General features: G+C 38.8%; 2 protein-coding genes and 1 long non-coding RNA gene across 9 annotated transcripts; all 3 read right to left on the bottom strand.

Annotated features, from left to right (window-relative positions):
* Window positions 1–14801: 14801 nt before the first annotated feature.
* LOC306801708 lies at window positions 14802–31177 on the bottom strand. Of its 3 annotated transcripts, XR_013774162.1 has the most exons (4): window positions 31061–31177; window positions 28211–28387; window positions 19834–20204; window positions 14802–17575 (listed from the first exon to the last, which is right to left on the bottom strand). It is a non-coding gene; the product is annotated as an uncharacterized lncRNA (long non-coding RNA). The 3 variants fall into 3 exon arrangements; XR_013774163.1 differs by lacking the exon at window positions 19834–20204 and having other exon boundaries at window positions 14802–15728; XR_013774164.1 differs by lacking the exons at window positions 14802–17575; window positions 19834–20204 and adding an exon at window positions 21184–21402.
* Window positions 31178–42897: 11720 nt separating this feature from the next.
* Window positions 42898–97198, bottom strand: TPH2 (tryptophan hydroxylase 2). Of its 2 annotated transcripts, none has more exons than XM_079304983.1 (11): window positions 92307–92611; window positions 89719–89871; window positions 87289–87472; window positions 87078–87178; window positions 84419–84486; window positions 78255–78451; window positions 76393–76528; window positions 71376–71502; window positions 51743–51838; window positions 43473–43606; window positions 42898–43373 (listed from the first exon to the last, which is right to left on the bottom strand). In XM_079304983.1, the coding sequence occupies exons 1-11, from the start codon at window positions 92409–92411 to the stop codon at window positions 43199–43201; spliced, it is 1476 nt and encodes a 491-aa protein (XP_079161109.1). In that variant the 5' UTR covers window positions 92412–92611; the 3' UTR covers window positions 42898–43198. The 2 variants fall into 2 exon arrangements, with proteins under 2 accessions (XP_079161109.1, XP_079161110.1); XM_079304984.1 differs by lacking the exon at window positions 92307–92611 and adding an exon at window positions 96853–97198 and having other exon boundaries at window positions 42944–43373.
* Window positions 97199–102219: 5021 nt separating this feature from the next.
* Window positions 102220–134252, bottom strand: TBC1D15 (TBC1 domain family member 15). 4 transcript variants are annotated; one of them, XM_079304980.1, is made up of 17 exons: window positions 134131–134252; window positions 125935–126033; window positions 125625–125699; window positions 124762–124900; window positions 122789–122999; window positions 118880–118979; window positions 117623–117820; window positions 116057–116185; window positions 114471–114574; window positions 114073–114167; window positions 112645–112761; window positions 110321–110421; window positions 109531–109630; window positions 109096–109193; window positions 104958–105074; window positions 104224–104310; window positions 102220–103558 (listed from the first exon to the last, which is right to left on the bottom strand). In XM_079304980.1, exons 1-17 carry the CDS (start codon window positions 134152–134154, stop codon window positions 103358–103360), a joined length of 1995 nt encoding a protein of 664 aa, XP_079161106.1. In that variant the 5' UTR covers window positions 134155–134252; the 3' UTR covers window positions 102220–103357. The 4 variants fall into 4 exon arrangements, with proteins under 4 accessions (XP_079161106.1, XP_079161105.1, XP_079161108.1 ...); XM_079304979.1 differs by lacking the exon at window positions 134131–134252 and adding an exon at window positions 133607–134124; XM_079304982.1 differs by lacking the exons at window positions 125625–125699; window positions 125935–126033 and having other exon boundaries at window positions 134131–134212.
* Between the last annotated feature and the right edge of the window lie 5773 nt (window positions 134253–140025).

The following is a 140025-nucleotide window of genomic DNA, read 5'->3' as shown; positions in this document are numbered from 1 at the left end:
CCTCCTGCAAGCAGGATGACCTTACTTCCTATGCTTGTGATCCTAAAGCCATCAAAGTAAGCAGAGACAAGCCATTGTTTCCTTTCAATGACATACCATGGAACAAAACACCAAGCATTTGTTTGTGATAGGAAATGTCATAGGAAATGCACCTATCCATGATGAAATAAATAGCAATTTACTCAATAAATTGCAGGGATTAATGGAAATCTCAAAACAAATGTAAATGGTCCTGGTAGGAAAACAAATATCTGGAAATCACATTGCCTTTAGTTAATTCAAATCTGTCAGCATTGACTGAAAAACATGTGCAAATACGTATCACTTAAATAAATTCATCCTTCTTCACTGAAATCTATCAATCACAGGAACAATGAATATCACTGGATGACGACATTTTGAATGTTGAGTGCATTTTGTACTAATTGTAGTATTTTATTATGTCATCAAGTGAAGGAAAACTGCCAGTGTTCTCAATAGCTGTGTACACAATAAATGCCTGAGAGATTGTTGCCATGAGTATTATCTGTCAAGCAAATATCTGTGCCTCAATTACTGTTTCCCTTCAGCAAATATAGAATCAACCCACAAAGAGTGACAGTGGAAGAGCACTGCCACATTTATCGCTCTGTAACTCTGCCAGGGAATGATTTAGCCAAAAACCCATATGGTGTGAATCAACACAGATCCAGAATTCTTCAGAATTAAACTACTTTAGACCACCCAAAAACCATGGAAATCCCCAGTAGGTCTTCCAGTCACACATGAGTGGGGCAGTGTCCACTGCACTCTCAGCATTCCAGTCTCTCTCAGTCTTAGCCTAAAACTCCCTCCATCTGATGCTTCCCAGGCAGTGCCACCACTGACAGGGACCCTCAGCATTCATGTGAAAAAAAATAATATGCTATTGATAGACTAAATGCTTGAAGAAGTTTGGTATAAGAAATTTGTTTTAAAAAATAATAATAATAACAAAAATAACAAATCAAAATATTAATTTAATTGGAATTTTTAGCTACAGATATTGTCTTCTAATCTGTAAACCACATCTCCTCATTTTTTGGATGTGACACAGTCCTGCTACTATGTTTCAATTGGTTAAGACTTTAAGACAAAAAACACTGCTGCTTTCCCATTTTCTGCAAGAAACCAACATGCAATTGAAGCTCTTCATTCTTCAGGATGTCTTTCCTGACAGTGCCATAATTTTCTTTTTCACAATTTCTCTTCTCTAAGCTGTTTGGAGCATTTCAGATTTCAGACACTTGATATTACCTATTGTTTGAGATTCTTTCGGAAGTTGATTGCAGTCCATTTATTGGAAAAATGGGCCTAGAAAGGAACTGCATTCAAGAAAAAAACCTCCATGTCCAGAGTTTTACAGAGCTACAAATGCATCATCCACACAGACATATAACTTAATCCTCAGTTGTAATGATTGCAGTAGCTGGTAGTACTGATCCACTTTAAACTCTATCCATTTTCAAAATCTCTTTGAGTTTCTTCTAAGTGCAATATCCTCTTTCAAAAAGTCTTCAATTTTGATCAAGTTGTGTTTGTGAAAAGAGAGATGGCTCCTAAAATCAGGAACCACTTTTTGAAGTAAATTCCTCTGTATTTTATGTACATAGGCTACAATAAACCAGCCTTAGCAGGGTTGATTCCTACTGAAATACATAGGAGAAAATATAAAGCACTGAGAGGCCATTCTAAACTACTGGTAAATCTGTTGCCCCACATGGATAAGTTTGCAAGATGACTTTGCAATAGTCTGTCTCAGTAAAAAGTTCTTCAACATGTTATAGAGCCATTGTTGTCTATTTCAGTGGTTTTCTGCCATGTTATAATTAATGACTTTTTGTGCTGATTCATTTTTTCTGTATTCATTAAAATGATACAATCAAGTCATTTGGGCAAAATATTTAATAAAGTTTTTTGAAAGGGAATATAGCCTTTAATTTTCATGCTATTGAATAATTACAGAGAAAAATCAAATAAGAGCCTGTTTACATGAAAAATTAGAACAGCTATTTCACTTTAAATTCATGTCCTTCCTTAAGCCTAAATAACTCTCAAAAAGGCCTAATTTAGGGATTGAGTAGAACAATGAATCTATGCCTGTGTAACTTGGTTTATACACAGGACCTAAATTGCCTCCATTTGTTTTATCAATTTCAGTGAAATGCTATTATAAATAGGGGATTTTCTAGGCATATGCTCCCAACCATGTGCAGGCCCATCCCATCACCATTTTGTTAGTCCTATCCTACCACACTGTGCCTATGTATGTCTGTGTGAGTACACACAGAGCACCTCAGATGTCTAATGTGCATTTTATGTATCTGACTGTTGCTAGATGTGGGGCATCATGCTGTGGCAACTAATGAATTTTTTCCTGGTAGAGGGATTGTGGGGTCTTCTCCTGCTGCAGTTTTGTGTTAACCTAGGTTATGCTAACACCATACAAAACTAGATGAAAAACTCGGTCACTGTATTTTAAGTATTTCAAAAATACCCTGGAATACCTTTGCACATTTTTCCTCCGTTTAATGTATTTAAATTTCTATCTTGAATGATTCAAGAGCAACCTCTGAATTCAATTGTATCCTTTCAATTGATTCCCTGTATATTTCCAACCCTGCTTGAGGTCAAGTTCAAATAATGGGCCAACAAAAGCCTTATGAAATTCAACAAGGACAAATGCAATGTGGTTCTCCTGGGAGGAAGAAATCCTTGACACAAGGCAGTCTGGAGAGCAGCTCTGCACAGGAGGTCCTGGGTCAGCCCAGGGCAGCAGAGAGCCTTGGCAGCAGGGAAGGCCAGCAGTGCCCTGGGCTCCATTGCAGGAGCACAGCAGATCAGGGAAAGGGATTCTGCCCTATCCTCGGCAGCTGTCAGACACATCTGGAGCCCCGTGTCCAGTCTGGGGCTCCACAGAGCAGGAAAGGCATCAGTGAATTGGAGCAAGCCCAGGGCAGGGACACTGTGGAGGGCAGGGATGGAGCACGTGCCCTGTGAAGAGAAGCTGTGAGGAGCTGGGGCTTGCTCACCCAGAGAGGAACTGTGTCTCACAAGTGCCCAGCACCAAGGAGGAGCTTGCCAAAGACATGGGGCCAGGCTTCTCCCAGTAGCATGTGTCTGGAGGATGAGGGGATAAAGAATATCAAGTGAAACCACAGGAGTTCAGAACAAACAGAAGAAATATCTCTGTGAGGACAACCAAGCAGAGGAGCCAGCTTGCCCAAAGGAGATCTAAAGTCTCTCTCCCTGGAGGTTTTGGCATGCATGCTCTGGGTACAGTCCAGAGCAATCTGTTCTGAACTTTTGAGCATGGATTAGATGCCTCCTGAGGCCCCTCCCAGCCCAAATTGCCCTGCAATCCAACACGGGTCAAAGAGGAACTAAGCTATGCAATATTTTCCCTTTGTGATTAGGGCTCTATGAAATGTCACTGATGTTCTTCTCCCCCTCAAGACATGTATTGTTTCAAATTGTGCAGGCATGTCATAAAGCTTACCTAAGCAGGTCTTGGAAATAAGCTGGAAAAATTCTTCCACTTTTTTTTTTTTTTTTTTATTATTCTCAAAGTTATGAAACATGAGAACAAGATGAAATAATGCATTGCTAAAACCAGAATAATTTTCAGCAGCATTCAATCAGATAGTTTAGAGGAAATAAAGCCCTAGTATTAGGTTATGCTAAATATAAAAAGCCAAGCTAAGTCTGGATGTAACTCTTCGGGGTTTTGATTAAATAACTTGATACCTGAATGGAAAATGAAAATACTTTTGAGATTTTCACATAGCTAATGCCCTGGTGACCTGGAAAAGGGATTAGAAATTCAAAGACACAAGGAGAATTGTGTCAGAGCGAGAGTTTAGCTGTAGGGAAACCTCAGAGCATCTCATAGATGCTTTCACTTAGTGATCTGCCTATGACTAAATGTCTGCCTCAAGCATAAAGAGCAGAGAAGACATTGAATTAAGTATAAATTATTATAAGTATTATCTGTCTGACTTAGATTTTTAGAGTGAAAATTTCACACCAGACAAAAAGTTAATTATTAGTTATTTTTATGTTATTAACTATTATTAATTATTACGCATTATTATCATGCTACAATGCTACTATTAATTTTTATCTTCTGAACTTTAGCTGCCTTTTTCCAGAATCTAGCAAGAGTTCTGAATCTCCTCATCATTGAGAAGGCATGGAAACAGAGCTAAGTAATTGCACTATGAAATCATAGAAAAAAAATTGATAGAAAATATTTTCCTCAGAAAATAATCATTCAGTGTAAGTTACTGGAAGCAGAGATCCTTTCCTGTCAGCACCATTAGCATTCCTACTTAGCAAAAATATTAAAACAAATATAAAATACCTTGGCCTGAAATGAGGAAAAAACCTATATATAACAAAAAGCAATCTTCTCAGTTTCTTGACCTGTCAAAAACAGTTAAACTGCTAAGCAGTCCCAGCCCTAACTTCTAATGGGATAAATCTAAAACCTTTGTCAATTAATTAACTTATCTCCACATCTCAAATTAAGAAATCAAATAAAGATAAACATGTAATTTTCTTTCCTTCCATGCTTCAGTTCCCAAAAGTAATGCAAGTACATTTTCTATGAACAGCCTCAAATGATGCAAATGATGCAAAAAGTACAGTAGATAAATACAGACAGAAATAAACCCCTGAAATGCTGTTCTCTATTTGTCTAGAAGAAGAAAGGAGGAAGTGTTGAAGCACAGAAATGTTCAAAAGTAGGTGAATAAGACTCTGCCTCTGAAAACTGACTGCAAAATTCCCAATGAAGTTACTTTGCACAGAAAAGGAAGCAAGTACAGCAGTGCCTGCTTAATAAAATGTCAAATGGGGCTGTTCTTTCTGTTCACTTCTAACAAAAAGATAAAAGACACTTGTTATCCTCTTCTTCAGAATCCTTATCAACTTAGCACCTCCTCACCCAGAAGTGACTTGGGTCCACATCTGCTGCAAGTGTCCAAACTAACAGTTTTCCAAGAGGGTTGACAAAACGCAGTGAAATTGGGACATTTTCACTTTAAGAGGAGGAAAATAAGTATTTCTATCAGTGGATGTTCTGCTGCTCTTCCGATGCAGGTGTGTCATGGAGCCAATGGGAAGAACAGCAGGGCATGGCAGTCACAGGGATCTTTATGGTGGTGCAGCTCTGTCCAGCCTGTAGCTCTGTGCTTGGCACCTTCAGTACAGAGATGCCATTAGTTGGGCTCCTGATCCTGGGACCTTCTCTTATACACAAATGTCAAATTTGTTCATTCCAAATTTCAAGGAAAGAGAAAGGTGATCAAACGGGTGTCACAGAGACAAATTTAGGCTGAGAATGATGGTGCATTTCTATCACCTTGAGTTCAGCACTGCAGCTCCAGACAGATGTTGAAAAAACAATTTTGGATGGGTTCCTCTTGAGTAATCTGTACTGGTTCCTGTGAGTAACTCTGCTTGGTTTTCCACTTCTGTGGAGGGGTAAAAGAGTTAAGGACTTCACTTCAGGGGCTGGTAATCAGATACCCCAAAAGTTGCACCTCGGCAAGTGACTCTTCCAGTCATGTCCACTGCTGGCAAGAAATTTATATCCACCCAGTGAAGTCCTTAAAACATAAGTATCCTAATTTGGCACTGGGAAGCTCAAATGCTGTGATTTTTTTTTTTTTTTTTTTTTTTTTTTCTAGGAAGACAAGATTGTGGAAAGGAAAAGTAGGGGTGAAAAGTATTTGCTTATGAATTAATAGATAATCAAACAAGATGGTTTTGAATATGAAAATCCATCTGAAATAAATAAATTCATAATCAACCTAATTTTGACAAGATTATGGTAGATTTTATAGGGTTTTTTGTCTACAGGGAGCCCTCCTGCTCCTGCAAACCAGAAACCTCCATTAACCAGTGTTTTTTCTTGAGATATCTCACTATCTCAGGGAGAACCCCTGTTGCAATTTAAATCATCTCCTTGTCTAACACACAGATGACAAATCTGAAGGTACGACTCTTCTATTTCTCAAGGTAAGGTAAGGATAAAACTATTTCATGTCAGCAGTCACTATATGAAACAAATTATTTCAGATTCTTTAAGGAATTCTCTAAGCCTAAGCCTATCAGCCCAGCAAGGTATTTGGACATCTTGGCTTAAAGCATATGAGCTACCCTAGGATTTCATGTGCCTTAGATAACTTGAGTTCATTTACTGAATCAGGTTGGCACGAAACACTAATCCTTCTCTTGCCTCCCTCTGACATGTATTACTGTGGATGGCAGGTACTCCAGTTTCATAACTGGGCACAGAATTTCAACAGTAGTTGTGGTTTTAAGAGAAATAGCATTAAAAATTATGCCCAGGAACAGTTTTACCAGTTATTGCATTCTAAAAGATGACATACAATTATAGGATTTATACCTAGTGTAAAAACTGTACATGCATTATATGTTTGTAGAAGAGATCATACTTTCTAGGTATTCAATAATGATCACAAAAGCCCTGCTACCCAGTGTGAACTGACTCCCTCAAGTTTTCCAACAAGAGAGCTTCAGTTTATGGTTGAAATGAATCCTAAGGCCCCACTATTTTCACAGATCACTTAGACTACAGCCCTACCACAATTTTTCTTGGAGGTTTTCTGGTTTTTGTTGTTGTTCTGTTCGTTTTTTGCTTTGTTGGTTTTTTGGGGGGGGTTTGTTGGGGTTTTTTTGGGGGGTGAGGGGTTGGTTGGTTGGTTTTTATGGGGGTTTTTTGGTGGTTTGGGTTGGTTTTTCTTTTTTTTTTTTGTGGGGGGTGTTTTTTGGTTTTTTCTTTGTTTGAGTTTTTTGTTGCAATTATGTCCCAAGACATAATACTGCACTGATGCCTACAGAAAGAAGTTGTGATGATGCACACAATGGACACAGCCTGTGTGTTTATTCAGACACAGCATGCCTGGAAAGCTGGGCTGACATCTAAAACATGCCAGGTGGGAGACTGCTGTTTCCCCTCTTGGCCTAGGGGTCAGACAGGCTCTTCTGGCTGCTCAGTCTGGGACAGGCTAGGTAAGCAAAGATGCAGTCAAACAGGGAGATATTTTGTGCCGGGGGTGGGTGGCCCTTGCTTACCCCCATATTTAGACACCCATTTTTACCCAAATGGGTTTTGACTGTAGCCTGTGCCTACCTGAAGGTGTGATCTGCAGGACATTTTTGATGTCATTCATGATTAGATTTGCTTGTGTTCACTTACACCAATTTACTCACTCTGTGTACTACCATGTTGTTAGAAATCTGGAGCACATGCCAACTAAGATTCTCCATGTGTAAAGTTTTTCTATTATGTTTATTACAGGAAAAGGGAAACTGCCCCTGACAGGTACATCTCACTGTACGTTCAAGATAGCAATCTCCAGTCCCTATGAAAAATATGTTTTAACACAAAAAATTAATCTGGACCAAGACCTGATCCCATCCCCTCTCTTGGAATATTGAATTGCTTTGCCAGTCCTGCTGCCCTTTTTCCCCATGGCCCCATGCCTTGTCTTCACAAGGCCAAAAGGAAGCACCTTCACCATCTAACCAAAACACCAAGGCTGGCTGGCAGGTGCTGCCAACACTATGTGATGATGGTGGTGTCCTCTCATCTGCCTGGAAACACAACATTTATAAAATGAGAGTACATGGCTGAGGTTTGGGGACCTCCCTGTCACATGGGGAATGATGCCCACATGATGGAAACATATCCTGGCCTGTGATGACAGGATTTCCCCTAGGATTTCCCCTAGGAAACCTTATCCAACCTGCTCCAGTTGAAAGATTCCTGCCAGTGATGCACATCCAGATGCATTTTCCCTTCTTTTGTCAGGTCCTTCCAAGCCACAGCTTATCATATACTTATTGTTTCTTTGGAGGGCTGATCCTGCACTCAAAAGCCCGTTTTTAAGCTAAAATCCTTGTTCAGCCACATGAGAAACAAGCACATGCTCAGATCATTGTTTGAATGAGATCAGGTTGTTAAGAGAGCAGAATGACCAAGCCCTACAGAAACACATGCCAAGCCACCCTTTCCAACCTTCTTTCTCCACAGAAAGGAGGATGTATATTTACACTATAAGTTGATGAGCACCTCTTTTCACCAATGGACCCAGCTTTTAGACAGAATTCAGCACAGGCCACAAGCTTCACACCATTCCCTTAACAGTGCAGTCACTTAATCGGAGTTTAAAGGATCAAGTAACTGAAGCAAATTTGTTAAAGCCAAGGCACAGAAATTTCAATTAATGATGGTTGGCATCACACAAATTGCTCCTTTTATGAAATACGTGCTAAAAAGTGTCTTCAAAGGAATTATTTGACAGTTTCATTAATACATTTCTATGATTATAGCTCCCAGACTTATCTCTCAACCTTCTTTATTTCCATTCATGACAAAAAAAAAAAAAATTAAAAGGTTGTAGGGGTTTTATTTTCTGCAGAGGAGTAGAGTTTATATCTCAGAGTTTGCTTTGGCAGAATAAGAATCAGGGTAAGCCTAGTAAACAGTACAAAAAGAGCCTTGGTTTTTTGTTCATAGAAGGATAGGAGGTTCCACTTGCTAAAAAGTGACAATTATACACCACATGAATAAATTGACTCTGGATACCCCATGTCATATACATCTCCTTGTCAGATACAAGTAAGTGCTTACTTCTTCATGCACATGAAAATCTTTAAACATTCACTTTTAGTGAAAGAAAATAATCTTGCTACCAAAGCAGGTAGGCTGTGGTAGCCTAAAGTAATCTACAAAGCAGAAAATGCCTTGGTATTAAGTCTTTTGTTATTCAATGCATGCACATTTTGCAGTATAGAATCACAGAATATCTTATATGTACTAAGCGCATAAATATTTATTATATTTTCATAATTGCACTTTTCCTGCGTAGTTCACTGACACAGGGCTTAGAAACTTTCTCTGTTTCCCAGTTTTGCATTTAATAAAATGCACTCCAAACTCCAATTCTCAGATCAAATGGTGCTGAGATGTACAGACAGTTGTCTGCCTCTCCCTGCACTACATAAAATTGCCGAAGTGTATTTACAAGACAGAAAGAGAGCATCTCAGAGGAGCTACTCTCATGCCTTCTAACAACACTGCAGATTTGTTTCAAGTTGAAACCTTCCTTGCTGGCTACTTCTTCTAGAAATGCAAATATAAGCAAACATGTTTAATAATGACAAATGTTGCCTTCCACATACCAATCACATCTGTTGCTAGTTACAGCAATTTCAACGAAAAAAAAAAAAATAGCCCACAAACCACTGCAGCTATATAGACAGTTACAATTTTAAAGACTTGGAGTAAAGCCAGTCACTTGAATTACGGAGATGTCCATTCCAAGTATATTTTCTGTAGCAATCATTGCTGACTTGTCATCAAAATCTAATGGCCTTCTCCAGTTCCCTTATTGCAGAAAAATAATTTTATTTTTCAGTATTTAAGCTCTTCCTTTTATAAGCTTTCTGCTTTTGTTCACAGTATTTTATTTAACTTGTTCTCCTAAATAAATCTGGAAGAACCTTTGCTCAAAATCACAATGCCAATTTTATCTCCTTTAGCATCCTTTCAGCTGGAGTATGTGCTTTCAGACTGAGTCAAATTCCCAAGTTTTCATGGCACATTGAACTATAAGTTCTTAATTAATCTCTTCAACAGTAAGTGAAAAAAGAACTTTAATGCAATCCATTCTGACATATACTCAGAGAATAGTGTGCACTCACTCAGCTCAGAACTGGTCTGAAAAGAGAGCCTGAAGCACATTAAGCAGTTTCCAATCTTTATACCTGAGTCCAACAGTTCATGATTAATGATAAGTTGCAAAAAGGCCTCTGCTTTGCATCTGCAACATGACAGCAAGTAGGGGGGTGTCTAGGCATCTGGCCATCACTGTAGCATCAGGAATACCTGCCTTTACAAGCAAGTTATAAATCACTGAGCACTGAAATCCTCAAAATATTCAGAGCAAGAAAAATAGAGAAAATGGAAGCAGTCACTCTGGCCCTGACACTTGAGGTCCATATGTATGTTTAAAAATGAGAGGCTTACACTTGCTCTAAGGCAAACCTGTGCATGGAAATTGCTATTTGCCAAATATAAAAGTAGATCTTCAGCTTCTGCCTTGGTTTTCTTTAAATTAATGGAATGTATTAAGAGAAAAATAAGTCTTAGGGGCAGAATACATATACTGCATTCGGAATGCCCTTAAAAACTGAGACATATAAAATCCAAAACCACAGCAAAGGACAGCAACTAAATTTCTCAACTCATTTTGCAAACTTTATTGGCCACAGTATATCTTTCCAAGAAATACACCCTCTTGAGAGAGGATCTGTGTCCAAAGGACATCATCTTCTTTTGACCAGCCAACTGTATTCTTGATAACAGTGTATCAAAGAACTTAACTTTCTCAACTTCCTTTTAACATTTTTTATACACAGATTAATATTTAGTCACTTGGAGAGCAAAAGCCACACATGCTAACACAGAACAGCAAGGAATGAGTTTGTCACTTCCCAGGCAGGTGTTCATCCATTCATCCATCTCCAGGGGCGCAGGGACCCATCACCTGTGACAGTGACTTGGGGAGACAAAAGCCACCACTCCAAATGTCGTCCCCTTTCTCCTTTTTCCCCCCACTTTATGCACTGAGCATGATGTCAGGTGGTCTGGAATACCTCTTTGGTCACTTTGAGTCACCTGTCCTGGCTCTGTCTCCTCCCAATCTCCCACACCCTCAGTCTCCTCACCAGCATGGCAGTATGAAAAGATGGAAAGACTTTGGCTCTGTAAAAGCTTTTCTGTATTATGATCACTGTGCTCAGCATAAATCCAAACCACAGCCCTATACTATTCACTGTGAAGAGAATTAACTCTACCCCAGCCAAAACTAGCACACAGCATAATATACAAACTGCTACCCCTCTTCTCTGCACATGAGTGGAGAATAGCAAATGGACTAAATAACATTCCAGAAAACCATTTTAAAAAAAAGGAAGGTTCAGGTTTTCTCTTTCTTCAGAAATTTGTAAACCCAGACAATGACTGTGAATCTCCCGGAGATTATTCATTAAAGCAGACTACAGCCATTAGCACAGCTTAAATAAACTCCTAGCAAGTTCAGTGTAAAGAAAAAAGGGTTGAATACAAACACAGGAAATCAGCTGCCATCAGATATGAAGAAATGGAGTTCAGCTATGATGCTCCAAAAAGGAGCACAGCTCCTGCAGTGACTCAGCTCTGCGTGGGGAGTGGGACACAGCAGCTGGATCTCCTTTTCTCTGACAATATTTATACCAGTTTGTTGTGCTAATTTCCCACAGGTCCACCTGGATTTTATCAGCTTGTATATTTTGCCAAAAAACAGTTTTTACTTTACCTGCGTTACTAATATTGTGATTTACAGCAAGTGGCTTTGTTTCAATCTAGGGATTTCTTAACTTTTCATGCTTCCTCAAATAAAGATCCAGTTCTCCAGCTAAATAAACATATAAACAGTGCAGCTTGTGGTCTGGTGATTGTGCTGTCACAAAACAATTTTTAAAGAAAACAAGGAATCATTGAAAATCATCTTTTCCCTTTAGAACCAGTTATTCTTTCAGCTCGGCTCATCCCAGCAAAGAAATCCCTTTTATTTAAGACAAATAAACTGCATGCAAACAGCATGATCTGCCCATGCTGTTTTTCACTGACAAGTGTTTACAGAGGGTATTTTCATCCCTCTATTCTTTCCTTAGTGTTCTGTAGCAGTCTTGTCTAAGACTACAACCAACTTCAGTAAGCTCACTATGCTGAGAAGTAAATGATAGTCCCACTCAGCAGTAGAAAATTGATGTGCAATACCATCTGACATGTTTATAGCTGCATTTAATTATTTAATCAATTTAATAACAGAATATTTGAACCACCATTTAAAAAAAATCACTGGGCATAACCAATTCAGACTATAAATCAGACATTTTGCTCTCTATTTTCATTCTTCAATTACTTTCAGTGAACTAATCGGCAACAGTTGATGGGAATATAGGATGTAGACAGACTATAACAGGTGGAGCAATCAGCTCTTCACAAGAAATTAATTTGTACAGCCACTATTACTCTCTCATACACACAAATTCTGATTTGCACACATAGCCAAGCAAATAGCCCTGAGTATTGCTAATTGTGATTACAGCCAAAAGTCGTAAAGCACATTTCATTATATTCAGGGGAATGATAGCTGTGCTCATTCATTTATATTTCTATTATCTTTGAAATTATTTTTTTAATCTTCAGATATACTTTTGCTCTATTTTCTTCTTGACTTTTGAACAAAATAATTGTTTTGTATCCCAGAATTCATACTGGGTTTATTTGAACTTCATTAAAACCACACTGTTAATTTCTGAATTGAATAAAAAGTATGTCAAAATGTTTAATGATGGTTCTCTTGAGACACAATGAGCCACTTCAGTGCAAAAAGTAGTAATAAAATGTTTATAACAATATGCCATCAAGACAAATTTTTTTCCTATCATGTATCCTCATTTCAAACAGCTAAAATTCTTGCTTTCATCAAAGCAAGAAATTCTGGCCCTAGGAAACACTCTTAGGCATTAAGATTATCTCTCTGGGTGGGGTGCAGTCTTTCTGAAGCCCCAGGTGCTTCTTCACAGTCATGGCACATCTGCTGCTTGGCCCCTCCAGCAGGAGCCAGAGCTGCTGCCTTGCCCATGGGCTGGACCTCCTCCAGCAAACATCAAAACCTGGCAGGCACTGGCCTGTAAACAGTGCTTGAGAGGGTACAGCAGCTCAGAAAAAAGCCTCTTCCAAGGCAAACAGTAATTGAACCTCTTTTTCAGAAAGCTGTTAAAATCAGCATACAAAAGACAGCACCACATGCAAGGCATCCTGTGCTGTGTTTGCTGTTCCCAGGGACTCACACTTCCTAATGAGCTAAACTGGGAGTTGAAGGATTGTATGGGTAATTTAAATTTTAGGGATCACTTGAGGAGCAAAGTGGATAGACAAAGAGCACTGCATGAACTGGCTCCTCAGAACTTCAGCACAAGAATCTACCAGCCAGCCCATTCAGCATGGAATTACATGGGAATGCTTAAACATCTATCCTGAATAAAAACTAGATATCTTCATGTAGCACCACTACAGGGTTGCAGCAGAACCCTTGAGAACCCTCACAGAAAAGAAGAGATACAAGATGCACATTTGTAGCCCAGACAAAAGGACTGGAAACGACTTGTGGTTTCTAACTTCCACCATCTCTTATGCCCCTGGCATCCCTTCTCTGCTCATCCACACTGCACATCTCCATTCATGGAGGGGCCCTCTAACAGAATGGCTCAGTGGGACTTTCAGACATCTGAAGGGACAAAATCCTTTGCACCCTGTATTAGAACAGAGTCTGCATCCCCCAAACACATCTTGCCCTCAATTTATCATCACTGTACAAGAAAGAACAACAGCTGACTGGAGAATAAAAAGCCACAGTAGTCATCAGTTTTGTATCTTGTATTTCAGCATATTTCAAATTGTAAGACAGCCAGTTGACTAGAGTCTCCTTCTTGGGTTTTATATTTTATTCTTTCTACCTTCCATTAAGAAAAAGAAAATGGGAGAATATTCTAATATTCTGTAGGTAGAAGGGAAAAAAGGAATAAACTAGAATGTGACCAAGACTCTTCTGACACAACAGGAGGAACAGGAAATAATCCTGAGCAGAGCTGAAGAAAAAAGCTCCTTGCCATAGGCATGTGTCTATGTGAATTCCCAGCAGAGCAGGGATGTGTTACCAGGAAAGTTGTGTCAAGGGGTGAATTTTCTGAAACCTGTGCATGTAGGTAATAGTAGCTCACATTCAGCCTAAGGTATTTTATTGCCATAGCTCAGCAAGATGCTCTGTCTTCCTCTCACAAACCTCCCATTTTGGCTGGCATTACTGACATTTCCAAAGCAGTGAGAGCTACTGATAGAGCCCGGCTGGCAGTCAGCTCCAGTTCCAAGAAATACCTTAGTGCTGAGCATGGTCTCCCAGAGAACACTTCAGCAGGGCCTTCTCAACATCAAATGTCACTGTCCCATCATTTAGTAGTCAATAGTTCATTGCTCTCCAAAGCATAAAGAGAAGCCCATATGTCTGCTGTCGGGGGGGGAAAGTGATAGAATTCTCTCGTAATACCACCCAGACCACATCTGTCTTTGTGGCCTTTCAGGAGAAGGAATGGAATCTTGAAATCAGAGGACAAAGTCTAACAAAAGCTCTGGAAAGGAGATATGATACATTAAAATGCAATGGAAAAAAAAGCCAGAAAACGTGAAAATGGAGTGACTGCAACCAAATGCATCAAGATGAAATGAGGGGCAGTGAAAAGGACCAAACCTTTACAAATATAATCCAATTATAATCCTAACATCAGAAAAGAAAGGTAAAGTGAGGAGAAAATGCTAAGAAAATGGAATGCCTTAAAAAAAAAGGGGGAAAATTCTGAAGCCAAGTGAAAACACTAAAAGTGAATGGAGGACAGGAAGTGCAGGGAAATGGACTGAAGCTTGCTGAAATAATCCCTGTTGAGATCACAAGATTTCATTCCCTTTCCTGAAAGGAAAATGTTATATTATGTTACAATATGTGCAGCTTGTTTGTTAAGAAGTAATCAGTTTTTAGAACCAGGTATTTAACACAAGTGTTTGAGCACCTATAGCAGAGAACTGAGGCTGCCCGTTTTCCTTTTAGGAGTGCACAAATATAAAGAAACACATTTGAGACCCGAATTTACAGAAGCTGCAATAAAGGCCTTTTGTTTTCACTTTCAACTAAGCTCAACAGGGGTCATAGCATAGCCAAGCTAACTTTAACTATTGCACTTAATTAACAACAAACAGAATGGCTGCAAGTGATAAATCATCCAGATCCAGGGATGCAGAGTGAAGTCTGACATGGTGTCTCTGCTTCACACCATTAAGTTTTTGTCACAGATTTGGGGGTTAGAGACAGAGATTCAGTCTTAGCTCTAAAATAGGAAATATATCTCATTCTTCACATTGTTTCAGTTTAGCCTTTATAGTTAACTGTAGATTACCCTTCTCACGCAGAGAGCTTATTACACTTTTCATTTTCTCTTGTTTTCATTTCAATTTTTTCTCACCATTCTGCAATTTAGAGGTTGTTCAATGACACTAATGTTAATGGCATATATTACACTTCTGTTCCACAATAGTGCATGTTTTTTAAAAACATGAAGTGCCCATTTTGCAGATGCTCTAACAGTTTTATACTTTTATCGCTGCCTCCACTCTGCAGTTATAAAGAACCTTGACTTAACCAAAAGGGATGTCAAAAGATCAGAAATATCTAAATTAATTGCATCCCAGCTCTCTCACAATCTCACTGCTCAGATGGAGGGTGGTTATCCACAGCCTTGTTGGTGCAAGCAAACAGCATTCAAAGAGCTAAACAAACGTGGAAGAACAGATGTCAACAGGAGGAATTGTCTCCCAATTTATCACTGAGGAACTCTCTAGTGTCAGGATGTGATTGGAGATTTCAGCAGAACCATGAAGGGAATAAGATGCAGGCAGGACATCTGTCTTCATAGCTTAACACTCAAGCAAGTCCAGGTGGGAAGGGCTATAGTGTTTTCAATAAGGAGATTAAGGTCTTCACCACTTAACCTGAGTTGAGTATTTTCTCTAAACAAGCCTGTGAAAACAAATAGATTAAAATCCCACTGTGCTTTATACCCTGGAGTTAGAGCTCTTCTCAAGCACTCATAAAGCTTTCTGAGAATTTGTAGAAATCATTGCAGAAAAGATCCTAATTTCACAGGATTTTTCATGAACTGCTGTATGAAGCCAATACAAAAAGTCTACCCAGTGCACAAATGGGAGAGCTGTAGGTATTCTTACTGGTGAGCACTAACATGAGATCTAGTCACACTGAGAAACTGTCCAGAACCTATTCCTATCTGAGGAAAAAAATGTTCCCTTGTATTGCTCTTTTACATAGTAGTGGTCACATCTGATGACTGAGTTTTTTGTTCCTTTATAGCAACTTGAGTTCACACATAGATATGTGCAAAAGGGAGTGGGAGGGAAATGTTAGGGGCTCTTGTGGGAAGAAAAATGTAATAAAACCGGTTTTAATTACAAAGTTGAAATCCTAAACATTGAAATATTTTGTATCCAAAACTAAGAAATAAAAGGTCTGTTGTTCTTCTCATGCTTTTCATAATGTCACTTTTTTGCCTTATCTTTTCAATGTAGATTACATATATTCCTCCCCTTCCCTTATATGCTCATCAGAAAAAGTGGGTTCACAAAAGACTGATTTTTTCCTTGACAGAGGAGAAGGGATGCAGTTTTCCCACTGCTGCACCTAAGAAACTATTTGCAAATGTCTTTTGTGCACATCACTACTAATATGGGGTACTTTGGCTAATAGATTATACTTGCTCTCCCAGGAATGTGATTTTTTTCCCCATCTGTGAGGAAAACTAGTGGACTACATCAATGGTTCAGACCATGATACATATATATGTGGGAAAAGGTATGTAGTATGCATGGATAGACCAAATGTTCTCCAGAGGCTTGATTTGCACCTCTCATGAATGAAAATACAAGATCTCAACTGTGCTAGCACTGATCAGGTCAAACAGGAGAAATGATATTTGCTGGTTTAATGGTTCAGTGACAGATTTTTTCAAGATATTGCTTAAAGTATTAACAGCTGCCTACAGACACTCACAGCAGGCTTGTCCCTGTTTCTCACTTTTCCTACCTGCATGCAGCTGCAGAGACACAAACTACAGATTTTTCTGTAATTTTGCACTAACTTTACCCATTTCATTTAGGCATCTTCTCCCTTTTATTTATTTTTTTAATTAGTTTTGAGTTGGTAAAACCCATTAGATGCAATATTTAAGACAGTCTTATTTTAAGGTTACACCAGATACAGGTAACTGGCAGGATTTTAGTTCTTTTTAAAAGAAATTCAATTCCTCATACTACTACCATTGAAAAAATATTTGCTATTCCAATTTTTTTTAACTTTTCTTTTTTAGTAAAACTACCAAAGGTAAAGACAGGAAAGTGACATACTGTGGTCCACACACTGCAGCAAGATGTAAACACTTGATTGTTTCCTACTGATAGGGCTATTTTAGGCTTTAATTATATGAGTTGTCCCTGCTCATTAGCCATATACTACTGAAGTGCAACAAAAATAAGTGATTCATTGCTGACACATGGCATTTCATGAGCAGCCATTAATTAGCAAAGTAGCACTTGGATATAAATTGGTGAAGAGCATCAGCAAATGGAACTTTAATCAGAGATCACCCTTAACCCTCCTCCTCTTGTGTGCCTCCGTGGCATGCAGAGGCTGATCTCCAGTGGGAGCACAGCACAGCCCCCAGCAGCAGAGCACTGCAAATCATCACCAGTGCTGTCAACCACGGCTGCTCCAGCTGCAGCTGTGTTCACATACACCAGCCAGCACCAACACCTGCTGAATGGGGCAAGCCCACCAAGCAATGAAGTGATTTCTTCCTGACATCAAGAAAAAAGGAAATTTGCTCCTAGTCAAACACCTTCAAATGATCTCATCACTGCAGTTTGCAGGCTGAGTGGGGGTGGAAGTGCAGTGCCTTTGCTCCCCTCCAATCCTTCTGGAGACTGGCAAACATGTTCATTCAGCATTGATATATTTGCAATTTTGACATAAAGTCCATTGCATGCAATGGACAAGAACAAACAGAAGGCTTCACAGCAAACCACTCTAGGATTTTTACAAGATACACAAAGCAGGCTCCTCTGTCTAAGTGGGGATAAAATTGCTCAAACTTTACCCTATTTGCATCAGTGGGCATAGAAGGAAGGTCATGCTGCTTTTGCTGTTGAAGAATACTGAGACCAGACTGATAACAATCCCAAAGTTAAACACTTTGAGAATGTGAAAAACAATATATCCTAACAGGAACTTTCACTGGTGAGCACGTGGCAGAAAAAGTTCCTGATAAGGGAACCAACAAGGGTGGTTCAGTGCTATCCCTGATAATTTATCTAAAGCTGCTGAGCTTATACAGCTGGCCTAAAAACATGACTGACAGTCAATAATTTCATAATTTAAAGGCACAGTCCCACCTTTCAGCAGCAGTAACTTCTAGCATACTCCTGCTAGAAGTGCATAAGGAGATTCCTCCCTTGAGAGGAGATGCTCCCCCAAGGTTACACCTCGAGGCTGAGTGAAAGATATTTGGCCACAGTTATTGGTAGTGGTAACATCAATCTCTCCTTAATTTATTATTATTATTATTTTGATAATTAATAATTAATATTTTGCTAGCTTGGAAAATATTGATTTAATAAATAGCTGACTATACTTGTAGCTATTATTATCTATACTGTATAGTAACTTGTTCAAACTAAAGTCTGTTAGTCAAGTCAAATCATTATTGTCATCAATTTAATTTAATAATTCATTGGTTTGCCATCCTTAATCCTATATAATCCTTTAGGCATAAACTGTTATCCTGTCTGGGACTAGGATCCAGCCACACCTAAACTCCTCTCTGAGATGGAATTCAGAAAGCCAGGGGGTCCTTTCTGCACCTTGTGACTCAACAGGAGATTCTCACTGATAATCTTTGTCTGAAGCTTCTAATCACATGACAGTATGTAACAGTGCTTTAAAAAGAAAAAAATAAATAAAGGTGAAAGCATAAAAGCAAGAGCACGAGAAGAGACTTTTCAATGCCATGGCATGTAACCTTTTTTGCTAATACAAGTGGACTTCTCTTTGATAAATTTCACTACCGTGGAAATCAATGGAATTAATGATTTGTCAATTCTGCCAGAAGGCTAGGACAAGTCCTTATGTTATTTTCCAGTCCCAAGAATTGGAAAATCAAACTTTTACAACAACAGAGCTTTCTAGTTCCCTCACAGTTAGTGAAAGAGGCATTTATCCACATGACATTACAAAACTGGAGAATGTCATTTACTCGAAAGAACTACACTTTAAAGGGTTTCAGAGCACTTTGTAAGTTTGTGCAGTGATTTAGTGTATTGCAGTAGGGAAAACAGCCTTTGTAGGAATTCTATTTACAAGAGAGATATGAAACCTGTGCTGGTTTCAGCATAGACTGATTATGTATTCTGGATATATTTGCAGATACCTAAGGCTACCAGGTATTGAACCAGAAGAGTATAAAAATCAAATCCTCTTTCAAAAGTTACTGCTATTTTTCTCAGCTGGAACATCAATTTAAAATTTTAGGGGAACTGCTTCCTTTTTAAAGTGATGCTGTGAAGGGAAATTTCCACTGATAGGTGACTGAGAACAATTTATTCATCCTGCTGTAGCTATGCTAAGTTCTATCATAGATGAAGAATTATTAGACAGCATATCCAGACAACCCCCTTCCTGCAATGGTCCTACTCTCTCTGCAGGTACACATCTGAAATACTCTACCAGGTTTACTCATGAAATTATTTTAGAGGCAACTTATCACATAGCAAACTTCAGGGACATTTTTAGAGGAGATGTGAGGAGCAGGCATTCCTTCAGTAGAAACTACAGGTTCAAATAAAACAACAACAAAACCAGGAGAGATCTCATAATGTGAGTAGGGAATTTGGTGGTTTCTGCCCTGAGCTGACCTTTACAGTGTTATTCTGGACTAACAGGCAAGAGCACATGTTTACAGATGCCACAGCATACTAAGTCTGTGGGTAAACTGTTTGAGAATTCATACTTATAACATCACAGCTATAAATGTAAGCAGTGGGATCTAAAGCAGAGACACCTAGAAAGATCTATGCAATAAACACTGGCTCATCAGTTTCAGCAAAGGCAGCCCCAGGTGCAGTTTGGAGAATAGCCAGTCCAGTCTGACAGGAGGACCAGGAAAAGTCAGAGGCATGAGGTCCAGCTCCATTAGCTACATCAGTTCAGATCCACAGCAAAGCTCAGCCATCACAATGAGGTGTGGCTCAGCCTGAGGGGATCAGGGGATCAATAAGCAAATGCAAACCCCTTTACTCTCAAGCAACCAGTTAAATTCATTTTTTAAATGTTGTTATCAGTTGACCCAAGCCTTTCATTTGCTTTCTGAGCCAGAGTGAGGGTGTTTTGAATTCAGCTTCACAGTCAGGTGCACTGTCACGGCTGCAGACCCTGAATGGCAATAGTTAGACCAAGACTAAGTGTTAACAAAAACACTTCACTTTCTGTGGTGGATAATGAAGAATAAAGGTGATATTTATAGAGCCAGGCATGGATTCAAATTTGTCTTCCTTGCACAAACATCCTTCTTTTCCAAACTGCCTCACAGTACAATTCCTCTTTGACAAATCTGGAGAACAAACAGGTCTGCATTTCCAACTCTCCAGTATTCCCTACAAAAGCCAAAGCAATATAGAAAACACTGGTACAGAACTCTGCAATATTTTTATTCAAAACAAACTGCCTGAGGAGTGAAATTTAATTGCTACACTTGCGGCAATGATTCATCAAATGGTTGCTATTTACTTCTGTGAAAGAAAAAAAACTTTTTCTTGTGTGTTATTATCTCTTAAAACTAAATAGCATGCAAGAAAAAGATACTTTTTTTTCCTTCAACATAATAATCAATCCTGTAAAAACTCAGGGAGGGTTGCTACTGAAGTTTCACATTAAATGAAAAGTATACTGTCTTTTGATACAGCCTGAGGCACATTTACCTCACCATTAAAATGGACCAGGAGGGCTATCAGGTCAGTAGTTATTTAGACAAAATAAAAAAAAAAAAAAAACAGTATAGAATTTAGTAGACATTAGGATAGATCAGTTCTAAATTTTGCACTGAAACACCATGTGACTTTAGGGAACTCATTTAGTCCATCTCAGCTATCATGGCCTTTTGTGAGACTGAACAGAACATCCCACCCACATGCCTGGAGACCACACTCACTCACATGCTGTGTATATTATGAGTATAATCAAGAAACAGGGAATGGGTAGATTTCAGCATAACAACTTGCCCAAATTTAAACATGACACTTAGCCATTGCAGCCACATTCCTGAGGTTTGCTGATCATAAACAGGCAGGTAAGCAACAGGCAGAGAGAACAAGTGCACCTGAACAGGCAGATAAACAAATACACTTGTAAGAGCCACAAACACCTTAAAATAAGAGCCCCTTCAAAAAGACATTAAAATATCATACACATCTTTGCTGAAAAAATGGGCCAAACTCCTTGTACTCTGTGTCACCACGTCCCCCATCAACACCTCATGGAGGATGAAATCACATATTAACTTAGCACTTGACATGTCTCAAACGGTCAACTCTGCAGATGCTCAGCCAGAAGTCACAGCACACAGAGGAGGAGACTGAAAATATGAAACAGGATGAAAATACAACATGAGCAAAAATTGTGCCAAGAGCTCTACCTCTGAAATGTTCCTTCTCCCTGCATCTGAGCTAACAATGGTGAGTTTCAAAGGGAAAAGCATGGCTACTATGAAATGACATCAGAGTAAACCCCAGAGAAAGGAACTATGAGACCAATGCTGATATATCCTAGATATATCTATTTTATTTCTCTGATGGAAAGCTGTATTCCCTGTGTGTATAAAGTATTTTCTAACTCTCTTGCAGACAACTGATTTGAATTATACAGAGGTCTCAGGGGTATATATATTGTTTCTCTTCTTTATTTTGGATGCATATATCCTTATTTTCATCTGTGATATAGGAACTATTGCTCCAAGAAGGCAGATTTGCCACTAAGTCTCTACATATTTACTAGCCATATCCTAAGAAACTACCATATATTCCCCCAGTTGCATATTTAAGAGAGATTGAGTATGCATTGTTATTCATTGGTCCATTTTAGGGGTTTTTTTTGCCTATTTTTATGGCATTTCATTGTTAAAAGAAAAAGATACCACCAGTAAATCATCTGTTACCATTTACATATACATAGCATAGGTTCAGATAAGTCTTACTTTTCCTTCTAGATTTCAGATTTTAACTTCATATAACATCTGTACATCCTGAATTCAAAATACAACATGACCTTTATTTTCTTAGTCTGTTGTAACCTCTGGGATAGCACCAACAGACTTTTTTTTTTCATAAAAACCAATTCAGATGTTAATTGAGCTGGATATGGCAACTGGCTAATTCATATGAGTGAAGTGAACATACAGAGCTCTCAGTCAGACTCATTTTATGAGTTTACAAAAGAAAAAAATACTGAAAAAATTATACACATCTATTACTGAAACCAGTAATGCACTCATGAAAATGAGTACAATTAAGAGACTTGATCCTAGGTTTATGAAGAGTCCAGATCTAGATCCACCAGACATGACAATCAATCTGGAAGCTCTCACTACTGCCCCTCAAAAAGACCTGACAGATGCTCATCATTACAAAATTTTCTGGCTGATTTCTAACAATTGCAAAACAGATGCTAAAGTCCCTACTTTAACTCAAGCTGAATTCAACAACTGAGGACATAATAAAACTGGATCAGGTGGATATTTAAAAGTATAAACCATAAAATGGTGTGTCAAAATGCTGTTTTCCCAGTGATAAGAGAGTAGGAAAATATAATAGTGGATAAATGGTCTGTGAGGGAAGAAGATACAACATATTCTAGCCAGTTTCCTACTGATGTTAAAAATGAAGGGCACTGAATTTAAAGGAGAGGCATGAGAAAATACATCTTACAGGATTTAAATGGCACAGTCCAGAGACCATTTCATTAGTGGTTTTGAATAATATGACACTCATTTTGCCAAAGTTTATGACTAAAAAAAAAATCAAAATAATTTATGAAACCATTACTAAAACATTTCAGCTTCTGAAAACTTCTTTTACAGGGTATCTTTTTTTCTTTTATTAGACCATAAATATGTCAATGCAATTTCATTAAAGCAGTAATGAAAGACATTACTAGCAATGGTGGGAAATGGGTTCATTTGACAATTTGCAAAACAAGAACTGTCAGTGTTCCTCTTGCTTTTCCTAATGGCACTTCAGGCTTTTGGTCTACTTTCCCAGGGGGAAAAGCAGATAAAATGAATAAATGGCTTCCCCTAGTAATGTGAGTGTGTTGAACAGCTTTGTGACTCTGTGCTCTCTAGGAACAGGCATTTGGCATAGTGGAAGGCAACAACCTCTTCTGAAATAAACCATGTAATATTCAGGCCAAAAAAAGGGGCTTAATAGTTTCCTCCTCCCCATGTGGCTGCTCTTCAAGGGGGAAGCAAAGGCACAAGGAGTTCCTGGGTAGAGGAGAGGGGTTGGTGAGTGACAGAGGACCCAAAAGGCCAATATACACCATCAGATCAGCTCCCCAGGGAGGAGACGTGCTGCCCACCAGGAGGTGGGCCACCAGTGCTGGGTGCTGGCAAGGCTCCCTAGGGATTTACCCAGCTTCTCATGCTCTCTCCCTGAGGTCCCACTGACAGCCATCAGCAGGGACAGGCTATTTGGCACTCTTCATTTCTCACAGGACTGTGGCTTGGTAAGGCAAACTGCAGTTTTTCCATCAGGACATGGCTAAAACTGCACAGATTGCTAGAAAACATTTTTAAAACAATCTCTATTGATTCCAGTGCACTTTAGGGGTCTTGTTTTGACCAAAATGCTCTTAATATCTTGTCAAACTATCTCCTTTTCTAAATATACTTCTTCCCACTTCCCCTACATCCCAAGGGGGAACCAATCTAGGATATTAAACGACATGGACTGAAGCTACGTTATGGATATAATATTTCCTACCAGCTGAAAGAAATTAGAGGAAAAGAGGAATATATATTAACTCACAGTTCTCTTAGGAGAAATAGCTCCAACCTCAGCCTCCCTCATATATACTATTACTCCAAGGGTTGCCTTCATTAAAGAATATTCCAAGTGTAAACAAGTAAGTCTGTATTTCCTCAATACTGAAAAAACACATTTTAGCTCTAATTTATCTGAATTCTTCTGGCCTTTTCTAACCTACAGAAAAAAATCAAGCAAGAAAGCAGCAAACAAACACATAACACTTTGCCACCTTTACACTACGCATTTTAATCTTACCATCACTAAATACTTGAAACCTGTCACATCATGAAAAAAGCCAAACAGAATGAAAATACTGTGTCACTGCAGATACATAGCTCAGGCTCATAAAGGAAAATATTTTTATAGCTTTTCCTGAAAAATTACACATAATTGGTAGCCCCTATGGTGGAGCTGCCTCTTTCTCTGCTGGGTCTGAACAAACCACTTGCTGCAAGGAATGACTTAGTGTCTGGCAATGGGATTACCAACACTCTCTCTGTGTGTCATGACTGAGATTGGACACAGCCTTCATGTTAGCACATCTTGTGTTTGAGCTCCTGCAGCCCACATGCAGGCAGGTTTTGTGATGGAATTCATTCACAGGAAAGCACAGTTGGGAATGATTTGGGGTTTTTTGCTTTATGAAAGTTCTCTATTACCACTTACTATGAAATATATAGATGTTGTATCAGTGCTGGTCGGATCATTTAAGAATTGACTGTTCTTTTTCCATTAATTTAAAAGTAGAACCACTTTTGGAAGCTCTTCTGGTCACAGACAGGCAAGATATTAAATGAAATTGGAGAATACTCCAAAGTGCCAGCAATGAGGTAACATGAGCACTTAGATTGTGGGAAATGTTTAGAATCATTTGAACACACTGTCAAAATACATATTAGTCAAAAAAATACCACCCTCTGCAGTCCAAAATGTGCCAGACAATGCACTTCAAGCTTTAGCTTAATCCAAGACAGTCCTCTGAGATCAATCATCCTGACTACTGGCACACCTGCCCCAGAAAGGAGATGCTGGAAGCTGTGCAGTCCCTCAGCTGGAGTCAGTCTGCTGGTGGATTCCCCCAGAGTCCCTTTTGGTGGCAGATGCCAGCAGCTGTTCAGGAATTGCTGCCCATTTGTACTGGAGGTGGCAGTAAAAGTGACAAGAGCTTCAGTCTCAGTGAGCTGAAATGGCCTGTCCTGGGAGCTTGTCATTTGGCACAAGTTTCCAAATAGAAAATTGCTTCTACCCCAAATAACACTCAGATTAAACCCAGAGAGGCAGGGAGGAGGAGGTTGCTTCCTATTATGGAAGCTTCTCTTTTAGGTTAGCACTTCTCAGGAGTTACAAATACCTCCACAGTACCTGTAGTTTGCAAACATGCCCCTTGCTTGGCTCCAAAACTGCCATGCCATATTTCAGTTTCACCCTGCTTTCCTCCTCCAAGGAATTAATAGCTTTCCAATTCATCCAAATTAATTTGGACACAATGAATTTCAACCAAACAGAGCTTCCAAATTGTATTTTTAACACTTCTGATTGAACAATGCAATGAGTAGAAATGGTCAGGAGGACTGACAGAGACCTACTTGGGGAATTTCTCCTGCAAAGGAAATAAATAGGTTGTTAGGTACTTTGCACTGCATAATCAGTTTGCACTGTTAGCATCCCCAGACAGTGATATGTGTACAGAGGGTGCTGCAGTTGGGATCATTACTCCTCTCTGGCAAAAGCTGCAGCAGCATCTTTCTGACCCCAGTTTCCTGCAAGACACCCGGAGGACAGAAGCGCAGTAGATTATAAAATTGCTGTGAGCATGAAGTTATTGTCCTCTCTTCAGAGTCTGACCTCCACAAGCAAAAGGTCCTGAAGGTGTAGTTAATAAACTTCAGATCTCTCTCTTGCCAGTGAGAATGCTGTCCTGGAAATGGAGAGTTGGATCCTACTCCCACTCCAAGGACCATCCTCAGATTTTACATGAAATAGTCATTGGGTAAAACGTGGAAATAGGCAACAAGCAGAATGATAAGGTGCTGCCAGTCAGGAATCACAGAAATCCTGTCTCTTCCCTGTGCATCTCCTTCCTGCCCTGCAGAGACTCCACTGTTCTCTCCTTATTTTAGTACCAGATTGTAGCCTCCTCCATTTTGCTATTGCAGCCCATTATGCTGGGCTCCTGCAGGAGCAGAATGAGGCACTCACTGTCAACATCCTGAGTCCATAGGAAAAGAATTCTTATGCTGTAGCACAGCCTGAGATCTCAAAACAGAACCTCTTTCTATAGCAGAGTCAAAGCAAAGCTTTGGAGGCTTTTTGTAGTGCAAGATCCTCTACTAAGCGGAAAGTGCAGAATGGGTAGGAGCTGGGCCCAAGTCTTTCACCAACATGCTGAAAAACAAAACCTCTGCAAAAACATTCCAGATCTATGATGTAGTTTTCCTACATTTGCAAACTGATCCCACTTTCATGGTATTTGAACCACATCTGTCTTCATAACAGAGACTTCCAATCTTCCACATCAATACATTTAATTGTATCATGGTCTGGTGTCAGCAAGGACATTGTTTAGAACTGTTATGAAACACGTCAGTAAAACATATGCCCATTACATAAATTTCTATGAATGCAGTGGAACTAAAACTGTGCCATTATGCTAATACTGAAAACCTCTATCTATATGTATATGAATAGATATATGTATGTGTGAGTAACTATATTGATACAGCAAGTGTACGTGTGAAATCCAGCCTACTGCTTCCAGTAGCAAAATTCCCTGTGGATCCAACTTACATGGAACTTCATCTTACTTAAATAAATACATTTACAGGTATCCTAGCTGAGATTTTGAAGACCACTAGGAAGAACTGGCATCCAAATTCCGTAAGGAACTTCAAGACCCTTTGCTTCACTTTAAAAATATGTGTCTGTGTAGTTAATTACATAAATCAGTTGTCATATTCAACTCCAGGTTGCTGTCAAATTATTGTTCAGTAGCTGCAAAGAAATCCATGTGCACATTTGTGTGAACTTTACTTATGAACATGTTTTCCCAAGAAGCACAGCTGTGAGTGCAAATGTGCACATCCTGTCCTGACAATTCAGTCCTTATCTTGGACCTGCAATTTAGTCCCTCAAAAAAAAAACCCCACAGCAAACAAAAAAAAAAAAAAAAAAAAAAGTTAGTAAGCCTTTCCTCAGAGTTCCCCTGGAGCAATATCCAAAATATACTGCTGGCTTTATCCCTGATGAAATCTCTAAACAAAACAAGAAAATCCCTTAGATTAACTCCCTGGGCCAGAGCAGATTTAGTTTAATTTGCCACAGTCCTTTGTGGAGCTGCTGTTCCCAGGAAAGCAGCAGGTCTTGATCTTGGCCTCTAACAGATGGCCCCAGCAATATGACAGTAATAGCATCTGACATGTGTTGTTCCAATGATCTCCCTAACTCTCGGAGAAGTATGCAAGCGTTACATGCCGTGCGCTGCTTCAGATTGCTATTTTTGGCATGCTTCTGCTGGCATATGTTGTGATGAACCCTTCACAACATCTTATATTTCCATCATAAAATAAAGGGGAAATAAGAGAGGAGGTCCACAAGGCTATCCTTTAACCTTGTTCCCAAGGTAACCTTTCTTTGCATAAGGATCAGCTCCACAGAAAGTAAAACCCAAACTGCATTTTGAGGGATTAGCTGTATTGCAGGAAGTGGAGTCCTGGGGGTGGGAGAGACACAGGTTGATGGAAATATTTATGGCCCAGCTCTTTAAGCATTTCACGGTGAAATATAATCAGAGTTTTCTACAACACATATTAAATAGTGAAAATCTACAATCTGAATAGTACCCAGTGATTAAGGAGCTGTGAGGAGGGTTACTAGAGGGGACTGAGTGCCCTGTTCAAGATGAAGTTTTCCTGCTAATTACGAGGGTAATGAACACATGTCCCTTTTCAAGCCAGAGGATTTTCTTAAGGAATTGTGATTTTACTCGTTGCCAGGTTTAACAAAATAGGATTTAAGACGGGGAAATGCTTTCAACTCTGAGAAGCAGAACCTAGCTAAAGGAGAAACATCAAGGATTTTCACTGAGTGTAAGTCACTGAAATGTCTTAGCATCATAAACAACTCTAGGCTGCTTTTCTCACAAATGAGCTGCTGCCAAATAGAGGACAGATGACAACAGGGAAACCTATCTCAGCTGCTTTCCTCCTCAATTTGCAGTTACACCCCCTAACATTTTTCCTCTTAAAAGCTTATCTAGCTCCTCATAAAATTATTTATTGTTATTGCCATATAGGTTATTTATTGAGTCAATGAAGGACAGGCTCTGACAGCCCTCCCTACCCTATTCCTCCAGGCCCTTACCTCTCCTTGACTTCAGCTGGTGCTGCCTTTTCCTCTGCCTTGGCTCAGCCTTGCTCAGCTCCATAGCCCCATCTCCTCCTCACAGTCCTGTGCCTTTTTAACCACCTCTTATCCAAAGACGTAGGGACTGCTTTTAGTGCCTCTGAAGGAGTTCTTCAGTAGAGAGGTGTGAAAAAGCTACAGCACAGAGAGAGAGAGAGGATGAAAAAAAAATCATGAGGTTTGGTTGTTAGCCTTAAAAGAAGAAAGACAAACATTTTGCAGCATAGCCTTGAGTGTTTCTCTGTCATGCATTCAGAACAAAGGTACCAAAGCTGGAGCACACAATTACAATATTCACACCTGAAGCACTAGAGAAGCAATGTTGCAGGAGTCCTAGACCATATAAGTAGCCACTTTTATAATTCTGAGTATAGACCAAGTGAACAACTTAGAAATAAGTGGAAACTAAAAGCAAATAGTCTCATTGAAGTGACATAGAGAAGACTGTCAGACTGCAGTGTTTTGAAAACCCTCAGGAAAAAGGTGAGGAAAAACCCAGAGAAGAACAGGAAAGGGAAGGTTTTCTGTAGAAGAACCTGGGCAGGGAAAGAGCTACTGTGATGGAGACATGGGCAAACAAAGTGCTCTTTGGATACAGGGAAGAGAGAAGACTTGAGCCTCTGGGAGCTGCTCGGTTGTCACTACCAACACCAACATCCCTGGTTAACAGCACTCAGGGTATTCACAATACTCACTCACACCTCTGCAATGGCCTGAATTGCAGCAGGAAGAGTGGGACAAGGCAGAAGGAAAGAGGCAGCCAGCCCAGACTGCAGGAAGGACAATCTCAGCTGCTGCTGGGGAAAGATTTCTAACTTTAACAGCAGTTGGAAGATGTGAAGGGGCTGCTTCCAGGGGAGGTTGTGATGGATGAGCTGGTCAGAACTCCAGCCCCTGTTTGTTCTGCTGTCACCAGAGGGGCTTAATCCATCAACCACATGCAGAGGATGGCTGCATGGATGGCCTTCTTCCTTTCTGTGGCATTGCTCTTCTTTCCTCTGCTTTCCTACCCACAGAGTCCAGGTTCAGGGCACAGATGAACTATGCATTGGTGACTGGGATCTCCAGCTCAGATAAGAGAGCTGGCTTCTCTTCCTTTAGACAGAGAACCTCCTATGCCTTATTTCTACTTCCAGACTTCTACTGTATTTGGGAGAAGGAGAGAGATTTTCTCTCCCTGAGTTTTAAAAAGGAAGGATCACACATTCCTAATTTTATGAAACTAGTACTCCTGGTTCCAATCAAGTTGTTCATGACTTTCAGGAGACTTATTAATGGAAATGCCTGACTAGAAATCCTATTTGAACCTAAGCAATTTCCTAGTCCTAATAATGGTACTTCTGGGTTTTTCCAGAAATTTGGAAAATGCCAGAGTAAAGCCTTAGGGAATCCAAACACCTTCAGTGTGCAAATAGGAAAGGAGGTAGTATTTTCCATGCATTTTCACTAAGGTGTCTACCTAAACTACACTTTCATACCCTGTTTTGACACTGATGCCTAAGTTCAGGAAAAGTCCTGTTGAAGAAACAGCTGTTCTCCTACCAACAGGCTGCCACTTTAACTCCTACATGAACAGAGAACTGACAGCCTGATGTCAATGCTGTTGATATTAAGGTTGACAGTACATGCTTCTCTGTTCCATAACGAGATCTGAACTTCACTACCTCATGAAAGCAATGAACAGGTAAGATTAGGCTGGTGGAAAATGAAAATTTATTGGTAGAAGCAATCAAGAAACATTATACACAATCTTTGAGTAGAAGGAGCATTAGTTTGGTTTGCAACTGCAAGGCCTGGTTAGCTGCTCAGCCAGCACCTGACAATCATATGGCTGCATTAGCTAGCATGGCATCCAGCTGGTCAGGAGTTTGCAAAACTACTGTCCATTGCACTTATTATCTCCTGATTATTCTCTTTACAAGATGCTCTCTCCAGGGGCCCCCTGGACAAGCTGCTGCAGAACCACTGAATGCAGCAGTTGTACTGGGAAGGCTCCTACTGTAAGCACATGCCTTGGGCACTCAAGAATCTGCGCTGGCAAGCTGTTACTTTTCACCTATAATTACTAAAATGGCTTGGGATCTGCCTGTCTGTAAGACACTGCTCTCCCCAGGTGATCAGACTGTCACAGTGGCACTCAGGATGAGCCCAAGCTGTCTCCTTACCAATTTAAGAAAGGGCAGGACCTGCTTGCAATGATTTTGCTGAAAGGGGCTGCAAACTTTGATATATTTTACCTTAGTTTGAACAGAAAGTTAAAATTCTCTAGAATCTCTTGACTTTTACAAATATCCCACAAAATCTAGCAAAGCTTTTGGTAAGGAACAGTAGTGGAAAAGAGGAGGCATGCAAGCAGTATCTGTGAGTTGGGCAGATTATTGCTCATCTACATTTCTCTAGTCAATATCTAGTCTGTAAATAAAAAGTACACCACTGGATTATGCCCCCACACTTAATCTTTTCATAGAGTTTGAAAGAGAGTAGGTAAGGAAGGAAAAACAGAGCATTGACAGAAATAAATCCAATTAATGTTAAGACTTGCTCTGGCAAAGAGATTTTACATTTAAGAGTGGGACACAAGAGTCCTCCACATTTTCATTAACAAAAGAACTCATCACCTACTATTTCCAAACAATCTGCCCACAGCATACAGATCAAACACTAAAACTATCAACACAATGAGAAAATAAAATTTAGCTTGAGCTTAATTTGGTTCAATTTTTTCCTTTGTAAATCACCACACATCTTAGCCTGATATTAATTTTGCCTACAGCCCTCTACCTAATTTACATTCACATGCCAATATACCTGCTATCAAATTTGCTCACACCATTTCCTTGTAGACCCCAAGAGCTGAGAACAGAAACTTAATGTCTGTAGTTTAATGCCCTGAGAAGGGGAATTAAAAGCTGTTCTCCTGACATCAAATTAACCCCAGGTTGTTTGAATATAAAGCATATAGCAAGGGGTGTGTCCCTTGATCCTTATCAGGTGGGTGAAATATGCCCACATGTTTAGAGATTGAGATTAGCATGAATTTGCATAAACCAACAGGGCCCTGTGTGGAGGTGTGGGCTGTATGAGGGAATATGAGCAGACACACATTGCCCACAGGCAATTGCTATTCAGGAGGAACAGTCACATTCCTGCCGTGTGATCCATGAACAGCAGAGGAACTGGCTGTGTTTTGGAACAGACTGATTTCAGAACAGACTTTTGAAATTATTGGAAGTTTAGATAATGGGGTCAAAGAGATTGAGGATATGAATTTAATGACTTCAGATAACAATTTTTTCATCAATAAAGCCATATCCTTGCTCTATGTCCTGCTTCACCACCTTCAGAAGTTCAGGAGAATGAGGTTTCATCTGTGGCTTTCTGGAAGCTCTGCTAATCCAAGAGATTTGAACCCTCTCAGAGCAGGACAAAGTGACCTGGCCTTTGGGCTTTGACACACAAAGCACTAAGAAAATTCTTCTGAACTTTTTCCACAGTGAATCTCCACAGAATTTCCTTGCTGAGCTGAAGGGGCTGTTAGACTCAACTCAAAGCTGCAGCTCACTCTCAGGAATAAACCAGCACCAGCCCTATAAACTTAATGAGCTGTAACTTGCTATTTTCTTCTGCAAAATGTTATTGCTCCACACAAAACTTTGTTTCAAAAAAATTTAAGTTCTCCTGCATCCTCCTGAGAAGGAAAAGAGGTATACCCTGGTGCCACCTTGTGCTATGGCTTCTTCTTCCCACTCCTGCCTGAGCAGACCAGACAGGGAGAAGGAACCAAAAGGCCACCCATCCTTTGTGCAGGTATGGCTGCATTTGATGGTTTCACAGTAACAAAATACAGCCTCCTCACACCTCTACACATGCATCAGCCCTGCTCAACCAAATATTTTCTTCTGAGATTTCCCATGGAGAGAGCTCCCTGCACACAACCTAAGGACAATTAGATTTTCAGGATTATGTAAACAATGCCTCTCTCCTTATCTACTGAAGTTGCAATCTAGCCTCTCATCACTGAAATAAGCCGTACTTTCCAGGCTGTAATTGTAACACTATTAATGGTTATCACTCCTCTGTGAAGTAAAGTAATCTTGACTGCACTGTTTAATCAATGGACCAATGAACTGAGTCTTTTCTCTGGGCTAGGATAGCAATTGTAATTATGACATGATCAGCTGGCAAAGTGTGGTATCTAACACTTGCATCTGACAGAAAAGTGCAGTTGTAAATATCTGTCTGAAGACTGGTTTCACAGAGACAGTATTTCTTTAAGTCTAGTTAACCATTTGTCAGAAACTATTAGCTTTAGCTGATCAGTTACCATCCTTCTGAGGAATGACAAGTGAGAGTCTAGTGGGCTGGCTCTTGAGATTCCTTGCTGGCACCACCATCCATCTGTCCAAGAGCACTGAGCAGAAGGCATCCCATTTGCAGTGAGGTCACAGGGCATCAAAGGGGAAAGCATCAGAAGGCAGAGTGGAGACAGACCAAAGAAAACAGTAGTTTACTACAAGTCCTGAACACTTTGAGGCATCTGGTAGTCAATATGGGTTAGTTACATTATGTTTGCTCTGTTTTCTGCATGAGAACCACACGTGTGGCTTCTTAGAACCCTGCACAGCAATTCAGACATAGGATACCATGGAAAAACCTGCTTGGAAAATAATCTGGATTTGTTTTATTTTACACATACATACACTGAAAAAATACATTGCCTAGCTAAGGAGCGGCACACGAGATTAATTAGGGCAAACAGCAATTTAAACACTGAAGGGAAAGAGGGCAATGAAATATCAGCTTGCTTGTTTGCTTTCATTTTCAAAAAAGGACTAAAATAGATTTGTTTTTGTTTAGGGTTTTGCATGTCCCAGAACTGTGAAATGTCCAACAATGAAGCACTTAGGCAAATGTGGGAAAGTATATGTACTGACATCTTAGCAAACAACACTTTCTAAGTCTGTAAGAAAGAACAGCCCTTTCTGCAGTACCAAAGACGAAGCCATCTTTTGAAAATGAAGCACAAGTCACCTTGCACCATGCTCCAGGCAAGTGAAAATTAGGTTGCTACAGGGAATCACAGGAAACAAGTGTTGTCTACACCAACTTCTGAGGTGAGAGTGCCATGGAGGCTGGAAGTGGAGCAGTCATTCTCTTGAACTTGCTGATGATGAAAAGGGAAGTTTTCTGTTCACACTAGTTGCTTACTAAGAGAGGGGAAACAATTTTTTTCCAGTTTGTGATTTCTGTCCTTTATACCATACCCAGTAGAAAGCTGAAACTCTGGAATTTAAGGGAATCCAGAGAAATCTGCTGTAGCTCCTAAGTCACAGGATGGTTTTCTGCAAATTCTGCCCAGACAGCTTCAGAGCCACCATAATATATACTTCTTAGCTCAAAGAGTTACTGCCAAGGACTACCACAGATTTCTTCAGGCAGATTTCTCCTGTTCTTCCAGATACATGATTTATTTCAGAGCTAACAAAATGGTGGATTTCACTTAAATTCAGACAACTGCCAAGGTTTGCCTGGAATTTGATAAAGTCAGAAAGATACAGAGTGAGAGCCAACCAACTGAATGGAGGCACAAAGTGATTTTAAATTTGCAGGAACTGTACCCACGACTAACTTTACAGAGAAAAGCACTCACAGGTTACATTCCTTTTCACCCTGTGGTAAACACCCATATTCACTCCTATAATTCAAGCAGAGTGCTGCATTTCTTTGTTTTACAGAGAGCAGATTAATTGTACCAGTGCAAATCTCATCCATGAAGCCAGCACTGCTGGCTTGCCCAGCAAACCCAGGTCCAGAGCAGTGCTTCCAGAAAGACCAGCAGAAAACTCACACAGAGACCCAGCAGACATTTAACCCAGCACGTCTCTCCCCTCTCCCCCAGTGCCATTGAGGGAGCCCTGGAACTGAGGATACTCCTCTTGTGCATAGACACCAACACCCATGGCTTAGGACTTGCAAGGAATTTTTAAGGATTTATAAGGATTTTTAAAATGAGGATTTTTTTTGTTTTTCTTAATAGGATAGGATTAGGGAACCCTTTTGCTATTGATAATCTTAAATTCCTCTCCCCTACCAAAGTCATGTAGGACTGTAGGACTGTTCCTTTTCTGTTATACCAAAAAGCTGATACTTTCTCCCTGCTAAGCAGAGTTCCCTCCTACGGCTCCAGGTATGAAATTCCTGCTCTTTAGGGCCTCTGGAGCCACTGGTGGATGCCATTCCCAGCAAAGGCAGCTGCCCAGTGCTACCCACCCTACTTCCTCAGCCAGATCCCAGACTTCAGCACCCAGGTTAACTGCTGCTGCTGCCATCAATTTAAGTGGCTCTCAGACTAGCAGCACTTTTAGCAACAAGTTTCTACTCATATATTATGCTAAGCAAAAGCCATAGACTCGGGTTCTTCCATGAAGTGACAGTCTCATCATCATCTGGCAGAAGGGGCTGCAACAGGTAATTGCTGCTACTGACTTCTAATTTCTTTTCTATTTTATCTATGCAATTTGAAATAAGACTCCTAAATCCATAAATGTTCACCTTGTAATCCTTATTAAGAGATTTCATATCCACCTTTATAGCCATTATCTTTTTTCACCAACCCATTGATACTCACTGGATTTTAAGAGCTCTTACTGAATTTGTACTTTTGGACTTCTAAAATATATTTGTCCAGAAACTCCTTCCCAAAAGCCTTGATAAACACTGATATAATCAGAAATAATCAAAATTAACAAGTAACTAATTATGCTATTTTGGGAGGTTGTTCCAGTCAAACACACTGATCCCATAAGCAAGAGATGTGTGCAGTCAGGGCTGGCTCACAAACATTTCGAGATTAAAAACTGAAACTCCTCATAGTCCAAGTGATTTCTATTCTCAATAAAACTGGGGTTAAAGGCAGAAAAATGTCATCCTGTCTTGTAAAGCAGCTTAGCACATTTACTAAATGCCTCAGGGAGAAGCATCCCTTTTTCACCAGAGTTTTATGTGACCAATTCAGCTGTAACAGTTCTGGCTACTTTACTATCGACAATTTGACAAGTGGACTCAAACGAGAAATGTTTTGTGATTTCCTTTCACAAACGTAGATGGGGGAAACATTAAATAGAAATTGAAAACTGAGCTCCATTGGTATTTTTCTTTTGGACCTGTTTTCCCTGGGAATTTAACTTTATTTTTAGAGGAATGTTCCAATGGACCGCAGGAAAGATAACACTTGCTTCATTTCCCTTCCCTCCAGCCTTAAACATTCAGGATTTATACAGTTATTTTTATTCTTTTCAGATCCTGCAGCCTTGCCTGCTTATAAAATGTAAGTAGACAGATAATTGTATTATTTCACTAGTAAACATAGGGAACTGAACATGAAACTGAGCTCAGAATTGGAAGCCCTGTCAAAGTGTTGGTGAATCACTGTATGAAATAAATTGTTCACTTTCTGTTCAGTCCATTAGCTACAAGGATGGAAAGAATTGCTCTCACAACGCATAATGCTGCAATTTCCTATATTCACTTAGCACTTCCCCTTTCCCTTCTGCAAATCAGAGGCATTACATTTGAGGTTTAATTCACTGCCTCTAACCATGTTTTCATTCCTAACTTTGACAGACCAAGCTATTGCTCAGTGAAAATGCACCAGCTTTTACACAGCACTCGTGAGTACAATGCCCTTCCTCCCCACTGGAAATAAGGTAATGGCAAGAAAACAGAGAATTAAATAGAACCCCCAACATCTGTCCAGCTGCAAAAATATCATCTTTCATTTCTCCTGACCTTTTTGAGAAGTGGTGTAGTGAAACTGAACCCACATGAACCCTACCTCATCTGTATGCCAGATTTTGTGCTGACATTATTATGAGAAAATAAATATTGCCTATAGGTACCACACAGCTACCCATGCCCTCTCCTTATAAGTCTGTGGGCACCACTGACTTTTTAACAGTCCCAAGTGTTAGGCTTCCTAAGCAATTGCTTATTTAAAGCAGTTCTGCCTCTGAAGTGGGGCAAAGATGATTGTATTGACACCAGTGAGCACCCTGAATGCCCTGGAGGGCTTCACTTCAGCAGTGGGGCTGGGTTACCATCTCAGAGCTGTGCACTGCCACACTGAACTCACCGCACTCCCCCAGGAGCTGCACAAGCCCACCCACCTACTCACAGGGATGTGACACCAGGAAAACATCCTGGGTGGCACAGCAGGGACAGATCCACTGTGTGCTACTACTGGCACAGAGAAGAGAAAGGACAGATGAGAATGATGCCCTGCATAACACCTGCCTGAGGACTGGGAGGGAGGCATGGATAGATGGTGCTGGTGGGCCTCTATTTTGCCTTTTTTTTTTTTTTTTTTTTTTTTTGTAAGCACCAGACAGGTATGAGAGGATTTGAAAATGAGAGCTATGGAATAAAATTCTTGGCACTTCCCAACCTCTCTCTACTACCTTCCCTGTACATATGACAGTGTGTGTTAAGTAATTCTGCTACAGAGACACCCACAGACAAAGCCTGAGGAGTTCCTCTGTACAGACAAGTCACAGGAGACAAACAGTGGCCTTCTGAGGCCTCAGGAGCAGCTCAGAGCAGGAACTCCTCTCTGCAATTCAGACAGTTTTGTAACTTCTGCCCCTGTCAATTATCACAGGCCAAGTCTTCCCCTGGATGCATGAACTGTGCTGACCAGCACTGCAAAGGAGCAGTGAATGAGATCTCAGGAAACAGCAGTCCAGGCTGCTTCTTCACCTTCTGCACACTGTATTTTTATTCTGGAGATAATATGTTGGTTTTTTTTAATGTCTGCAAATGAAGTAAGGAACAGACTTTGCATGCTTGACTTACAACTGTAGCTCCTGCTCCAGCAGATGTGGATCTGTCTCAGAAAACAGTGGCTAGATTGAGACCTGCAGGTAAAATGGAGCCTTTCAGCCCAGCAACTACAAAATCTGTTTTGATCTAATTCCAATTGAACTGACTGGTGCTGGCACTAAAATGTCTCCTGGAACATGAGCTGGCTTTGCAGCAGTTGAGATTTTGACTCCCTGGCTTCCCATCTGATGAGATGCATCTGATGTTGCTTTTTCTTAACTCCACCTTTAAGTGATCTAGCAGAGGTAATCATTAAAAGGGAACTTAACCAAATAGATCCTCCTAAGAAATTTTGCTAGAGTGGCAAATCTACTGTGTGTATAACATAACCTTAAACTCATTTACCATTAACTGACCTGATTCACATCTCTGAGGTTTGCAATTCACTGCAAGGAGGGTGGTGAGGGAGGGTAGCACTAGGTCAATCATCAATTGTAAAGCCCTGGGAAATGGCAGCATCACATCTTCAGCATTACTCTACTTTCATGTAAAGTAACAAGACTGGGTAGGGAGTTTGGTGACAACTAGAAAACCTCAAGCCAAAAAATACTAAGAGCATCAACCATTCCATAATTAACATATCTCTATAATTCTTACAAAAAATAAGTATTGCCATATTCTTAAAGGATTTATAATAAATAAAAGTGATTTTATTTGTGCCATGCTGGTCTCAAATCACCCACATTTTCTGCTGTGGGAAAACAGGGCTGTTTGGCTCTAGTGTTTTATTGCTGCTCTGTTATCAGGATTGTATTCACACAGAAGCTCACACAGAAGCCAGTGATGTAGGCGTATTTGGGCTGTGTTTTAGGTCATGTGCCAGTTTAACATGGACTGAAATCTTCCTCCTGCTGCTTCACAAACTCAGCTCTTTACCTCAAAAGATGGAATGGGACAACAGCAGCTTCTTCTCCATTATTTGTTCTGGACATTTGATATTTCTGACTACATTAAAAAATATCCACCAGAATATCTAACACCCACTCGCATCTTAAAGTATGGGACTGTACAACCCATTTCACACTTACTTCACCTGAATAGTCCCCTCTGGGCCAAACTCCAAGTAGATGCCAGTACTTATTTTCAATCTTACCTTAACATCTCAGCTGTTGGCAAAGAAATATGAATTCTTATTCTAAGGTGTTGGAGGGCTTTTCTAAACTAAATATAGTTGTTTTGAATAAACATTACTAAATTCTGATTATTTTGTGTCTACTTACCTTTTCTCAAGGACCATATACAAAATGTAACAACAAAGGTTTCATATTGCATTTCAATTGAAGAGAACATTGTTTAGCTTCATCATTTAAGATCATTTAAGTTACAGGAAATTACCAAAAAGAATGCCAAAGACATCTCTACAGTCTTTGGTATGGCAACTGGAGGTACTAATTTCTAATAACTTATTTCCTGAGACATTTATTTTTAATAGCCAATAATTTCTAGTATAACCAGAACTTTTAGACCCTTGTCTCAAACACACTTTGAAGCTCATAAGAGGAATCTCATTGTTGTCCAGCTTTTCACTGAGAAGGCAAGAATTTGTCCATGAAACAGAGCTATAGTGACTGACACCACAGATCATAGCCATTACATAAATATAGCATAATTATTCCCTTCACAAATTATTTGGAAATATGATCATTGGTCCTATTGAGATAGAAGGGAAGCTGTTGTATTTTTAAATAGACTTTTCTGATAAAAAAAGAAGAAAAGATTTCAGGTTGGGAAAGCTGATTTCCTGAGTAGAAGAGCATTGCACTGATCCTCTCCTAGCTCTTAACATGACACTAGGCGGGACAGCAGGTGCAGTCCCCAAATTCCCTGGGAAGCTACAGCAGGGGCCTAAACCAAAGTTCCTTTCTGGACTACACCAGGGGGTTTCTTTTCCTTGGAAATCAGGGGAGTTAGGGAGAACAGGCTGCTCTGTGCTAAGATTTCACCAAGACACAAAGCTGATGTCTGGCTGGAGCACTCAAAATTCGGCAGCTTGGAAGAGCTCCAAGTTCTCTAGAGTGTTCAGGGGAGCACAGTCTTTCTGACAACTAAAATGCAGGCACAGATAAAATGAAATACAAATTTCTATTTTGCTTATGAAGTTGAGCAGCTTTAAACCTTGTTTTTAAAAACTATATATGCTGGTTGCTCACTCTAGGTCTTCTGCCTCTGGGCAGCTGTAACTAGCAGGTCACACACAAAGCTCTCCCAAATAGCTGATGAACTTGAAATAGAGCACCACAGTTAGCATTTAGGGCTACACTCTGACCATGGATTCTATTCATTCCCTTAGGAAAGACAGATGAAGAACCACTCTTTAGGGCTGGTCAAAGACAGAAGGAGGAGGCAGAAGTGCAGGTGACATATAAATGCTCCACAGTGGTGGCTGTCGACCATCACTGCTCTCATGAGCTGTCTGAAGCCTTTTCTAGGCTGGGACTTCAAGATGTTGCATGGCCTCTCCCCTGGTCTCAAGATGAGACTGACTGTGCCAGTCTCTCTCCTGAAAGACAGCAGCCTAAACTATGCTCTTAAAAAATTATGGAGGCTCTGCAGCCTCCCCAGTCAATCTGTCCCCCACGTTTCACTGTTACATAACTTAATGCTCCTTTCCTGCAATTTAAGTCCATTAGTTCTCGAAGCTGGAGAACAGCTTGTCCCTTCCATTTTGCAGCTATTTCTATGTGTTTGAAAAAGGTTATCACGTCTCCCCTCAGTCTCCTCTACTCCAAACCATGCAATCACAGCCTCCCAGTTTATCACACAGAAGCCAAGCTGCTGCTGGCTGGTGATAGCTTTCAGTAACTGCTGACTGGACTGGATTTCTACCAGCAGCCTGTAAGTGAAAGCCTTCAGCATCTTTAGCTCTCTGAGCCAGGCTGTCCTTCCAATGACATGAAACTTTTTTCTGTGATCCATTACAGTGCATCAGTAAATACATATTAGAGTACAGTAAATTTCTGGAATTTTCCCCATCACATTAGGATATCCTCACAAGAGGAAAGGAAAAGACACCTCAATTCACAAAAGTGCATTTTAGAGCCCAATTTAAAAAAGGACTCCCAACAGGTCTTGAAGAGTGGAGAGGAAAAAAGCAATATATTATGTTAACACCTTCTTCATTCCACCCCCTCTACTGAGCAAATTAAATGAAATGCATGAACCATATCTTGGTTTGCAAATGAAACTTGGTATTTGTATTTGCTGCCATGTCTCAGAGTGTTGTTTTTCATTTTAGGCTTTGCATGGTAGTAAACACTGCAATGCTTTACATTCATTAAGCTTGGGCCCATTTACTCTGTGCAGGCAAAGCAAGTGCATATATCACAGACCCATAAAGCATCAGTTCAGAATTACACAGGAAATAAATGACACTAGGCCAGAAGTCCAATTTCCAGAGTCCAGATCACCAAAGCTAAACAAGTACTATATATAAATATGGCCTATTCCAAATAAAATGTTAGTTTAATTTGATAACTGTCAATAATTCCCTCATTATGCCTAAATGAGCTTGTCATCCAAGGAGATTGCTGCATGGCTGATCTTAATTTGCTAATAAAAACCACACAGAAGAATTTCAGCTAAGCTGAAACTATGTGATTCATAAAAGTGCAACAGTGCACTTTTTAAAGCATTCCTTCCCAGCCCTGGCTCCTGACTGGCTGAAACCCAAATCCAGTTTGCTCTGCAGCCTGTAAGATGGCAGCTTTGCTATGTAAGAACTTTGAGTGATTGTCTCTCTAAATCACTATTATTCCTTAGCCCATTATAGTTAATTTATTTTTAATCATGTTGTATAATAGAAATCAAATCATTGGATTAAGCATATATCTAGCAGCGGGAGCCCATTATCCTTTGACAATGTTCTGTGTCATTGACATTATATCTCCACTGTAGACAGTTTCCTTGCCATCATTAGTCCTAGAATGACTATTGGATTTCAAGGGTTTCTCCCTAATCCATAATGAGATTTACTTGCTAACAGCCCAAAACAAAACAAAGATATGCTTCTATTGTTTTACTGCTATGGAATTCTTATTTTAAGTTATTCAGAAAAGTCAAGTATAAATCCAGATATTAGAAGTATTTAAAGTTTTCCTGCATAATTCTGATCCACAGGAAAGCCTTGGTAACTTTGCAAGCTTTGAATCTTTGTTGCTTATTGTGGCTTTATTAAGCAAGTAACAATACCTTGTCAGTTCTTGAATCAAGTAGGAAGTACTACTCCTTGCACAATGATTTTTTCAGACTGGTTGAAGCAAATCTCAGTACAGTCTGTTTTCCCCAGAAAGGGCAACAAGGGGTTCATCAGATTCCATGGAAAGAAACAGGGAGAAACTTTCCTGCCAGCGATTCCTCTGTGGTAAGTGCTAGCTAACAGTCAGCATTAATGTTGGGAGGTTAAAAACTCCTCCGGCATGCTGATCCCTGTGGGATAACTCAACAGCTCTTCATTTGTACCAATGGCAGCCACAGTTGAATCTAAAACTAGATTTTTGCACACCCTATTAACAGCAGCATTAGAATGCAGCAAGGACTATCCACAGAAAAAAAAGCCTTTTCTGTTATCTCACAGCTATCTCTGAGGAGGTGGCAGATATCCCTGTGAAAATTATCCTTATAGATTGCCTCTTATTTAAGGATACACTGGTACTATCAAGTGGTGCCTTTTTTATGCTGAAATTGCTAGCAATGCTTAAGAGTCTCTGCACGACTCTTTCAGCTGGTAGAGCAGCTTCAATAGATACCTATTTTCCATATATGTAGACAAGCTGTGACACTTTCACCCTTATTGACATGATCTGCATAAGCCATGTGGTTTCCATTAAGAAGGGTCCGCACAATATAGTCAACTCTCCATTATCATGGCTAATAGGAGAATAGAATAACCCAGATAAAGGAAAGACATGCATAATTATTACTTCCAGATAAGAGCCAGCTCAAATATTTCTGCACTGTGCTCCCCAGACAGTGCTTGTACTGTCAGAGCTTGCCAGTTTAGAGTTTAAGTCAGGCATTACCTGCATCCATCTGATACAAGCAAGATAGCTTGGGTGTTTCTATCATTTAATCACTCCACAAATATTCTAGTAACTGAAAATCATCTCAGCTGTAATTAAGTAACAGCTTCCATGTTCATGCTTTTATATGTTCTGATACTGGCACAGTGTAGACCCAGTCAAGCATGTCCAAGTTAAGGCTGAATATGGAATAATAAGGAAAGGCAAACTATGCCTGAAATGCAAGAGAAGTAAATTCAAGACACAAGGGAATGCAGAAGACATACAAGGATGTAGAAAGACTTTGCATTGACATGCAACAATGAAATTAAAACAAGTGCTTCCTCTCCTATTTCTGGATAGCACTCTCGGAACTGTCACAGGTAACACTTGTGACAATTTCTACACACCTTTCTACATTAACTGTCAAGGTTTCTTTTTTTATACTGTGTTATAATTGCTCAGCCACGCTGGACATTTGTTAGTTGTGGATTCTCGTAATATATAATCTTCACAGAACTTTTAGTACCAATACATATCCTTCCTGATTCCTGATACCTACTGGTATATAAATTGTATTGTTCATCATATGAGACACTAAGTTCTGCAACAGATATCTGGACAAAACTGTCTTTACCACTAGAGAAAGAAATGCTTTCTTACAAAGAAAATTAAAGTGTTGCAAAAAATTTTTTTCTGCATTCTTATGGAAGGGAAGGGATAATGAAGAAATAGACTCAGACCTAATGAAATCAGCAACACCATTTCTTAAACATTGAAGTGAATCATTTTATGGAAACCAAACTGTTGCCAGGAAAGTTTTTAATGGTATACTCGTACATGACATTGTGTTGAAAATTGATTATTATATTCTGCCACATTCCATATTTCATTTACAAATTAGCATTGCCTTGGTTTGTCTGCACATTACAGTTAGACAGAGCTACACAATGATGCAAGCCACAGGCCAAGCTGTAAAGGGGAAACTGATGGCTCTGATAAATTAGCCATCTCAGGTGATGTAACTGGCTACAGAAAGAGCAACTGACAGAAAATCACAGTGCCAAACATATCAAATCCCTAAATATCTATTCATTTTACTTAAAGCATCACATACAGTGTTTAGATCGCTGCGGAGGTCCTGGACAACATTTTCTATACTCCTGGTATCCTTCAGAATCTCAATGCTTTGTGTGTATGGATTGAAATACACAGAGAAGGGACGATTGATTGATTTGGCGAAGTCCCTGAAAGGAAAAACAGAAAATTAACTTCCCGGTTTTTTTTCTTTTTCCAGCCACTAAAGAAGAGAAAATTAGATTTTTGAGTCAGGGAAAATAATTTACCTCATTTTTTCTTTGGCCTCTTCAAAACTCTCTGAAACAAAGTACACTTCCTGGAAAGTAGTGATAAGGCATTCTTGTAAACAGGTTGTCTTTGGATCGAATGTTTTCACATTGGCCTTGTCAGAGAGAGCATGCTGCAAAATACACCACAGGATCTGTTAAACTGATTTTGATATTGCTGTGTATCTACATCATATATACAGCTTTTATATTGCTATCCTGTATGTCTCCCACTAATTGGTAGCCTGTCTTGTTTTACATAGAGTGTTTTTTCAGTTTGAACAGTGAATAGAATTTGTTATTTAAAAAGCTCTTACTTCGGGAGATGTTTTTCCCCATAATAAAAAAAATAAGAAGAAAAGGATATTAGAAATGCATCTGCCATGAACAACCTACAGATGTAAAGGTTCAGATGGAAAAAAGGAAAATCATCAAATAACCATTCTTGAAAAATTATCTATACGGTTACAAATATGTATGTCCCCCAAATCTCATTTAGCTAGCAGAATTCATCTTCATATTGGTGGGTAAATTGGGTCTGACTGAAGCATTCATGTAATCTGTACTTTACATTTTCAAGTCAAAATCATATACTATTTTTCTGACAGTAAAAGTGAAACTACATATCTGAAAATCCATTAAATAATGGCAATGTATTGCAAGACAATGAAATGCATTACTCTTCTGCCACACAACCTGAGCAATAATGCTTCACATAGTACTGCAAAGAAAAAATAACTAAACAGATATACATAAGTACAGAAGAGATATTGCTCAGATAAGGCAAATGCTGCTATGCAGAGCACAGATTTCTGATTAGCCTTTCTCTTTATATTACTTGCACAAGTCACTAGAAAAGAGAGGTTCAGAACTGAAAATCAGGTACTGAGACATTCTCCAGGACAATGTTTATAGCTCCCCTTTCAACTTGAATACTTGTGTTGGCTTTTGGATCTACCTTCTCTTCTAATGCACACATATTTTCATTCTCAGTGCTCTGTTACAGAAGTATAAGGTAAGGAAGCAGAACATATTTAGGTCACATTTCAACCTTCCTTAGTCCCCTGATACCTATATAGAGTGAAGATGTGAATGAAAAGTATAAAGAAATGACCGGGAGGAAGCAGATCCCTGAGATTTGAAGATGCCTGTGATTTTTTTACTTTCCATATGCATGGACATTCTTCATAGTGGAGTAAAGTATTAACCTTAAGGTATTCACCACAACTTTTATCCTTGCTCTTGCTTATGCTCATTCCTAAATCCTTGTGAAAGGCTCTGAAAATATCATACTAGCTCTCAACCTTAAGTCTCCAAATAGCAGGACAGAAAACTGGAACAAGAGCCTCTTCCTCCCACCTCCTCTCTCTCCAAAAATAAATACATGAAAAATTAATGCATGGAATCTTAAAATGTCGGGGAATTAACTTTCTTTAGTACATGTATCTTTTCCTTCTCACAAGCTTTGCTGTTTCTAGCCAGCCATCAGTTAAACACGTTTGAAAACAAATATAAAAAAAATGGTTTCTCAACCATCATCCTCTTCTAAATGGACTGCAGGAACAGACTCACCTTACTAGGCCCCTGCCTATATCCCTGTTGTCACTTTCTCTTTGCAGAACCATGGTGTGCTTGAATGCTTATGAACTAAGACGTTTACCTCCTTCTATCAAAATGAATTTGCCTTTTTTCACTTGGAATTACAACAGATTCCCTGGGAGGGTGAATCTATACTAACTGAATCTAACTATAGATGAGAATCTCCTCTTAAGGTGCCTCTGGACTTCCAGGTTACACTTGATGTCTCAAATATCTAAAGCACAAAGTTTCAGAACTCTGAGTGTACTGAGTGAGGCTGATTCTTTGCAGGGAATCAAGACTATGATACAGGCCATGATGTCATTAGAACTGGCTACTTCTGGCTCATGGATTCTTTTCTGTACTGTGAACTGTTCAACAGAAAGGCGGACGCTGTTAACTTCTCTACTTACTAATGGCCTCTGATGGGCCAGGCCTGACCCTTGGGACTGAAGTAATCAGCAGCAAGAAGGGATCTAGCCTGTGACTCCTATATCATGAACAACTGCTCTATTCACTGAGCCCTAATTTTATAAAAGGAGAGAGATTAAAGAGAAAGAAAGGCTGACTCTATCACAAGAGATGTTCTCTGAGAAAGCCTTTCTAGTTATTCTCCTCAGATTATCCATATGAAATAACTCATTCTTTCTGGATCCCAGTTCAGTTATACATGAACAGAGCTGCTGCTTCACAAAGCAGCTCTGCAGAGAGTGGAACATGACAGCAGCACCCATGTACCATACAAACCAAGGGTAAAGTGTTCAGATATGCCTTCAAAATTAGGAGACAACAGTCAGTTTTTCTTAGGATTGCAGTTTGGAAACAAAAGATGTAAATTCTAGTGAATGCCCACCTGACACCTGCCTCCCCTCCAGTATAAATTCCTCTGGCTCTTAGATGAAGTAGGAATTGTCATGGCTAACAAAGCACTGTTTCCATCATTGCAAGTCTGGATGGTGTTTTCAAATTCCACCGCCTGGCATCTGTAACATCTGCTATTGACTTCATACGTTGACACTAGCAATGCCAGAGTCAGCAACCAAACTGAGCCTGCAGACAAACCTTCAGAGAGACCATAAACTATCTAGTGTGAACTAGAATGGTTAAGACACTGACTCAAAGCTGATCAGAGCATTATCAGAAACTTTACAGCACTGTAAAATGCAGGTCCTTGGCACTTTCAACATTATGAAATACATAATCTCAACCAAAAAGAAAAAAGACTGGTAAATCCAACAGCTTTCAGCTTCAGGCCTTTATTTTGTAAATACGGATTATTATATTTTGTTGGACATTCGGTTTTGTTGGACATTCGGTTCTTTAGTGAACTCAAATAAGTAAGTACCCAACACATATTTCTCCATGAGAAACCTCTATTTTATTCACCTCCAATGAGATGTTAGGGCTAACACTCATATGGAAAACGTCTTTTGGTAAAACAGGTATCTCTTGTGGATCTGTAATAACTGTCTCTAATGGCCCATTCATACAAACTGTACTGGTAATGCTAATAAAATTATTGGTTTTACTGATAATACTAATAAAATTATTCTTCAGCTCAAGAAGTAAGAATTTGGAGTGAAACTTCAATATGAATCATCACTGATTCTCAGGAAAAGCAGCAGTATCAGACAGCTGAAGAATTAGACAATCATTTGTACCGAAAATAAGCATAACAATAAAGAAATGCCTCCACTTCTGACAGATGAAAAGTTGAACGAGTGATTGAGGTACCTAACCACAAGTCTCTAAGGCCTAGGCTGTCTGATGCATTGTACAGAGAATGGAAGATGCAGCACAGGATCTAAAGAAGACTTTTACACATTTCTGCAGTGATCAGAAATACTAGGGCATGTCAGATGGCACCAGGCATTTGCACTGCACAACTGTGAATCATTTCCTAAGTGACCACTATCACTGACACATGAAAAAAGAGCTTGGTCTTGTAATTCCTCCTTTGAGTATAAAAATGGATTGCAATAATACAACTCAGAGCTTTTCAGTTTTGAGAAAGAAAATAAGTGAAACAAAACCCAAAAAAAGTAAAATTTCCAGCTAGCAAGGGAAAAAGTTGAGATGAGCTATAAATACTGCACTGAGAAGTACAGGAGGGCAGAACAGGAACACAGGTGAGAAGTTGTGTGTGTGCCACTACTGATTTTATTGCCTTGTTTTCCCAGAGGGAGTACACAGAGCCCTGAAAAACCTGCTCTTAAATGCTTTCCTGCTTATCTACAAAATAAGTTGTGAATCTGACAGTGTCCTGATATTACCAGAAAGTTTTGTTCAACAGTGTAATTTTATATACTGTCTAAAAAAATACAGAAAATCTTTCTATTTAAAGATTCTTAAAATGAGCATCTGGGATCCAGGAGTTGCTTTTTTTCATCCTCTTCAGAAAACAGAGCCAAAATTTGCAGTAGAATCTTTTTGATTATAAAGTCTAATGCTGGCACTTCTTAAATTAGCATTAAAACAAAATTGTACAATTGGATATGGTATTTGACTTTAAAAATTTATAGAGAGAGATTTTAAGTCTACCTCTCTGTTCAATACAGAAGCATACAACAGGGATGTATGACTTGATTCATAGCCAACTGAAGTTGATAGGAGACTCCTTTAATGAAAGAGTTCAAGAGAGCATCATACAAATTAAATGGATTAAAGTTTCCAAAGACATTTGAACTGCTTTTTAGAAACAGTTTTAATAATTGAAATGTACATTATTTCTGCCTTATCTCTAAGCCCCAAATACATACTGTGTAATAGTGTTAGCTAGAGTTAACCTGACTATATTAGGCAGAACATTTTATAACTACTTACTATATTATTCGATTCCCCCCAGGCTTCATTTCTAATCTTCTCTTTCTCCTTATTTTGTTGTGCTTTTAATTTTTTTTTCACTTGATGGTTTCATAGCATGTACATAAGGAGATGCATTTTTCAATTATCTGAAATTTTAGGTCTAAATACTGAGTGGGGAAAAAGATGTCAATGAAATCCTATATTGATAGGCTCATGCACGCATTTCTCTAGCTTTTACAGTTATATGTTACTAGAGCTGTTGACCACATTTGTGGAGTAGTGTAATACAGGAACAGGGATGACTGAAAAAGCCATTCACTCTTCCAAACAGCCCAAATACTGCTTGCCATTTCTACCCAGCAAATAGACTCATGTATTTCCAGAAATTTACACAAATTATACATAAAATTGTCCACCATTTTATTTCCTGTGCATACTGCTGCATTGAAAAGAGAGCTGACAGGGACAGAAGTTGGAGAAAGGCTTTTTTTCTTGCTCACAAAAGCATATTAATAAAAAATGCCTGTGCAGTCTCAAGGGCAACCCCAGTAAATTTGCAGAGAACACCAATTTGGGCAGGAGCATTGTTCTGATGAAGAACAGGAAAGCTCTGCAGAGGGATCTGGACAGTGTGGATCAATAGACTGAGGCCTGTTGTTAAGGTTCAACTAGGCCAAGTGCCAGGTTCTACACTTGGGTGCCATCAACCCCAAGCAGCACTATAGACTGGGGGAAGAGTGGCTGGAAAATGGCACATCAAAAAAGGACCTGAAGGTACTGGTCAACAGCAGCTGAACATGAGACAGCAGTGTGTCTAAGTGCCCAAGAGGACCAGTGGCATCCTGGTCTGTATCAGCAACAGTATGGCCAGAGGACCACAGCAGAACTGGTGAGGCCATACCTCAAATCCTGGTCCTTGTTTTGGACCTCTCACTAAAAGAAAGATATTGAGGTTCTGGAGGGTGTTCAGGGAAGGGCAGCAGAGCTGGGGAAGGGTCATACATGCACAATGATGAGGAGCAGCTGAGGGAATTTGGTTTGTTTAGCCTGGAGAAAAGGGAACTCAGGTCCACTCTCTACAGTTACCTAAAAGGAGATTGCAGCCAGGTGGGGGTTGGTCTCTTCTCCGAAGTGACAAGAGAAGAAATGGCTTCAATTAGTGCCAGGAGAGGTTTAGAATGGATGTTAGGAAAAATTTCTTCACTGAAATGGTTGCCAGACATTGGAGTAGGCTGCCCAGGAAAGTACCACCTCTGCAGGTATTAAACTGATAAGTGGATATGGCACTTGAGGACACAACCTAGTGGCACATTTGGCAGTGCTGGGTTAACAACTGGACTTGATCATCTTAGAGAACTTTTCCAACCTAAACTATTCTATGACACTAAAGTGAAGGAAGCTAAACTTAACATTTCAAGATCTTTCAGGTGGCAGGGATACATAAGTACTTGAACTTTTCTGGACCACAGTCATCCCTGTCTAAAGTATGGCAGAAGTTATTTCTGAAAGGACGTCTTCACTCTGACACCAATGAGAAGCACGAGTGTCGCACACGTGAGGACAACATGTCATGGCCATGCAATCTGAGTCTCCTATTCAAACCCACTCATCACTGAAATAGCCAGCATGGTTTTCATCATTTTCAGCACAATTGCTGCCATCTATAAGGATTTCAGTTATAATCAGGATCTCAACAACAGTCTATTTCGCATGATCTTCCTTCAGGTCAAGGAAGAAATCTGCCCTCCCAGTAAGTGCTAAGAGAGAGATAGCTTTCCCAAGACGCAGTAGAGAGTGACAATGGCTTGATGCAAGGCTGTACACCAAAGTCACGGGTGCCCAGACATCCTCCTTCCCAAGTACCTCCCTGATAATATCTTGCTGACAAGAAGCACGTTCATGCCAGGATTGTGGTTTGGAAGTGACTTCTCCCATGGTAATTTTAATAGAAAAATTAGTAGTTTTTTGTATTTTTTTCTTAACTTTTACCTTCTTTACTCTGAAGCACACTTCCACAGACTTTTTGAATATTTTTCACCTTATCAGTATCTTCATGGTAACTACATCTACTTGTGATACGGTGCTGTTTTGTTCCCACAGCACACAAGTGTTTAGTTTCTCAGTAACTGAAATTTCTATATGCAAGGTATTTCTATATCTTTATATTTCTATATGCAAGATCTGGTGAAATTTAGTATGTTATGGTATACAAGAGGTCAAATCAGATGATCTAGTAGTCCCTTCTGGCATCATATCTACAACATATATAGGAAATGCAATAGAAAAGCATATAATATTATTGACTTATGGCAAAATTATTATGATATATATCTGGCCATAAGACTGTATCAAATCAATATAGTCATTAATGTGCAGATTATTTAGCTTTTAGTGTTGCTTTTCAAAAGGATTATTCTTTGTGTTTATACTCTGAATTTAGCGCTGAGCAAAGAACACAGACCTGGGGTCACAAATGTGTGGTACCAAATATGCAGACTTGACAAGAATAATGCATTTGTTTATGACACTGATGGTAGAAGATTTATTATGTTCTTGACTATTCATTTCCTCTATTTTATGCCCTTAGATTTTGTAAATGATGTGGTAAGTATTTTCAGGGTCATCACCTAACAACCTTAACTGTTAGTTTCAATAAAAGGCCTGATTCTTTATAGAATCCTGCAGAGTTTGGGGCTTAGCACTGAATGTTGCTGGGCAAAAGGAAAACTAGAGATATCTTCATCTCTCTTCATTCAACCATCTTGGCACTTTGAGTATAAAATATTGCCAGACAGATAGACAATGCATCTGTAGCTGAAGTATGCACAGAACTGAGAGCAACTCTAATGGAATCGAAGAAAAAACACTGGAGAAGGCAATTTTCTTCAATGCTTTTTTACTACTGGAAGTATAGCAGTTTTACTAATGAGCTTCACCACAAATATTCACAGTTTCTGGTAAAACAAAGAGCAAAAAGGGACTGAGCTACTTTTGTAAAACTGCCAGATAACTCACTGAAAGCCAGCTCAGGAGGGTAGGAAGATGTTTAAACTCAAATAAACACAAAAAACTATTTTTCTACTGCAAAATAGTTTTCAATACACTTCCGTATATGCTCTCTGAATCCAAATGTTTACCAGCAAAGGCACCAAGAGCTTATTTGGGTCTCTGAAGATAGTACTCCTCCCTCTCTTCACCCTTCCCTTCCCTCTTGCTAACAGAGAGGTATATTATGTCCCAAAATACTACAGCTGTGGCAAAACATACCATGTTTTCTAGCCATTAAAAGAGGCAATAAATTATCCACTTCAACTACTCACACCATGCAAGGTTAAACACTTTCACCCTTAAAACAGGGCTGTATGTATTGGGAAACAGGGAAGTTCAATGTGAGTTTATATGCATTCTTTAATTTTAAATATGATTACTCTATTGAATCAGGACCTTAATGAATGTTGTTCTTTTCATATCATATTTTCATAATAAATCCACTCAAGTACACTGGATTACTTAGAGCAGAATCATGTCTGATTTCTAACACTTTTTTTGTGGGTATTAAAAATATGTGCTCCTCATCCAAACAAAGCTTTTAGAGCCCAAAGCACTCTTACCTGTTAGAACCCATGAGCCTCCTTTGACAAGAAATGAAAATTCAAACAGAAATCAGTTTTTTAGTTTATGGTTGCTTTGGTACTTTGGGCCTTACAAGTCCATTTCATGCTTCAAGTGCCAGCTGATATTTCAAACAAAGCTTTTAGGTCAATACCGTATTTTAAATACAAGCTTTTTATCTTGAGAATTTTAACTGTTACTTGAAAGTCAATATATTTATATCCAACCATTATTTTGTTAAGATTAAAAGTTTATTCTGCTTTAAGGGTACATACCTTTAACTCTCCAATAGAAGACAGAAGTCCTGCCCCATAAGCACGCAGCTGTCCTTCTTGCTTGCAAAGGCCAAATTCAATTGTAAAGAAATAACACTGTAAAATACACAGATATTCAGATACAAATAGCATAGTTGCAAACAGGCACTTCATCAATAACAATCAGTACCATGTTCACTTGCCTGTCTCACTTCTTTAGAGTTGCCTACTTTGAATATAATCTCTGATAAAGTATATTATTTCTGCTAAGTAATTTAAATGTCATGTTCAGCAGTAAGGAAGCTTTACACAAAAATTTGGGATTTTGTTCCTTGTCTGGGTGCCCAAGCAGTTCACAGGAATGGCCAGTTAGGAACAGACAAGCAAGATCATTTTTAGGTATTTAAAGGTGCTGATAGTAATCTACAGAGATTTTTGAAACCTTCAGAAATAAATGAGACGCTTTAAAATAAAATCCTGCAAGGTATTTGCTCTGACTATGTAGGAACATCTGAAGATCTCTAAGATGTAGCTCAGAGCACTCAGTTTTAAGCTCAAGCTGATATCACTTTACAGTCTGCAGCATACTTAAGAGCTGTATTGAGTTACAATGAATTTACTCATATGTATGTGCTTAAGAACCTTCTTGAGTTGAGGCCTTAGTCTTCACTAGGTTTTACTCTGTCATAAATAAAGAACAAATTGCAGAAGCATTTGGCTTCTTCAATTACAGAAAGAAAATTATATTCAGTCAAACTAATTACTTGTCCAATGAATTCACTTGAAAAACAACAATTGTTTTTTAGGTCTACATTCAATCAGGTAACATATCTGACCTGTAAAACTGATGACAAGCTGTGAAAAGAGATGTGTTTAAATCAAAATAACAATATTGTATCTAACTTTGCTGTACCCACCTATAAAAGTTACATGTTAGGAAGATCATAAGAAACACTGACAGCCCACTGTCCACTAAATGCAAAAAACCCCAGTCACTTCTGCTCCAACAGTACAGAGTTTACTTTGGTTATGTTATGACACACCATATGGTTTTTTATATTAGTTCAAACAGTTGAGATTAAGATAATAATTATTTCTATATATGAAGGTTTTAGAAAGTTGAGTTCTAAGTTATACAAAATATTGCACACATATATATACATATCCCTATATATGTTTGTGTCCATTACATTACCTGAAAATTTCAGGTTTTGTGCAAAGAGGCAGAAGTCCACTGAACCTAGAAGATTTACATGTCTTTGCAGGAGATATGAATTTAGGATAAGAAATTACCCAATATTTTGTATTAAATTTTAATTTTTTAAAGTAACTTCAGAATACCTCCTAATATAATTGGGTTTTTTTCCATTCACTTCCTCCTTAACTCCCAACTCTTCCAGACTGGGTATCATATTAAATGTAGAAGACCAGAAATTAATAGCTCTTTTAAGTTCAACAAATCTTTAGAAATTCAGAAATTATTAATTGCCTAGCCTCATAAAAGTTACTGTAGAACTAGTGATTCATACAACATAGCACTATGCAGAGGGGTGTAATAAAAAAAAAATAAGAAAAGTGTGAGCCCTGTGTCTGATCCAAACCGGTTCAGTCAGCTGAGAAGGAACAGTGGTAGAGACTTCAAATGCCTCAAGTCTGGTTCCATCACAGTAGGCAAATGCACAGACATCCATGAAGAGAGAGGTGAAAGCACAACATCAAACAAAACAAAGAAACAAATGCAAAAAAAAATCAGATTTCCACCTCTGGCTTTGCTATTGATTCAGACAAATCAAGCTGGCATAAAATTTTGCAGGATATCCATTGAGCTGATGTCACCACTTAGGAGGCAGGCAAGACAACAGGTACACAAAATGACAAAGGTATCACAGAAAAAAATGAGTGAAGCGGAGAGACCTATCACAAAGAGTACAAACTTCATTTCTCTGCCTAAATATTTTGCCTGAAGAGCCATCAGTAGGCCACAGCCCCTGGTTGTATACATGCTGATACTGTCAGAAACTACTCAGCTTTACACTTAAATTCTACTAGCGTCTTTGAATTTGTCCCCCTCTTACTCAAGGTTCATTAAAGGAATCTATCAGGTAGTAGTTTTTATGCTGTGAACATTAACATTCTGACAGACATACAGCAGAATTTGACTCCTGATATAACACAGCAGTCATGCTGACTTTCATTCTTAAAACCAACAGCAGCTAAAAAAGAGCCTGGTGTTCATATGTTGTAGATCTGTAAGAGCAGCACTTTGTCCTCATATGTGGGGCACCTTTACTGTTGACCTTTCTTAGGCTGAGGAAGACCAAACCAATGTCATACTGGTCCCAGGAGAAAGTCAAATACCCACTTAGCAATCTATAGGGCCAGCAGAGGGAAGAAGGAGAAACGTTCTCCACTCCTCTGAGGATGTGCACTCCAGGGGCTGGAGAGTGCAGAAGGCTGAGAGCTAACACAGGCACCAGAGAGTACAATCCCTGCTGTCCACAGTGAATAGTATCCTGTCCACAAGACAAGTAGGACTTGATTCCACTTCCTCCTTGATGGAAAAACAGTACATAAAGAGGGAGCTCCTTTTACATCAGTTTAAAAATTGTTATAATGTTTATCATTATAAAAGGGAGTCATATTTATGAGCTAATGCTTGCTGGTGAGAGCCAATCTTTAGTATTTGTAAGACTTGTACTCTCAGTATAACTAAGTAAAATAAAACACATAAATGGCAACACGTCTGCCTACTACTAACTCTGGTATCAAACTACAGCATTAAGAAAATCCTTTCAAATTAAAAGCTGATTTATGAATTTGCCATATGCAACAACTACAATTTTGTACTTAAGAGAGCTCTGCTTAGCCAAGAAAGTGCATAGCTCACCCAATGCTGCCATCTTCAGATCCTTAGTCAGCAATACATGATTCCCCCCCATCCATTTGCCCAGACAAAGGTGGCTCAGTGCACTAGAGTTTGCAGGCTTTGATAAGTTGTGTTTTCAAGCCTACAAACATTGAAGCATACTGATAAGGACAACACCTTTTACAGACCAGACACATAGATACCCCAGCAAATACATCCCTTTGTATGACAAACTACAGTTGTGATACTCTATGTTACACACAGAATGAGCACACTGGAGTGGAAATGACCCAACAAAGCAGTGGCTGATGAGATGAATACATTTTTTGAAGCCTCACCTGAAGACAATGTTGATTATTACACTACTGTTACATGTAGGCAGGTTACTGTTACATGAATGCAGGTAGAAACAGGGGCATCCAGACTCTCCTGCTCTGATTTGAAATCTTGGACAGGCATACTCCCTAGACTGTGGCCCCAGATATTTGGCTCCTCTACAAACCACAGTAGTATCTGGTTATCTGCCTTTACTTTCAGTTCCACCTCATCTTCAGTGTAAAGTGTGTATTTGCTACAACCTATATATAGGTTCTTGAAGAAGGAAAGGTGGTTTTCCATGTTGTATAAATTCTGAAGTTCTCAAAGAACCTTACAGTAAAACACTGCTCTGTCAGTCAAATCAGCAAAATGAGATGAAAAATCAAAATGCCAAATGAGATATTAGAAATAATTTTTATACCAAGTGGCATCAATCAAGACTGTGCCAGGAGCACAAGACTGTCTTCAGGACCATTTTATTCTATTTCTCTTATTTATTCAAAAATATATGTAAGATACTTTACAGTCATGCTCATGAAAAATTATTTAATGGGTCCAAAAATTATTAAACAGATGCATGCAAGAAAATCCAATTAAGGGCTATAAAACACTAATATAGCAGATTTCTTCCTTCAGAGCCCTTGAATCAAAAGTCATTGGCAAGTAAAGCAGTACATCAGGAAAATACCACCGTATGGCTCTCGACCTACAGTGTCCTGCAGATGTCTGCAATTGCCTGTGTCAGAGACAAGATGCCAGGGTAGCCTGTCTGGCCAAGTGTATGTGTGATTTTAGGAGTCAGATCAGTTGTCCTGCTATTGATGGGAAAGACAGAGAGAACATCAAGCCCTGGCAAACTCCAAACCTGGTCTCCAGGGTAAATCCAGTATCTCTTCTTTGTATTCAGATACTGGCCTGCGTTATAAACTGGACCACCACAAGAAAAAGAAAAAAGCAGTGACAGCTATGACAGCTAACAGAAAAAATCGTTATTCAAGGGTGCTTAGATCTTTTCAAAGGCAGGAAAAAAGGTCTGATAGGCTCAATTCTCCTCACCTGTCTGGTTTCTAAGCCTCTGAAAATCCGTTCTCATACCACATCATTTTGCATTTCAGAATCTCCCTCCTGGGACCTGTGCAAAGAGCTTGTGCATGGTGTTGAGTCCTAGTGTCACAGAGTCAGTAGTAGAAAATCTGACTTGTTCATAAAAAGGCCTTTCAAGCCATTCCACTCTGCTTAATTTTCTTATGGTATGGCTTGAGTATAGTGGTATAGAGACTAATTCTTGTGTTCACTTGGCAATCTTCAGCATGACAAATAGCATGAGATTCTGTGTGTTCTCTGCAAGTACCTTATGAAAACATTGTCATGAATCCTGAGAACACCAAGCATGCCAAGAGCTGATTCACTTGTGCTCCCTGTCACAAGGGGGGAAGAATGAGAGATTGTGTAATTGCACAACTGCAGTCATGGTACATGGGCAGAAGACTCACCACAATATGAACTGTCAATGTCATGGGCCTACAGCCCCAAGCTAATGTATAGTAACACAATCACTTTATATGTATGCAAAATTAGCTGCCATGAAGACAATACAACTATTAATATATGTAACTACTTGAAAGACCAGTGCCAAAAAATATCCTCAAGAAAATATATTTACCTTGATTCTACTGGATTTCAGATTTCAAAGTATATTTGAATGGATCACTCAATTCAAACGTGATGTGTTCACAATATGCAATATTTTCACAATATTTTTTAGGAGTTCTTTGACATTTTAGCTCTGAAAATATTCACTGAGTGATTAAATCTCTAATATAGTTGTAATTATATCATAAATAAATAATTATATACCATTGAAAGACTTTTAAAAATCCCATTGTTAGAAATTAATCCTAGGGATTAACAAAAGTGTTTCCATTCTTCCTGTAAAAGGTGCTCAAATTGCAAGCAACTGTCAACTCAGAAATATATGTGTCGCTCATTTGTGTTTTCTTTCTTCATTCAGAGCTGGTGCAAATAAATTTTTGAATAGTTGTTTATTTTTCAATCTGCAAATCACCAAGAGTCACAAAAAAAAAAAAAACCCCAAAACCTAGCTGGTATTTCACATTTGACTGAATTATTCAAAATTCACAGTCTGATGAGGAGTATCAGGAATGCTCTACTACAAGAAACAGATAGATGTAACAAAGGTAACCCAGGCAACTAGCCAATACAGCCCAGTGTTGGAGTCCAGACCTCAAGCAATACCAGTGATTTGAGATTTGACAGCTATTCATGCAAGAACATTATAGAGTAGAAATGCAGGGAGATTTCTGAACAACAAATAAACCTCATGATGAGCTTGTGAATAGACCAAAAGCAGAGAAGGAATACAATTCAACAACGAAATCTCATAACAGATGATTCACCTACCTCCAACAAAGGCAGTGACCCTATTCAGAACCAATAGCATTTCTAAATAAAAAAACAAAGTTTAATTCTTCAGATTTACCTTCTTGGAGAATTTTGTTTAGTCTGCCGCTTTGAAAAGCATCTAGGCTCAGTGAAATGAGGTTTCCTTCAGGAATTTCAAAGTGAATGTATTTAACAATAGCCTCCTTTTTTCCCCCTCATCTCACTTCTTTGCATTCAGACCTTTCACTAAGGGTGAATGCTTGGAACAATCTCTTTATAAACAATAGTTTGAGTAGATGTGATGCTGCTCATTAGAGCACTCTGGGATAGGCACACATCAGCCTTCGCATTCCTGCTGACAGTCACAGCACACAGTACCACTACATGCAAATTCCTCTAATGCAAGTCTTGACACACTCAGAGAAAGCATGGCCTATAGAGAGCTCAGGGCAGTTTAACCCCTCATTAATATTTTGAAATTATGTTTGTTTTTTCAGCAGTTTCTGCAGAAAAAAAACTCATAATGGTAACCAAAACAGAATTATCATCATGCATTTGTTAGGGAGCAGAAAATATACCTCAGGCAGCACAAGTAAGGAGATAACACAATACCTCCAACACTGGGGAGCCCAGCCAAGACAAGACAATGTGTATGGCAGCTGCCAACCCTGCAGATGCAATATGACTTCCAGAGTAAGACCTGGAGAACACTCCTACTAACGATTTTTTGTCTCTTGGGAGAATATTTCTGTTGTTCATTCTCAGATGAAGGAGATCCTCTTGCTACTCTAAAGAGCGAGCAGCAAGAGAAGGGGATTAAGTACTTTTAGGATTTTTCTGCTGTTGCAAAAGAAGTTAGTTCCCACATAGCTGAAGTAACATAATACCCCACTCCATGTTTGAATTATTTCAAAGAAATCTGAACTTAGGTTTGCCCTGTGCAAAGATTATGTCTATCCAGCCCACTCATTTTATCTCGGTCAAAAATCCTGGAGCGCTTTGGAGATGAAGAATCAGGAACCTCAAAACTTATGCAGAAAGTCTGGTGTGTCCTAGCAAGGCAGCAATTCCCATCTGTCAAAGCTACTGGTCACAGAGATAGTGTAAAAAATCAATGCCCCAAAGAGCACACTGGCTCAACACTGCCAGAAAAAGAACTCCTAGCTTTTTCAACATAATTAACTAACAGTGCTGAAGCTTAACATGCAGCTAAGAAGATGAGCTCACTGAAACTAAAACTGCTGCTTAGATAATTGTTAAACATAAGTCATTGAAGCCCTAAGCTTTGCCCTTCCTATTTCCCCTTCCCTGTCATTTGACTCTTATCTAGAAGAACTTCTAAAATCTGGGGGTTTAAGCTTTATTAATTTCATGTGGAGTTATTAAGAAAAAATGATGTGCAATAATGAGCCATTTTCTTTCCACTTTATTTTGCAACATGTAACACGAATTCATGTTCAGTGCTCCCTATTTTAGCTGAAGTGAGTATTCACTCATTTCTTTTTCAAGCTGTTGGTTCAAATTTCAGTCATCCAGAGATTTCACATAGGTAACAAAACAGGGACAGTAAGGTTTTTTGACATGTTAGCAGGGGCTACAGAGACAGGATCCTCTGATGGTCAAATTAAAAAAAATAAATGCTGAGCAAACATATCAACCACACTCTTCAGCCTATGCTGCCTCATATAACACACCTGGTTCATTAAGATCCTTCAGAATTCACAGGCTGCAAGCAGGGGCAGTCTTTATGGCTTCTCCATTCCTATTTTACACCTCTTTGTCCTGCTGCTCCTACAGATGAGGACTTGGCATTAACATAAACTATCAAAGCAAGAATAGTTCTGATTTGCAAGGCTACAGGGGAAGGGCTAGCACCCCACAGTGTTCTCCTCAGCCCTGTGGCTTATGTTACAGCTTGGAGAGTATGATTCCTCCAGCAAAGAGCCAGGGACAAACAATACAGGAGGCATCACACAAGTGAGAGAAAATTTGAAACAAATACACATATGAAGAAATCATTTGTCTGTCCTTTGCCTGATAGCAAACTCATTTTATGGGTCATTGACCCCAGGACTGGTACCCCAAATTGTGAACTGCCTTGCTTAGAAGCATATCCAGAGAATAGACAAAAACCACTTCACACACTTTACTTCCCCCAGCATCCTGACCCAGAATCTCTACAGAAGCCTAACTCAGTCCTCAGGACACATTTACCACTGTTACCTGTAGACCTCAGCACCAGTCCAACATTTTTTATCCTTCTTTTAAAAGGCCATCTTCCACTCCACAGCAAGCATGCTAAGGAGGTGACTCAGAAGAGAAAGCATAAACTTGAAGCACTCCATGAAATACTCTTCAGGCTGGGGAGGCAGAATTCATCCTTTTGAAAAGGATGCAATGCTCCAAGGAAACCACAAAAGGGGAAAACTGGCACAGGATTCTCTTCCATTTATCTGGGGAGAAGCTTTTGGCAGTCTAAATTAATCCAGAGATTATCAAATCACAAAGGTGAAGCAACTAATCACAGTACAGGCAACCCTCACTTTTATAAGCAGGGAGTTTACTGAACCACTGCCCTGTGCCAGTCCACTGTCAGAATTAATTACTGTGAGCTGTGAGGCCTCTTTTGAAACTATCCTCAGCCAGCCCAGAGACAGAGCCCTGGTGTCCTCCCTAACAGGCATTCCCCTGGGGAAGGCACCAGGCTCACGTGCTGCTTCTCATGATGTCATTCCCTGAAGCAGGCTGTCTCCCCTCTAACAGCCAATTACTGCCTATGACATTGTACCACAGGAGTGGTGCAGGAGAGCCCCTGAGCCTCCCATGTCATTCTAGCCAAGGATGGGTATGAGCTTCCTGTGTACATGATCAGCTGCAAAACTTGTAATGCATCTATTGGTGAGGGAAGGCTATATCTTCAGAAAGGGGAGCAGCCTCCTGAGGCTGAAAGGATATCAGAACTTTTTCAAGTTCTATAACTGTGTGGTAAAAACACATTGAGAGAAGAGACAGGGACAACTGGCCAGTGAAGTTTTAAAATTCTAATTTCAAGGGAAAAAAATGCATGCCTTCACAGTCATATTAATTTCAAATTTATTTCTGAGGAGCAAAAAAGAGCTAGGACTTCATTCCAAAATTACCAACACCCACAACTTATTTTCTAAACATTTTAAAAAGAAGATTAAGTTCTTGTATCTATTAACTGAAAACCGATTTAATAGCTACGACTTGTTTTCAAACATCACAGTTTCTAACAGCAACACTGCATTTAAACTCAATGTTCTTTTAATCATATAAATGCCAAGAAACTCCCAAAAGCTTTTGTGACTCTTAATGCATTAACTCAACCTGCTTTGCAAAAAAGAAGCAAAAAAGATAGTAGGCATAAGCACAAAAGTGTAAGTTCTATTCATGTCAAACTGACAGACAGATCAAAGAAGAAAAGTAGCTCAGGGAATTTTAAATATCTATTAATTTTGCTACTAAAAATATATCCAAATTGAAGATGTTTTTCACAGTCCCAAACAAAATCTTTTTCATGTATAGTTGAGCACTGTCTTGCAGCACCCCGATTTTCAGCAGTGAGGGCATCTAAAATTAATCTATCATAACCACAGAGCAGTCAACTGAGTCACCACAGACTTACTTGCCAGCAGTCTGTAAACACAAAGCAAATCACATGAACATGTATTCAGCAAGGTGGAAAAAATATACTGAGTAAATACCTGTGAGCAGAAAGATGGTGCCTTTTCACTGTACCAAGGTCAAAGGAATTTAGAGTGCCTGTGGTCTGGAAGCAACTTACCAAATGTGAAGATCACTCAAAATTGTCACTAGTGATCAGATTCCCATGGATATGCAAGAATTCAGTGCTTGTATAGGTCCCAAAATCAATGCAGATATGTATTAAATCTGTATATAAGCTAATATGCTTATTCAAAGATGAAAAATTAATCCTATAAGGGTGTTTACATTTGAGACATGTAAAATGTCTTGTTAAACTATAATTTTAGCTACTTTTATGTGGTCAAACTATATAATTATTACAATTACAGCCTACTGATTCAAGTTAGGGAACAAAAGTCTATAGCGGAATAAAGAAGAGTAAAAGGCTTTACAAGCTTTACGTAATTGGTGAGCATGTCTTGAAAATGCTCTGAGCTCAAACTGCTTTATCTAGTACTGTTGGCACACACCATCTTTATGAACAACTATAGAAAGTTCTCTATAAGGTACAGAATATATAAAAGTTACAACTGACAACAGAAACAAGGTTCCTCAGTCTAAACTAATGCTATGTCTGACCCAAAAGCAAACTAACAGAATAAGAGAGTGGAGGAGTTGTTCAAAGTGGGCCTGAAAGGGCACCATCAGTTGACCTTGCACTGCAACTATTTCAGTCACAGCTGGAATCAAACCAAAACAGCCAATTTCAGTCACAGCTGGAATCAAACCAAAACAGCCAAAATTAACAGCCACAAGGCCATTCTCTGTAACCCTGTCTTTGGCTTCAACAATCCTTTCAGGTTTAGAGTACTTGCTTTAACTTTCCAAAATTATTAACAAATAAAACAAAAACCATTATGCAATAACTTCAGAAGGCCTGCTAGCTCTACCAAGTAGCTAACAGAATTTGTTCCATGCTGTACCACAAAAGTTTGGACAAAGGAAGAGACATAACTGCAAAATGATGTGTCCTCCAGAATCAATTCAATCCCTGCAGAAACCCTTATTTCTAAATAAGATGTTTTGGAAAGTAAATTATAAAAATTAATTTTACAGCAATAAATTATACTTTCATTTGCATGTGTACAATTCTGCATCTTTTAGGAGATGGTACACATGGAAATGAGGTTAGTATTTAGCCCATGGACCTAGCTTATTGAAAGCAATGGCAAACTGCCCCCAGCCCTCTGTAGTATCAGCATTAAACTTAGAAATATACAATTAAGTTATACTTGCAAAATTATTATGGTAGATCCCCCAAAAACATCTCAATTAAAAATTACGGAACCATATTCCATCTAGCACTTTGATGCCATTTGATAGAAAGGTGACAACAGGCATAAGAACCCCTTCCAAAGTTGCAGCACTAAGGAATTAAGCCCTCAGCACAGTTATGGATGTCAGAAGTATTTTGTCTTACTTACATACTTTTATCTGTGCATACAAAGAAAGCACTCAAACATGGTAGGTGAGATAATTAGACTGAACCCATGAGGTATGTTGAGATCTGTGGTTGTGAACTTTAAATTGGCATTTGTTCAGCTCTGTACAGGTATGTGTTTTAAGACTCTTTCCATATGATACTATTTGGGTTATGCATAATAACTACACAATCATTCTTTTGCAAGCAAAATATTTACTGAACTATCCCAGACAATAAAAAGAATAGAGAAGAGTTTGAGGACATCAATGAGGGCACATCTGGAATGCTGTGTTCAGTTTTGGGCTCCCCAATATAAGAGAGAGATGGAGTTCCTGGAGCAAGTTCAGCAAAAGTCTATGAAGATGACTCAGGGACTCAAGAGCATCTCTCTTTAGAGGAGAGACTGAAGGAGCTGGGTCTGTTCAGCCTTGAAAGGAGATGGCTGAGAGAGGATCTCACCAATGTCTCCAAGTATCAAGAGGAGTTTTCCAGGCTCTTCTCAGCAATGCCCAGCAACAGGACAAGAAGCAAGGGGCACAAACTGATGCACAGAAGTTCCACCTGAACTTGAGGAAGAACTTCACTGTGGGGGTAACCATGCACTGAAACTGCCCAGAGAGGTCATGGAGTCTCCATCACTGGAGACATTCAAAAACTGGAATACAATTCTATGCAATGTGATCCAGGATGACCCTTCTTGAGCAGGGAGGTTGGACCAGATGATCTACTGTGGTTCCTCCCAATCCTATCCATTCTGTGATACTCTGATTCTGATTACACATAACTGTTTTGGTTTCTGCCTGAGTGCAGAATCTCCCAGCTTTCTTCTCCTGATGGGGTTACTGACCCCTGAAATGAGAGTTGGGTATGCAGGGTAGCAGGCATGGTTGCACAGCACAATGCAGCAGGATGAACAGAACCCTGAGGAAAGGGAGCCTGGAGCTGGCCCATCCCAGCACCACTGTTGGTCCCAGCCAGGTAACGAGGCAGCTGCATTCAGAGAGCTGCTCCAAAGAGAACTCTCCCTGCAGTCACCAAAGCTATTTTTGCACAGCACTCCTCAACTGCTCTGGCTCCATGGAAAGCATGGGTAAAACCAACTCCTCCACCTGTGCACCCACAGCACAGACATCCCCTGAGTCCTAAGCAAGACCTAGACATGGCTGAAATGAGCTGCCACACACTAAACTCCTTCACTTCCCCACATACCTACGTGCTGCTGCTGGAGGAAGTCCATGTCTTATACAAATTACTTAAATAATGTGTTACAGTTTGAACAATACCTACACAGAGCGCAGGATTCTCCCCTCCTTCTACATACTGATGAAAGCACAGGGGTAGTCACGAACAGCAGAAGCAATATATTCCAAACCTTTTCTTTATTGCTCTTTCCGCCCTAATATTTAAACTTTTATTCCTGTAATTTATGAGTGATTTGTTGGTAGTTTTTACCCAAAATGTTTGTCTTATTGTTGCTCAGTGAAAGCTTATGTTGGGTACTTTCTTTTTTCCTGGTTACATATGCTCTATAAAAGACATTTTATGTCTTTTTGTTAATACATTATCAACTCTAGGTCAAAAAGGAAAACAAATATGCAAAAAATCCTATCAAAATTCATAGACTTCTTTCACCAGTTCCTCAACCTTTGTCAACTGGATCCAACACTGAATTGGAAGATGCTTCCAATCGCCACCTGCATACACTCTGAAATTCCACAACTTTTTCTAAGCTATTTTTCAGGCTCACTTTCATTACTGCTGTAGCAGAGTAAATGTTCAGAGTGTGAGCTATTGAACTACTGGCAAAGATTACTACTGCAGAATCTGCAATTTCTTAATGAAAATGAAGTTGCTTCTGAAAATAAACAAACGTAATTAGCAAGCCAGTGCTGTGTGAAATTTGCACCATTCTCTTGTTAACCTCTATGTCAAAATGTATTACTTGTGTGCATGAAAATTTGCATTTGCAGTTCAGTAACCTCAGAGATTATGATCTAACCACTTTTGGAAACAAAATGCTACAAGAAATAAAAGCAAACCCCGGGCTCTGGCTGCAATTTGTTATTTTAATAGAGTATTTTTCTTTAGTGTTTCTAACGGCTTAGGGCTTGATCTTCATAAATAACATCCTGTCTAAAACAAACTATATTATTTCTACAGAAAAGTTTCTAATTTCTTCTCTGCTCCCAATTAAGTCAAATTAGCTCTCTCTTGCATCTAGCTTCCTCATTACATGACTGGGCCCAAGGATACGTATTTATAAGTACTTCATAGAACACTGTTTCTAGTTACTTGTGAGCACAAAATTTTGTCTGAAAGGCATCATTGGATCCTTTCAAGAAGCAGGTTACTGACTTGACCAACTGGGCACCCTCATGGCAACAGGTGACCCCTTCTTTCACCTTCTGAGCTTTGAGGGGCTCAGCACAAAGTACAAGACATTTCTTTTTGATATTAACATATTCTTTGTTGACCTACCCTTTTCTGATCACAAACTGGAGGGACTCACATCCTTGTATGGCGATGCAAGATTGATCCACTAAATCCTACTTTTCTTCTGCATCCAACCTATTTCTTCTATCCCTAAGCAACAACTTGTGTCAGCTCTACAACACTAGGCCTAGTCTTCTCATCATATAAAAGGACTTCTATAACACGCACATCCAAAACTGACTTGACTCCACAGTGCTACTTTTAATCAAAACTCAGGCTAGCATTCAAGCTGCTCATTTACTGTGTTCCACAGCCTGGTGACTGATACACCCTCTCTCTTTTCCAGTTCTAGCTGGAAAGGATTCAGGAGAGGAATAGCATCCTCTCTAGCATGAGGAGTGACTAAACAAATGATTGGTTTCCTACCCAGGGAAAGGGAGAACCAAGCAAGAAAATGTGTTCTGTAGTCATGGTGGCATATAGAAAGCCTCCAGGGATGATCTGATCATTCTTTCTTCATATACAAAAAAACTAGTAGGAATCAGGTTAAAAGCAACAAAATAAGACAGTTCACCAGACAAGTGAATAGCTGAGCCATAGAGCTCATTGACAAAATTACTACAGGTAGTAAAAATTTACATTTCTTCAAACATAAACAGCTGTCTCTGGACAGAAATCCTTTCAAGATAATTAGACACATAGAAGTCACATTTGTGAGAACAAGAGCTCCCCAAGCTCCTGATTGGTGAGAAGCATGTTCTTTCATCTCCCCTAAGCAGCTATTTATGATGGGCACAAGTCAGTCACCAGCCACGGCCCTGACCAGCACAGCAGTTCTCACAGATCCAAACCTAAAAACAGGCTCTCCATACTGAGAAAAAAAGGCCTTAGCAGACTGCCACAAATCCTGCAGAAAATATTGAGCATTAGCTCCCAATTCCAGTAATGGAACTCTTCAATCTGGAGTGCTAGTTTAAAGCTAGTTAAGTATCTCTGCAGATATTTTTCTTCTTGGGCAACAAATTTCTGACAGAATGACTGTAAAAAATGCACTTCAGGAGACCACTTCAGTATTCTAAAATATTAAATATTGATCCCTGGAATCTACAGTTGGTTTTTTTCCCCCTTAGTCCTGTTTTCTGATATATCTTTTCTGCCCCTACCTTTTTGATTATGCATAATATAGGAAGGACTTCACATCAGTGCTTCAGCTACTTTATTAAAAATTGTTGCTGAAACAAACCCTTAAAAATGGACATCATTGCTTTTTATTAATTCCTTCAGAACATTTTTCAGAGCAAGTTCATAAATTACAGAATGGTTTTAGAGCAGCTGTCAGTGAGGCCAGCAACACCTCACTAAATGAAGTAATCCATTAGTAAGTTATCCTTTACTCCTGATTCAAACACGCCTGTGTGACTTTTTAATGTTCAAGAAAGCCACAAAATTTCATCTGCTTCTGCTCCTTGTTAAAGTTTCAGGTGTCATACTTGGGCAATTTCCAAATACATCTTCATATGGGTGGTTTGGCCTGGTAGAAGTCAGGAACAGAAACACTGCCCAGGCCATCCACTGATGAACAGTGCAGGTCATAGTATAACAGGACAACATCTGTCCATAGTGACCCATCAGATCTGATTTCAGCTTTATTGTCCTAGCTTTTACCCTGGGAGCTGATTTGTCTCCCTTAAGTGACATACAGCCCAAATCAGAGTAATTTCATATGCCTCCTGTAAGCACATCAAAATTTACTCAAGCAGTTTTAAGTCATATTCAATCCCAGCCATGCTTCTGCTCCTTTATTCACAAACTACCAGGGTAGCTGAAAGTAACACTTTTGCAAGAAACTCCATTATGCCATCACTGGATTTAAGGTACTCACTGTGCTCATTCTTGGCATCTGTCACAAATACACAGCATGCAACTGGGATATAGAAAAAAGACTAAGCAGAGATTTGAATGTCAAATTTCAATATGCTCAGTGACTGCCATAACTCTTGTGCTATTATACCAGGTTTCAGCTGGCCAATGCATAATTATTTTTATATGCCAGAACAGCTTCAGCAGGGGAACTGGTCACAGACTTACAATGACGGTTAGCTCCCTATCAATCATTTCACAACTATAAATGAGAAACACACAGGTCTTTATTTTTTAGATGTACACTGGGAATGTTCAAAATCTCAAATTTTCTTCTCAGCTCCATTTGCTCATCCATGAAGGAAGACAGTAAGCCAGTTCACAAACTGTACTTACAGCCTAGCAGTACTAAATAGCCCCGATGGGAAATCTCATCTGTCATTTGTGAAGATGAGAGGCTATTCTATCTAGTGAGACCACCAATGCTGAGCTTTCCCTAAGTTACCAAATGCTACACTCAGTCTTTATCTGAAATGCTCCCATTTCTTCCATTCTGGTTATGTCCTCACCAAACATTATGGAGAATTGTTCTGAATTATGTGACAAATCTTCAGTGTGGGAAAAAGACTAGAATGATGTCAACAAGATCAGAAAATTCTGAGGGAAGATAGGCAGGTAAAGTCACAAGAACTACCACAACCCAGAGAAGTGGTTCTGAATGTTGTTGTTAAGGCAGTATGTAATTTTAAGACATTTTGTTTGTGATACATACACTGATATATTAAAGTTAGCTTTAGAATTGAGCTGTCGGCCTCAGTCACCCTCCAGACAAGGTAAAACTTTCAGATTCCTAATAAGCCTGAAATACATTTACAAGACCTCATCACACAAAATTCCTTCAAATTTAGAAGCAATTGTTGTAGTTTTCCATGTAAAGGACAGCCAGAACTAAAGAAATTTCTTTATTTCTACTGTCCCATGTTGTTAAAACACAATAACGAATATTATCAAGAAAGATGAAAAGGTGAAAGTTTTACAGCTCCAAAGAACTCATTTTTAAAATGTAACTTCCAGTGAGAAATGACTGGGAAAAAACTTAGTGCAATTATTTAGGCCCTAATGACCAAATTCTTGGGCAGAAAGATTTAGTGATGAACTGCATGAAAAAAGGCACTCTGCTAACTTTTTTTCTAAACTGCCACCCACTGAATTTCACCTTCACAAACACATCTTGAAGGGGCAACCTGAGCTGTGCTGGAACAATTTTAACAGGAGCCAGGAGTCATTTCTGCCATTAGCAAGATAGCAGGTTCCTGCTTAGCAACTTGCAGCTTTACAAAGACAGCTCTCGAGTCCACAAATTACAAGTTAACACTGAAATGTAAATCAAGATGCATTTTTTGGTACCATTTTCCTGACAAAACCTTACGTTATGTGCTGCTAAACGTTGTAAATGATATACCACATAAATTAGTTGAAACACCTCATGTCAAGTCCTCTCTACAGTTTATGGTTTGATAGGTAAGCAGAAAAGACAGCCTTTTTAGTTTCTGTACTATGTGAAAATAGAAAGACCAGACATGCTGAAAAATCTGCTCAAAAGCAGTTTTAGAAAATCAATCAGAACAGGACAAGACCTGAGTAATGATGATGATAATAATTACAACCCAGACATGTATGGCCAATATTATATTTCCTCAACCAGTACCTGCATTATGCCACGCTCCACAAAAAGTGGACGGTGCAGATATTTTGCTCTGTTTCAGTAACATAATCTTGGCCACCTTTTTTTTTTTTGCATCTTTCCTCTTTCTTACTCTCCTAAAAGATTGTAAACGAAAATGGAATCTCTGAAAAAAAACACTACAAAGACAGTCTTTTGGCTCTTTCAGTATTCCACTCTCATGACAAAGCAGAAGAAATTCCTTTCTTCTTCCCCCCACCTGACTACAAGACCCCAAGAGGATGAAGGGAACTTGCATGCTGTCTTTTCAGCTCTCTTCCCCTGCAGTCATTCTTCTCCCTCCAGCTGGCCAGCACCAGGGCCCCTGCAATGCTCTCCCATTTAATTCCTGCCCCAATGGGGCTGCACAGACATGACTAATTGCAATTTACAAAACACTTCTAGTCTGCCCAGGCACCAGGCTCCAGCTTGCTCTACATCCAGTGTGTCAGCCCTGCAGGGACAAAAACATCAGACATTTCCTTTGCAGTCAGGGTAGGGCATAAAGAGCAGAACTATCAAAGCAGATACACAGTGTCTTTTTGAGAGCAGAATGGAGAAAAAGATTATGAAATCACCTGCAATAATTCTTCTCTTTCTGGTCTGAATTCCTAAGAGGTGTTTTCCTCTGTTCCTAATGCCATTGTCCTCCCTGTAATGGCTCAGCACTTAATGTCACTATCTTCTGAAACAGGTCAGGCTAATGGCAAGCTTGCTTTGGGCATATTGATTCAAGCTCATTAATATGCATACTCTCTCCCCATTCGTTTCTCTATTTACTTTGAAGTTGCCTCACTGGAACCTGCAATGCTTTTCTGTGTTAAGATTCTTGGCTGGCATTTCTCAGCGTGCTGTGTCTGTTTTTTATCTAGGATGGAAATGGGATTGAATGCCGGAAAAGTTAGTCAATGGCACCTCAGGTGACATTTGGTGCCCAGCTGAATGAATTTCTTGGCCTCCTCACCCTCACACTGAGAGGCATTCTTTCTACTTGCTCCTGAGTTGGCTGTTTACATTGCACATTTTAGGGCAAGTAACATCTCTGTATTTGTCAAGCATTTGCCCCAGGGGAGCACAGCCCCTCATTGTGCTCCTACAACAAATAACACTGCCAGACTCTTTCTAAATGTCTCTTCCACCTGAAAGAGCTATTTCCAGCACGGGAGGAGAAATCAACTTTGACTCAGATATCAGATTCTCAGTGTGATAAGGAAAAGTGATTCAGATGTCTTCTTCTATTTTTGCTTTATGATTCAGGAGCAGCTCATTGTTGAGATGACACAGTCAGTCATAACTGGGAATTTCTGTGAGGGGGAGGAGTACCAGCATTTATATAACATCCAGAGGTCACTTTATATTAATATCTCTACCCAAACAGCCCAGCACCAACTTTGTCCTCTGCAACAGGCCCATATCATCCAAGATTATTTTGGGGTGAAATATTTGGCATGCCATTTTCCTCAAAGTACTTAGAGGGACAGCCAGTTAGGTAGTTTCTCCTGAGACTGCATGTTTTGGCAAGGTAGGTCTGTTTCCTACTAAGGCTCTCCCAAGTTTGCATGCTTCCTCCATACAAACAACAGTTTATTCTCCAGACACATCCATTAGGAAAACAAAGAACACACCTGGAATCATGTGAGAGGAGTTGGCCATGATCAAGACATTGAGCATGTCTAACTAAGGAGTGAAGATTAAATTCAGTGGCTTCTTCTGGAAAGAGCCAGAAGATTCAAATCAAACAGGATTCAAATCAAACCAAGGGGTACAAACACCTTTTTTGGCAGATAGGACTCTAAGCCTCTGCTTACCCAGCACATTAAAACTTCTGCAGTTTAAATGAACCTAATTTGACTCCACATCCAACAATTATTTCCAAGCCTTTAAATCCCCACTGCACTTCTTGTGTAGAAGAGCAGCAGTATGCTGCAAAAGTTTTAAAGTAACTAATTCCCCTGCTCAATCTCACAGAACTTTTCAGAAGCTAGATTTTTAAATGTGGAGCTTTAGAAATATGGAATTTTAAAATCCAATAAAGTTCTTTAAATTATTTGCCACATTAGTTTTAGCAGGATCCACCAAAGGAGATATAGAGCTAAGATATAAAAAGATACACAAAGAAAGTGGTAAAGACTAGTGGTCACTAATTTATGTCATGATGCAAAGGGTTGCATCCCACTTACTGGAATATGACAATAGAACAAGGCTGCAAAGTGGTCAGGAGTGGAGCTGTGACACCTTGATGGGGTCCCTCACACAAAGGCCATGAAGGCTCCAATCTCAGCAGCATCTAACAGCTTTAACACACAGACAGCTCACATTGTCTACTGACTTGAGACTCACTTGATGCAACATAGAATCCGTCTCCCAGATTTTGGCTGAGGCACTTGGTCTAGATCTAGATCAAAGCTGCACAGCCTTGGCTTAGTAACTACATATTCTCCATGGGGAGCAGCAGGCAAGGATGCAATGTCATCTTAAAATCCATCACACACTGGAATATAATTAAGAGCTGCAAAACTGAACAGCGAGTACAGAAATATCAGTGCTAAGAGCCAAAGTGGCCACCTGTGGAGGAGCTAACAGTCTGGAGATCAGAGCACACATCAAAATGTTTAATGTTGGTTTGTTTTTCCAAGTTTATCTCTCTTACTTGTTTCCAGCACCTTAAAGCAGACAAAATTCATGCTCAGCTAGCATGGAAAATGCAAACTGAAACTGATTACTTAGTGTGATCAGCTTTGGTCTTCTTAAAAACAATGGAAAAACACCTATAACTCTGTGATTGTCACATCATAGTCACCTGGAACCTGAAAATGTAGGCAAGCTGTAATAATGCACATCAGTTCATCAGCTAAAAAGGAGTAGAGATGAGAGAGCATGCCACAAAAAGATTTTGACTCACAGTGGCTAATTTCTGAACATCTTCATCAGATGCTCCCAGTGAAGCAAGTCCTATCTCTTGTGAAAACTGTGCAAATTTGGGATCAGCAAGTAGAGGCACATGTCCCAAGAGTTCATGGCATGTATCCCTACGGAATGGAAATGAAAAGAGAGTCATTACAGAAATTAATACCATAGTAATTCAATCATCAATTTAACATAAGCCGTTTTACACGGGTCTGACCCCTACCTTAAAAGTCTGAAATGAAATGTGGTTTTTACAGTGCAGTACTGTCTTCCCTGTGTATATGGTTTCTATGTGCAGGTAGAAACACACTCATTTGCTTCTTTTAAATAGGTTATATATATTATTTAACCCCAGCTGTTCTGTGATTTGCTCATAATTTCCAGATTGAGTGGAAGAGCCTGATCACTTACAATCTACCAGAGGAAAGCCAGATGTCCCACAAGTACAGTTTTCAGCTTTTCTCTCCACATAAATCAAAGTCCAACGCATTCCCTCTTCCTCTTGTCCATTCCTCTTTCTGTACCTGGACAGCACTCCACATCAAACACTTTGCCACTCATCCCCAGAAATACGGGGCAATATTTACAGAGGTTTCTTTGTGCCTGATTTCTCATTTCATCATGAGTTCCTACTGCAACTACTGGGTACTTTTGTTATGCAGTCTACTTTTCAGCAAGCAGATTTCAGAAAAAGCAGAGAATCCAAATAATTTCAAAAAGAACAGCTGTTCACATCTGTAAGTGCATTGTTAGTCATGACAAAGTGCAGACATAAGTGTACAAAAAACTGCTAACGGAAGTGCACATGCATCATCTACAAAAGCTTTCAAACAATTCTGGAAGTTTTGCTGCATTTGTTCACAGGAAATAATGGACTTGGTAGTAAAGTTCACTTTAAAAATCCAATCTGACATTTCCTTTGCTTTTGTCTCTTCAAAGACATTTCTCCTTTTATTTTTTTTTTATCCAAAGCGGTAAACAAATGTTTTAAAGGCAGGGAGAAAACATCAAGTTTTCTGCCTTCTACCCAAAATCATCCAGTTTGTCTTTTATAAACTATTTTTGTTTGAAAAGTCACAGAACATGACATTTCAGATAAATCATGAAGAGAAAAAACAATCTTCTATATAATTTAAAGTCTTCTTACTCAGTATCCTCACCAAGTCTGAACCAATAAAGTGTAGGTAGATCGTAGTAAATAGAAGTTTCTGAATATACAAATAAGATTTAAGGTTTTCGCATTCCTAGTTTGCCTCACCAAAAGTGTATCAAATACAGTTCCAATACTGGAGAAACACATATATGTCTTCCTTCTCAGTCCAAATGGTCTCACTGACAGATGCAGAGCAATTTTTGCTCATGTTACAGTCACATTTTTTGGTGAGACAAGCACCACTATGAAGTTGTGTGCAACAAGTTTGAGCCAATTTCGTTTGTGAGCAATTTGTTCAATGAGACCCATAGTCTAGATGGTAATCCCTTTCTCACTGGAACTCAGACTGGAAAAATTGATCAGCTCTGCATGCTTCCATTTCTTTGTTCAGGAGGTGGTCTGCATCACTTGACTGGATAATCATCAAAGCTAAAGGACATTCTTTAATTAATTCAGTTCCAATCACAGCAATTTCTTCTATCATATCCTGCAAGATTTAGCTCACTAACAATGCAAAAGACAGCTGGGAAATGTAGCTTGCACTCTGACAAACACACCATATCCCAGTACCAAGCAATTAACTGGAGGAAGTTGATTTCTCCAACCATCAACTTCCAACACAAAAATGGGCCACAAAGACCATTCCCTGGAGGACCAGCACACCAGTTTTTACCTCCTTTTCTCAGGGAAAACTGAGACTAATTGCTGAGCCTCTGTGCTACACCTCATCAGTCCAGATGTATTTAGCTTTGTACCAATAGTTCAAGCAGAAGCCAACAGTGAAACTGGCTCCAAGTAAGTACACTCATCTGCAGGCAAGCTGCATCACTACTACTGACACCTGAGTGAGTGCCTACATCTCTGTTTTCCTGTGCTGAAGTCACAAGCCCCAGAAATAAATAAGCAAAGATGATTTATTCTCAGTTCTGCACTGGGACACATGGTCTTTGTTATGTCCACTCTTGCAGACAAAATGAGAACAGACAAAGCTTAATCCCATTAACTTGTCTCTCTTGGCAAGGAGAAAAGAATGAGGAGGCTCTCTCATGCCTTTAGCTTGTAGATTCTTCCATTAAAGCTATGGAAAGTAGTATTTTGAATGTGCATTTAAAAAGAGGGGAGCTTAAAGCAAAATGCATAGAAACAAAAAAACCCCAAACCCACAAAATCTTTCAGGCAGAAACATGAACCAGAATTTGGGATTGTCACTGGAGTCTTTTAAACTTCCCTGCCAGTCTGGCCCTTTATAGATAGTCTAAACAATATAATTCTTCACTTAAATACCAAGGCTTGATTCTTTTGTTTTGTCTTATTCTGAAAATAATTAAGTTCCTTTAATTTATTCACACACATCGCTCAGAGAAAATAAGATTTTTGTAATGCACTTTTCACAGCAAAAGATTTTTCTTAGAGTAAATTAGCTATTAAAGCAGAAGAAATCTACACAGCTCTGTGAATGTAGTAGAAACATAATTAAAATCAGGAAGAAATATGTTTTAAAATACATATGGTAGCGATACAGATCAAACCAAATGAACCCTTTAATTTGTATCTAGCTCTGTAGCCCAGGTGCTCTGACAGAAAGCCTGCTGAAGTCAAAGGGAGCCTTTTTACCAGGTTTATATCATTGAAATGAAACAATCACCAGCCAGGGACCTGCAGCAAACCTCATTATGGCCCCAGGAGATCTAAGGGCATTGAAGCTGCTGTAGAAGATGAAGAGCTGTCCCCACTCAAGTCAATTTAGTTTTGCCACTGATTTTACAAACCACCAGGTTTTCACTCTAGACTTCTGGTAACACTCACTGTGTCTTCTATGTTATGGAATAAAATCTAAACACATTTTAAAAGGGATTTCCTATGGAATGCCTGAAAGTCAGCACACATTACTTAACTAATGTGAACCAGTAGGTCTGCAAGAAGTAGGTATAACATCATTAGAAAATGACAACTTAAATCCTCTATTAGTCATATTTAGAGGTGTTAAGACCATAACCTGGATTTTTAAGTTCAGCCTAAATAAGGAATAGAAACCTTCATTCTAACTCAACTGCTATTATTACTCAGCAACTTTCCAGACAGCATGACCAGAAAGGTTACCAAAAAAGCAGCTGCCATTACTGCTAAGGATCAGCTATGATCCACTGCATAATTCTGAATGTAATCAGCATCCTGAAAACTGCAGGGCTCTCAAATACACAAATCATGAACCAGTGAACATCAGGAAAAGCACAGACACAATTGCTTCCTGGAAGATGTTATTGCCTTTATCCTGTTGGAGTTATGTACCTAAATCTCTTATCAGTAGATGAAAATGTTCCTTTAGTTTGTACTGAGCTAATACATGTCATCATTCTTTTGCTGAACACTGGTACATGCTGCAGCCTGAAATACTGACTTCCCACAGGAGAGAAAATCATTGATGCAAAGCCTGGTACTTCCCTTGTATCATTTACTTTTTTGAAATATCGACAGATATTTTTAAATAGGCCAGAAGAGGTTCAGCCCTTCCTTCCATCCAAATACTTCTTTCAAGATTTTCCATTCTATCCATTTGCCTACAACTTTAAGAGATTTAAATTCTAATTACAGAGGTTATAGAAGTGACTGAATTCCTTCAGGGATCACCACCTCCTTTCCAAAAGGAACATGCACACAAAGCTAGCCTCAGAGCATTTCAGCAAGTGCTTTGCCCAGTTCAGATGCTGAGGAAAAAGGCAGAGCAGTGTCTAACAGCACCACCTGGTGACTCCTGCCAGAATAAAGCTACCACATTTTTAGATACAGCTTAGTATGCTGTGCCATTAAACCTTTTATATTCAAAAATATTACTCCATGGTTTTGGCAGTTAATTCATGAAATAAAACTTAGGCATGAGTCCAAATGTTTACAGGACTGAAGCTGAATATATATGAATGAATCCTTTGTGCAAATATGGCAAAAAAAAAAAATCAAACATACTCAAGTAGTTCAAGCTGATTAAACAGCTACAATTTCATGTTGACTGCTTGATAACCGATCCATCGAAAAAAAATGTCATTCCTGTGGTTACAAGACCAGCAGATACCTTTGGTAAAACTACCTCCATATTACCTAAATGGCATGTATGGTTCTGTTGTAATGGGCATCTACCATACTATTACTGCACAGAATACAACATATATAACACAAGACAAGAACTATAATCTCTTTGAAAAATCTTCTTTTTCGTCACTTTTCATCAAAGATCATGTGTCAAAATATTTCATACTAACTTACAATATTCTGTTTTGGAAAAGCCACAATGCTGTCCCACAAAAGTCATAATAAAAGTGTATTATTTCCCTGTAAAAAGCTTCTCATCTCATATTCTCTTGGTAAGAGAATAGTGCCCCATGTCTTGCTCATGTTGTGTTACAGGAGCAAAATGAAGTTCAGCTGTGCAACCTGGTCCAAAAAAAAAATAAAAACGGGAACACAGAAGACCAAACTAAAATTTTGGAAGCAGAGTTTTTTCAAGATATTCAGGGTTTTTTTTGCCCACAACTTCTTTCTAGTTGTCCAGCAGGAAATAAACTTTAGATGCTTTTTCAAAATTTTTAGGTGAAAACTCCATTTTCCACTAAAACAAAATTGAAATAGTACTTCTGACCCACTATATAAATAACCTAGTTATTCAAGACCCTCGTAAAAAGTCAATTAAAAAGTCTTTAGAATTAAAGTTTGGCTTGCTAATGTGAAGGATTTTGTCATCAACAGCATAAGAAAAATTTCACATTTTGTAGGATGGTTCCTCTTTTCAATCTCAGCAATTTCAATTGGTTCTTTTAAGAAACTGGTGAGCATATTTTTCAGCACTAAAGCAAAGGCAGCAACTTACGGTTCAGGTGTGTAGAGGGGGTCTGAGCCGTGCCGTATGTACTGAGTGCAGTGAAAGACTCTGTATGCCAAGCCAGCTAAAAAGTCACGGGGAGACAGGTAACCAGCAACTGGTCTCACTGTGAAGCCAGACCTTTCTGAAGTGAAAAAGATAATAAAAGACACATTACATACATCACTGTATCACTTTCTGGTGATTCATCTGTTGTTAATTATTCTACCAGAATAATTAACAAGATTCTACAAAGAATCTTGACGACCACCTATCGTTTTCAATTATTACATTCAAGAAATATTTTGCATTGCTAGCATACATATAATGAAAGCAGCTTTAAGTATTTCAAAGTTGGTCTGAATGTCTTTGTCTAGAAAAAACTGCTAAGGTACCATAAGTGATGTTCACAATATTTTTATGTCCGGTACCAAATGGGAGAGAAGTTTCCATATTGGAAAATATGCAAAATATGTTTAAAAACTAACAGAACAGGATTTTAAAAATCTGTCCTTATTTTTACAGATAAAATACTGTTTGTGTCAAAAAAATACTGTTTTTTATAATTGAGGTCTCATTGAAATATTTAACAGCGTTCCTTTTTCAGATTAGTCCCAGAGTGAAACAATTTCAAACTAAGTGACTCCAAAAAATACATTTCTCTCAAAAATTAAATTCTTCATTCTTTCAAAGTCTTTACAGGACAATGTTGCAAGTTTTTCTGCAACAGGTATTACTACCTGCTGTATGTAGTCTGAAAATATATTTCTGAAAGGAGTGTGAGAGTTTGAATTTCTAGCTAGGGAGAAAAAATCTATACAATTTGGTATCATTCCTTAGAGACCGTAACACAGTACAAGAGAGACCCAGAAGGACACAATCAAACTAAAAGAATGATGAGTCAGCTATTAGTAAATGCAGGTTTCCACATACAAGAATTATGGATGAAGCACAGGCTGAGGAAATTAAGCTTGTCGCTACAAATTATGTATTTCCTTTAACTTGTCCATATATATTTGCTAATTATTCTCTTGCCAGCATATAAATTGGGTTTTTTTCAAACACCTAACTTTATAATATTTTAGTTCCTGAGTAACAAGTTTAAGAAACAAATATATGTATCTGAAGGGACGTTTGAGGAGAAATTAAACTCTTAAATTAACTCTTTGGTGGTTTTTCCTCTAGAGCTGAAGACAACAGCTCCATGTCTGCCACATTGTCCATGTGGAATACATTTCCATTACAAATGAAAAATAAGATTTTTTTTCAAACTTCAATATATAATACAATGATCCTTTAAAAAATAAACTTAAAGAGAAGGACCACATCACCTATGCTGTCCAACACATCTTTTTCAACATAAAAATGTAAGGACCAGCTTCATGAGGTCTCAAGTATTCAGGAAAGCCTCAATTCATCAGGATGCACAGCAGTGTGCCAAACCTGCTCTCCCCTTTAAATTCAGTTATCTTGGCATTTGACTCCCTCTTTTTCCTGCCTGGGTATCTGGGGGATTCTCAGTGCAGTTATCAGAAGTCCCCATCTGTGGCAATGAGAGAGCAGCACTAACTCAGCTTTTTGCTCTTCACTGTACTGAAGGATTTTCTCCCTGTACAAGATAACATCATGCTTTACATGTTCAGCTGATGCATTTCTCTCCATTTCATACCTGCAAATACCTATATAATCTGTCTTGACTCAAAAAACTCTCTGCCACAGAGAACACCAAAACCAGAATGATACTTCAGGCTAAACTCAAAGCCACTGACAATGCTGCAAGTCTTTTCACTCAATGTGCTTTGTGGTCCACACTAACCAAAAGAGTATTTTCATGGAACCATGTCTACTGATAAATCAAATATTAATTTTACCTTTAAGAAAAACAGAAACATCTTCCAATTGAGGTACATTATCTTCTCTGTATCCACAGTATTTGCTCAGCAGAGGGAAGTTTTTCAAATATTCACGACAAGCATGGGTGGGATAGAGTTTACTGAGTTCCCTAAATACCACCCCCCAAGTTTTAACTTCTTCAGCTGTATACTCCACTCTGGGAATGGGTTGACCACTATTGGAAAAAAAAAAGAATACAAAATACAACTGAATACAACTCTAGACAGATTGTAGATAGCAACATTTCCACAAAAAAGTAATATTTAAATAAAGTCAAATGAGACTATTAAAACTATTTGAACTATTTTTGACAGCTTGATGCTTCTTCCTTAGCATTATTTCTTGATATTATAATGTACATATTCTATTATTTCCTTAAGAACTGTGATTCTTACTGAGCAATCTCATTACTTCTTAATCTTTTCACATATCATAGTGGAAAGATGGATTTCTTATACACCATGCTCTTATACCAGACTGATATTTCTCCACTTACTGCCACTGGCACCTTTGCAAGTGGACGGATCAAGACCCTGATTCAGTCTAACATGTAGAGTGAGTAACACCTTCAGCAGACTGCATTCTCTATCCATTCTTTAAAATACATAATATTCACACAGCATCATATGCTGAGTGAAGATCAGGCAATTACATAGACGCTTAGAAATGTAAGGATCCAATTAAAAATTTATTGTTTAGACAGTTGCTTACATGTGCAGATATGTTTGGAATCCTGAATTCATGCAGGAATACATTATGAGAAAGCTCATCTCAGAGTCAGACCACAGCTGAGAGGAAACTAAGCCTTTAAATACATCTCTGCCTTAGTTTTAATTCTGCCCTGTTCCTCTGCCCCCTCCCACTTGCACAGGCATCGGAAAGCAGGAGCCTTCCAGGGTACCTGCAAATCTGTTTCTGACATCCAAGATTTGCCTTGAGTAGTTACAGTTAATTCAAAACTGACTGACAGTGTGAACACTGAGAAGAGCTGCCTCCAACTTGCATTGCCTGCAAGGAATTTCTCATGGCATGGTCATGGACCATCATCTCAGGTCATTAATTCCCCCTAGAAATGTTATAATCTTGCTCTGGATTTAAAATTCACAATCTAGAATACGTAATCTCTGCAATCTGCCTTCTCCTCAGGCATCTTCTTCTGCCACACTATAACAATATACAAATTGTCAAAGGGATTCACAGCATCCTCCTCTGCTCCATCAGTCCTTATCTCACACTCTCCTGCCACAGGGCTGGCAATGTGGGCACTCCCAGCCCAGTGCTGCAGCTTCCCCAGTACCACAGATACAGCTGAACAGGCATGTCAGGCACGGGCAACTCTGCTGCAGCAGGAGAACCACAGTGCTGGGCTTTTGCTGGTGGCTCTTGCTCAATTCATAATCCTGTCTCCACTGTACAAGGTAACAAGGAATAAGCCCTCATGTCACATTTGATTGCTGCTATGCAGTCCCTACATGCACAAGAGAGGATCATCTGCCCTACATTCATTGTGCTCGTCCCCTCATCTTTATTGAAAACTTACCATTTAATCCCCATGCCTTTCATGATATCAAAGGATTTTGATCCATGGCAGTTATCTGTCAGTCAAAGGCAACTTTGTATGAGGTGCTCGTACTTGATAGGGACTGCTGAATATCCAATACGTGCACCAGTTCCCTGCCAGCCACTTTTGCAGACATGACAAGAATTGCAACATGTTTAGTGAAGTATTTCTCATCTGCAGAAGCTGCGCTGGGTCTGCACCCATCCTGCAATGGGAGACAGTCCTTCAGGTCTACTATGTCTTCCTCCTTAACACTTTATCAGCCTTAAGCTGCCTGCAAGCTTATGGAAAACATAGCACAGCTATTCTGAATTGTACTGTACACAACAGATACAAGCAGGTTGCCACTCCATGCACTTGCAACTGCCAGAACACCCAGCCTCATCCCTTCTCCTCCACCATGGATGCTACCAATATGGGTCAGCACTGGCACATCACGGAGGAAGATATGTTTCACCAGTGGGAAAGCTCACATTTCTGTTTAGCCTGCCACTAGAAAGGCATAAACACAATCAAGGATCCGAAGCTGGTTCACTGCTCACTAAAAGGTTTATAACTTAGTTATTGTTTCAATTAATTCATTAGTACTGAAGTAAGGTTCACTGAACATTAATTCCTTAATAGGCTTTATGCCTAGGAGAGCTGATTTGATTTCCCGCTGATCATGACACTCCTTTCTTTATAGAGGATCAAGGCAGCCAGACTTGTGGGAGGATCTATGCCTTTTCCCCTCAGCTCTGCAAGCTTATTTCTTACCTTCTTATTTCAATGTGCAAGACCCACCTTGCACTCAAATATTTCAATTAATCATGGAAATGGCCAATCTACATAGCCAGTTTCCTTGTGGTTAAGACGACTCTACAAGCTAACCTAACCTGAATTTTTATTTCTCCTTACTAAAATAGGGTTTTTCCATTTTGCCATGGTCATGAGCTATCAACTCATGCTATTAATTCCCTGTTAAACATCATATGTTTCCTACAGATTTAATTTTCTCAACACTTTTCCAAACCCTAATCAGTCTCAAAGGACTAATTAGCAAGATAAATGCATTTCCACTCTCTTTAGGATAGAAGCTAAGTGAAGGGGGGAGGAATATGGTTTTTTATGGCCTTTTTGGTCCATTTATTTCATACAGCTGATCCTCACTCTCCTGTGCTGTGCTCTATTAACATGTCTTTTCAGCCAGCTAGCTCCAGCAAATATCTGCTCCTCCAAGTTCACTTGGTAACGTTTTTCTCTCTCTCTCTTCATTGCAGATACCATTTTATGTTCAAGCAAAGCAAAACATCTACCACTATAGAACAGTAACAATTCATAAAGGAAATGCTGATCTGGGATTTCCAACTCAACTTTTTATAGAACCAATTCCTTGCAGCCAAATATCTGGGGTTTTGTAAGGGAAAAAATGTGGGCTGTTTGTTTATTTACAATGAAAATGAAAACAGAAACACATCAAGCTCAGTAAGTGATTAGGAAGGTCACTTGCCTGAAAGACACAGAGATGTTTATCCCTAAGGAGAGCAGCCCTTGTAAAAGAGCTGTTTCTTTTGTAGAAATAAGTAAATAGTCATTAGAGAACAGAAGAGTGGTGATGAGACTGTGATGTAGTGTCAAGACACCTATAGTAACTCTCAGCTCCACAGCGTGGGTAGCAGAAACAGCCCAGCTATAGCAGCTTTCCCTGAGCTGATTTTCCTTTCCTCAGCATGGCCTGGGCTGTGCTGCAGCAGGCTGCTGTGGCTGTCTCCCTGGGCTGTCTCTCCATGGATACCCAGAGGCAGACTGACTGTACAAACCAACAGATACAGCACATCCCTGGGGGTAAGGATAACCAGTGCAGAAGACCTGAAGTATGAATTAGATTTTTGACACATGTTAGGTAACTGCCCTAAGCACGAGTCTCTCAGTTTTTCTGGTTCCTGGCTAAGATTATTTGAAGCCTCTTATTTTCTTCCTGCTTATAATAATAGGACAAATTTGAAATCTTTTAAAGGTTTGAAAAGATAAGTGGAATGAAGGAGTACATCTAAGCAGTTTTGCTGAAGTACAATATCTCAAATAACTTCTGGTTAGGATTGCGTAGTTTTGGTAATGCGCCAGCGAAAATGTTCTTAAGTCTTCAAAATCTCTAAAGAAGGAAAAGGTTTTCCTTTATTTATTTTGTTTTGTAGAAATATGCGGAATTACTTTATGTTATTTTGCAAAAAGGTATTTCTCTTCTTGTTTCAGGATGGAAAAATAAGCCACACTTTGAAGCAAAAAGCCAACTACTGCTTAGCAAGCCAGCAAATCACCTTTCCAGCACTTCGGCAGCTGAGAGGGAGAAGGAAGATCTTAGCAGCAAGTTAGCAGCTGTGAAATGCATGGCACTACTGTAACCATCATGGATAAATGGAGAACCGTCCCACTTACTGAAAGAGCCTAAGAGCATTCACAGCCTGCCCTCATCCACAGGTATCCACTTGACATTTCACACTGCAGTAAATGCTAGGCAAGAGACACTAACTTTCCTGCAAGCATTAGACTAAAAGAAAGATAAGAAATCAATCAGCTATAAGCAAACATTCTAACAAAAAAGCCATCTCAATTTACATTTGAAAGATGGCTCAACTCAGGCTTACCTGGGCAGCCAAGAGAGCTTCTCTACCAACAAACAACTGCCCCAGCAGGCAGCAGCTCAGTGTGCTGGATGGATGTCAGCTAAACAAATATCACTGTGGGCAGAAAGAAAGGGGAAAGAACACTAGCACCTACACAGTGTAAGACTGGTAACAGCTTAATGACTGGCATGGGACAAAAGTAAAGGAAAAATATATACAGAATTATATGGTCGCAAAGCAGAGTTAATCCTTCTGTCCCCCTGGCCTTCTCCAGGCTGTATAGTAGTCTTACATTGAAAAAACTTCAAAAATTCACTTTTGACTTGATTCCTGACAGGGTATGCGTCCCAAAGTGGAAAAAAAGTTTGCACATTTCATATTCTTAAACCACGTAGGTAGAAATCTCAAAGGAGAAAAAATGAAAAACCTGAAGAAGTCTAGAGAAGAAAATGGAAAAGAACATGAAATTAAGATGTTCTTTCCCTTGAGAATGAGGGCTTAAACCTGTTTCAAATAAAACTTAGAGTAGGATTAGAACTAGTTGAGTGCTTCTGTGACAAGAAAATTGCAACACAATAGGTATTTGTAGGTAGAACAGCAAGTTTCCTAACTTCCAGGAACTGTAGTAAATTGAAAATAGTGATTTGAAATGAGGAAAAAAATCAGAATGAGAAAACACTTGCAGTGTACTTGTGCACAGCCACAGTTAGCTTCTCTAACTACATAGAAATACACACTGACTAAATTCTGGGAAATTTAGAGCTGTATTGGCAAAATTGATAAATGGCATTTTGCAGCATCCAGTAGAACCATAGAATCATACAATTATGAAGGCTGAAAAAGACCACTAAGATTACCAAGTCCAACTGTTAACCCAGCAGTGCTATGTTTACCACTAAACCTTGTTCCAAAGTGCTACAACCAAATATCTTTTGAACACTTCCAGGGGTGGTGATCTCACCACTTTCTTGGGCAGCCTATGCCAATGCCTGACCACCTTTCAATTAAAAAAATTCCTAATATCAAGTCTAAACCATTGTGCAGCTTTATGCCATTTCCTCTCATCCTATCACTTGTTATGTGGGAGAAGAGGCCAACTCCCACCTCCCACAGCCTCCTTGCAGGCAGCTGTAGAGAGTGATAAGGTCTCCCCTGAGCCCCCTCTCCAGGCTAAACAACCCCAGCTTCCTCAGCCACTCCTCATCACTTGAGTTCCAGCCCCTTCACCATCTTGTTGCCATTCTCTGGACATGCTCCAGCACCTCAATGTCCTTTTCACAGGGAGGGGCCCAAAACTGGACACAGGACTCGAGGTGTGGCCTCACTGGTGCCGAGTACATGGGAGAATCACTGCTCTGCTCCTGCTGGCCACACCATTTCTCATAAAGGCCAGGATGCCATTGGCCTTCTTGGCCACCTGGGTAGACTGCTGGCTCATGGTCAGGTGCTGCTGGCCAGCCCCTCCAGATCCTTTTCCACTGAACAGCTTTCCAGCTAATTTTCCCCCAGCCTGCAGCACTAATGGTTCTTGAGACCCAAATGCAGGACCTGGCACCTGGTTTGTTGAACCTCATTCAATTGGACTCAGCCCATTATACTACATGCATCAAAAGAAAATAATTTCGGGGTTTAGTGAGCTCTTCCAACTATGTAGGGATGCTAAATATGTGTGATTCAGCAGTGCATCAGTTTGTCAGTAAGACATGCAAATATCTGTAAAATATTTCCCAAAGTTTAAACAGCTGTGAATGAAATGCTAAAGGAGAGAGTGCTTGCCTTACAAATGCTTTACTTGCCTATAGCTATATCAAAAATGTAACAGGATTCCAACCATCAGGTTTGTAATTTATAGCCTACACTAAACTAGTCAAAGTTTAAAGGATGACTTTGTCTACTGTTAAACTTCATCCTACAGAATTAAGTAGAGCATGAATTCTAACTAGTCAGCAGCACAGGGAAGAATTATGCCAGTACTTACTATTTATAGCTCATGGCAACGTCCACAAAGTACTTTCTTCTCTGTCGATAGACATTGTCTTTAAATCCCTTAAGCAAGGAAGAAGAGAGCAATTTACAGTAAAGACATAAAATTTGCTGTAAGAATTATAAAGTAAATCATTAAAGTGTTTATTTAGTACTTAGTTGCATTGTATTTTGATTAACACTGTCTACTCAACTGCAAGAGAAAGTAAGGATTTCTTTTCTTTTTTTTTCTTACCCAGAGCTCCAAAACAGTTCTTTCAAGAGAGTATTGTGCATAGCTACAGTCATTCACCCAAGATGTTGAAAAGGGAAACTTTCTTCCTATCATTTTATCTCACTTTCCTAGATATGAACAGAGATCTATACACAGGTACACAGCACAGTAATCTACCTATTCTTAATACATCTCTCCTCACTAGAATCAAGCATCTAAAGATCATGTGCAACTCATTTCGAAGATTCTTATTTCAGCAGTTGCCATCTTAACCAACACATTAGGAACTGATCATCAGCCTCCAGCACCAGTCTGAGTTACAAAGGAAGGGCTCTACCTCGTGGGCTACAGTAGGCTCACACCTTTTCCCTACTAAGAGCAAAAGAGCTTTATAATACATACATGCTGCCCAGTTACAGTTGTTTAAAATATTCAAAATTAGAACAAGATCTCTTCTATACCTATAAAATATAATGGCACTTCAAGTTTGGACTACAAGAAGAGTAAACTATTTTCAAAGTATAACTGCCAACCTCTTGAAGGTAAAAAAGGATAAAGAGTTATCCAAGTTACCTAGTTAGTAGGCCAGAAAGTGCATTTAAATTTCCCCCAGTCAAAGCTGAAAATTAAAATGTCTCTTTTCCTTACTGCTCACATAGACAAATGCAAAACACTGAAACAAATGAAAAGATAACATTACTTGATTTTAAATATTTGTATGAGCTTCCATAAAAATCAGAAGATATTTTACTGCCCCATAACCAAAGCTGTGGCGCTGGGGCAGAGTATGGGAGGATTTCACAAGATCACAGAAAGCCTTCAAACCTCCACTCCTACACAGAAAAGCCTCTTTGACTGGCAAAAATTTGCTGTAATCTGGGGGAGCCTCCTTGTCTCCTTAATACTTTTTGAGGTAAATGTTGATTTACTCAACTGAAGACCATTCAAGAGACCTGGAAAATTATGGAAGAGAGCACAGGGGATTTAAAAGCCTGTTAAGTGTAACGAAAGTGAGACTGAAATCATTAGCCATTATGGAGTGGGTTAAGGCTAAGATGCTGAAGTGGTGCTATCCTTACAGGTTCTATAACAGGATAAGTTTCTTTGGTCCTCTGGCACATACATGCCACTGCTAAGGAACAGGGCAGGCACCTGGAGTGGCCTTTCAAAGGCCAGTCACAGATTCAAGAGTTCTTACCCCATTTCTAACATCTAGCATGCTGCATAGGCTAACAAATGGTGTGTAAATTGTGTTTGTAAGAGTCCTCCCAAGTGTAAAATACATATTCATATAATGCAAATGTCTTTTTTTGTTTTCTGTGAAACTGAAGGCAAATTTTTAGCAGAGCACTCAAGTATTTAATGAAGGTACCAGCTCAGAACATAAAACAGCATCTAATGGCCTGTCACAGCCATAAACTCAAAGTGGAATGAGCTGTCTCTACAACCTCTGTTTGAACCAAATTATGGTTAATGGTTGAAGATAATCAACAGGCCTTTCCTTTCAGAGAAAATGTGAATTAAATCCTAGTTTGTCATCAAGAAGTACGTGGCAGAAACCAGGATTCAGGAAGGTGCTCCCTGACTATGGGCCCTCAGTACGGGAAGGAGTCCCACATGACAGAGGAGGCTGAGAACCAAGCAAGGTGAAGATGATGATGAGTGTGGCTGGGATGTGGGCAGGTGACACCAGAGACAGTGGGGCTGTCATGGAGCTTTGTGAGGGTGTCCATTTGGCTTTTGTGCACAGGGGTGGGAATCCATGCCTGAGCACCCCCACCCCACCACAAAATGTGTGCAACAAAAAACAAAGGAAACTACCAACTGCAGCTAGAGTTTAATCTGATTCTATCCCAAGACAGTCTTATGGTCAAGATATCTTAAATCACTGCCTACTTCCTTTCAGCTGAAAATACTAGTCTATTTTAGGAATTAATGTAACTATCTACCACCATTAACTCTCAGTCATGTCATTCAGAGGTAGAGACTTGGATTTATGAAAAGGGAAAATATTTTAACATAAATGCTTGCAGTTAATTGTGATCTAAAGACTCAGAGGTCAAGCATTTATAACCATTAGCCAAAAGAAATAAAATAATAACAACCCCCTTCTTCTGTCTTTTGCATTGAGAATTTGACCCTACTACAGATGCAGCTTGTGTATGCAGGCTTGTCTCCTGCCACCAAAGTCAGAAAACAATGAGAGACACCTTCCTGTCTACTGCATTCATCAAAAACAGAAACATGTTTCTCTGTTTCATCTTGTAATTACCTCCTGAGTGCCAAATAATTCCTTCATAACTATTTCTTCTCTGAGACCTACTGACAATAGCAATTCTTACCCAAGAGCTGCTTCTGGCAGAACTGAAGGTCATATTCACCTAAAGTCTGAAACCTAATCCAACAAATTGTCTACAGGTCAATTTTATGTTACACTTACGGGGTGATCAGCATCCAGCTCAGATCCATACATCAAAACTCTCTGAGAGCATTTGTCTAACTCAGAGATCTTCCTGGGGAACCAAGGGACACAATCAAGATCTGTAGGAGACAGAATGCAAATTGAATGTACTGGTAGGTGTAAGATCATGGAGATAGCTGTGAAAAACATCTGTCAGTGTCTAAACCAAGTGATACAAAAACAGCCTTGCCTTCTTCATCAGTCCAGATGTTTTCTGGTGGATTGAGAGATACTATATTAGTTTGAAACTTGAGCAACTGGATTAGTTCATTAAATTCTTTCTTACTGCAGTCACAGTCCACAAAAATTTCCACCTCTGAATTCCTTCTCTTTGATTTTCGTGATTCAATATGAACCATACTCACATGTTTTTCCTGTGGAAAAATGAAATAACAGATGAAATACAGACATACCTAGAAAAGAAATGCTAGAAGAGCAGTATTGGTAACACATTCCTCATGAAAGTTTTTCCAGTTATTAAAGGTTTTTTATTGAAAATACTCCCTTTTTCTATTTACAAGATTAATTAGTGACACATACTAAATACTGATGATCAAAAAAATCTTACATGGAAAGTAAAAACAAAATTGTTATTTTTAATATACAAAGCCAAGTAATGATTTCATATCTAACAAAACAATCTCTTACAGAGGACAGCATGATTTTTTTTTTATTTAATGAAATTTTATATTTATCTTTGCAATAAATATTAAATTCTAATGCAATCTTAGTTGGCAATTTGCATAATAATGTTAATTTAAATATAATTGAGTGTGCTTCTTTAAAGAGATGTTATTAAACATAGTACTTTACATACCTTACTATGTGAGGAAGAAAATATTTTTATGAGAATAAGCGTGTATCAATCTTCACCTATCTGCTGTGCAATTATCAATAATATGAAGTGTTAACAGCAATAGAATTAAAATTGAACTCAATTTATTCTCCATTGCAATGTCCTCATCAAACAGAAATCATGCAACAAACATCACAGTGTAAATACTTCTAGCATGAAAATTTTCCTATGGGGTCTCTCTCCCACCACAACTACTGGTCTGCCAAGGGTATCATACAAAGACAGATAACTATGACATCCTGTGTCTGACCTGGTCTAGTGTCACTGCCTTGCTCCAGGACAGGAGGTTGGATTAGATGGCTGATCTCAACACAATTGACCTCCTACAGACTGCAATTTTTCCCTTTTCTTACTAGAGAGAAACTGTCTGTTACTATTCACGACTGTTCTTGCCCTTACTCAGTGAAGCCATAAAAAATTTGTTGACTTCCAAATGGGAAGAAATTCATCTCTGTATTTCCACTTGCCCACTTTATTTTACATAAATGCCCACTTCAGGTGGAGGTCTCCTCTGGTAGAGCCAACCAGCAATGTCTGTTTTTACACCTCTGGATATACAGACACAGTTCTTTCACTGGCATGCTCTGCAACTGTATAGACAGTGCAGCAACCCAATCATACAGCAAATTCAGTTTTGTCTTCCCTAGGTTAAGTTGAGAACAAAACCATGCACTCCTCCCTGCAGTACTCAAATCGTTAAGTGGCTACACGGATGGGGGTGGATATCCCTGTCAGATCTTCCAGACACATTTTAAGAGACCAAAGTGATTTCTATGCATTTTCCCAAGAAGGGGTAGCAGATGTTTAAATCCAGAATTTCAGGTATAACCAGCATTTTATATATATTATATATATACCAGCATTTCTGGCAGGGCTGCAGTTAGACACTTAACCCTTGGAGAACAACTGCATTGAAAAGACAGCTCCTACTACAACTACAAGTTCACTCACTTAGGTTTCCCCTCTTTTTCTCAAAAACTCTGCCTCCTGGCAGACTCACTCCTGTGGGTCTAATTCATCTCTTTTTCTTGGCTGGAGAATCTATATGTCTAATCTACTCCAGCCTTGGGAATCTGTTCCCAGAGCCAGATACTATGAGTGAGGACTAGTAATGCCCAGTGATCCCACACTTATATCCCTCTGAAGGCTTGGCCTGAGGAGGCAGGCTCCAAGCCACCTCCTAATTTTCTCTTCACTGCACAGACTGAACAATCTAAGACTTTTATCATGCTGCTTTAATGGTCCTCAGACACACCTCCAAGCATTCTGATCAGGAGTCTGACTGACAAATTCTGATTGTATGGGGATCTGTGTGGGAACCTCACAATTTACATTCCTGTTAGATGTATAAAACCCTGACCCTGCAAACACTTAATGGTGGCTCTAATTTCAAAACCAAGCAAGGCTGCCATCAGCATCACCTGATTGTATCTAACTAAGATTCCAAACTGCTCTCTGAAAGTGCCTACTTTCATTGTGGCCTGCACAGACATCTTCAAATCTAATTTACAATGTTCAGAAACCTAAAGTGAATCATTTGAACATCAGTGTCACTGTCAAACTTTATTCCAGAAAACCCTTTACAAGCCCAAAATGCTTTGTTCAATGGTCCATAAAATTTAAAGTTACTTTTATTCAGTTCTGCAGAGCGAGTGTAACTGCACTCTATTCCTCCTGCCACGGTCCATTAGATCAATACAACAAAGAGCCTGACCTCAGTAGCCATTCTCAGTCCAGCCAGCATAAATGATTTGTAAGCATTACCTGGAAGAGTCTGAGAGCTTTCACCAATCCACCAACTTCATTCTTCAAGGAAAACACCACAGCTGTCTTTCCACCTTCAGAAGCAGATTCACTTTTCCCATTTCCCTTATTCCCTTTCTTCTCCTCATTTTTCCCAGAATTCGATCTGTTTAGCTACAAACAGATAAAAGATATGATCATCTCATATGAAAACAGGCATTTCCCACAAGAGAAATTCTTGTTTGAAAATAGCTGAACAGAACCTTTCCTGGGTTAATCTGAAAGAAAAGGTTGTGTGTTTACTTGAAACCAAAATCACAGGCAAAAGGCAAAAGGCTAGAGATGACTGTGTAAGAGGTCAGTCCATACAAAAAAAAAAAAAAAAAAAAAAAAAAAAAAAAAAAAAAAAAAAAAAGCCTAAGGAAAAGCATAAATGCAATACAAATATGATGGCATTTTTTGGGCTATGCTATCATTAGAAGAAAATATTAAGCAAATGGAGATAGTCTAAATTACTGGTAAAGCCTACAGATCTGTTATTGTAACCTGAATACTGCTGCAAAATCACAGGGATGCTATTCTAACCTGTACCAGTCAATTTATGAAGATGTGCACTGGTCTGTATTTTTGTATTAACCATTATTACATTTAAAGCCAAAACTCTGTTGCAGTACAATAAATGTTATCATGTAATACAATTCTTCCTGAGAAAACAAAACCTCTGTTGATTATACAAACAAGATCAGAAAGACTGTAACACAGAACATCAAGTTGAAAGGGACCTCAAGGATCATCTGGTCCAACTTTTCTTGGCAAAAGCATGGTCTAGACAAGATGACCCAGCACCCTGCCCAGCTGAATCTTTAAATTGTCCAGTGTAGGAGAATCCACTGCTTCTCTCAGGAGATTATTCCAATGGATGATTGCTCTCGTGAAAAACTTTACATCTTACAGAAGAAGAGTTAGCTGAGGAACTCAAAAAAATACAGAAAATTACACTATACTTGGGCACTCTTGAGTTCAAGACTGCTTTAAATAAAAATTCAGTCAGTATTTTCAAAAAAATATATAATTTGATCAGCTTAAATCTTGTTGTGATGCCAACAATACAGCCTTTATAGACAATTTTATAGCATTGACCATGATTTTCAAAAAGCAGACTGCATTTTCTGCTACCTACGCAGTTACTCCTGGAGAAATTAGGTCTTCAGTGAGATGCTAACTGCTTTGTTACAATCCACAAAAATATGAAAACAGACATTCAAAAACATATACTATTTCAATGTTTCAAATAGTTTGTCTTTCAGTAATTTCTAAAGCAGCTTACAGAAAATAACCTGAAAATGCAGCTTTTTAAACAGATCTTCTATTACTCTTTAAATGGTTCAGGTGGAACCAGTCATGTTTAAACTAGGTATGGGACATGCTAAGAAGCCTCTGTGGTCTTTTCTCGTAATTTATTAGAATACAAAGAAACAGTCTGGAAAACCAATGTCTTTGCAGAAGGATATTTTAATGGTTTCACACGTTTATTTTTTAGCAATTGAGCTTATATGATTCTGCTCCCACCTGATATGATAGGAGGTTAGTCCCAGGATAGTTTACAGGGAAGGTCACTTTTGTTTTAACTTCAGTAATATCTGGGATTTGGCAAAGTCCTTTTCACATCCATCAAGCACACAACCTCCACATGAAGTGACAAAGGTGCTGCTTTTACAGCATCTGTGAAAATTCTTATGTGCTGCTTTCTAGAAGCTTTGTGCACATGACTGTGGAGTCAACAGAGCATCTGAGAATCTCAATACTGTCAGTTCCTCTGGAAAACAAGGGCACTCAGCACTTTCCAAGCCTGTCACAGGTTCCTTAACACTCTGAAGAGAGTATTACCCAAAGTATTTATTAGGCACATTCATTAGTGCACTTCATACTTAGACAACGACTAACGGACCAACTTTCCTAATGCAAATTGATTATCTGGAGCAAGTACAAGTCATCAGGAAAAGGAGTCGTTTACAGCAGAACTCCGTGAAGAAAGAAACTCGTGTTTTGTCACACACACACTGTTAGCTCACAGAAGTTTATCCCCTGCTTGCAGCACCTGTTGCTCGCGTGTCGCCCGGCAGAGAGCCATTGCTGCCGTGTCCGTGACACGGCGGTGCCCGCGGCAGAGCCGGCCCGGAGCGGCAAACCCGCCGGCACCAACGCGGAGGGTGCGCGGCATCCGTGTGCTGCCAAAAAACGCCTTTTAGATCGTGCTGTGAGGCTTACCAGCGCCCTGAAAAGGCAGCCTGTGCTGAACTAACTGAACTGACCCAAGGACTTCCAAAATCCAAGCATTTAATGCCATCTGAGCCGGACCCGATGCTTTTCTATTATCTCAGCAGCAATACAGTTCGTTTCCGCAGTAAGGCTTAAACTGCTAATGAAACTTTTTCTGTTATTTATGACGCTTTTAAGGCGGCGTTCCGAACGGGGACCGATTTGACAGTAAAGTCAGTTTCACCGGCCCCTGCAGCTGCTTAGACACCGCGAAGCGAGGAGCGAGAGGGGGACGCAGGCTGGCCGGCCCCGAGCCCGGCGGAACCCGACCCCCCGGGCCCGGCACTTACGGTGAGGCTGCCGGCGGCGGGGCGCTCCTCCGGCAGGGCCGAGTCCAGCGAGAAGCCCCGGCGGGCCCAGTACTTGCTGGAGAACATCATCATGGCGGGCTGCATGGGGCCTGCGGCGGGCGGGGGGCAGCGCCGCGCTCTGCCGCCTCGCCGCGCCCGCTGCCTTTATACGCCCCTGCCGGGCTGATGGAAGCACGATTAGGGCGCACCGTCTCCGGGTGACGAGAGCCGCCGGCGGGCGGACGCTCACGGTCCCCACTCGCCTCAGCAGCCGGGGCGGGACAGCGCAGCACGGGGAGCGACCCCGCCGCTGTCCCACCCGCCCCGGGGCTGCTCCTCCGCCCTCCCCTCACACCTGCACCTGCCGCGGCCGCTCCGCTGCGGAGCCGGCTGAGCTGCACGGCCGGCCCGGTGCACGGCCCCGGGAGCGACGGGCTCGAGAGTGTGGGGACAGAGAACTGCAGGAGCTGAGCTTCAGCACCGGGGAGTTGTGCAGATAGCGAGAAAAGAAATGCTTTGCTGGAGAAATTCATCTCCCTCCGTTTAAGTGAGCAGAAGGCAACTGCTGAAACCATAACTTGGCTGCAGGGTTAAAGGAACTCCGTCTCCCAAATTTTCTCGAGAAATTTAGGATTTCTAACTTCTCTTTCATAGTAACTTCATTTTGTGACCTGCCACCATCACTAGCCATCCCACCTTCTCCTCACTTCTTTCGTCTTCCAAAACTTCTCCACGAGATTCTTTGAATACATAGGTTCCCTTACAGCGTGTAGCACTGAACAGCACATCTGAATCAGAGCACTATGCCAGTGTCCTTCAAATACATACTCACTTTTCTCTGTTCCAACACACCAGACACGGGAAACTTACTAGTTCCCTTTGAAAAACAGCATTGGTAACTTGCCCTGAGCCTCCCAAAAGAGGGGCAAACTAGCTGAATGCAACAGGTGGCTGCACATGGCCTTAACTTGGTATAGATCACACAGATCGAGAAAAAATGTTGAAATCAAATCGACTGAAGGTGGGACATTGAGCAAGGAGCTGCACAAGGCAGCAGCAGAAAGTCTCCCTGACAGGACTAAGCTCACGTCACATCTAACTCAGCTGCAGACTGCCTCCCTTCACAGCCGCAAAGCCTTCACCCCTGAAACACTCCACACCTTGTAACTATCAGCTACATAGCAGCAGCACCAAGGAAATCGTCTTGCTTTTCTACAAGCACAACGGAAGATTTGAGGCTTTTTCTCACACAGCATATCACAGAATTATATTTTACCACATGAAGAAAAACTAGCTAAAGTTTCCAATCTAATCTCTATGCTGTCAGCCAGATGCTCCCCTCCTTAAAATGGATGGTCATGTTCAATGTTCAGGACCAGGAATAACATATAATAAAGATAGTTTCTTCTTGTTGGCAATAAGCTTGTAATATTGGGTTCCTCTACTTGCTCCTTTAATGCAAATCAATTATTTTTGTTATGATAGCCCCACTTCATTTTCCCAGTCAGGGAAAAGCATGTCTACATGTATTATTAGCTTAGTCTCATATCCTAAGTTATCAAGAGATGCTCCTTGTCCTGTTTTCTCATTGCTTTTGATGATAGGAAATAAAGTTTGTATTTTTGGACTTTGATATTCCTGTCTCCTGTGCATGAGATTACATAGACACAGTTCCTGCAATTGAACAATTTATGAGTGAGGTTGCTTAGCACTTTCTGAATGCTCCAGTGGCAAAACTGAGCACAACTGAGCTGCCTTTCCAGCTACAGGCGTGACAGAGCATGATTTTATCTGCTGTTAGATCCTGGCTCTGCAGATGAAACATCACACAAATCAATGACCCAGCTGCTCTGGAGCCTTGTTATTGTTGCACCTCTGTGCAGTGACCAGAGCACAGCAAAGATTTTGTCTCTTATAAGCTCTTCTGCATAAGTTGTGAATGCAAAACAAACAAAAGTGCATTGTGTCAGTAGGTGTTAATAACAGGTAGGAGGACTCAAGTGCTCCATCTATTTTAACCATGCCGTCGCCCATGTGTCCCACAGAGAGATCATTTCTCCCTAGAAAGGAAGTTCTTTTGCAAATTGTATTTTGTAGGTGGACTTTGCCATATCAACACCAGATCAAGATATGTTTATGGACTGAAAATGTTTATTTCTTCTTTGTTCTAGCTGCTGTACAACAGAACTGGTTTATGGCTCTGGGAATATTGCTAAACTACAAATATTGTTGAGACCTTAGCTTATTTTTCTATAGTTCACATATTTAGACCAAGTAAATTCTTAAAATCACTGACCAAAAAATTAGAAGTTCATCAAAGCACCTATTCAAAAGTTTCTGTTCTAGAGCTTGTCAGGGTGTCACTTAGCAATGCTATTTCATCTTGGAAAATAGAGTTAATGTTGACAGTAAGAAATGGGCAAGCTTACTCTTGTTACAAAAAGGTAGCTCATTGTCTATAATCAAAATTCATAAAGTGCAAGGTCCTCTTTACACACACTTCTTTTTTTTTTTTCCTCTCATGAGACAGCAGTCACTGTTGCCTGACATCCTCAGCTATGCATTTTTTAAGCTTAAACATTTGCAGAATTCTCAAGTGAAAATTGAAATCAAAAGCAAATCTGTGAAATGTTTTCAATGTTTGATTGATTTTGCCCTCACTAGAGATATCAACTGCCAGTTTCGGTATATTTTCATTAAAAATATTTGTAACATTTACCATAGCTTGATTTAACTAGAGGGTGAAATTCACAGGGCAGAGCAGCCAGTATTAACCAAGAAACTATCCAAATTTACCCCTGGCTCTCCCAGATCACCAAGTCCTTGTCTCAAGGCATGACACAGGAAGGAGAACTCTCAAGTCATCATATGTGGCAGTGGCAGAACAGAGAAAGAAATGAAGCTATGAAAAGGTATCAAAAAAAGCATAAAGGAAGATGACCTCCACAAGGATCTAAAATGCAAATAACAGCGTTATTCAATGTCAAGGGTCAAAAACACAGGACAGAGAACAGATGTGCTAAGTATTCATGTAAGAGATGTTGACACAAGCAGAAAACAGAAGTCCCAATACCTTTTCAAATCACAGTTTTGTTGATAAAACAGTGACTTTGTGAAACAATTAACAAGCGGACAACCAAAGAAGCTTTTTCAACTAGAAAATAAAGATGTGCAATCTATTCCTGTTTACTATAGATATATACATACAAACTCCTAAGTTCAATTCTCTGAACAATGTAGGTCTGCTGAAAAATCCATGATGACAATTTACACTTAATTTGCAAGTCATGAAGATATGGGAATCAGCAAAACATTCCAAGCTCTTGTAATAGTAAGGGGATTTGAACCAACTAACAACCATTGGGCAAGGATATCTACTAAAAGATAAACTGTCTAGGAAGATCTGGGAACACAGATGATATCATGAACATAAAGTGAATTCACAATCTTCAGCAAAAGAAAGGTTCTGAGAAAAAAGCAGAAACTGACAATTACAGAAAAAAAAAAGGATTTCAATAAATTCGTTTATTACAAGAGCCAAGAAGAGGGAACCTAGAGCAAGAATACAGGTCTTTCCCCACTCCAGGAAAAACAGTTTAATCAGGAAACTATTTCATTACAGAGGAAGTGCATTCTACCACATTTTTACTAGGAGTAGCATAAGTCATTAGTTCATCATTACTGTCAATTCAAAAGAGGAGCTTATAGGAGATGCAAACTAGGACCAAGCTACCAAATATAAGCTGTGGTACAAAATTCAAATTAATTGATACAGGAAATTAAAAGCAACTTTTTAGAAAATGACTACAGCAGCAGCTAGAAGAAGTGAATTATCAGACCACTGAACACAACGACAGGATAAAACAAAAAAAAACTCCTTAAAATTAGCTAGGTATTTAATACAGTTATTTAACATCAGTCTTTGTTAAAGAATCAGCTGTGACCAGATGTCTATCATAACTAATAGCAAGGGCAGAGATAAGCTCTTTGCTTTCAACAAGATGAAACAATGCTGGGGAATACTTGTGATAAGTTTGATCATAGCAAATGAGAGCACAGAAACCACTTACAGAGGAGGCTTATTAAACCTCTGCCATCAATAACTGTTTTAAGAACTATGGGGAAGGACAAGTGACAAAAGACTGGGAAAAGGCCAAAATTATGTCAATCTATGAGAAGATAACAGGGAGGAAGAAGGGCTGAAGAATTACAGACCAGTCTAATTTCATTTGTTTGAGAAAACAGAACTACCAAAATTATTTGTAAAGATCCAGAAGATAACAGATGATTAAACAGTCAAGACAGATTTGCTGAGAACAGATTGAGTCAAGCAAATTTCATTTCCTCTTATGACAGTCCTGTGGACCAAGGCAAAACAATGCACATCATTCATCTTGATGGTAGTGTGGCATTTGGCATAGTCTTTCATAATGTTCTCACAAGAGAGATAAGGAAAAGAGGTACAGATGAAAGTAACAGATCATACAAGGGGGTGGGTTCAGTTAAAGGGAAGGGTGCAGAGCACAGGAGAGCCTCAAGCACCTACCCTCACACCTCTACTATGTAGAAGCCTTACACAAACCCCTTGAGCCCAGCTATGAAATCCCAAACTGTACCTACCTCAAACATGCTGTAATGGCTACCAAATTTAAAAAGATGCTGGGGCTGAGAAGGCTGCTTATAGATAACCAGCTGCACAATCAGTGGGGAAGGCAGACCTCATGTGAGGGAAATCAGAAGTCACAGAAAATCTCCATCTGCATGCAATCACTCCATCTGCCCTGGAAATCCACAAACACCTGAAACTGGCTTGCATAATACAGTGCAGGATCTCCAAAGTATCCTGAAAATCGATTCGACAGGTATTTAGCACAAAACATGCCTTCCAACAGGAGATACTGTAGCTAATCCATTATTATCAAGTTTTTTTAAGTGCCTTCCAATATTGCAAATCTGGAATTTTAACAAACTTGTTGTATGCATATACACAAGTATTCCCCACATGATGAAAAAACATGTGGTATGACTGATCTGGCTAAGATAAATTAGCTCTGAGGTTTATCAGCTCCTTCATGTTGTTCACCATATGCTGGTGAAGTTAATCATAATGACATAAAACTTGTTGCAGCCCAGGGCAGAGTACAAAGAACTGGGATTGCCACTTTTGGTCACAGCAGTACTGTTTGTTGCTTGAGGATTTATCAAGTCCCTGAACCAAAAGGTTTGTACTTTAAAGACTCCCTTGTTCTCCTGCATCACTTACTGGAACAGTAGAACCAGAGGAGTGTGTGGGAGCTCTCCAAGACCAATGCCCAAAGGTTGCATGTACTGATGGAACACTTGGACCAATTCATACACCAAGACTGCATTGGAAAAAAATCTGGTGTTGCACCTCATTGAGTTTTGGCAAGCAAAAAAAGAACATTTGCACACGAGTTGTGTGTAATGCAACTATTTTTTGCACCAGATCTATATGTGTGCTTAAAAAGTGTCCTGTTCAATATAGCAAGGATTTTTTCCTCACATGATCTCATTCATCATCAAGAATCATCCCACCAAAGGGGTCAGGCTGGCATGAGCTGACTTTCCTCATAGCAGCCTTTATGGTGATGTGTTTGGGTTGGTGCCTGGGTCAGTGTCAGTAACACAGCAGGGTTTCAGCTGCTGCTGAGCACTGCACAGCACTGAGGTTCTCTGGCTGCTTCCCAGGGGTCAGCCTGAGAGCAGTCACAGCCAGGATAGCTGACCCAAACTGACCAAAGGCACATTCCACACCACATGTCATTGTGCTCTGTAATAAAAGCTCAGGGAAAGAAGAAGGAAGCAGGTCATGGCATTTTGTGATCATGGCATTTTACCTTTGCAAGGAACCTGTGGTGAGATCTTGCTTTCCAGAAGCTGCCTGCTGATGAGGAGTAGTGCATGAAATCTTCTTTGTGCTTTCCTTGTGGGAGCAGCATTTGCTTATCCTGTTAAAATGTCATTGCCTCAGTCCATAAGCCTTCCTGCCTTCCTTCTATTTTCTCCCCATCCCATGGAAGAGGGGAATAGGCAAGGTGCTGGGTGGGTATGTGGCTGCTGGCCAGGGTTAACTACAACACTCCAAGAGGACACAAGTGCCCACCTTTTGCTGAACTGCTGTAGCCCAGGCAGCAGTTTCAGCTCTGCACACTGGGCTCTGCAGTGCTTGGTAATAACAAGATACACCCGTAGAAACAGTCTAAGAGATAATGTTAAGGTAGGGTATGAAGCATGAGTCTGTATAATCAAAATATATACTATAATTCAATTCTTTCAAAACAAAACCCATCTAGAACAAAGGAATAGAAGAATTGAATGAATAGAATTAATCTCTTTGAATTACATAGAAAGTCTGAAATAAATATTTGCTTCAACTGTGAAATTAATTATGGATGAGGTAAAAATTGATATTTTACAATATATCTTTTGTTTGCAATTCATCAGAAAAAATCAATTTGTGCCAAAGATATTGTGATTTAAGGTGAAAAAATAGCATGCATTCTCTAAAAAATCTTTAAGAATAAAATCCTTACTTGAATGGAAAATTAAATTCAAGTTTAGTTTATACAAAGCCTGCACTGCAATAATATCACTTAATTGAATAGCACATTTTGAAGTCCCACTAAACATGAAGCACAATTTATCTTTTAACACCATTAAAAAACCCAAAGACATTTGAAAGTATCCTCACATCAGATATACTATCACATATATATGAAATCTGTCTGTTAAGTGCTCAGTTATGTGTCTGTGCCTCATCACCTTATCAATAATCATATACAAAGCTCATGGTCATGCCACCTACTGAGCTAGACATAATTGCACAGACACAACCAAGGGTTAGGATTTTGCCACCATAGAGCAGCTCATGGAATTTTTCTTGTAAGAACAAGCAATGACTTTTCTCACCATAGTCCTTTCAGAGATGGCACCAGCCACTCACCAAACACTCAGAAAAAAATCACACAACAGATTTGAAAAATATGTTTTAAGATATTTAGCCAACCACAAGGAAACCTTCTACCAGTCACTCTTCTGCAGACCACAGACCAAACTTCAGTTTTAATTTGCATCAGTGCAATGACTAAAATCGAGTCTGAGGACCAGTTATAACACGAGCAAGTTATTAATCCTATACTCAGCCTACTTAATTGCTTTTTTCCAATCCTATTTGTAACATGAATCAATTCATGGAATGCACTTTTAAAATGTTGCTAACCTTTTCAGCGTTGTCATCTCTTCATCCCTGTTGTCCAACAGGGAGTGGTTTGAGGAAAACAGCTTTCACCCACAGAAATTCAATCCCATCAACCCCAAGGCTTCATTTGCATCACAGTAGTATGCACAAATTATGCTAGTGATACCAAAACTAGTTCATATTCCAAATTCTGAATCCTAAATTATTTTAAATAAAATCTTTTTTTCAAGTTAGGCAACTGTCTTGCTACAGAAAATGATTTGGACAAGCGAGGAACATATTTTGAACTAAAATACTATCTCAAAAAGTTGAAGCTAGAAGAACACTTATTACAGGTTTCTGAAAATATTCATCAGTGGAGCTTTAATTTGATGCTCAAGAATATATTTGAAAGTAATGACGAAAACAGTTTCTAGCTGTTTGGCTGACTGGGGACAAGGAATTTTGTCAATGTGTGAGGAAAATAGCATTTTAAAACTGTCCACTAGAAAAATTTAAAGGTTTTAAGAAAAATGTTGTTAGCCACAAAACTGGGCTCTATTGAACATTAACACCCAAATATTAATTAAACTACAGATCAAAACAAAAACATTGCTAATACAATGTTTTGTTTTTATTTTGATCTGTAGTTCAATTATCACACTATTTCTACATTTGATTCTCAAAGCAATCAGGACCTGTTGTAACATATATAGCCTTAAATTCCTTACAAAGATTACCTACAAAAAACAAAACAAACCCTCCAAACCCAACACAGGTTTGAAGGCTGCTGGCTACAACATGCACTGAGTGCAACTACAGTCACTGTAGCTGAACAGGACAGGCACAACTCAATGTAACTGAAGCTTTAACTCATGACTGTGGGTAACCTAGGATCATCTTTTTATAGCTTTTAACTTTCCAATATCAAAACCACTTCATAAAATTCACAGTAGTCCCAATTTCCAAGAAACTTCCACCTCTATTTTGTAAACTATTTCAATTTCTCTGTTTTGTAAGCTATCAGCTTGCCCACAAACAGAAGAAAAGAACTTCAAGAAAGTAATTTCAAAACAAGTCAAATTGTCCTAACAGGAAAAATGAGAAAAAAAATATCTTTTAAAGAACTACGTCAATGCAAGTTTTACCTTGGAACAGGTAAGACTGGAAAACTGCTATGACTGAAAAATAAGTTTTAAACCTCATCTACAGAAGATAATTATCTTCAAGTGTCAAGCATTAAAAAAAAATACAGGTTTACAGGAATTAAACTAATATTGCCTCTTTTATGCCCTGACAACTGTGACCAAACTGTTTTAGTTCTGGTTTACTTCACATTTATTAATTCTGAGCAATATAAGTCATTCAAATACAAAACATCCCAAACAGTCAACCCAAAGCATTTCGTGGCATTTTAGCCACTAGGATCCTGATTAAGGTTTCTTACAGTGTTTTTGTAGTCTTTGCTGAGACTAAATCCATCCTTAACCATCAGGAATGGTTTGGTGGAGGATGAAGTTCCTCCTGCAACTCCTTGCAAGGTTGCCTATCAGCAAGAAGGAAACTACAGATAATGAATACTGCAAGGGGCCTTTCATCTTACTATTGGGAAGCTGGGCAAGCCTACCTACCCCCAAGCCCTCCACAGCAGCTGCTCACTGTTAACTCATGAGCAACCTCATCCTTGACATCCAAGTGCCAAATATAAAGGGAAAAGATGAACAATTATACCCAAAGAAGAGAGGCAAACTTTAAGGGCTGATAGATTTTTTTAGCAGCCATAGCTGTAATTCTAAGAAATTACAGAATTCCATGTAAATATGCCTTCCCAAACATTTCAATACCCACGTTCAGTTATGGTGTTCTTCGAGATCTTAGTATCTTGAATACAAGTCTTTTTGTGGCTGCACATCCTGAATAACTAAGAACCATGCAGAGTTAACTGACAGCTTGCCCACTACATTTCTCTTGTAAACATTTCTCTCCTCCTTGCATAGTTTGATTGAACATCATTTTTGATGAAAAACATTTTGCAAGTACACTTCAAAGTGAACTAGGTGCTCCAAAAATACTGAAACTAACTTGCTTAATATCTTTGAACCAAAGTGTTGAATATCTAAGTTCTAATGCCTTTCTGTATTCTATGTCATATTAAATTAACTGCCAAGAAGTACAATGCTCACCAGGGAACAAAGGCATGATGCTTCACAGTAATTTCCTGGGCAGGAAATGAAAAGCTACAGATAACGCTGAGCTATGAATCCTTGACATTTGCAGCATAGGACTCAAGTTCTTATTAACTGATGAGAGATAGCACATTGACAATATTAAAACCAAAATCTGTACTGATTCAGCTGTCCAGTGTTTGCTCACAACTAGTGAGAGAAGTTGAATTGACTCCCAAATTATTGTAACAACTTGATTTATCTACTAAAGCCTTTTGTATTACTTGTATTTGCTTAAGTTGGCACAAGTAACATTTGTAAAAGTAAACTGCTCCACAAGAAAACTCTGCCATATCCCACACTTCAACTACCTAGAAAGGTGTGTTCCACTCTGTAGTAGCAAACAGAAACTCCCACAGCCCTTCATGACCCACAAAATACATCATATCCATGGACTAACCACTAGTTCTCCCCTCTGTCTCATGTTCTTACATTAACAACCAGACAATTAGATTTTTTCTCTAAATAGGATTTAATTAAAAACACTAAATCAGTTTTGACTTTTATTTTATATATGTACAATAGTTACCAAATAATGAATACACTTAATCAGTTATGTTAAATTTCACATAACGTCAAAGGACATCAGCATGGCATGGAATAAACTCATTGCCTTTTGCAGATACAAAAAATGCATTAATATTAATTGTGATTATTATATTGGTGTGTGGTTTGTTTGTTGGCTTTTTTATAACCTGCTTATTAATTATCCAGATAAAAAGTGTAAGTAGTTAATTGATCAGTTAAATATTAGCAAATATGAACATTAGTAAAGTTTGCAAGATATCAATTGCAAAATTACATCAAGTGTAGGACTGAATGTATTCACATGAAAGTTACTTTCGGTTAGAAAAGTTTTGAAAAAGAGCCCAGGTTGGAGCTGTGCATTAATTTGGTCAAACTGAATCATATGAATGGACACCCAAGTTTACTCAGATATTGAAAATACGACTAACCTTTTTAGTATTCACAAAAAATTGTGTGTATATAGTGTGTGTATGTGTGTAAATATATATATGTATATATAAAGTGAAGATATGTTAATGTAAAAATATACTGTTCATCCACTCCCAATTACACAAAATTCAGTATTTGGACATTAAACTGTGCAAGTAAGAATGTCCATTTCAAATCTACATTCAACCAGCAACAAATACTTAGAAGTATTTTTGTAAACATTTGAGATAGGGAAAATCCATTTACAAAAGAATCCTCCTTTAGCACTTCAGCTTCAAAATTTCGTACAGCAGCTTCAGCTGGTATATTGTGAATCTGCTCAAATCAAAGAGCTCACACTGTCTTAGATCAATATGTGTGAAAGCTCAGCAAATGCAGAAATTTCTTTCATTCTTAATCACCATCCATTTCCAGTTTACCAGCAAAAAGAAAATGCACTTGGCTACAAAAATATTAAGGAATGTTATTGAAAACAAAAGGCTATTTTGGTAGAAGAAACTACAAAAATAGTTAAGTTGAGTCATGTTGTAAAGCTTTAATGCAAAAGCATTACAGTACAGATTTTCTTTACACCCTTAAAGCTTAATCAACACCGAATTTAAATATCCATCTCTCAAGTGCTTGAACGAAACGTGCTCAGTAAAGTCTTTCTCCAACATGACCAGGTGTAATTACGCCAGGCTCTGCGTCTCAGCCGCCTGTTGAGCGCCGTCCCTTGTCCCATTGGCAGCAGTTACAGGGGCTGAGACACTCTGATACAGCGATGCCGGACAACTCAGCTCAGCTCCACTTTCATCCTCTCCAGTGTCTGAGTCTGGTGTTACTGAACTGTTCTCTATCCCCAGGATCTCGCTGACTGTTTGAGGCAATTCCTGGAAAGGAGGCGGCAGGGGAAATAGTAAAAATCACTGTAAATAAATGAAAAACATAACAACAAAGTCCCCTCTGTCCATCCTGCATTCCCAGTATTCATTCATCTGAATTTAGCTGTACTGAAAGCATCTCTCTCAGTAATACTTACACACAGCTAACATTTTCTGTAGCTGCTTTTAAAAAAGACAGCAAAGGGAACACATTCAGGAATCAATTCCTGATTAAAACCACAATCTTCATTACAAAAGTAAAAGTCTAATCAACTATTACAATTATTAACTTCATGTTACTGAAATTAGTTTTATCGAGTGACCCACTATTTTTGGCCTAATATATAAGTCTGGCATGCCTTCAATGCAGTGTACCTTTCAACTAGTTTTTCTCAAGCACACTAAACATCAAATTTCTTGGAGTGAGATTACCTAGTGAGAGTTGAGAAAGCACAGCCAAAAAGCACAATTCAGCTTTCCCCCAATGAACAGTATTTCTCCATAAAATCAATCATTCTTGCTTACAGACTTCTCAAACATAGGCACTGCATAACTACACAGCATGCTTTACTGTACCCAGGCATTCAGTTATTTCACAGGTCATACATGAACACTTAGAGCTAACTACATACTTTTAGTGTCTATAAACATTCACAGTAGATAGATATCTTTACCTTGCAATTCATCATCTGCATAGAAATTGCTTCTGCTTTGCAAAGTATATACTCCACATCGATTTTCATAGACAGTTCATTGATATGCTAAAAATAGATTCACAAGGAAGGCATAGTGAAATAAATGACAACTATGTTTTACCCAAAATACACTAATACTGTACTGCACTGTTAATAAGTATCACCTTATTAGGTGCCTGCCTGCCCCTTAAGCTATGAAATGCTAGACACAGTCTTATAAGAGAAATGGCTACTCAAAGATACAGTGTGGAACAGCTGCCTTTCACCAGCATCCACAGGAGGAACCTGCAGCACCTCTAAAGGTGACGAACTATCTGGCCCTCCTACGTATTTCTCCCAGCAGCTCACATTTTCAGAGATGATAAGTTAGATGAGAGAAGACAAAGAAAAAGTTAGTATTAAATATAATATAAAGCAGTCATCTGAGGGGAGAACCATTTTGCATCTATTAATGATCTTATCATTAAACACAGATATCCAATAAACCATTTTAAAAGCCTGCAGGATAGACATTCAACCCTTCAGAAGACAGGTTAAATCATCTTCTTCAGCACCTTTCCCTCCTCCAATATAAACCACAATCATATTGCATTAACTCCAAAAAGTTAACTAATATTTTAATTTAATATCCAAAAGACAGCCCCATATTAGCCACCAGGAAGACAACTCTACTGCAGCAAAAACCAGCACAATAATGCATAAGAATTTGATACCTTTAGTATTTCATTAAAGCCATAGTGCTTGTCCATTATTTGCTGTTTTTCAGATTCTAGGATAGCACAACAAAGGAGAAGATGAAAATTCTGACAAGGCAATTCTGTCCACATGACCTGTTAAAATATAAAAATCCCACATTTAAAATGCTTATACTTTTCCTCTGAAAAGACTTAGAAAATTAGTTCTTCAGCCAAATCACTTAACTAACAATAAGCTGCTTTTGAAAGCAACAAAGTATTTGCAAAATTGTTTGGAATTTTACTTTTGGCCCTTTAGAGACAACTGCAGGTCTGAGTCACCAAATGCTTATTTGGTTCTTAAGCCATTGTCCACTATAATGCTACTAAACTGCTTGAACTTGTGGTCTTGCAAATGTGGACTCTGCCTCAGCTCATGTGAAACAGAAGTAACTGAAGCTAACAAATTATTTGTGTGGCTTAGAGTATCTACATTAAATGTGAATTGGCAGAAGAGTGTCATGCCCAGCAATAGTTTAAAAGGCTCTAATGTTTGTAAATAAGGTGCTAAAGTTGTTCCCAATCCCACCACCATGAGAACCCAAAGACATGCAGGTACTGGGGGTGGTTGGGTATTCCTTTCTGACCGAAGACACATTAGCTTTTGGTCCCATGGAGGACACCATCAATCTTGAGCTCACTGGGACTGAAAAGTGCAACTTCAGTACTAATACCCTATTTTACTACATTCAGAAAGATCTTTTAAAAAAAAGTATTGGGAAAGAACATGTATGGTGGGCAGAAAGTGGGAGAACAATTTTGCCAACAAAACCAGAAAGAAGCAAAAGTCTGCTTGCACAAGTTGCCCTGATAGATAAAGGGATTTAAGACAATGGATTTACTCTCAAAAACAGGCAGGTAAGAAATCAGACTGCTGATAATTTGTTACTTCATTAGCAAAAAACTTTTTTCATCATTATTGATGGAAGAGAGCCTTCTACCTAAACAAGAGCTTATACTTGAACTTTCACTGCTAGTACATGTCATCTGTAAATAGAATTGCATAAGTCCCAAAGATATCCAAATCAAGTTCACTCAAAATAAGGTGCAATTAATCCGAATGTTTTAAGTAAGGTTCAGTTCAGAAATTAAATTTTGCATCTTTTTCAGACAACCAATGTTCTGTTAAAGCACTCTCTCAACTTCAGGAGAAAGACTGGAATGCAAGTAGGCTGCTAAAAAATAACAACTGAATGAAAATTCCTATAATCTACCAAGCACAGTCTGACTACACACTGTGTTCTTCTGTTCTTACTTCATAAGGACATATTGACAGTTGTGCATTGATTTGGTTCAACATCAAGTTGCTGCAAAAACAACCCCATAAAATTTGCTACCATTTTTGATAAACCTTTCGAAGTCTGGAGCTGAGCATGCATTTAGGATTATATATGTAAATGCATAACAGCATCATCACAACATGCTGGAAGGATGGAAGAAAAAGCTGCATTTAAATTATAAGTATGAAAGTAAAAATATAAAAATAAGGAGCAATAACTCTTTTTTTCTTTTTTCTTTCTGATATACAAACAAGTAAGGACTCTTTTGTTATAGTGCTACTTCAGCAACCATGAATATTGTAACCAATGTATGTAAAGTAAATTATTCCCAAGTCATTCTGGCTTTATGTTAGGTGAGTGATACTAGAATAACACTGGAGCTAGGTGTGAGCTAATTGTAATTTTGCTATGAAATTTTTCTTCTGGGTTTCTTCTAAGCCATCCACAGTGCAAACAAAAAATTAAGAACTGGCTGGAATTATCACGTGATATTGCCTGTCTCTCCAGTGTCAAGGAGGGACTGAACTACTCTCAATTTTGGGACAGCTAGTAAGTAGGCTATCTGGGCTGTGTTTAAGAGGCACTGCTAAAATGTTCTATAAGTACATTTTAATACATACAAAGTCATCCACAGCCAGAGCAGTTTAACCCACATACAAAAGGCATTGTATGTCGACACCACAAATAACTGCATACACATAACATGACTCAGCTTATCCACATAACATAGAATTTCACCTCTCTATCACATGCAACTCTGTTACAGAGCAATGAAACAACTATTTGCATTTTCTACCCCTATCTCATTATGGCTCTTGCTCAGGAAGTGCAAAGACTGGGAGTTAGCCTCTACTTCTGATGATGAGAACTGGTATCTCCCATTCCCAAGGTGAATGGAGATGAGAGAAACCAGATTAGTGAAGAATCTCATTCCTTTTTTTGTGATAAAACACAAAGTCATGAAGCCAGCAGGAACAGGGAAAAAGTGTCTGATACTAACTTAGTGGTTCGTATGAGTCAGAGGACAGAAATAGAGAATCACAACAGCCCTGAAATTAACAGATTAAACAGAAAAAGCCCCAGAAGTCCTGGAACCTGGAATTGGAATCTCAAAAGGTACTTCTCCTTCATTCCAATCTACATGCTGCAAATGAGTATGTCATAGTGTAATATTGCCTTCAAATGGATTCCCTCAATTCATGGGCTATTACAAAACTGCACATGAGGTTTGCTCAGCCAAATACCCAAAAAAGGAGTTAAAGGCTCCTGTGCCCACAGCTTGCCTTTGTAAACTCCACTTATTTCACTGATACCAGTGGAGCTGCATGGCTATACACAGGAGAAAAAATAACCCACTGTAAGCTGGACTGATCAAGGTGACACTGGCCTTTGCATAAAAACATCAACTTAATACCTTAATTACTTTATTTAAAAAGGAAAACAAGATATTCCCTTTGCCATTCCATATCTCCTAGCAAAGAAATTGAATACTTGTAGTAAATATACATTATGATGTGCTATAAGAAATCTACAAGGCTATCATATATCAACAAGTTTCCATCGTCTTCCTACGAGAGGAAAAAATACTCGAGAGAGAAATATAGTGTGTTTCTTTTCTGTATGTACATATATATATGCATTAAAGCAGAGGTGATAAAAACATGCTAGCCATGGACTATAAACTATAAATAAAAATATTGTTGTCATCAACTTAAAAAGAAAAATTACTCTTTAAAAAAACACTGAGGGGAAGAGATGAGTGCTTCTCCCCTCCCAAATCATTATCATTTATACCTTGGAATAAGAGAAATCTTCCTGGTTTTGTACATATTGGTTTTCTTATTTATGAAAGGTATCCATAAACTTTTTTGTCCTCTGCTTGAAATACCACCTCAATACTCTATGATAGTAAATTCCACTACTGATAATAAAAAAGCTAAAAAAATATTTACTTTAGACAGTTTTAAATACTGGTCCTCCTCTTTATGTGACTCCTTTATCATTAGTGGAAAAAGTGAATTAAAGTATCAACATTATTTTTCATCACACCAGAAACAACATTATTTTTCATTATAGTACAGACTTTATGTATCTCAGCCCTGTTCTTTTCATTACCCTTCTGTTCCCCAACACATACGACATTATGTCCTAGAAAATACTCCCTCCATTCATCTAAACATTTATTCTCTTCTTCTGAGTTTTCAGTGAATACTGTGTCCCTGTTAAATGCATCTTAGACAATAAACCTGTACTGTTAATATTGTTCTCAACTTTCTTGGAACAAAAATTCAATATAAAAGTATTAGTTAATCATTCCATCTGATCCCAAGATCACCTAAATCAAAAAAACAATCTCATTAACCCAGCATTATCAGAACTTCAACATTTTGATGTTTTACACAATATCATAAGGCCTTGTCATCAAGCTTCACTGTCTTCAGACATCATCCTCCCCATGGTTTTGGATAACACAAACTACCCTGACAGTGCCACTCAATCTATAAAGAATCACCAATACCAAGGAATTAATTTTTAAAAAATCCTCTTTCTTTTATCATAAGCTGTTTTCCATTAACAGTTAACTGATACTCTCCACTTATTATCTTCACTTTAGAGTCTCAGTCAAAGGCTCCAAATCTTTTTGCAAATGCCAATTTATCCAAACCAGCTCTCTTAAGTATTTTTTTCATTAACTTCACAAATTGTTCTTTAGGCTAAATCCTTTTTTTTATAATTTAACTATTTATCCAATAATTAAACACTTTGCAAAATGATCCATGCTTTCTGTTCTAAAATCCAAAAACTGCTGGAGTTTGTATGATGAAATATTTCCTTACCTCCCAGAGTCGAAGAATATCTTGAAAACTAAATTCCCTTTTAAATCTGATAAGAAGCCACCGGAAGCAAAAATAAAGGTAACCTGAGTCTTGAGATTCTAGGAATAAGAGTGCAACATTTCAAAAGCATCAAATTTGGTTCAGATAACAGATGAAAAAAAAATAATAAACCCCACACTTCACTGGTACATGCTCACACCACTAATTTTTAAGATAGCAGGCCCTTCTTAGAATAAAAGGTATTTGCCAGAGTATTTTAAAATTGGTTACAGAATGACTCTGTTTTTTCAATAGGCATGGAACAGTTATAGAAATATTTTGGGCATTATAAAGTTACAAGCCCTGTACTCATATAATATTGGAAATATATTTAGACTGGTCAGGTACAGAATGCAGCAAGCTGTTTCAGTTTCTGTGCATGAATAATACACCTACCTAAATAACTGCAAAATCCACTGTCTAGTAAACGAAGCAAATGACTCAGTTGAATCAGTTGTGTCTTCATACCCTGCATCTGTTCTTCAAAATTCTGATGCTGTATGGAATAAAACATTGGCAGTGTCATTTTTATTAACTCAATTTTGAGATTTGCAGCTATTTTAAAAGAACCTTTGTTATTTCAACAGTGGTTCTTACCCTTTAGGTATTTAACATATAGATATTTAACTGTACTTCTACCTAATGAAATGTCTGCCTTTTACCAAGAAGTTTAACTAAAGCACTGAACTGTATTTCTTTGCTAATATTTTGTATGAAATAAATGATAGTTTAAATCTGCCTAAGCACTGTACTGCCAAGCAGCATGATTGCACTCAAACAACAAACCTGAATTTTCTTGAACTTTCATATTGGTCACACATTCTATTGCCACATGCACAAGTTACAAAAACTTCAGTTTGTGGGAAGTCTAAACTGCATTTAACAAAAGGTAGGTATACAATGAAACCATTATCCTGAACAAAATCCTGCTTGAGGACTCCTGATAAATAGAAATTTGTCTGTGACTGTTACTTTGGAATTCTTAAGGAGCCAGATATGCTTGTACTGTACAGCAATGCTATTGCAAATCCACCACAACCCCAGTCAACAAAGCATATTGACTCCAAACATAAAATGACTGCTTTAAAATAATTCAAAAAACCCTGTGAAATGCATAAAGTAAAATTAACCCCAAATACTATCTGTAGCTTATCTGTTTATGTAGGCTAAAAACACTTCATTTTACCATTTGATCCATGTATGATACAAAACACCAAAAGGCATCTACTTCATTCTCCATAACATACAAGACAGGTGACAGCAAGTCGCTCATTCCCTGCACGTACCCTTGATGGAGAAAAAACAGAGGGGGGGAAAAGCAATAAGGAATTTAAGTTCAGCAGTTAAACAGTAATTTTTCAAGTGTTATGAATGACTGAGTGAAACAAATACCGATACAATAATTCTCCAATTCAACTACAGTGAAGACAAATTTGTATTAATGAGTACCCATATCCAGCAGACCTGCTAAGATTTATCAGCCATTTCTGCCAATCGAAAGAGAACATAAAGCAAACACATTGTTCTAGTAGCTGGTAAAATATGTACAAACTGAGTTTGTATACAAGAGACTTCTAGCAAAAATGTTGCTATTTAGAACTCAGGAGCATATATTGATATTTTTAAGATTAAGTCTGTAACTTGCACCATCACAAACACAAACTTGTATATAGTCTCTATTTGTACTTGGTTACTTTCTTCTAGACATTTAAAAATTTTTAATATCTTCACACCCCGCCACCCACCCCCAAATGAAGATTTTCTTCTCAAATTAATTTAAAGAGATGTTGAGTTGCACTGTGTTTTTCTGGAATTGCAACAGTTCTTATGAAAAAAACTTGGCATTTTACACTTTTTTTTTCCTGTCACTGAATATGCTTTAAAGATCCCTTTATTTAAGGAAGTTGTGACTGTTCTGCTTGGACAGTTCTTTAAATACACCCAAGCCTAAGACCATCCGTGTAACCAAGCAGACAACAATGAAGAATTCAACCTATCAAAGTAAGAAAGGGAATTAATAGTAAAGCATTGCTTGCAAAAAGCACAAAAGCAACACATATCTAGATCTGATAAAAGAACATGTTTTTAGGTTTTTGTGCCTAGAACTGGTGAATGAAGTTCATACCACCTAAAAAGTTGTCACAAGCTTTCAAGAGAAGCTTTCATTTAACTGGAGAAGGAAATACCCACTAAAGCATAAGACTTTTACAAACAGTTATAACAGTTGCATAGAAAAGGAGATTTTCAAATTTTTATTGTTTTGAAGTGCTTCTTCCAGCTTTCTTGTTTTTAATTAACAGCCCGTTTAAGTAGAGCACAATAATTTTCACAGGTAATTTTTTCCTCTTCTTCTTAACTCTTCCAGTGACCACTGATGCTAGTGTCAGCTTACCTATTGCTGAATTGCTGCTGACCTCTCTAAATAAGGGAACACAATTAATGTGTGTATCTATCATCAGTGATTGGTTCAACCTAACATTTCTCAGTTGGCTGACTTTATTTCTTAACGATGCAATTGTAACTCTGAAAGAGGTGAAACAGAGCTACATGTTTAAACCATCAGTTTTACTTTTCTTTTATTTCGAGCCCAAAAACAAGACTCTCTTTCAGAGAGAATGAAAACTCACAAGAACTACAGCTCTGCAGCATGTTTACTAGTCGTTAAAGATTTAATCTTACTTTTTGTTTTCAAATCTGGCACAAAGCGGGCTTATAGAATCCCAAAACTTTTCTGATATAGAATACCCAACAGCCAAATGTCATGCAGGGGTGGAGGGGGAAACAGCTACAAGTATCTTTTCTCTCCCTCCCAAGACAATTAACAAGAAGCCAAGACTCAGCCATCACATTAACACTGTGGTTAAAGTAAGATGTTACATGCTCTTCCCTCTGCAGCAGATGCACGCACTAAAATGTAATTTTTGACAGATTGCTACATGAACTTCAAGAATCAGCTTTTAAAATACTCACAAGAACACTATGTTTACAAACAGCTGTTTCACCATGCTGAGCTTTAATTACAGCAGTGGCAGCTGGCTTATCATTTTTATTGATATTATCAGTCTTAAAAATGTATATAACACTCAAGCTCCAAAGATTCAAGCCTATTCAGAAGTCTGAAAAGCAAGCTTGCTTCAATTCTATTAAAAAAATTAACACAAAAAAATCCTAAACTGCAAAAAGTTAACAAAAAACACACAGAAACCCCCAAAACAACAAAAGAACCCCACAACCGCAGGTCTGTGGTGAAGACAAAACACCACTTAATTCCCAATCCCACCACAACTGATGAGTTCAGATCCCTAAGACAGGCATCAAATTGAAGAGAGGAAGAAAAACTGAACAAAGTTATCTACATTATTAAATACTACAAAATCTTAAATCTTTTTATAACATTTACAAGAAGCATTGTAATCAATACAAGTTCAATTCTATTAATAGGACTTAGTATAAGCAAAGCTGCATATCAGAAGCCAAGAAGGCTTTTACATTCAGAGGGACACAACTTACCTAAGTCAAAGTCATACATGCAATAGGTCATCAAAATATCATGAAGTAAAATCAGCCCTGGATTATCTTCGCCTTCGTAGAACTTATTTGTTCGATCTGTCCTGTTAACATCTTTTTCTAAGAAAACAGTGCAGATTTAAAAACACTTTCAAAACCAGTCCTACAAAGCCAGTATCAAATTAATTCAGAATGTCTAAGCTGATGGTTTCTTCCTCAAACACTATTGCAAAGCTTTGAAGTGTTTGAGACAACTGCATAACTGAATGTCATTTCAAAATAAAGAATGTTTTAAAATAAAGAAAATCCTTCCTATCTGCAGTGAAAGGATTTGCTTACAAACATATTCTAAAGCTTTCTGCATTTTCTTTGATAATACATTTTATGGAAAAAATCCTGATTATAATTCAGCAAAAATGTTTTACACTTAAGAGGATTAAAAACAATTTTATGCGCGTTAACTCTACAATGCCATTTATGAATACTGATGTGATGCAGCATAAGCCATAGTTGGAAAATTCCCACATGATCAGCTTAAAGACACTGTGAAAGTTCATAACAGCATTTTATAAATACTCTAAATTTTATAAACACTATGTAACAACCTCCTGTAACTCATAGCAGATTAAACTGCCTCTTTTATCAGGCAGTTTTGATGACTGAAACATACCAAGCACACAGCATACTCCTTAATAACATGAAATCCAAGACCAATATATTTTGATATTTTGCAAAATTTTGAATGCAGTTTGATAAAAGGAGGATTTTGTAGATTTAGATCTATTTTACAACATAACCCTAATACTGCCACATACATTTCAAATGCTTTAAAATAAAGTAATTGTCTCAACAGAAACAAACACCTAGCCTTTTTTAAAAACAGGGTTATTTTCTTCTGTTATCATTCTTTAAAAATGTAGTTTATTAATCTACCAAGACTAGACTACTTTGATCCTTTCAGCTTGCCTGTTGAGTAACTGCCTGAAATAAGTTTAGTCTTTCTCTCAGAATGACAAAGAAATCTTGGCCTGTCTCCTGAAAAAAATATTCAGTAATCCTAAACATTGGTGCCCAAATCTCCCTACTAAAGAGCACTGAGGATACAAACTGCTTAGCATAATTTGATTAAATTTTTAGAAGTAGTTGTAAAACCCCAGAAGTCAGAATGCACATACACAAATCCCTATACAAAACTGTAAAATATGAACAGCCACATTTTAACATTCTTATTTTAGGTCATTATTTCAACAATATTTCCAGTAAAAACACATTATGACCCAACACAGAATGAAGAGGAAAACAGCAGCATTTTGTTTTTAGTACCTCTTCATGCAGGCTCTTCAAAAGGCTACTTTTTCCAATGTCATATGAACTTTTAAAAGTGTGCATGCAGTTAGGTTATGTTAGTTATGTCTCTAAATATGAATTTACCTATAAGACTCCGGTAATCTCTTAACCTTGAATTTCGTTTTTCCTGTTCCTCACTGACAGATTTCCACTGCAGTTTCATCCTGAAATATTCATCCCTGAAAAAGAAAGACAATTTTGAAACCAAACATTCACATTTCCCTTCTTTAATTCAAGCACTCATTCATTCAATTTATTCTTTGAGATAAATAACATATCTTTGAGATAATGTCGTTGGAATAACAACACCCTGCTTATGTAATGGTTTTAGTACAACAATTTTTAAGAAAATGCCACATGTTCTTGCAGTCAAAAATTTTAGCAGCTGTCTTTCAAAAGGCTTCCTACATCTACATCTACTATGTCTTTAATAATACACGGCTTTTAAATTTATTTTGCAAGACAGAAGTCACTGTACTCACGTTTTCCTTTTTTGCAGATTTGCTCTCTCTTCTTTAGTGCTATTCCAAGGAAAATACCCCAGAAGAAATTTCCATGCCTCTTTTCTTAAAGTATGGCAGAGACCCTAGGGAAAAATGGATATGAAGCATCAACAAAAGTATTACTATACTGTGAAGAAACATTCCTGGATTGATACAACACTTTCCAAAGTAGCAACTTCAAGTCAGTTTCTTTTTATATTATAGCCAAGTCTCCATGTGCTAACCAGGCATCACACTGGGAGGAAACAGGAGGAAAAGAATATGATTAAACAGAAAACTGTAGAAGCCTGGATCCACACTTAGGTAAAAAATGAAACCTTAGAAAATAATTTTCTTCCTATATTTTTGCTTCACTGCTAAAAATAAAAAACTTACAGGCAGCAGAGACTTTAGGAAGTAAAAAAAAAAAAGTACCTTTCAAAAGGTATAAAAAAATAAGGCTGCCTCTGGTTACAGTTACCAAATTCCAGTCTTACCATAAATTGACCTTGAGGAGTAGTCTTCCATTTATTTGGTTTTTTTTAAACAAACATCTCACAGGACATGGCCAACCTTCAATTAATCTTTCAGCCAAAAATACTAGCGTCCACTCCAGAAGCCTGCTTGTCAGAAATCTTTCCAAGTAATGCTCAACATTTTTAGATGACAAAATTGTATGGAGCTGAATCACACCCCGCTCTCATCAAGAGATGTTGCAAGAGAGCTTGCAATTCCTGCAGTACAGTCATAAGAATAAGGAATTCTTGTGATCCCACTTTGGGGATCTTGAGTTATAAATAAGAGAGCGCTCACTCTACTGGCAATGGGCAGAAATGACAGGAAAGTGGGTAACAGGAAGAAAAGCTTTGTAGTAATTCTCGTGATTTTGGAGGGTCCTTAATTTGGCATATCAGGCATGCAAATATTAAGGAACAGTGTTATCATTCTCTACGTCTGTTTGCAAACATGCATCAGCAGGCACACAATGAATGCATCAAGGCAGCTGGATTCCCACCATAATCTAGAAATACTGAAGTAGCATTAGGTAGAAAAGCTACAGGACACAGTAAGTTTTCAAAATTTCTATCACTGAGATTAAATTCACATTCATATTGCAAAATCCCTCAGTTCAATTGAAAAATATCAGCAAAAGTTTTTAGCATTGCTCTGATGAGTGGGTCAAATCCCAGCAAACTTCTGCACAGAACCAGAAGCTTTTGTTGAAGAAGAATAAATAAAAACAGTGTAAGAGAAAAGAATAAATCACTGAAATACTGGTCTTTTTCTGGAAGCCACTTTCAGTTGTTTTATCACTTAAGTTTCTGTATTTCCAACTCATTTCCTTTAGCCAGCCTCAACAAGATCTCTCTCCTTGTAGAGCACTTTATATAGCTGCAAGACTGCTGAGGTATTTGACTAGCATGAAACCATGCTTTATGAAGTCTCTCAGTAAAAGACTGACTGGGTCATGCTCAAAGTACTGCATGAAACACTGTAAGTATAATGAAAGCAGCACATCCACAATGAAGGAAAATAAAAGCCAGAATCAAGCCATAGGTCTTGCTAAATTTAGAAAATCTAGTTACCCCTTTGAATATCATTTGCTTTATGCAGCCAACATTTAAAATTCTTCCTTCAGAGTCCATATTCTTAGCCCATTCTTCAGCTGACACAGGCTCTCTTCTACTAACTTCAGGCTGTTTCCCTAGGTCGATCTGAAACACACACAAAGGCTTTATATGAATCCCAAATTTACAAACAACTGCATAAATAACACTAAGCTTCTTAGAAGTTTCTTATATTCAGTGCAATTACATTTCCACATGCACATATCTCAGTTAAAAACTCTAAGGATCCAAAGTTGCACCTACATGAGCAAGTGGCGTGGGCCAACACAAGCAGATCTTTAGAGTAAGAGACTTGGTGCTGAGGACCTGGCTATACATGTTAATATTTCAGATTTTGGAGGATGTATTTGTGTTTTAAATAACCTTCTAACTCCACAAACACCTCTGAGCTAGCTTCCCATAAATTAATGCAACACAGCAAACAAGGACAATTAGGAGCTTCACTTCAAAAACACATTCCTGATACACAAGTGCATCTTACAAGGGAACTGAAAACCAACTTGGCTTTGGAGATGCTCTCCCTACACAGACTGCACAGACTGACTGGAAAAATCAGTTTTGGTACACAGTCTCTTAAGCCAAAGGATGTATGTACTTTCAGAATTTATAACACACATCAAAAGTTTCAGTTTGTGCTTAGTTTCTCAGTTCCCAAACTGCATGTGTAAGTACAGAATTCAGCAGAAAGTAAACTCTCTTACTTCCCAAAAATATTTCTATAATAGCAACCCCCAAATCAATTTGTGTTTCAGCTCTTTAGAAGACCAAGGCATTTATCAGATTAAGACACATAGGTCAATGTTATTTTCCATGTATAGCATTTGTTATACTTTTCCTTTGATATACTTTTTTGATTGATAAATTAACTAAGTGCTAGGCAGCAACTTCTTAGAATTACGTAGTTCATGCAGCCACTGTGAAGATATTAATACTAGCTTGAACTCAAAAAATCCCCCATACAAGACAGTTTAATGTTTTAAAAATATGTAAGCTTCTTAAATAATAATCACAAGCATTTAGAAATAAACCTTTTTCACACTTTTCCACATATCTGTAAAAGACTCTAACAGGTGTTCACAGTGATTCATGATCCAATTATAAGTTCATTCTAGCTCTAGTTCAAATCATACATAAATCTCTAATTTATACACCCTAGACATTAATCATCCAATTAAGTATTTTATTTTAATCTTAAAAGAAACTGAAATGTTCCTTAATGTAACTCTAACTGACCTCAGAGGAAACACTGAACATAAAATCGGTCATGTTTTAAGGTAGTGTCCCTAACATAACTACAGTCACCATTTCATTAATTACAAACTTCCTTTCAAAGAAAACTCACATTTGCATGCACAAAAATGATATATTCAAAAGTAACTGATGATGATCTCAACTCTTGAGAATAAATTGTAGTACGCCACAATTGCATAAACAGCAGAACTCATATGCTTCAAGTCCTACCATTCTTTTAAAGGAGTGCATAAAAACAATCAATGCATTTGTATAATTAATCTATAGACTCACTCGTGTAATGACTTCAAATCCTGGTTCTTCCTGCTGATTTATCTTCAGCCCTGGAATGGTATCATTGAGAAAGTCTGCCATTTCTGATGGTGGTCGCCTCTGATTTGATGTATCACTTGAACGTAAACTACCAACAATATAGTTTGTGACTTTGGAAAATTTTCCCATTGTTACTACGTATGGATCTTTCTTCCATTTCTGTTATAACATGGAAAACAAGCAAACACAAACATTTGTGATTATATTTGTTATATATATATATATATATATATAAATATATATATATATATATATATATTTCTTGTACTCAAAGCAAAGCATCAGGAAAAGTACTGTAGATATCAAAATTATTTAGGTTTCATGTATTGGTAGTAATACAGAAAGATTAAAAAACACATCTTAAGTATGAAGATAATACTGCTAATTGATTTGAGAGATTGGATAGCAGAGTTCTCAGTAATCCTGACCTATGCATAGAAGTGTACCAGATGCACTGTTTGCTATCAGTGATTCATGGCACAAAACAGATACCTTACACTCAGTTTCCCTACCTTCAGGGAGAAAAGAGTCTGAACCATCATGTACTCTCCTAGCAATTTCACACAAATCTTGATTTGACAACTAAGTCCAGAAACTAATGTATTTTAATTCATGAACATTTCCTTTAATTAAACATATCAGTGGGTCTACCCTCTGGTCTCATTTAAGTCATGCAAGTTTTGCTGCTGACTCATGAGTCCCTAAGCCCCACCAAATAATAAGCAGTTGTAGTATTAAAAACCCCATATTTTCAGCCAATACTATCCTCTTTGCTGTTGTATTTCCATTATCCCTTAAAAAGTCTCTGAAAATATCAATTAAAAGAATACTTAGTCAAGGAAAACTTAGAAAATTGTATTTAATATGTTCTGGTAACTCCTAAAATTTTTCTGTTCCTCCCTAAGATTTTCTGCACTCAAATGTATGAAACACAGAGAACATGAACTTGAATAGGTTTGAAATAATACCACAGGAAAGTTAAGAAGTTATTACATCATAGAAATCAACTTGCAACTTTCTACAGTAAGCATCTGGTTTGGGATACAGGCAATGCTTCTACAGTGTCATTATTCTTGGCAATAATTAACAATATCATAGATGGCATTATTGCTTCTACAATGGCATTAAACCATTACTCAGCAAATATTCCTGTGACATGATAGGGTGCATTTTTTAAATACATGTCTTCAGAATAAAAAATTCAAAGATAATACATACTTGTAATAAGCCATATGATGGTTCATCAAAGAGATTTTCAAAAGATTGAGACAGTGACTTCTGAGGCTTCACAAGAAGAACCCGTTCATCATGTGGAGATCTACAATAAAGTTAAAAAAGGTGTTTGGGTTCAACTGTTTTATTCTGCATAGTTTTCAGAACATTTGTTTTTTGAAGTCATATTTCAAGCTTTGTGCAAAAAAAAAAGAAGATGCAAGATCATTCTTAGTCCATTATTAATCTGGAAGATAACTCCATTTACATGTAGGTGACAAAATTATCTTCAAGTACAGTTTTCTGGTTTTGACAATGGACAGAAAAATGTGACACAGGAAATGTAGTGAGACAGTCAGACTACACAAAATATATGCTGAAATTTCCTTAACGTAATACAGGAAGTGAAAAGAGGCTATGTCACCCATACAGTTAAGGAATTCTATCAATTAGTAAATCTTACATTATGCACCCTGTAAAACATTACATTAAGGAATACAAACTGTTTTTCAGCGTATGAAAGCACATCAACAAATTTCTAACCAATAGTAGATCCTGTCAGAATAATTTTAAGATTCATACTGATAGGAGCTTAAAAGACACCAGAGCCATTGTACTGTAAAACAGAATCATCTCAGTACAGCCCTGCAATATATTTCTGTTTAGACTCCAAAAGCTTAACGAACACAAACCAAATTTAACCTAACAACTCACTTTATTTGTACACTCCTGCTCAATAAATTTGCTATTCAACAGGGTTCAATAGGCAGATGAAAACAGTGACAACAAAGGCAGTGAAACCATGCTGCTCCTAGTAATTAATCTGTTCTTTTGCTCACACACCTACTTCCCCATGCAACATCCCATTTTGTCCCGTTCTTCAGCACAGGCACCCCATTACTTCTTTATGCAGCTACTGAATCACCAATTGACTGCTAAATAGGTGAGAGAAGAGAGAAGATCAGAAAGTGGGATGACATTCAAGCCTCAGAGTTTGTATTCAGGCAGGAAAAGCCAAGCACTTTTGCCATCTGACCCTAATCCATTGCACAGACTTACATTTATAAAATATCTCTCTATTGCTCTCTCACAAAGTTTAAATCCACTATTTCTAGTCTTTGAAAGAAAAATTACTTTTCTTTTTATTAGCACCTGCATCATCTACCATGTTATTAAAGTCAAAGATAAGAACTTTAATAAGCCTTATCTCTTTCCCATTCCAACAGGACAGGACACTGTAAACACTGACGGATATGAAAAGCAACAAGAGATCTTCTTTGGAGACAGCCAGACATCACAATCCAGTTCTGAGGCAGCAACAGTTAATGAAGCTCAACTGGCTTTTTCTCAAGAGCAGCACAGGGGCAAAGGCTGAGTCATGTATTACGTTTTCCTTAACTAAAAGAATTAAAACTTTGTACCATATCTCCTTTTTAATTACAATCACTTTCTGGACAGTCAGGCAGGCATCAATACCTACTTAGATAATTTTCAAAAATTTGTGAGCCATACACATTTTTAAACTTTCTCATAGCCCTGCAACTTAGGAAGCATAATCTGTGCACATAATATTTTCTCAATATTTGACTGCTGTAATGGAACTAGAGGACACATAAACCTTAGGGCAACAAATTACAGCTACTTTGTATGAGTTTAGCTTCTTCATGCTGATTTCAGCAATGATGTGATATCTTTTAGAGAAGGGTTAGAGAAGGACAAAATCTTTCTAGGTAATAGGAACATAAGAAAATACCTAGAACATAAAAGATAATACATAGATAAGCTAAATTTTCTGCCTTAATGTCAATATCCCATGTTTTATAAAATATAAATTGGGATAACAAGCAATTACACTGCCAAATATTGGCTTGCAACATCCAGACAGCTGAGCAAACACCTTTTCCTAAATGAGGTTGTGAGCTGAGATACATTATGTACTAAAGAATGAATAACCATTAGGAAACAACATAAACATACAAATTGACTCTGTCATTTCCAAAACTTGGATGGCCTATTTGTTCCTTTCTCCAGCCTTAGAAAAAAATAATCATCATAATTCATGACCAGACAACAGAAGAGAATTTGGTGACAGAAGAGACCTTAACTGAATAAGAAAACTGAAACCGGAAGTTCCTACTCAGGTTAATGCTTAAGGTCATCCAAATTGAATTTCCATAGCTGTCATTGCTTTTTGCTTTAAAATTCCTGAAGTATCTGCTCTTGCATTCATTAATGCTTCCAACTGTTTAAGGTGGCAACACCAAGCAGCACAGCAAATCCTGCAAACTTGAACATCACCTCAAATTTTGCTGACTTATCTTAGAAATTAGAAAATTTCAAATATGTTGCTGCAGTACACAGCCCAACAGATTACACAGATCTGATAAAAAGGTTTCTGTGACCCACTATATAACACAAGTCTTTTTCCAGTGTTTGCTACATCAGTTGCTCCCAAAACCTGCCCCAGCCTACCAGCAGTGAGTCAGAAGGTACCCACAAATAAGTTAACACAGCAGTATGCTCAAAAAGGAACAGCTTCCTTGGGGAAGAAGGAAGGGAGAGAGGGAGGGGGATGACAGAATAACGTTTCCCTATGCCTGCAGAGGCTGGGAAATTACAAAACTAAATGAAAATATGTTTGAAGAAGGGAACCTAGAGAAAAAAACCCTCATAATTTAAGATGAAGTTGTCATTCAGGATTTTCTAATCTACAGAGAATATTGTACAGAGAATATTCCTCTGTGCAACTTCATCTTGTCCCCCTGTTAGTCTCTTCTTTAGTCTTCCTGACTTTTCCCCTTACGAAGCTCACAGTGCTACAGCCAGTACCATTCCACCAACTGGACACACTGACCCTGCTGCCTTCTCCAAGCAGCTGAAAACTCCTGATTATCACAAACCCCAACACCATGTCTTGAAACTGTCAAAGGCTTTCACAAATCAGTTCAATAAATACACCCCACTCACGTCCTACTGACTCACTCTCCAAAAAGTTTCCTCAATATTACTCATCATTAGCCTTCACTATTTGATGAGGGCATCTCTGACCTCAGTGATCCACCAATGTGAGAAGAGTCCTTCCTTCTTGTAAGGATTCCCACAGCCATTTCACTATCCACCATCAAACCTGTCATCAGACTATTATGTCGCAAGTGACAATAGCAAAACACTTTTGAAAACAGATTATGTGTTACACTGATATTACAGCTGTTATAGGTATACAAGTCACATTGCATTTATTTCTTCATATTCTATCTAACCTTATTTAGCTGTTGTCTTCTTAATTATACTTACGCCTACATGGTAAGAGCAGAAAATTTTATTTTATTCTGCATTTATGCCATGCTGATCAGAAAGGCTTTTATCCTAGTAAATATATTTACACTCAGAAAGTTGATTTGTGCAGTAAATGTCAAGAGTGAAACGTTGACCAGGCAAGAAATTATAGTGGAACAGAATTGTGGGGGTAAACATTTATATTGATTTAGTTTGATTTATTGATTTAGTTGACAGTACTGTAAGTTACCTTGCACACTCATGTAAATACTCATGCATACTTTGCACAATCTCAAATTGTAACACAAATTATCCCATTTATAGAAGTAACTCATGAAGGATTAAACTTTCACACTGCATGTTCATAACAAGCACCCACTAGAGGGAGCAACTGATGCATTCTGAGCTAATAACACTTCAGACTCTAAAATACTTCGTAAATCAATCCAACAATTTTTAAACTTCAGCTTACATTCCAAATGCATATGTAAATCCACAGTTTCAATCACCTCAAAAATTATTTCTACTAATAAAACAAAGAAGGGAATAACAATTAGAAATTATTAATCTGAAATTCATCATATGATTTAAGTAAACCAATAATCTGTTTTACAGAATTTAGAGCTGTCTGATACTTACTCATTCAGTGCAATGTGCTTTTCAAGACATTTAATGAATGGTTTGCTATCTCCACGATGAAAGTGAAGAGCTGGAAGCTTCACATCATCCTTCAGACAGAACACCAAATAAGACCATCCCATGCCTTCTTTGTTTTGTTTGATTGATTTCAGATCTGCCAAACTGAACAGGAATGACCACTCGCTTTCTCCATTAGCATGAGTTGTAGCATCTTAAAAACAAAATTAACACATGATTTCAGTTTTACTTTCAGCGTGAGCAATTATAAATACATTATATCTGTCACTGTTCCTAAAAAACAAACTCAAAACACAAACACCAGCATTGGTTCTAATAATAAAATGTGCATTGTAACTGCTATGTCTGAATTTTTCTTTGAGCATCCTTGTCTTCTACAGACTTGCAACACAATCAACAAGTCCATCAGGCTACTCCCTAAAACTATCTACAGTTTATAGGAAAAGGTTCTTCACTCAGAAGACGGTTGAGCATTGGAACAGGCTCCCAGGGAAGTAGTCATGGCATTAAACTTAACAAGAGTTCAAGCAGCATTTGGACAACACTTTCAGGTACATGGTGTGATTCTTGGGGTTGTCCTGTGCAGGGCCAAGAGTTGGACTTTGATGATCCCTGTGGGTCACCTGCAACTCAACATATTCTGTGATCCTACAACAGAAGTTATCTGGCAGTTAAATGTACATCTGCTGTATCAAATTCCAGCAGCAAGCTAAATCCAGCCTGCACCTCCATCAGGTAGTGCTGCTTACTCAAACTAAATATGATACGCACTACAATCCGGTAACCTATATATTGCTCATAGTGGTTAGCCATGTGCTGTGTAAGGCTGCTACCAAAGCAAGGGCAAAGGAATTGGAAATCTCCCCCTCACCCCTTCCTCCTGAAGTGTGCAAGCCTGTATATATTCAAGGAGAAGGAACTGAAGCGTATTTTACCACAAAATTGCCCACAGATCTAGAAGGAATTTGGGACACCCTCCCTGGCCTGCTTCCATCAAATTACAGCAACTGGAAACAAGCAAGAAGTGGCAAAGAGCATAACCCAAGTGTGTAATGATCAGTGACACTCGCTTTGGATGAAGATATGCTCTGCTGACTGGAGAAAAAAATTCAATACAAACTAGTTATGTGATAAACCGTATTTACCCAACATAGATGCTCTGTGTGTGTGTGTGTGTATAGAAGTCAAGGACTGTGCTTTACTCAAAAACATTCATAATCTGACATCCAAATCTTGTACTCATACATAAGAGACATGACATTTAAAACCATTATAAAGATGGTAAAACAAGCACAACAGTCCCCAGTTACAAGCTGTGAAATAATACATGGAAAACAAGTATTTTTAAAGGAAAAACACTATGTGAGAATCAGAGAGAAAAATATCACTTGAGAATCACTGTTCTTCTGCTGTAACTCATTTTTCAACTTCTCTACTGAAACACTATAACAAACATGGTGTAACTTTAGAGTTATTTTGCCCAAGTAAAAAAGACCATATAAAAGACTGATGTATGTCATAACTGTACATTCCATCTCCCCCTGCTGCTGCAGTATGGAAGGGCATTTGAGTAGTAACCACTTATTTTTCCCTTTTCATTTCTAATATGACACCTAGTTTGAATTCCATTTGTTCTAAAGAATGCAAGCCCAGCGCAGATAAAACTGCTACTACATCTAATGATGAAGCAAGAAGTTAGATTTAATACTCATTTTCAATATAATTCTCTACCAATTTAAAGAAAAAAATAGAGGCAGATGACAGCTATACCATTTGTGAATTTTTTTCCACACCCAGAGATTCACCTCTTAACCACAAATGAATTGCAGCCTTTCAAGTTCTAATAAACTACATTTTACAGTATCTAAAAGGCAATTCTTCACTTACATGTTACCATCATGGAAGAAAACCAAAACACCACACACACACAAGCCCTTCAAAATTTTTTTAAGTACCTCCATTTGAATGAGGTTTCTTCTTAAAAGAGACTGTGGTGACTATGTCCCATTCTGCTTCATAGCTACTTGGACGGTCTGCTCCTCGGGAACGTTTTTCTTTCGGAGTTTGAGTCCATTCCACAACAGAACTGGAATCCTGAGAAAAACAGCAAAAGCAACTATCAAAAAGCACAAGGCATGAAAAGTGACCTGGTTTCTCAGATTCAACATGAAGAATCAGAATCGTTATTTTGTAGATTAAAAGAAACTTATTGAAATCCTCGGAAACGTGATACAGTTCAACACAGGAAATTTGGACTTATGACTAAGACTGTGTGGTTTTACTTAGTAAATTCCAACATCCTAAAATATCCTTGCCTCTCTTCCAGACTCTATGAACATAACAAACTATTCATTTAAGTGTAAAACTCGAATCTTTTTTATTTAGTCACATCCTCTTAATACTTCTTAAATACCACATATCACTGCATCTTGGAACCCCCACAGACTTCTATTTTTGTTTTGCAGTAGAACAGCACCTCTCACTTTTGTGTCTAACTATGAAGAATGAATCACCAAACTTCAACACAGTAGATGTAGAGGGAGAGGTGACTGTGATATATTTACACTCATTTGGTTCTTACTATTCATAGTTAGTCCCCTACTATTTTATTTGTCAACCAAGTAAAAACTAAATACAGTAACCTACACATGTGTTCTAATAACTTGAACTGGGCTGCAGTCTGCAAATAAGATTCCTACATATAGCTATCAATACCAATAATAAATTTTGCTTCCAGTTATGAGATCACCTACGCATTAATTAACACAAAATAAAATCCCCAGAGAAAAATAATGAAGAGCAGTGATAACTAACAAACCTTTCCAGCACAGAGGATATTAGAAGTATCCAAAGTCTCATCCACTGGTCTCCAGTCTACTACCACTTCATTTTCCTACAATACAAATCACAAAAAATTCAACACTACACAGCAAAGTACCTATTGCCATATATAGCTATGGTGTGATTATGTTAAAACTTAGATATAAATGATGACAGTGTTAAATATAATGTGATGTTTGTTCATTTACAAAATCCTACACTTTAAAAAGGCATTTAAGATTTGCCAAACTTGTTACGTGCTTTGCCAACAAATACACAAAATTTCTGTAACTGTATTATGCAAATACCTTTTCTATGACACGCAGTATTCCTGCTATTAAGCTGTCCTGGTCATCATTTTTTCCACAGGAGGAGTGAATGAAAACACCTTCTTGCTCATATACAACCTATAACAAAATGAGTAATGAAGTTTTAAAAACCAAGGTTTCAAAATCATTAAAATTGTTTATCCCCCTATGGTACTCATTATCATTTTTACTTGCCTACAGAAGTTGAAATAAACACCTCTGTCCTGTTAGGGACTCTGTTACAAAGAGACCAAGATTCAAGTCTCACTTCCCTAAATTCAGAAACAACATTCAGAATTCAGAAAATGGAACTTATCAAACTTACCCTCTAAGAAACATACTGACTACTACTACTTTGTCAGAAGAGCACAAGAAAATGTATTCAATATCCAGTTATTTTTAAATCAGCAGGCACAGGTTCAGTGGAAGTCCTATACAGCTTTTAAAACATTAAAAAGCTTTCTTATACAGTCTGCCTTTCTGCCACCTGCCATTAAGAAAGTTGAAATTATAAAACTAATTTAAATTAGAAATGGACCAAATAGTAAATAGATGCACTCCAGAGAAATAAAAAACTACACCCTGAAATCAAAATGCCTAATCCTACATTCAGGGCCAGTGGCAAAGATTCCATCTGAAACTTGGAATATGTAACAATTGGATAAGAAAGGCTTGTAGGAGTGCACACAGCCCACATAACTTTTGCATTTAGGCATTTGCAAAACTCTTCACAGTATTCTGATTATGCTCTTAAAAAAAAAAAAAAAGAAAACCCTTGGCTGTCAAAATTTAGCAAACTTTTCAAAGCTACATACACATACTCTAAAAGCTCTATAAATACTGTAAATGGGTCCTATTTTATACAGCTCTAAGAGTGAAAAGTCCCTTAGATTTTGCAGAAGTTAAATAAACCAAATAGTAACAGTAATTGTTTCAGAACCATTTTCATTTTCACACCAAGCTGCGAACACTGCCTTAAAAAAACATATTTTTAAAGGCGAAGCCTAGAAATTTAGACAGATACTGTATTTCTTTGATTCTAAAATATCAGGAGCTATTTTTCTCATTTGTCAGCTTTTTAAAATCATTACACCTGCAGTCAGGCCAGTAAACTAAAAGGTTAGGTGTGTAAGCTTAACTAGCCAGATGAGAAAACATAGCTTAAAAAGAGCAATAAAATTCATTTAACTCATCCTTTCTGTTTTAGTTTTACTTCAATTTCTCTACCTTTTACACAGGCAAGAAATTTCAGGTGTGTCCTGTTTAAACAGAAATACCACTTGGAAGAAATCTCTAAAGGTCACTTAGCATATCTCTGTCTTGATGGATCACTGTCTTTCAAAGATTAGAAGTATTTTTTCTTGTTCTCTATTACCATTTTTTTTCTCTTTTTCTACCAATTATCTGTTTTCATATTCTCTCTCTGTTCAAACAAGGCAACCTTACAATTTACTTAAATTTTACCTTCTAGCTATTTAGACCTGATCTATAATGAAAACTAGCCAGACATATGAACCAGTTATCAACCACTGGGACAACTGCTCCAGAAAAAAATAAAATCTATTTGTATCAGAGTTATACTGGTAAAAGTGCACTTCTACAAAAATGTTAGTAAGTATCATAAAGTATACCTTCTCAGGCTAGAAGATATGCCATCTACTGTTTTTATCACTTTCTGTCCATTAATATCTCAGAAGTGCAAATGTTTCCTTTCATGAGAAAAGAAAATGTGCTTTCAGGGCCACAGTTGTCATGCAACTCAGAAATCCTACACTGCTCTTTGTAACAGCTTGAGCTCCCTGTGCCATGCTCCACCAAAACAGGTGATAAAACCAAAGCACATACTCAGAACTTCATAGGGTGTTGGTAAAACAGAGGACTACTCATAAAGCACCTTACTGCCCTCACAGTGTTATTTAGGAGAAAATCTTCTCCAAAGTTGGAAGGCCAGAAAGCGAAGGTGCTGAGATTTTTCTTTTCCAATCCCAAGTCTGATCTATTAATTTACTTTTTCCAACTGTTAACTGGAATGTAACTCATTTGAAGAAAGAGATAACATTGATCATACAAAAGATTATATAGATGTTTTTCCACAGTTAATCCCAAAACGTTTTGGAAGTTACCATCTTGAACTCTTCAAAATACTGAGCCACTCTATTCAGCAGTACTTTGGAAGATAACTCCATAAATGCATTTGAACAAACTGAGTTTGGAAATGTAATTCTATCGTGATAGTACCTGAAAATTAGCTACACGGAGTGGCTATATTTCAAACAATGTTTTTAGCAAGCTGAAAATTCAAAAATGCTATTAGGTACTCTTATAGTACCTAACAGTAAAACATAGCTTGTTACTGATTTTTGTTTGCTGGTACTGCAACACTGGCAAGCTATTCAAAGTCAATTCAGAGATGAAAAGTAATACTAAATTACATGTATAAGCCATTAGTACTAAGGAAAGCATCAAACTGAAACACAGTATACCAGTAGTTACATTTGAATAAAACCCCATCCATCAGTAGACAACTGCTACCACACTTAGTAGCTCAATCTCACACACCATGTGGCCTCTGCAGCCCAGCTCTCAGGGAAATGCCTGGTCAGTCAGCACACCTGGACCTCTTAAGCATTTAAGAAAACAGATTTCAAAACTAAGTAATAGCATCACACACTGCCTCTTGCCTAAGCAGTAGGTTACTGCAGAACATGTTGTAGAACATGACAGCAAACGTTGGAGGATGACCTGAAGCTTCAGTAAAATAGCAAGGACTTGTGTAAAGTCTGCATGCAACACCTATGTAGTGAGATCCTGCTACATATGGAGACAGTAGAAGAAACTAGATACAGGCAGGGCAAGATAATGCACCTTGTGCCCCCTCATTAGCTATTGAAGTAACTATAATCCCTCCAAACCCAACCCAAATCTAATTCTGTATTACCTGTCAACACCCTTGGCATAGGAAAACAACCTAACCTCCTTTAAATCTTTATAATCATTAGTGAACTAGGAAGGCCTCATTACTACTGTGTGAAAGAATTGAAGAGTTTTAAAGAATATTATCTGTTCAGTTAATCCATTATGTTTTTTGTATTACAAGACAGGAAAACACACTACTGGCTCACTTTGGTTTTGTACTATTCACTATTTTACATATTCCTCATAGGCTCCTTTACAAAGGTGAGAAGTAGGTAAAGCCAAGCTCAATCTTCCATTTTCTTTTCATGTGACTAGAGCCATAACTCTTCCCCTTAATCTACACAAAATCAAGAAGCCCATCATGAAAAAAAGACAAGTTAAGGTTAATAAGTGCACACCACATGTCACTAGATAAATTGACATGTCTCTCAGATTTTAATAAAATCCCAGAAATCCCAGTATTCCTCACCCCAGTATTACAGCCCTTCCACTCATCCTGCTAATAAGAGTTCTGTGTTCTGCAGTCTACCCACTGGTCCCTGAAACAGAACCTCAGGGAAGAAAAGCTGTTTGTGTTGCTCAGATGCTCGAGGCCAGAACAGCTGTCCAGCAATGACAGGCCTCACTACAGATTTAAACAGTGATTGTTCTGCTTTCTTCTGTACCTGTTTGCAAACATCTACTAATTGCCCACAGAGATGCATATTTCACAGGTTTAGCTGTTATTACCTACATGAAAGCCAGACTACGCTGGTTCCACAACAAAAACACAAATGAAAAAAGAAGAGTGTTTATCAAAAGCACACACCAACACAACCAAAGCAAATGAAGATGTAACGTGACAGGAGCTGAACAACTTTAATAATTACCTGATTTCAAATAAATTTCAATTCTATCCTGTGGCTGTACACTGGAATTACTGAAAGATTTTCCAACATTTTACTAGCTTAAAACTAGTTCTGTGCAGAACAGATTTATGCATCCGTGGTATCCTTAAGTTCCTAGACGACTTCAAATCATAAGCATTACTTTAAGGTGACTTAAAAGCATTCAGCTGGCAACTTTTTTCTCCAAGAAATTATGGAGACAGTAGGAAAAAAGTCTGTATTATCAAAGTATTACTTTTTAATAATCCTAAGTTTCAACTTTGAAATAAGATATACCCAAGAATCTTATGCTCATAAACCTTTGCTGCTTGTCAAAAAGTCCATGCTGGCAGCCTGCAAGCACAATTCACAACATTATTTATTTGTCCAAATCTATTGAATGAAAAGTACACCCATTGCCTGTCTGTTTCAGAATCCCAAAAACAGCTAAAAACTGATGCAAGTCTCCAAATGCTAGTGAGCCACTTTGACCTGTTTCTCTTATTCCATGGGTGCAACAGAGGTCAAAGGCAAATTCACAATTCATTCTGCTCAGTCCTTGAAAGCACTGTACCACACAAAGACAACAGCTATTCCAACTCATAGCCTGATTGAGGGTCTGTAAAAACAGGGAACCACAGGAGAAAATTCAGGAAAGCTGCACAAAGCAAGAGCTGTCTACACACCTACTATAAAAAAACAGACAGAAGCAGCAGGGTGTAGGCTCAGTTTACATGTCACAGCATATGCTAGTCAAGGTTCTGGAAAACTCTTCAAGTATTTATAATCTGTGTCCAGTTCTGAAGTCCCACCATTGCCCCAGTAACGTTTTCTGAGAAATAAATTGTATCATTCTTAATACCATAAGGACACAGCACGGACAATGCATATCTCCACACTTCTACTGCAATGCTTACAGTAAGCAAAAAACAGGCAATGTTTGTAGCATTCTTATTGCCAGACATGTATGAGCAGAGCCTGTGGGATGCCACACCACCAACAACAATATATGCCAGAATACAAGCAAAGCCTTGTGATTTAATGTTTGCCTTTTGATAGCAATTTACAACCCTGTGCTACCAGCTAGTGAGAGATGACAACATTGCACCCTAAAACAATGAAGTATAGACAACAAATAAAAGGAGAGCTAAGATCTGTGGCTACCACAGAACATAAAAAGTTATAACAAATATTTTAAATCAAATGCTTAGCAGAATGGCACCAACAGAATGAGTAGTACAGGAGCCTCTGTAAGCTCATGTGTAACTAGTAGAAAACTAGTAGAAGGTGGAGCAAGACACTGCCTATTCCATAGAATAGATAGACACCTAAAATAATTCACTCTATCTATCTAAGGATGCAAAACTAATTTTAACATACCATATTTAAAATCTCATGGCCGATTACTAGCTTAAAAAAACCCAAAAAACAAAAACACACACACAAAAAAAGCTTCCACTGCCAACACAAATCCCCTTCTCAAACAATACAGTACTAACACCACTACTATTTAGTAATAGCTACAGTGCTCCTTGAACACTTCTAGTTGCTGAACTGGCCAGTCATCTGAGCTTAGAGATACAGCTCAGATGTTTGGTCAGTTAACACTCTGAAACTTTAACTCCAAGAGCAAGAGTACAAGCAAGTGAAAAATAACTTATCTGACAGCCCATGTGTCAATTGGTAACTTGAGAAAGATCTAACAGCCCATGTGCTGAAGATACTCTGAACTCCAAGAACATCAAAAAAGTATCATTACTGTCTTCAGATCAGCAGCAATGATCACCTATATACCGACAGGCTGAAACTGAAGTTTCTACTTCTCCCTATAAACAACTTTATAGCTCATTTTCTAACATGGTTTTCTGTTATGAGGGTGAATCCAGAGTAAGTTATCTGAATACAGTAAACAAACTGGCATTTGCTAAGCAATAAAGAGAGAAAATTTACCTGTTTTCATAAAGTATAATATATGTATAATATATAAATATACATGTTTGCATAAAGGCAAAAGCTCTGAAAACAAAAGACCTTGTTACCAAGTTACTTCCAGAAAGAACTGGCAACTCTAAGAAAGGGCAAAAAACTGAAGCTCACACTGTTCTAGGGCAGATGGTCATTAACAAAGAATGAGTCACGACTCTAGAATTCAACTGCATTAACTTTTCCTGAACCGAGTTAACCATCCATATAGAGGAAAAAACACTGATAAGAACCTTGTGAGAGGTTCCAGAAAAAAAAAAAAAAAAAAAACAAAAAAAAAAAAACAGGACAAAAGTCCAAGTAAAGTAGTACATGAGATAACCAAATTTATAGTTCACATGCCATTAATGTATGGAGCAGAAACGAGAGACTACATGAAATAGCTAGTTTCTGAATCTACTGATATTTATAATGTCTGGGAAATAAAATTTAAAATAAAAACAAACAAACAAAATAAAAACAAACTTACAAAATCCTTCCAACCCCCCAAAAACCTGCAATAGAGAAGAGAGAGGCAAATGGGGCAAAAAAATAATAGAAACTACAATCTTATACAATTTGCTTAAACAAGACTTTGTGAAAGCTGAAACAATGCAGGTTATCCCAGCTGCTTAATATACTGCTACATATTTTCCATGGGAACCACTTGGTGCAATATTGTGCAGAAAAGAGCACATACAATAACATGTATTACTTTCATGTGATAAGATCTGCCACATGAGACTTAAACATCCCATAAACTAATGCCTACTGTTGTTTCAGAAAGCTCCCACCTGAAACACCCCATTACAACACTGCAGTTAACTTAGGACAGCCACAGCTTGTAAAGGCACTAAAGAGCAAAAGGCCTGAAGTGAGAATGCTGGGTCTGCACCAACCTACACTGAATTTATTCCACCTGGAGTGAAATTTAATTAGTTTGTGAGCCCTTCTAAAATCCTGCTGCCACTCCAAGGAATAATTTGTGGTCCAATGTGCTCCCAACAGAAAACTAACCCAGACAAAAGTAAGCACAGTTGTATGTATTGCTTCAGCTTGCTAGATCTAATCACTGACAGATTCAGTAAGTACAGTATCCAAGAAACCAGGAGTGCAACACACAGGTGGGGAAACAGAGAGGGATAGAACTGCTCCTGAGAGCAGTGAAATGTCAAACCAGCCCAGCTGCTTCATGAAGTTTGAGAAAACACAACTGTCATTCTTCCTCTGTATTAAAAGGGACATGTTGCTGAATTAGAAGCTGCTTTAACAAGTTGCATTAGTATCGTGGACATGGTATAATTGAAACAGTTTTGCAACATCTTAGAGGTTTAAATTTAGGAAAACAGGCTTCTTTGAAATCAACAATGAATACACAGCAAATTTACTAACGACTAGTCCACAATCATTCTAGCATCTCATATAAAACCATCATAATACAGCTGCTTTCATGAGAAACATTTCGTGCTATAGCTAAATGCTCTCCTCAGCACCCGGGGAGAAGCGCAGACGTGGCTAATTACGTGTGCTCTCTTACGCCGAGATCAGCATGAGCTGAAACAACTATCTATGCTGGAAAAGTGAAACCAGAGACAATCGCACACTCGCCGCGGCGACTACGAAAGGCATGACACTGAGATTTTAAATCCTAAATAAAGGACCCACGCGCACGAAAACACCGCATTGCAAAGCAACGCTTTCAGACGACAGTCACGAAAAAAGAAATATTTCTACACTAAAACAATACGGACACGACTCCTATCAGTTGGCGGGGGCGGAGGGAAGCAGTGGGTGTTGCCTGTACCTCCCCCTCCTGCGAGCTCAATCCCCGTCAAGCAATAATGTTTCGCTCCGGAACGCTCGGCAAGAATCCGCGGCATGTAAAAATTTTTAAACTACCAAACTACAGGACTGACAAGGCTTTGCACCCGCGCCGGGGCAGGTTCCCGCACACTACCAGCGCGCAGGCCGGGGGACAGGCCACTGCGGTCCATGAGCACCTCTGGGACGCTCGGCCACGCAGACGGGACGAGCCGCGTTCCTCCGCCTCCGGCCGAGAGCCAGCGCGGCCGCGGGGCTGCCGCCCCCGGCGGAGAGCGGCCTCCGCCGCCCGGGGCCGCGGCCGAGCCGAGCGGCGGCGCGGGGCGCTGCCCGGGCGGCGGGTGCGGGAAGGGCCCGGCTCCCGCCCGCCGGCCGCCACCGCCTCCGGCGCACAGGGCCCGCGGCCGCCGCCAGCGCCCGGCCCGCCTGAGGCCGGGACGGGCCGTGCCCGGAGCAGCGGCCCCGCGAGGCGACACCCGCACGGCGAGGAAAAGGCACCCGCCCGGCCATCCAGCGGCCCGACCCCCCTCCCCGCGACTCCCGCCAGCGGGGACGACCCATTGCCGGACGCGGCGCGTCCCGCGGGGGGCAGACGGGAGAGGCCGGCCCCGCCGCCGCCCGCCCCCGTTACCTTGCCGCTCGGCGGCGCCGCCATGTTGCCCACGAGTGTTTATGGTGACGTCGCACTCCTCACGTGCTTCCCCGCCGCGCCACAACAACGGCGTCACAGCCGCGGGCCGCGCACGCGCGCTGCGGGCCCGGGCCGGGCTGAGGGGCCGCGCCCGGACGGGGAGCGGGGGCCGGGCCGCTCCTGGTGCTCTGCTCGCGGGACTGCTGCAGGCCCCCGTGGTCCCGTCGGTCACGGTAAACCCCTGGCACTCACGCAGCCCTCCGGGCGGTTGGCGAGTGTCCAGCCAACCGGGCCCCGCGGCGGCCGGAGCAGCGGCGACCGCTCCAGGACAGCGTGCGAGTGCGGCGGTGAGGAGGAAAGGAGATTCTGCTTTTTCAGACATCCCTGAGGTTGTAGTTATAATTTGAGCAGTGTTATATAGATGGTACAAAACACACATCATACTCTCTCGAGTTATTTTCTTTCTCTTTCCTCTGCTGTCCAATGATAGACTCATAGACTGGTTTGGGTTGGAAGGGGCCTTAAAGATGATCTGGTTCCACCCACCCTGCCGTGGCCTGGGACACCTTCCACTGCACCAGGCTGCTCAAAGCCCCATCCAGCCTGGCCTTGAGCACTGCCAGGGATGGACATCCAGAACTCATCCTTGCAAGCCCCCCCAGTGCCTCACCACCCGCACAGGAAAGAATTTCTCTCTTCAATACCAGTTCCAAACCCTCTGCCTGTTTGAAGCCAGTCCCCCTTGTCTTATCATTCCATGCCCTTGTCAAAAGTCTCTCTCCAGCTATCTTGCAGATGCCTTGTGGGTACTGGAAGGTGCTATAAGATCTCAACATCACAATAACCACAGGCACTACTAAGCTGCCCCAATACTTATATACCAAATCTTTAATGTTAGTGAAAAATATCCCACTTTCCAGCTGGCAGTTTTCAACACATAATATATTCAAGACATCAGTCTCATCCATGTTAGCAAATATTCAGCTTTCATACGTGTACAGATTTATAAAGTCTGAAAGAATTCTGCAAAAGTCAATGGGTCTTGATCGGTCTTCTTTATCTGGAAAAGTATGTAATGTGAGGTATTACTTTTTAAAAAATGGCTTTCACCTAATGTCTGAAACGTAAAAAATATAGTTTTTAAAACATTGGTTATATTCCAACAATACCATAAAATATTTTGAACAAACAGCATATCCCCAAATACTGCTTATCTGAAACAAATTAGATGCTTGCAGGGAAGTGATTTGCTTCTCTGAAAGAGAAAAGGTAATTTATTGGATTTTGGGATGTGTTGGTTGGAGGTTTTTATTTCTGTCATAAAGTGGCATTATAATTAGCTTCTGACTTTTTGAATTAAAAACCCATTTAGTTAGATTAATATATATACCATACACACCATGGAAAACCAGATTTGTCAAGACAAATACTGATCTGCTTCAAAGTGGGAAAATCCTGTTGTGACTCTCTGTATAGAAATATGCATAAAGATGAGAAAATTTAAAAAAACACAGATCACAAGTTCTTGTAGTAATATCTAGGTCAAGAAAGCTGTATCAGTGTAGCAAAAATGGTGGTCCTTTATTTAAATTTAATAGGAACACAGTGTCATGGTGGATACAAGGGAGAAAGGTACACATTAAAAATGCATCACCATAAATTAACTGCTTTGAGGGATGCAATTGTTTTAACCATCTTCCACATCCATACAGGTTTCATCTCATTTGGTCTTCTGTCTGTTCATCCTTTCCTTTTCCTACCCTTTTCCTTTGTTTCTTACTCCTTGCAATATAATCATATATTACTTTCACACCCATCTGTAATCCTGTTCCCTCTGCACTTCCTTTTCATTTCTAACCTCCCTGAAATTTGCAATGAATACTGGGGACTTCCTTTGATTAACACCATTGCATCCCCTGATTCTGGCCCTTCAAGGAAACTGCTTTGTCAAGGTTTCTTTCCTAGGAGAAACTCAAAATTGAGATTCACATCTCAACTTTGTTAGCCAAGCCTCAATCTACAATGGACTCCTTGAGGTCTGCTGTCTTTACTAGCATGATTGCTAACTTCTAATTCTCCTGTCTCTTGGACTTTAGCATTAGCATATTGAATCAAAGCCTCTGTTTCTTTGTAGGAAATTGTGTCAATAAATACATATTTATCTCATGACTCATTGCCATATTTCTACTAGAGCCATTAATTCTGATCCAAATTAAAATCTCTTTTTGTCATTGCAGGCGGCTAACAGACAGAATGGTTAATGGAGAATCCTCCAGATTCTCTTGGCACTCATCTCTCTCTCTCTTCAGTATCAATAGCCATGTGTCTCCAGGGCCCACAGCTTGGTTGATGCCTTAGTCTTAGAGAACTCTTTGAACTCTGATTTCATGCTTTACCTAACTCCCTTGCTGACATTTTCTAGTACAACAGCACTAAATCATAGTTTTTCCCATCTATCCACACAGCTGAATATTTTTTCTTGTTAAATTGTTGGCAGTGACCAATACCATTTTGATATGTCCAGACTTCTGCAGAATGTTTTGTCATTCATCCAGTCCATATTATTTTAACATCTTATCTAATTTCTGCTGTTCATCTACCCACTCTCACCCTTCTAAGGGCCCAAGATAAAATGCCATTACTCATTTTGAGGACCATTGCCACCCACTCTCACTCACTGCCAAAGGTCCTGTTTCTGTCAAGTCAGCTCAGTGCTCAACTTTGCTTGTCATGTGTAAAATTTGCACACAAGTTGTGTGAAAGGCTTTTTCCTCAAGCTGATCTTCATGGAGCTGTCAATTAAGTAAAGAATTACGATAAATCCCATTTGTGCTGCTCTCAGTGTGCCAGTCACCACTTACCTGGGTGTCAAGAAGGCCAGTATGTTTCAGAGAACTCTCAGTCCCACATACCAATTTACTCCATGAGATATATATGACCATCTTCTAGCTACTTACCCAATCTTCTAGACATCCATCTTAGGCCTTCTCCCTTGTTCTTTAGCAAATTATCATTGCATAACCATGTGTATATTGTTACTCAAGATGAGGAGCAAAATTACTCTGTTATTAGATTGCTCTATCAAAGGACTGCCGAAAGGTTGAAGTTGGCAGGAATCTTTAGGGATCTTCTAATCCAACCCTCACGCCCAGAGCAGATCACAAATTATTGCTCAGGGCTTTATAAACCTTGAGAATCTTCAAGAAGATACATACCATAACCTCCTTAGTCAAGCTGTTTCATCAGTGTTTGGTTGCTTTTGGAATTTTCTTATGCTTAAATGGAATTTCTTGTATTTCAGTTTGGGTCCATTTTGTCATGTTCCTTCATTGAATACCATTAAAGTGACTGGGTCTGCCTTCATTACTCCCTCTCATAATCTATTTTGAGACACTGAAAAGATCCTTTGAGCCTTCTAGAGACAGAACAGTCTCACATCTGTCAGCATCTCTTTGTATGACAGATGGTCCAGTCTCCTAATTACCTTTGATTGTCCTTCACAGGTCTCACTCCAGGATGTCAGTGTCTCCATTTTTACCAGGGAATCCAGCACTAGACCCAGCATCCCAGGACTCTCTCACCAGGGCTGAGGAAATATCATCACCCCTTAGCCTGCTGGCAGTGCTCATCCTGATGGATCCCAGGATGGCTTTATTTTCTTGCTCCTAAGTGACTCGTGCACTGTTTTTGACACTCAAAGCTGCTTCCCAGCCTACACTATTGGTGCGTTACATTATTGCACTTCACTAACCTGAATGATACATAACAGCAAGTTCATAGGCTGATGTAGTGCTAGCAGGTCCCTCTCCCTTCTCCATAAGCCCCTTAAGAAAACAATGGGGCAGTTGGTACCTCTATGCTGAAGTCCAACCTTCTACACACTACACAGATGGGAACCTAGGGAGAAGGGTATCTTTAGCCTGGGGGCTCACTCTCCATTGTAATTTAATTAACCATCTGCTCTAATAAGGAATCTTCTGTCACATAAAAGGTAGTCACAGCACACCAGCCAGCACCGAGTGTGCAGCCAGAGTGTTCCTGGCTTTCCTGTGGCTTCTGTTGCTGTCACAGCTGCAAGCATAGCTATTACTGCTGTGCCAAAAGCTGCAGCAGCTGCTATTGTTGTTGTTCACACAGCTATTTCAGCAGAGTTCCAAGATACTTTCCTGTATTCAGAAGTGTCAGCTGCCCACATGCTCAACCACATGAAAACCTGGCCCACACAAGACAAGTGCAGATTCTGTCAAGTCCTTCCATCACAGGCTTAATTTGTACAAACAACCCTACAGCTGAGGAACAAAGGAAAACAGTGCCAAAAATAACTTTGCCTTTGATCTTAATTTCTCCTCATAGGAAATGGATGTATTCCAAGCCTTGCATGGACAGATGCAACCTACAGTTTTTCTAGACTACTCCAGTTTGTCACAATGAGATAGTAAATGGGATGCTCTCCTGGACTCTGAGTGCAGCAAGACACCCAGGAGGTAACTGCAGAGTAGGCTTTTCAAGTTCCTCATATTTTAAGAGGTACCAGTCCTCCGCATAAATTGTATTATAGACAATAAAGGAAATATCTGAGGATTTAGCTATGAAATGCTCTTATTTTCCTCATGCAAGAAGAAAACACTTAAGAAATCCACCCATCCTCTTCCACCATTAGGAGAGCAGGAGGGAGGTCAGGCCCTGGCTACATCCATACAGGTCAACCAAGAAAGTCCCTAGGGTACAGTTGGTTTTTGCATTTTATCATTAGTTTGCTTTTTCATGCAATTAGGGACCACACCATTTAAGATAGCTCAGAGAGAGACTAATACATAGAGACAGGGTTGGGAACAGCACAGCCACTGCAAGCAGGCAGCATGTAAATATGACTTAAAGGACAGAAGAAGACTAAAGCACCTGGATTAAAGCTGCACTGTGCCATCTGCTCTCAAGGCCAGAACTCCTTAGGTACTCTGGCCTAATTTATTTGCTAGTAAAAACAGCCTCTGGGACCAGTTAGGATCTCCTCTACTTACCAATTGTTTCTTTCTTAAAGCAGAAACTGAGAGATGAAGATATGACAGCCTTCCTAACATGTTTCTCCAATACAGCATAAAAACCCCCCTAACCTGGACAAGTAGAACATGCAGATAAGGGTACTACTCCATGCCTAGCTGCCTTCTGCCACAAAGTCAGACAAGAATGGGGACAAATTCAGTATACATAGACCAGAATTAAAAGGAAGGAAGTGCCATACCTCAGCAGCATTTATTTGTATTTACAGTGTGAGGGTGTGGAGATGTAACAAGACATGAAGGTATGTATGCTGATGATACTTCTTGAAGCATTTGCACTGTCACATTTTGTATATCCTTAAGCACAGCATTAAGTTGATCTTCGTGATTTTTTTAATCTGTGTATCAATACAATTCCAGAATATGAATCAACACAAAACATACAGGAGTTATCATAAAAGACAACGTTATAGTGGTTGTAACTGACCATCACTTTACAGTAGCTTTTTTCTCTCAGTGGGGTATAAAATTGTGAGGTTTTTAAATAGAGAAGAAGCAGAACAGATACTAACATGAATGCTCTGCATTTGTCATGCAAGGAGAAATTCATGATTGCATCAGCCTCCACAGAGGGTAGCTGGAAGCTATCCGAGCCTGATGACTAAACAGAAACTGATCTGTTGTTTGCCAATTGGCACACCAGTATTGCTAGACCTAGGAATGCAGCAGGGATGACAAAGAGTTGTAACCCTATCACTTCTACATATACATCATAATAGCAACAAACAACATTTCCTGGAAAGAGCAGAAAAGTAACAGAACAATTGTTTTAGCATAAGGGCAGTCAATGTTTACTTCTTGATCTTAATTTGCCACAATCATCGTCTTCAGAGCTCAC

The sequence above is a fragment of the Erithacus rubecula genome (assembly GCF_903797595.1).
Source record: "Erithacus rubecula genome assembly, chromosome: 4".
NCBI lineage: Eukaryota > Metazoa > Chordata > Aves > Passeriformes > Muscicapidae > Erithacus > Erithacus rubecula.
Note: the sequence above shows the minus strand (reverse complement) of the source record. Positions and strands in the feature narration are given on the sequence as shown.

Excerpts from the sequence above, each read along its gene's own strand:
- TBC1D15 (XM_079304979.1), bottom strand. The coding sequence starts at position 133,672 with ATGGACCGCAGTGGCCTGTCCCCCGGCCTGCGCGCTGGTAGTGTGCGG. Across the intron at positions 126,034-133,606 it reads GGGAACCTGCCCCGGCGCGG|GTTGTATATGAGCAAGAAGG; the intron begins GTGCAAAGCCTT and ends ATTTTGTTATAG. Across the intron at positions 109,631-110,320 it reads TATCATACATGGATCAAATG|CATCAGAATTTTGAAGAACA; the intron begins GTAAAATGAAGT and ends TATTCCATACAG.
- TPH2 (XM_079304983.1), bottom strand. The coding sequence starts at position 92,411 with ATGCAGCCCGCCATGATGATGTTCTCCAGCAAGTACTGGGCCCGCCGG. Across the intron at positions 87,473-89,718 it reads AAGCTCTCAGACTCTTCCAG|GAAAAACATGTGAGTATGGT; the intron begins GTAATGCTTACA and ends ATTTTTCCACAG. Across the intron at positions 71,503-76,392 it reads CCCCTCTACACACCTGAACC|GGATACATGCCATGAACTCT; the intron begins GTAAGTTGCTGC and ends TCCATTCCGTAG.